At 33.6% G+C, this 122,413-nt stretch overlaps 10 protein-coding genes and 1 pseudogene across 10 annotated transcripts; 9 read left to right on the forward strand and 2 right to left on the reverse strand.

The window, feature by feature from the left end:
* The first annotated feature begins 4,844 nt into the window (after nucleotides 1–4,844).
* LOC102665357 (F-box/kelch-repeat protein At3g23880) lies at nucleotides 4,845–5,339 on the forward strand. The gene has a single exon (XM_006603405.1). It carries the CDS (start codon nucleotides 4,845–4,847, stop codon nucleotides 5,337–5,339), a length of 495 nt encoding a protein of 164 aa, XP_006603468.1.
* A 16,259-nt stretch (nucleotides 5,340–21,598) lies between these two features.
* On the forward strand, nucleotides 21,599–22,555 carry LOC106794155 (F-box/kelch-repeat protein At3g23880). The gene has a single exon (XM_014770650.1). It carries the CDS (start codon nucleotides 21,599–21,601, stop codon nucleotides 22,553–22,555), a length of 957 nt encoding a protein of 318 aa, XP_014626136.1.
* A 14,944-nt stretch (nucleotides 22,556–37,499) lies between these two features.
* Nucleotides 37,500–38,420, forward strand: LOC102665498 (F-box/kelch-repeat protein At3g23880). The gene has a single exon (XM_006603406.3). It carries the CDS (start codon nucleotides 37,500–37,502, stop codon nucleotides 38,418–38,420), a length of 921 nt encoding a protein of 306 aa, XP_006603469.3.
* A 1,181-nt stretch (nucleotides 38,421–39,601) lies between these two features.
* Nucleotides 39,602–40,096, forward strand: LOC102664312 (F-box/kelch-repeat protein At3g23880). Its single transcript, XM_006603399.3, has one exon. It carries the CDS (start codon nucleotides 39,602–39,604, stop codon nucleotides 40,094–40,096), a length of 495 nt encoding a protein of 164 aa, XP_006603462.3.
* Nucleotides 40,097–66,686: 26,590 nt separating this feature from the next.
* LOC121173953 (F-box/kelch-repeat protein At3g23880-like) lies at nucleotides 66,687–67,427 on the forward strand. The gene has a single exon (XM_041011811.1). The coding sequence runs from the start codon at nucleotides 66,687–66,689 to the stop codon at nucleotides 67,425–67,427; it is 741 nt and encodes a 246-aa protein (XP_040867745.1).
* A 2,436-nt stretch (nucleotides 67,428–69,863) lies between these two features.
* On the forward strand, nucleotides 69,864–78,847 carry LOC121173954 (F-box/kelch-repeat protein At3g23880). Its single transcript, XM_041011812.1, has 4 exons — nucleotides 69,864–70,931; nucleotides 78,171–78,214; nucleotides 78,518–78,643; nucleotides 78,806–78,847. The coding sequence occupies exons 1-4, from the start codon at nucleotides 69,872–69,874 to the stop codon at nucleotides 78,845–78,847; spliced, it is 1,272 nt and encodes a 423-aa protein (XP_040867746.1). The 5' UTR covers nucleotides 69,864–69,871.
* Nucleotides 78,848–80,162: 1,315 nt separating this feature from the next.
* Nucleotides 80,163–81,355, forward strand: LOC113000205 (floral homeotic protein PMADS 1-like; annotated as a pseudogene).
* An 18-nt stretch (nucleotides 81,356–81,373) lies between these two features.
* LOC100814993 (low affinity sulfate transporter 3) lies at nucleotides 81,374–86,629 on the forward strand. The gene is made up of 9 exons (XM_014770651.3): nucleotides 81,374–83,644; nucleotides 83,763–83,811; nucleotides 83,941–84,148; nucleotides 84,262–84,301; nucleotides 84,703–84,768; nucleotides 84,862–85,096; nucleotides 85,238–85,395; nucleotides 86,275–86,400; nucleotides 86,522–86,629. Exons 1-9 carry the CDS (start codon nucleotides 83,312–83,314, stop codon nucleotides 86,627–86,629), a joined length of 1,323 nt encoding a protein of 440 aa, XP_014626137.2. The 5' UTR covers nucleotides 81,374–83,311.
* A 3,036-nt stretch (nucleotides 86,630–89,665) lies between these two features.
* On the reverse strand, nucleotides 89,666–90,337 carry LOC106797976 (chromatin modification-related protein EAF1 B). Its single transcript, XM_014773293.3, has 2 exons — nucleotides 90,134–90,337; nucleotides 89,666–90,041 (listed from the first exon to the last, which is right to left on the reverse strand). Exons 1-2 carry the CDS (start codon nucleotides 90,259–90,261, stop codon nucleotides 89,840–89,842), a joined length of 330 nt encoding a protein of 109 aa, XP_014628779.1. The 5' UTR covers nucleotides 90,262–90,337; the 3' UTR covers nucleotides 89,666–89,839.
* Nucleotides 90,338–93,718: 3,381 nt separating this feature from the next.
* On the reverse strand, nucleotides 93,719–96,913 carry LOC100795188 (uncharacterized). Its single transcript, XM_003544034.3, has one exon. It carries the CDS (start codon nucleotides 96,911–96,913, stop codon nucleotides 93,719–93,721), a length of 3,195 nt encoding a protein of 1,064 aa, XP_003544082.3.
* Nucleotides 96,914–108,139: 11,226 nt separating this feature from the next.
* On the forward strand, nucleotides 108,140–108,526 carry LOC100816061 (uncharacterized). Its single transcript, XM_006603402.2, has one exon. It carries the CDS (start codon nucleotides 108,140–108,142, stop codon nucleotides 108,524–108,526), a length of 387 nt encoding a protein of 128 aa, XP_006603465.2.
* The last annotated feature ends 13,887 nt before the right edge of the window (nucleotides 108,527–122,413 follow it).

Below are 122,413 nucleotides of genomic sequence, written 5' to 3' on the forward strand. Positions count from 1 at the left end.
TGTGCTATTTTTACTGTATGACTTTAGCTTTGAACGATTTCAAACTATAATCACAGGTTTTATACTTTTTGATATATATGTCGGTTTCCATTTTGCATAGGCATTCGATCAAAGCAATCTTTTTTGTGATTTATTCTCGGTCATTCACCTCTTTCATTGCTTTGTAAGTTTTGAATCCTAATTACAGGATTTTAGTGAAATAGAAGTTAGATCATTCTACAGTTCCTTTGTCATTTCATATTTCATTGATTCTTACTTCTACAAATTCATTCAACAGATCATTGGTCACAGGTTTTATACTTTCTGATATATATTTCTTGCATCGGCATGCTACATCTGTTAAACTTTGCTTAACCAACTTTCTAAGACTTTCAACTAACAAAGTTTTTTTTTGCAGGTACGGAGACAGAAAGAATGGTACATTATACTGTAGTATTTATGTCACTAGTTCTTTAAATTGGAATATCATCATTGAGAAACAGATACTGATGCGTTGTTGTAACTGTGACAATTATTAGCACTATGGCTAATATATTTAAGACATAATTGACTTTATATATAAGTTCAATTCAGTTATCAATTTATCAGGTTGCAACTGTTCCTTGGAAACGATACCTGGCTATAATACACATAGTCTAAACTCTTAACTGTTATAGCTGAATCCCTTAGATGCAATGTGATCTTGCTGGTCGAGTGCAACCTCGAGTTTCTTAGAGGTTGTATCAAAAACTGATACTTGACACAATGCCTCAATACCAATTAAGCTGAAATTCTCCGCCGACTTTGCAGGTGGTTATACACATAGATGGATTCTTAACTCTTAAGTTTATTTAATTTTCTAATATATTAAATTTTTCTTAACTCGTATTATAGACTAATTAGTATACTATCTTTTTTATTAGAGCAGTGCTACTAAATATATTGAAAAGATTGGAATTTATGTGACACATGTACAACGCAATTATACACTAGCAACTTTCATAAAAGCATGCTGAACGAATTGGATTCAAGCCTATATATAAGAAGTTTTCTAATATATCTCATTTGCTAAAATGATGTAAATAATAATTTCTAGTATTTTAAATCATGATCCAGTTATAGAAGCAGTTACTAGAAGGTAGATCAGTTACAATTTTCACCGGTCGGGCAAATTTCCATTACATTTTGTGTGACTCCAGATGATATTAATTGTCTCTATGCTCGATCCTTGATCAGCTTACAGGTTATGACTCAAAACCTGATTTTAGTGGTCATACCCATATCATTATCATTACATGCTAAGTCCTCATGGTTCATGATGAAGTCTGTATATAAAAATACTACATGCATGTATGTGTACATTATGGAAAATACTGCCAACACCTTATGTTGGGGGAAATGTCTTGAAAATTATGACCAGGCCTTGCTTAAAGGTAGGTGTAGCTTTGGAGTGTCGATCACAAATGTTAAATTGAAAATTTTAGTTATGTAAATTTGAGTCTAGTTTATCTATTCTGGATAAATGTACCAAGTTACTTGCTTCAGGGAATAGAAGAGAAGACTACCAAGTTGAAAGGAAGTGAGAAGGCTCTAGTTGCACGGCATGAAGTTAGTCATGCTGTAGTAGGTACTGCAGTAGCAAACCTTCTTGCTGGACAGCCACATGTTGAGGTAAACCATGGAAAATGCTCTATTTTTGGCCATTAAATATGTCAATGCCATTGCAGATATGTGGATGATGCTTGGACCAAGTTACTTGTCTGCTTGAATTTTTGGATTTGTCACACTATTGAACTATAATTATTCTCAAATACTCTGATTGATGATTTGTTGTTCATACAGGCTCTGGTTATCAGACTCCTGGTTTAATGACTTGTGACCAAAATTGGTTAATTTCAGTTTTTATTTTTTTATTTTTAGGTGTGGACTTTGGAATATCATATTTTAGAATTCATTTATCTTGTTTTATGGTGGGAAATTAAAGAAAAGTATAAATCTGTTATGTGTGATATTCAACGATAATAAAACAAGTAATAAATCAAATATTCTGGTCCATTTTGTAAATACACTAGTGCTTTATGGGTGTGCCTCTTGGCACTCCCACTAGTCCCGTTGCTCTAACAATTTTTTTATCCTCAAAATACCCTTCAATGAATACTTGTTCCTTATTTCTTGTCTAACAAGTAATTGTTATATTTACACTAATTCCTTATGATTAAAAATAATGATTTGTTAATTTAAAAACCATTTTATTGTTTTTTAATTCCTAATTAACCTCACTTACGTGATTTTTTTTTCCCTTTTCATTTTTTTTTCTTTCCTTTACTATATAAGACACACTAAATTCAGGTTTTCAATAATAAAAACTGAAGAATATATTCCTTCATGAAGGATAAGTTGAAGTTTCCTCCACAAGATTCCTTTAAAGAATATACTTATTGTATATATATACTTTTGAAGTGTGGTTCTACTCGTAGATAAGAAAATTAAAATTGTATTAATTTGAAGGGCTAATCTTACTGTTTTGGAGGGTCTTGGTGCTCATTTAGAAGGTAACTGTACGTGCTGTATTTTATATTTGGTGATTGGTGGAATGTTTGTGTTGATTGCCAAAAAATTAATAGTGAATACTTGCAATTTTTAAAACTTAAATAAATGGTTAGTATCTATGTTTAGGGATAAGGCTGAACTATAAAATAGAAGGTCTTATATGTAGTATGTCATACTTATATACTGTTGCCACCAATATTTTCATAGTTTTCTTGTTAGCATGTCAATTTCTTTTGTTGTTATGTTCATTTTGTACTGTATTAATTAAATTCCTATGCGTGTAATGTATGGTATTCTTTTCCAAGGTTGGATTTTATACAAGAAAAGCCAGTAACTAAATGATGAATATCCTTAAGTTTGCATCATTTATTTTCCGCCTTCTTGCAAACTATGTCTAAATGAAATTAAAAGCTCTTTTTTCTTTCTACGCATTTATTACAATTCTTTCTCAATTATGACAAGTACATATATAATAATTTTGAATGATTTTTGTTCACCAATTTTTTGTGCATATAGTTAAAGTAAGATTTAAATTTTGATAATTGTTTTTATATTTACATGCAACGTAAGTTGATAAATTAAGCTTATATGTATATATATTTATTCGATGTTAATTTTTTTTGTTTTTATAGAAATATTATCTATATTTGATATTAAGAAGTTCTGGTAAAGTAAAATAATTAAGATTACCGTATCATCAGAAATTAAAATAATCTTCATATATAATTTAATTTAAAATTTCATTTGAATTTTTTAATATTATTGCATGGTATAATTAGGTGAAAAATGTGACTTTCTTTTAAGTTTTAAGATTTTTTTCACCAAATCAATCATGAATTTAAAATTAATTTTATTGAGTAACAAAATATCATCATGTTGGGAAGAGAGACGATTTTTATCAAATATGATTTGTAAATTCTATAGTCAATTATGGTGAGTTTTTATTTGATAAAAAGATATTATTGTAGGTTTTTTTATTTTATTTTTTAAATTCTAAGATTGTAATTAGAAAAATTATCTTAAATTCTATAGATTCTAAGTCGACTTTTGGAAAAACAATCTTAGGCAGGGTTTAGAGAAATTTGTAGGGGTCACCATGGAAGCTTTCTTGTGGGGTCTTATGATAATAAACTAGAGAAAGCTTTAAATTCTAAAATGAATCAAATCATTATTGTTCTAACTTTCATTTGTGAAATGTTGTCAAAATGTTAAACAACTAAGAAGAAAATTAAAGTTAGACTCAGACCTCAAATTTGCAAAAGAAAGATTCGAAAGAATTGAAAGTTTTGAAGAGGCAATATGCGGCAATACCAAAACAAGAAAAATTTAGCATTTACCAGCAGTAATTGTTATTAGCTTTTGTTTATTTGATTTGGGTAATATAGATAGGTACCACGGTAAGCAGGATTTTATTACAAAAGATTTATCTATTGAAGTTTTATTTATTTTTCTTTAAATAATTTAATTTATATAAAATAATTACGCATCATCTTTCTTGTTTTTCGTACTTTAGAATTTGTTATGAGAAAACATATTAACATCTGAATTGTTAAACATTAAAAACATGTACACATGTATGAACTTTTTGCGTGAAAGTATATTGATATTTGAATTGCTAAGATATATATATATATATATATATATATATATATATATATTTCATTTTAATTGTCGAACCTTTCTCTAGTTTATTATCATAATAATTTTAATATGAAATTTTTTACCTATATTATGTCTCTTCTCGCCTAACTAAAGATTTATTGAAGACTTTTTTATCAGCAAATTTAAATTCTTGTTTCTAATTTTTTCATTCCAATTAAATTTGTAGAGCTTTTTATTTATTATTTGTTTATAGTTTTTTTACTTCATTGTCATAATAGTTTAAAAACTTTATAATTTTTTTTTTACTGAAAATTTTCTTATTGTAAAACTTTTATGTAATTTAGTAAAAAAATTGCAAAATTTCCTCACTGTTACGCAATTTTTTCCATCTACTCTATTAATTCAATTTACAAAACTATTTTTACGTAGAAATTATAAAATATATTATATTCTTAAATTATTATATACTCAAATAATAGTTTTTAGTAATTATAAAAAAACATTATTCTTTAGTTATTAAAATGGATATGATATAAAATCAATATAATTATTTTCCCAAACTAAATACTATGGAAAGCACAGGCCCATAAATAGTGAGAAACATATCTAATGTCTGCCTCGGATCCATCCCTGAAATCCACATGGAATCGTGTGATGTAAGTTTGTTATTCCATTCCCTACAAATTGAAACGTTCTTGTTCAATTTCGCAAACATGCTAGGTTACCATCTGGTCGGTTCATGTAATGGGTTGCACTGTGGGGTTAGCGAAATACCAGAAGGATACCGTGTTTGTTTCTGGAACAAGGCGACAAGGGTGATATCCAGAGAATCACCAACGCTGTCTTTTTCCCCGGGCATTGGTCGTAGAACAATGTTTGGGTTTGGCTATGATCCGTCAAGTGACAAATACAAGGTTGTAGCAATTGCATTGACTATGCTTTCACTTGACGTATCTCAAAAGACTGAGATGAAAGTTTATAGCGCGGGTGACAGTAGTTGGAGAAACCTTAAAGGTTTTCCTGTTCTTTGGACTTTACCTAAAGTTGGTGAAGTGTATTTGAGTGGAACCCTTAATTGGGTTGTTATTAAGGGAAAAGAAACCATTCATTCTGAAATCGTAATTATTTCTGTTGACCTGGAGAAGGAGACTTGCAGATCACTGTTTCTTCCCGATGATTTTTGCTTTGTTGATACCAATCAATTCTGAAATCAGGTTCATCCGCCACTACCAATCAATTTCTTGCTTGAATCGCTGTTTGGAGGTTTGGAGAGCGAGAACACCTTTTCACGGTACAGGCTGTTTTTGGGTTTTTTAATGTTTTTTTTTATTGTATATGTTTGTGCACTTTTTGCATGTTTTGTGCTTGTCTTGATTTTGATTATTGTATGCACTGCATGTGCACTTGAAGACTCTTGTACCATTAACTGATAATAATGGAGGTATTTCTTGTGTCCTGTAATTTTCTAATATTGTCAGTTCATTCACTCAGTTCTGTAAAGACTTAACTACATCTAGTAGCCATTGAAAAGAAGCCTCTAATACGCTTTGTGAACCCTAAAAGAAGGCTCTCATAACCTAATTTGCACTTTCGAAATAGTTGTTAATAACTTGTATCCACATCCTTGGAGATACTTCTTTTAGTTGAAAGCTTCTAGGCATTTTTAGAGAATCAACTTTTGATCTTTGAGGATCAGTTCAGAGTCTCAGAATGTAACTTGAATAAAAAAGTTCATTGTAGTTCATTGTAAACAGTTGAACCATTTGTTGCTAGAGAACTTGATTATCTTTGATTCATTTACAAAGTCTTCAAGCCATTATTGACAATGAAATTAATATCCGGTACATGATCAAGTCTTTCAACATTTTATCAGTACAAATATTGGCTTCACGTGAAGATCTTTATAAAGATCTTTATATATATATATATATATATATAAAGTAGATGTGCGGACATTTTTGTAAAATCAACTTTCCTTCCTTTTTTTAGTCTCTATTTTAGTAAAATTGCATCTCATATTTAAATATATGTGCTAATTAATGACATTTAAAAATTTGTTCTCTCTTTTCACGGCTGTTTACTTTTAATCCAATTTATACGTACGTTTCAAAATAGTTGTTAATCACTCGTATTCATGTCCTTGGAGTTACTTCTCTTAGTTGAAAGCTACTGGGTGGTTTTAACCTATAAACTTTTGAGCTTTGTTTCTGTGTAAAGGTTTAAAGGTGTGGAGGAGGGAAAGCATATCTCTTGGATCAAATGGAAAAAAAATTGTCTTGAGAAAGAGAAGGGAGGACTAGGAGTAAAGGATGTTGCAATGTTCATGGAATTGCTTGCGAAATGAAAATGAGGAAAATAATTAAGGATGATGGTAGTCATGGTTTTAAATAGCGGAGAACAGCCGTACTTGCGGCCATATCAATCGCATTTTTTTCGCAATGTAAAGATTTTCTGGCAGACCACAACCTCAATTTAAAACCATGACGGGATTCTTTGGTGCAATGTTTTTAAATCAAAGTATGGGGGCTGAAGGGGATTGGGAAATTCAGATGTTGTGAAGAAAGCCTCCCTTTGGTGGAGAGATTTGCCCTAGTGTTATTTTTCACTGACAAGATACCACATTCAATATAGGATTGAGTCTTAGTATATATGTTGCATAACGTCTGTGTGATGATCATTGTGACTTGCTACGTGATGGTGGGTAATGAATTGTGTGTGAGAGATGTTGTGTTGTACTTGAGATGTTTTGTTATGAGCATGTGATTAATGTGAAGGTATAGAATATGATTTTGTGATTAAATCCTTAGGACAAGTGAAGTTACACAATGATTGGTAAAATGATGTGAATTATGTTAAGTTAAGCTTGTGATATTTTTACTATATATGTGTGTGTCTTCGTTTATCTCTACCTGTTTAAAAATGTGATAATTCACTCATCATGTGTTGTTTATGTTTGGATCATGTGATGATCTTAAACCTTGTGTTTGTGAGAGCAAATGACTAGGTGAATTACTTTAAGAAACCTTGTGATGGAGGACTCTGAGACACAATATTTTGATAGGATGTAACATTGGAACAAGAGTTTTTATTTTAATTGCATGACGTATCAAACATGTCATTTTACTTTATTTGATAAACTTGAACAGTCTTGTTTTAAGTCATAAATATTTCTAAGAAATTTTATTTGGTAACAAGTGAAGCGAATGTGAACATTACCCACGTGGACTGATTTACGATTTTATTGAATAAAATTGATTTAATTAGATTCCGCATTTTATATATGTTTTTTTCATTTATATGTATGTTGGAGTAGAAGGACGATTCTAAGTGGTACATTAACGATGGCAGTGAGTAGATTGACTTCAGTACTTATACTGCAAAATCAATTTTTATTAAAACCTCAAGTGGCATATAAGCATGGACTTGTGACTTTTTCAGAAATGGGGCTACTCATTACTCATTAAGAATGATTTCTTTTTTTTAGGTGAATGAAAAATTATTTCAAGTATAAAATTTTACGCCCATATAGAATACCTACTGATCTCTTATGATAAATAGTTTTCTGATATCAACAGACGATAAAATTAAAATGAAGAAAAATTGTGCGGACAGAAATTAAATCAATTATTTTTACTAAAAAGGTTGAAAAGAAATGTAACACCGAAATGACAAAAACATTAATTTTCGGATCAAGCTGATTAATCACACTAGACAAAAAAGTTAGAATTAAAGTTGAAGTTTAATTTTTAAATATTATTAGTGTAAAAAAATTATATGATTAATTAATTAGATATTTTCTTAAATGAAAATTTTTAAAATAATTATGAATAATATGAGAGATCAAGTAATATCAAGAGTTACTTTTAAAAAGTTGGTTTTCATCTTCTCCCTTCATTTTCTTATATATAATCAAATGATTCTAAATTTCTAATGAATAACTCACTTTTCATCTTAACCCTTCTTTGCGTATACAAACATAAAATTCATACATCAATAAAACTATTAAATTGCATCAAAAACTCAAATACATGCATTGCTTTTAAAACATTACAAATACTCACAACTGAATTATTACTAAAAGTGACTTAAAATTAGAATTACTCATTTTTTGAAATTAACTATACTTTTTTCAAATTAACTATAATAAAAATTTAGATTGAATAAGTATTAGAAATAACAAAAAAAAAACTATCAATAATTTATAGTCAATGTTAAAAAAAAATATAATAAAAAATGACAAGTTTTATATTAAACTTTTTAAGGATCAAATTTTCTAAACAAGCCCTCCCCTCAGCTACACCATTATTCTCCTCTTGCAGATGCAGATGTAATACCTAAATATAACATACAAATCCGTCACAAATAAAAATGCACTGTACCATATCATCTGCTACTACAAAAATATAAGCATTTCATCAGGCAGAACTCCAACCCCCCAACAATATAGGAATACAAAGCACCAGCTCCGCTGAGACTAAATAAATAAAGTCGAAAAAGTTACTGGCTCCTTCTGTGAAAGGATTAAACAAATAAACCTTACCAAGAATAATTTCACATCTCCATCCCTCCCAATGGTTCCAACTAGTTACCTGCTTTTGCACTAAAAAAAATTGTTTCTTGATACACAAGGAATAAGATAAGGTGATATGGAACAAGTGAACGTGGTTGTTTTCTCCATCACTGATTTAAAAATATTTGCAGACACCAATGGCAGATGCATACACCAGAAATTTTGTATTCACAAAACTTTGAATTGGCTTTTGCTCATAAAAATTACTCCTATCCCAATTATCTAACAGACTAATAATACATTCACTAATCTAGTAGAACAAAAAATAAAGTGTTCCTCTGCACAAGGGCAGAGAGAACGAGACAAAAAAAAAACAAAAGAAAATTACAAGGAAAGAAGAGACGATCCTGTACACATGCCTCTATATTCGTCCCTTACCAAAGAAAATACTCTAAAAACAGTGGTAATATACAAGACCTATGAAACGAATGAAGTAAGCAATAATGCCTACCAATATAATTTTTCCTAATCTTTTGACAGGACCTACACAAAACAATGGATATCTATCTCCATATTACAAAGCCCTCATGTATGACCAGCTTCGTCTGCACAAAAACCATAACAAAGTTTAAGTATTTTTTTCATTCTGCCATGAAAAAATAGATAAATACACAGAAAAGAAAAATCAAAGGCCAGAAAGGAGGGAGAGGGAGGATATAGAAGGATTATATAATGGGGGTATCAAAAAATTGGTATTGAATAGGCTGAATGAACAAGCTGGTTCTTCCTCCGAAAAGGGGCTCTCTAGTTCTGTTTTTTTTATTTATTTATTTTCTTGGATTGCAGCCTTGTAACAGATTTATACCCCTATGATACAGCTCTAATTCAGTATCAACATTACTTTAGTTTTACCATTGCAATATCAAAAGAAATATTTACATCTAAAAAATACCATGGTTATTTACATAAATACCCAGCATCATAGTTATTAATCTCGGATAGTGGTACAACAAAGGGACTGGTCATATTATAATACAAACTAAATAATTTATACTGCACATACAAAATACAAATACTCAAAAATAATATACCCAAAATTAAATAAATTCATGATAAATAAGTCACAGTTTACACTCAGAATCACCATCAATCAAGGAGCAATAAGAATATAGAATGAAGTCAAAATATGAAAGATGATGGTCAAATTATCAGGGTAAAAAAACAGAAAACACATTAGACAAAAATTACGAAAATGTGAACGGTTGAATATTAAGGAAGAAAAAAACACCAAAAAGGAGAAAAAAAAAAGCAGACATTTGTGAGCTCTGAAATGCTAACAGAGTGAGCTCTAATGCAAGAACAGAAACCTGTGATTGGTCATTGGCCAGAGTGGTCGGGCCAGGGTAGAAAAAGATGCTAGCAATGATATCTGTTATCTATCTATTACTATATATTAGAAGTTTTCCCCTCCTCTCTCTCTCTCTCCCCCTGCCACATGTCATTATGTGGTTAAAATTTTTCCGCCAAAGCTACAATACACAACTAAGTAGCTTTTTTTGGGTACTCACAAAAAGCTCTATTGAAACGGAATCAAAACAGCATGGTTAATATTTAATCAAATATTAATTGTTTCGACTTCTGACCATATATAATTATTGCAAATATTAATTACTTTACAAAATTAAGAAAGTATTTTCAGTGAACTGACATAAATATTCTTATTTAATAATTACTCATAAATATTTTAACTGATCTTGCATTAATTAATATTTTTATTAAGTGTATATTATATTAAAATATAAAGATAAGAAAATATAGAAAATTATTTTTAAAAAAATATTTGTCTAACATTTATGTTTGTAAACAGTACTAATTTTGTTGCATTTCATTTTTGTTGGAAAAGCCCTCCTAATTGTGGATACCCCTTAGCCTACCTTACTTGTGGCCTCTTTAGGTGGTGATTTAGTCCAACATCGACTAAAGATAAAATCAAACTAAAATATATAAGTGTGGGACAAACTTCACCTTATAAACCGATTTTGTATGATTGAGTTAGGCCTATAACCCACTTTCTAAAATGGTACTAGAGTCTATTCTAGATCCATCATTGGGTCACCTGCATTTGGCACACTCTAGGCTGAAAGTCCTGGGAGTGAGGTGTAAATAGAGTTTTAAATAAATAGAGTTTTAAAAAAATGATGAGATTTTATAAATAAAATAAATAAGAAGATATAATTATTAATTAAAATAGTGATTTAAGAGAAAATAAAAAGGGTATTTTATTTATTTGTTTGATAGAGAATAAAATAAAGTTTGTTTTTTTATAAAATAATAAATAAATAAATAGAGTAAACTTAGCTATAAATAGTGTTAGGTCAGTTTTTCACACTGACGGTGCCTTTTCTTTTCCTCATTTTTTCGTTTTTCTCATTCTTCTCTCAAAACCCTTTCTTTTCCCGCAACCCACCAAACCTGTCTTAGAAAAACGACGATCTGGGACTTATTCACCGTTGGATCGTCGTGAAATTTAATTACCATGTTTGAAACCAAATTCTGAGCATTGTCACCGTTGGGAATTATAAAACCATGTCGGAGCTAAGAGAAATACCCTTCGCACTGTACCTTTCTCTTTTCCCGCAAAAATCCAGAACGGTCTTAGTAAAACTACAATCCTGGTTTCGTTAACCGTTGGATTTTCATTCAATTTGGATATGTTGTTCACAATTCAATTGTGCACACATGCACCGTTGGGATTTGCGAAATAATATTCGTGGAGGGAGCAAAAGGAATCACATGGAGACAGTACAAGTGGAGACTTCAATCTCTTCTCCGTCTCTCTAACGTTTGTGAACTCTATCAGAGCAGTTGGAGGAAAAAATGAAGGAATCTTAGGAAACCGCAAAAGATGCCGCTGTCGCTGTCGGAAGACACCTGAGTTCGCTTAGAGGTAAGGGATGAGTTTTTCGCAATTGGGAGTTAGAATGAACATGTGTAGGGATCCTTAGAGAACTAAATTTGGGTTTATTTTGGGATGTTTATTGAATTATAACTTTTCCTTTATGATTATAAATACAATATTATTGTGTTCTATGTACCAATTGATGTCTTGATGAGAATTGATTGATAGACTTGAGTGCTCTTGATGTCTTTGTGTTTAACCCATGATTTTGATTAATTGATTTTGATACAATTGTGAGAAACTATTTCAGAGGTTTTACACCTCATGTTGTGATAAAATCTTTTGTATAAATTGTTATGTTTAGGTTATGAAATGATGATTCAAACTGTGTGTATGTGATAAATGGAACATGTGACGGATGATGAAATACATGTGTATTGAGATGAAATGTATGTATTGAGTTGTGAACTATGAACTGTGCAATCACACAATTGTAAGACCCTTTAAGGGCGATGAGTATTGTGATGGGGTCCACTTTGGGAAACCGATGAGTTAAAATAATTTTGAAAACAATTGAGTAAATGTGTGTATTGCATAGTTCCATTTGGGAACCCGACGAGTTAAAATAATTTTAAAATAATTATTGTAAAAATTTTACTTAATTATTCATTCATTGATCATTGTTATATATTTTACTTTTATGTAATATAGTATATTCTTAAATTATTATATACTCCAATAATAGTTTTTAGTAATTATAAAAAATTATTTGTAGTTATTAAAATGGACTATGATTCGAAGAAACATATCTAATTTTTCTTTTTTCTTTTTCTTAAATATATGTCATAAAATTTTAAAATATGTTGAAGAATCTAATGATAAAAACTGTGAGAAACATATCTAATCTTTCTTCTCTTTCTTAACCCAAATGGACAAAAAATGTTATGTGTATTTAAATCAGTATTTATTGCACTAAATTTGTTAAGAAATTGTTTTTAGCTCCTGCATCTTTCGCCTAATTTATTTCCAATTTTATTACAGCAATTATTAAAAGATTAAATAAATTTATCTCTGAAATAAAATATATTCATTTATCGAAGGGTTAAACCCTAGAAACATTGGGACATATATATATGCACTGTTCACGAAGGTGCATGTCTTGATAGGTACAGAATTTGGATTCAGAGTGTTTAGGCGCTTCGCTGAAAGTCATAGAAACATGTGACCAGAGAAGAAACCATGGTCGTCACTCCTCTGTAACGAAATCATCAAGGAAATCTTGTCTCGTCTTCCCGTGAAACCTTTGATCCAATTCAAGTGTGTGTGCAAGGAATGAAACTCCTTGATTTCGGAACCCTATTTCATCAAATTGCACCTTAGCAAATCTGCTGCAAAGGACGATTTGGAACACCTTCAATTGATAAAAAATGTCTGCCACGGATCCATCCCTGAAATCCACATGGAATCGTGTGATGTAAGTTCGATATTCCATTCCCTACAAATTGAAACGTTCTTGTTCAATTTCGCAAACATGCCAGGCTACCATCTAGTCGGTTCATGTAATGAGTTGCACTGTGGGGTTAGCGAAATACCAAAAGGATACTGTGTTTGTTTCTGGAACAAGGCGACAAGGGTGATATCCAGAGAATCGCCAACGCTGTCTTTTTTCCCGGGCATTGGTCGTAGAACAATGTTTGGGTTTGGCTATGATCCGTCAAGTGAAAAATACAAGGTTGTAGCAATTGCGTTGACTATGCTCTCACTTGACGTATCTGAAAAGACTGAGATGAAAGTTTAAGGTGCGGGTGACAGTAGTTGGAGAAACCTTAAAGGTTTTCCTGTTCTTTGGACTTTACCTAAAGTTGGTGGAGTGTATCTGAGTGGTAGCCTTAATTGGGTTGTTATTATGGGAAAAGAAACCATTCATTCTGAAATCGTAATTATTTCTGTTGACCTAGAGAAGGAGACTTGCATATCACTGTTTCTTCCCGACGATTTTTGCATTTTTGATACAAATATTGGAGTTTTCAGAGACTCGCTGTGCGTTTGGCAAGATAGCAACACCAATCTTGGCTTGTGGCAGATGAGGAAGTTTGGAGATGACAAGTCTTGGATTCAATTAATAAATTTTAGTTATTTACATCTTAATATTCGTCCTTATGAAGAAAAATCGATGATTTTACCATTGTGCATGTCTAACAACAGAGACTTCTTCATGCTGAAATTCACTAGAAATGCTGATGATGAATACCAAACAATTCTGTATAACCAGAGGGATGGTAAGTCTCAAGTTTCTGTCGTTCCCTCAGGTAGTTTCAGAACTTTGTTGTGGTGCAACTTCAAGATTTTTACCAAAACTTTGGTCATCTCGAACGCTTTGTCAGATGTTTGATTCTTTGTCACTTAATTATGTGAGATCTAATCTATATCATGTATTAACATATATTCTTCTCTTGGGTTGTGAATTACTACTAGAAATGTAGCATCTGGTAACCAATTTATTTTATTAGCATGTATAGAAATATTGTGGATTCTAATAAAATGTCATTTGTTAACATTTATACTACAAATTGTTACTGTTGCCTGCTTGTCTTTTGTTACCACTACCATTATCAAATTAGTAAGCTGATATATCTATGTTGGGCATCATATTACATTCCTTGATAAAATTAGATATTAATTTCATTTATAAGAAAATCTAAGAAAAGAAGTAATGAAACCACTGCATGTGAATTCAAGGATTCATTCATCAGCATCTCAATCTTAATTTGTGCTATCTTTGTCTGATCTCTCCAAACTATGCTCTCCCTCTCCGTCTTTCTTTGAAATTTGTTCTCTCCCTCCCTCTCTCTGAATGAGAGCTTCATCAATTTCTGCAACACTAGATCTGAATATTTGTGCTTTTTTTACTGTATGACTGTAGCTTTGAACGATTTCAACCTATAAACACAGGTTTTTTATACATTTTGATATATACGTCGGTTTCCATTTTGCATAGGCATTCGGTCTAACCAATCTTTTTTGTGATTCATCCTCGGTCATTCACCTCTTTCATTGCTTTGTAAGTTTTGAATCGCGATTACGGGAATTAAGAGTAATAGAAGTTAGATCATTCTACAAATCCTTGGTCATTTCATATTTCATTGATTCTTAATTCTACAATTTTATTGATTCATGATGCTACTACAATTTTAATAATTTTCTCAATGTTATGTTTGTTTTTGTCTTACATCAGCATGCTACATTTTGTTATACTTTGCTTAACCAACTTCTCAGCCTTTCAATTAACATCAAGTTTTTTTTTTTTTTTTTTGCAGCTACGTGGACAGAACAAGAATGGTACATTAAACTGTAGTATTTATGTCATTAGTTCTTTAAATTAGTATATCATCATTGAGAAATACATACTGATGTGTTGTTGTAACTGTGACAATTATATCAGCACTATGGCTAATATGTTTCAGACATAATTGATTTATATATATGTTCAATTCAGTTGTCCATTTATCATGTTGCAACTGTTCCTTGGAAACGCTACCTGGCTATAATACACATAGTCTAAACTCTTAAGAGATTTCTGTTATAGCTGAATCCCTTAGATGCAATGTGATCTTGCTTGTCGAGTGCAACCTCAAGTTTATTAGAGGTTGTATAAAAAACTGATACTTGACACAATGCCTCAATACCAATTAAGCTGAAATTCTCGACACACTTTGCAGGTGGTTATACACATAGATGTATTGTTAGGGTTATTTAATTTTCTAATATATCAAATATTTTCTATTAAATTTTACTTTACTCATATTATATATTAATTAGTATATTATCTTTTTTATTAGAGCAATACTACTAAATATATTGAAAAGATTGGAATTTATGTGACACTAGTAGAATACAATTATACACTAGCGACATTCATATAAGCATGCTGAATGAAATGGATTCAAGAAGACTCAAGCCTATATATAAGAAGTTTTCTAATGAATCTCATTTGCTAAAATGATGTAAATAGTAATTTCCAGTATTTTAAATCCTGATCCGATCCAGTTATAGAAGCAGTTACAATTTTCACCGGTCAGGCAAATTTTAGTTGTTGTCAGCCAAATTTCACTTGCTGTCTGCTGAAATGGCTTCAAAAATTAGCTAAATCAGTGTAAAATTTCCCTTCTCAAGACAATTTTCTTGACATTATTTTCGAAGCGCGATGAAGCATTTAGTTGATCCAAACAATTCTGTATAACCAGGGGGATGGTAAGTCTCAAGTTTCTGTCGTTCCCTCAGATAGTTTCAGAACGTTGTTGTGGCGCAACCTCAAGATTTTTACCAAAAGTTTGGTCATACCTTATTGAAATTCTACAGATGTAAGTTCTTGATTACCCTATTTAATTGGCATCATCTAATTTCTGTCTTTTCAATTATATAATTATAATCTCGAACGCTTTGTCAGATGTTTAATACTTTCACTTAATTATGTGAGATCTAATCTATATCATGTATTAACATATATTCTTCTCTTGGGTTGTGAATTACTACTAGAAATGTAGCATCTGGTAACCAATTTATTAGCATGTAAAGAAATATTGTGGATTCTAATAAAATGTCATTTGTTAACATTTATACAAATTGTTACTGTTGCCTGCTTCTCTTTTGTTATCACTACCATTATCAAATTAGTAAGCTGATATATCTGTGTTGGGCATCATATTACATTCTTAGATAAAATTAGATATAAATTTCATTTATAAGAAAATTTAAGAAAAGAAGTAATGAAACCACTGCATGTGAATTCAAGGATTCATTCATCAGCATCTCATTCTTAATCTGTGCTATCTTTGTCTGATCTCTCCGACCTATGCTCTCTCTCTCTCTGTCTTTCTTTGACATGTTTTCTCTCCCTCTCTTTCTCCAAATGCGAGCTTTATCAATCTCTGCGACACTAGATCTGAATATTTGTGCTATTTTTACTGTATGACTGTAGCTTTGAATGATTTCAACCTATAATCACAGGTTTTATACTTTTTGATATATATGACGGTTTCCATTTTGCATAGGCATTCGATCAAAGCAATCTTTTTTGTGATTTATTCTCGGCCATTCACCTCTTTCATTGCTTTGTAAGTTTTGAATCGTAATTACAGGATTTTAGTGAAATAGAAGTTAGATCATTCTACAGATCCTTGGTCATTTCATATTTCATTGATTCTTACTTCTACAATTTCATTCTACAGATCATTGGTCACAGGTTTTATACTTTCTGATATATATTTCTTGCATCGGAATGCTACATCTGTTAAACTTTGCTTAACCAACTTTCTAAGACTTTCAACTAACAAAGTTTTTTTTTGCAGGTACGGAGACAGAAAGAATGGTACATTATACTGTAGTATTTATGTCGCTAGTTCTTTAAATTGGAATATCATCATTGAGAAACAGATACTGATGCGTTGTTGTAACTGTGACAATTATTAGCACTATGGCTAATATATTTCAGACATAATTGACTTTATATATATGTTCAATTCAGTTGTCAATTTATCAGGTTGCAACTGTTCCTTGGAAACGATACGTGGCTATAATACACATAGTCTAAACTCTTAAGAGATTTCTGTTATAGCTGAATCCCTTAGATGTAATGTGATCTTGCTGGTCGAGTGCAACCTCGAGTTTCTTAGAGGTTGTATCAAAAACAGATACTTGACACAATGCCTCAATACCAATTAAGCTGAAATTCTCCACCGACTTTGCAGGTGGTTATACACATAGATGGATTCTTAACTCTTAAGTTTATTTAATTTTCTAATATATTAATTTTTTCTTAACTCATATTATAGACTAATTAGTATACTATCTTTTTTATTAGAGCAGTGCTACTAAATATATTGAAAAGATTGGAATTTATGTGACACATGTACAACACAATTATACACTAGCAACTTTCATAAAAGCATGCTGAACGAATTGGATTCAAGCCTATATATAAGAAGTTTTCTAATAAATCTCATTTGCTAAAATGATGTAAATAATAATTTCTAGTATTTTAAATCATGATCCAGTTATAGAAGCAGTTACTAGAAGGTAGATCAGTTACAATTTTCACCGGTCGGGCAAATTTCCATTACATTTTGCAGATGATATTGATTGTCCCTATGCTCGATCCTTGATCAGCTTACAGGTTATGACTCAAAACCTGATTTTAGTGGTCATACTCATATCATTATCATTACATGCTAAGTCCTCATGGTTCATGATGAAGTCTGTATATAAAAATACTACATGCATGTATGTGTACATTATGGAAAAATACTGCCAACACCTTATGTTGGGGGAAATGTCTTGAAAATTATGACCAGGCCTTGCTTAAAGGTAGGTGTAGCTTTGGAGTGTCGATCACAAATGTTAAATTGAAAATTTTAGTTATGTAAATTTGAGTCTAGTTTATCTATTCTGGATAAATGTACCAAGTTACTTGCTTCAGGGAATAGAAGAGAAGACTACCAAGTTGAAAGGAAGTGAGAAGGCTCTAGTTGCACGGCATGAAGTTAGTCATGCTGTAGTAGGTACTGCAGTAGCAAACCTTCTTGCTGGACAGCCACATGTTGAGGTAAACCATGGAAAATGCTCTATTTTTTGCCATTGAATATGTCAATGCCATTGCAGATATGTGGATGATGCTTGGACCAAGTTACTTGTCTGCTTGAATTTTTGGATTTGTCACACTATTGAACTATAATTATTCTCAAATACTCTGATTGATGATTTGTTGTTCATACAGGCTCTGGTTATCAGACTCCTGGTTTAATGACTTGTGACCAAAATTGGTTAATTTCAGTTTTTATTTTTTTATTTTTAGGTGTGGACTTTGGAATATCTTATTTTAGAATTCATTTATCTTGTTTTATGGTGGGAAATTAAAGAAAAATATAAATCTGTTATGTGTGATATTCAACGATAATAAAACAAGTAATAAATCAAATATTCTGTTCCATTTTGTAAATACACTAGTGCTTTATGGGTGTGCCTCTTGGCACTCCCACTAGTCCCGCTGCTCTAACAATTTTTTTATCCTCAAAATACCCTTCAATGAATACTTGTTCCTTATTTCTTGTCTAACAAGTAATTGTTATATTTACGTTGATTCCTTATGATTAAAAATAATGATTTGTTAATTTAAAAACCATTTTATTGTTTTTTAATTCCTAATTAACCTCACTTATGTGATTTTTTTTTCTCTTTTCATTTTTTTTCTTTACTTTACTATATAAGACACACTAAATTCAGGTTTTCAATAATAAAAACTGAAGAATATATTCCTTCATGATGGATAAGTTGAAGTTTCCTCCACAAGATTCCTTTAAAGAATATACTTATTGTATATATATATACTTTTGAAGTGTGGTTCTACTGGTAGATAAGAAAATTAAAATTGTATTAATTTGAAGGGCTAATCTTACTGTTTTGGAGGGTCTTGGTGCTCATTTAGAAGGTAACTGTACGTGTCGTATTTTATATTTGGTGATTGGTGGAATGTATGTGTTGATTGCCAAAAAATTTATAGTGAATACTTGCAATTTTTAAAACATAAATAAATGGTTAGTATCTATGTTTAGGGATAAGGCTTAACTATAAAATAGAAGGTCTTATATGTAGTATGTCATACTTATATACTGTTGCCACCAATATTTTCATAGTTTTCTTGTTAGCATGTCAATTTCTTTTGTTGTTATGTTCATTTTGTACTGTATTAATTAAATTCCTATGCGTGTAATGTATGGTATTCTTTTCCAAGGTTGGATTTTATACAAGAAAAGCGAGTAACTAAAATGATGAATATCCTTAAGTTTGCATCATTTATTTTCCGCCTTCTTGCAAACTATGTCTAAATGAAATTAAAAGCTCTTTTTTCTTTCTATGCATTTATTACAATTCTTTCTCATTTATGACAAGTACATATATAATAATTTTGAATGATTTTTGTTCACCAATTTTTTGTGCATATAGTTAAAGTAAGATTTAAATTCTGATAATTGTTTTTATATTTACATGCAACGTAAGTTGATAAATTAAGCTTATATGTATATATATTTATTCGATTTTAATTTTTTTTGTTTTTATAGAAATATTATCTATATTTGATATTAAGTAGTTCTGGTAAAGTAAAATAATTAAGATTAGCGTATCGTCAGAAATTAAAACAATCATCATATATAATTTAATTTAAAATTTCATTTGAATTTTTTAATATTATTGCATGGTATAATTAGGGAAAAAAAGTGACTTTCTTTTAAGTTTTAAGATTTTTTTCACCAAATAAATCATGAATTTAAAATTAATTTTATTGAGTAATAAAATATCATCATGTTGGGAAGAGAGACGATTTTTATCAAATATGATTTGTAAATTCTATAGTCAATTATGGTGAGTTTTTATTTGATAAAAAAATATTACTGTAGGTTTTTTTAAATTCTAAGATTGTAATTAGAAAAATTATATTAAATTCTATAGATTCTAAGTCGACTTTTGGAAAAACCATCTTAGGCAGGGTTTAGAGAAATTTGTAGGGGTCACCATGGAAGCTTTCTTGTGGGGTCTTATGATAATAAACTAGAGAAAGCTTTAAATTCTAAAATGAATCAAATCATTATTGTTCTAACTTTCATTTGTGAAATGTTGTCAAAATGTTAAACAACTAAGAAGCAAATTAAAGTTAGACTCAGACCTCAAATTTGCAAAAGAAAGATTCGAAAGAATTGAAAGTTTTGAAGAGCCAATATGCGGCCCTACCAAAACAAGAAAAATTTAGCATTTACCAGCAGTAATTGTTATTAGCTTTTGTTTATTTGATTTGGGTAATATAGATAGGTACAAGGGTAAGCAGGATTTTATTACAAAAGATTTATCTATTGAAGTTTTATTTATTTTTCTATAAATAATTTAATTTATATAAAATAATTACGCATCATCTTTCTTGTTTTTCGTACTTTAGAATTTCATACAGTGTAGCAGTATTGTTATGAGAAAACATATTAACATCTGAATTGTTAAACATTAAAAACATGTACACATGTATGAACTTTTTGCGTGAAAGTATATTGATATTTGAATTGCTAAGATATATATATATATATATATATATATATATATATATATATATATATTTTAATTGTCGAACCTTTCTCTAGTTTATTATCATAATAATTTTAATATGAAAATTTTTCCCTAACTCTGTCTCTTCTCGCCTAACCAAAGATTTATTGAAGATTTTTTTATCAGCAAATTTAAATTCTTGTTTCTATTTTTTTCATTCCAATTAAATTTGGAGAGCATTTTATTTATTATTTGTTTATAGTTTTTTTACTTCATTGGCATAATAGTTTAAAAACTTCATAATTTTTTTTTACTGAAAAATTTCTTATTGTAAAACTTTTATGTAATTTAGTAAAAAAATTGCAAAATTTCCTCAGAGTTACACAATTTTTTCCATCTACTCTATTAATTCAATTTACAAAACTATTTTTACGTAGTAATTATAAAATATATTATATTCTTAAATTATTATATACTCAAATAATAGTTTTTAGTAATTATAAAAAAACATTATTCTTTAGTTATTAAAATGGATATGATATAAAATAAATATAATTATTTTCCCAAACTAAATACTATGAACAGCACAGGCCCATAAATAGTGAGAAACATATCTAACTTTTCGTTTTTCTTTTTCTTAAATATATCTCGTAAAATTTTAAAATATGTTGAAGAGTCTGATGACAAAAATTGTAAGAAACATATCTAATTTTTATTATTTCTCTTAATCCAAATGGACAAAAAAATGTTATGTGTATTTAACTGAAGATTTATTCCACTAAATTTGTCCAGAAATCTGCATTGTTTTTATCTCCTGCATCTTTCGCCTGATTTATTTCCAAATTTATTACAGCTTTTATTAAAAGATTAAATAAATTTATCTCTGAAATAAAATATATTCATTTATTGAAGGGTTAAACCCTAGCAACATTGGGACATATATATGTGGACTCTTCACTGAAAACCACAGAAACATGCGATCAGAGAAGAAACCATGGTCGCCACTCCTCTGTGACGAACTCATCGAGGAAATCTTGTCTCGTCTTCCCGTGAAACCTTTGATCCAATTCAAGTGTGTGTGCAAAGGATGGAACTCCCTGATGTCAGATCCCTATTTCATCAAATTGCACCTTAGTAAATCTGCTGCGAAGGACGATTTGGAACACCTTCAACTGATGAAAAATGTATGCCTCGGATCCATCCCTGAAATCCACATGGAATCGTGTGATGTAAGTTCGTTATTCCATTCCCTACAAATTGAAACGTTCTTGTTCAATTTCGCAAACATGCCAGGCTACCATCTGGTCGGTTCATGTAATGGGTTGCACTGTGGGGTTAGCGAAATACCAGAAGGATACCGTGTTTGTTTCTGGAACAAGGCGACAAGGGTGATATCCAGAGAATCACCAACGCTGTCTTTTTCCCCGGGCATTGGTCGTAGAACAATGTTTGTGTTTGGCTATGATCCGTCAAGTGACAAATACAAGGTTGTAGCAATTGCATTGACTATGCTCTCACTTGACGTATCTGAAAAGACTGAGATGAAAGTTCATGGCGCGGGTGACAGTAGTTGGAGAAACCTTAAAGGTTTTCCTGTTCTTGGGACTTTACCTAAAGTTGGTGGAGTGTATCTGAGTGGAACCCTTAATTGGGTTGTTATTAAAGGAAAAGAAATCATTCATTCTGAAATCGTAATTATTTCTGTTCACCTGGAGAAGGAGACTTGCATATCACTGTTTCTTCCCGACGATTTTTGCTTTGTTGATACAAATATTGGAGTTTTTAGAGACTCGCTGTGCGTTTGGCAAGATAGCAACACCCATCTTGGTTTGTGGCAGATGAGGAAGTTTGGAGATGACAAGTCTAGGATTCAATTAATAAATTTTAGTTATTTACATCTTAATATTCGTCCTTTTGAAGTAAATCCATGATTTTACCATTGTGCATGTCTGACAATGGAGACTTCTTCATGCTGAAATTCACTAGAAATGCTGATGATGAATACCAAACAATTCTGTATAACCAGGGGGATGGTAAGTCTCAAGTTTCTGTCGTTCCCTCAGGTAGTTTCAGAACTTTGTTGTGGCGCAACCTCAAGATTTTTACCAAAAGTTTGGTCATACCTTATTGAAATTCTACAGATGTGAGTTCTTGATTACCCTTTTTAATTGGCATCATCTAATTTCTGTCTTTTCAATTATATAATGATAATCTCGAACGCTTTGTCAGATGTTTAATTCTTTGTCACTTAATTATGTGAGATCTAATCTATATCATGTATTAACATATATTCTTCTCTTGGGTTGTGAATTACTACTAGAAATGTAGCATCTGGTAACCAATTTATTTTATTAGCATGTATAGAAATATTGTGGATTCTAATAAAATGTCATTTGTTAACATTTATACTACAAATTGTTACTGTTGCCTGCTTGTCTTTTGTTATCACTACCATTATCAAATTAGTAAGCTGATATATCTGTGTTGGGCATCATATTACATTCCTAGATAAAATTAGATAATAATTTCATTTATAATTAAATTTAAGAAAAGAAGTAATGAAACCACTGCATGTGAATTCAAGGATTCATTCATCAGCATCTCAATCTTAATCTGTGCTATCTTTGTCTGATCTCTCCAACCAATGCTCTCCCTCTCTGTCTTTCGTTGACATGTTTTCTCTCCCTCTCTCTCTCCAAATGCCAGCTTCATCAATTTCTGCAACACTAGATCTGAATATATATTAGTGCTTTTTTTCTGTATGACTGTAGCTTTGAATGATTTCAACCTATAATCACAGGTTTTATACTTTTTGATATATACGTCGGTTTCCATTTTGCATAGGCATTCGGTCTAACCAATCTTTTTTGTGATTCATTCTCGGTCATTCACCTCTTTCATTGCTTTGCAAATTTTGAATCGTGATTACTGGAATTAAGTGAAATAGAAGTTAGATCATTCTACAAATCCTTGGTCATTTCATATTTCATTGATTCTTAATTCTGCAATTTTATTGATTCATGATGCTACTTCAATTTTAATAATTTTATCAATGTTATGGTTGTTTTTGTCTTGCATCAGTATGCTACATTTTGTTATACTTTGCTTAACCAACGTTCTCAGACTTTCAATTAACATCAAGTTTTTTTTTGCAGGTACGAGGACAGAACAAGAATGGTACATTAAACTGTAGTATTTATGTCATTAGTTCTTTAAATAAGTATATCATCATTGAGAATACATACTGATGTGTTGTTGTAACTGTGACAATTATATCAGCACTATAGCTAATATGTTTCAGACATAATTGACTTTATATATATGTTCAATTCAGTTGTCAATTTATCATGTTGCAACTGTTCCTTGGAAACGATATCTGGCTATAATACACATAGTCTAAACTCTTAAGAGATTTCTGTTATAGCTGTATCCCTTAGATGCAATGTGATCTTGCTTGTCGAGTGCAACCTCGAGTTTCTTAGAGGTTGTATCAAAAACTGATACTTGACACAATGCCTCAATACCAATTAAGCTGAAATTCTCGACACACTTTGCAGGTGGTTATACACATAGATGTATTGTTAGGGTTATTTAATTTTATAATATATCAAATATTTTCTATTAAATTTTACTTTACTCATATGATATACTAATTAGTATATTATCTTTTTTATTAGAGCAATGCTACTAAATATATTGAAAAGATTGGAATTTATGTGACACCAGTACAATACAATTATACACTAGCAACTTTCATAAAAGCATGCTGAATGAAATGGATTCAAGATTACTCAAGCCTATATATAAGAAGTTTTCTGATGAATCTCATTTGCTAAAATGATGTAAATAGTAATTTCCAGTATTTTAAATCTTGATCCGATCCAGTTATAGAAGCAGTTACAATTTTCACCGGTCAGGCAAATTTTAGTTGTTGTCAACCAAATTTCAGTTGCTGTCTGCTGAAATGGCTTCCAAAATTAGCTAAATCAGTGTAAAATTTCCCTTCTCAAGACAATCTGCTTGACATTATTTTGGAACCGTGCTGAAGCCTTTGGTTGATCCAATTGACAGATTCGTGTGTCAACAAAATTTGCATGCCCCGTGAGACCAAATAGCTGAACAAGTTCGGAAATTTGACGGAAAAAACATGGAATCTATTTGGGGTGTTCGTGGATTTGATTTGATCATTTTTGAAGGAAAAATCATCTAATTTATTCGCTTTAGATTCTTACTTTATCATCTAGCCAGTTTTGTTCAAAACTTTAATCCGATATAATTGGATCTAATTTGATGCGATTTGGATTGAATTGATTTTCTTTTTTAATCGTACTTTTATTTTTATTAGAAAATATTAAATATTAATGTAATATATATAATAAAAATTAATTTAAAATAATAAATATTTTATTTATATAACTATATTTATGCATCTTAACTCAAATAGTAAGTAATATGATAATTTTATAAATATATAAGAAATAAAAATATATTCATATGTAAAAGTTTGATTGGGATTGAATTTTTTTAATTGACCTGGAGAAGGAGACTTGCAGATCACTGTTTCTTCCCGATGATTTTTGCTTTGTTGATACCAATCAATTCTGAAATCAGGTTCATCCGCCACTACCAATCAATTGCTTGCTTGAATCGCTGTTTGGAGGTTTGGAGAGCGAGAACACCTTTTCACTGTACAGGCTGTTTTTGGGTTTTTTAATGTTTTTTTTTATTGTATATGTTTGTGCACTTTTTGCATGTTTTGTGCTTGTCTTGATTTTGATTATTGTATGCACTGCATGTGCACTTGAAGACTCTTGTACCATTAACTGATAATAATGGAGGTATTTCTTGTGTCCTGTAATTTTCTAATATTGTTAGTTCATTCACTCAGTTCTGTAAAGACTTAACTACATCTAGTAGCCATTGAAAAGAAGCCTCTAATACGCTTTGAGAACCCTAAAGAAGGCTCTCATAACCTAATTTGCACTTTCGAAATAGTTGTTAATAACTTGTATCCACATCCTTGGAGATACTTCTTTTAGTTGAAAGCTTCTAGGCATTTTTAGAGAATCAACTTTTGATCTTTGAGGATCAGTTCAGAGTCTCAGAATGTAACTTGAATAAAAAAGTTCATTGTAAACAGTTGAACCATTTGTTGCTAGAGAACTTGATTATCTTTGATTCACTGGGTTCACTCGGGCAGAGTTGGCTTTAACAATTTACAAAGTCTTCAAGCCATTATTGACAATGAAATTAATATCCGGTACATGATCAAGTCTTTCAACATTTTATCAGTACAAATATTGGCTTCACGTAGAATATTGGAGGCTAGGGAGTTGTAGGGATGCTAAATTCTGGCTGGACAACCAGAATGGTGATACAGTTTTTGGGCTTTGGCTGACAAGTATAGCAGGTTATTCACAAATTCTTGTAATCCGAATGCCCTGGTGGCTGAAATGGGATATTGGGTAAATAATTGGTGTCGCATATGCTTTTTCTCTGTGAGTTGTCTGATTCAGTTGGGAGAAAATGTTACTATTGGATGGGGCTGCAGGTACCCTCCCAAACAAACAATGTTATTTTTAGAGGGGCCAATGGGAATTGGGAAGTTGTGTTGTGTGGCCGCATGGGATCTGGCAAAACATAGAGCTTGGGCATTGATTAATGCGAAAGGGAAAGGAAGAAAATTCTCTTATTGTGAATGGGAGATGAATCCCAGGGCTTGTTTGAATTGTTTAACGTTATGATTGTTTCGATCTCTTTGTGAAGGAAAGGAGATCGATTAATATGATGATACAGGACTTACGTGAATGTTGAAGGAGTTGGTATGGGTTGGCTTTTTTGTATAGCTTGCTTATTTGCTTTACACTTAGAAATATACGCACGAAGGGTCAACAGCAGATGATGGTTGGGTTTCATGGTTAAACTGTATTTGTGCTGCTGGTATAGATACACAGAAACCGTGTGAGTCCATTATTCCTTGTTGGTGCACGACCTTGTATTTATGTTGTTATTCCTTATACAAGCTTCTTTATTTATTTATATATATATATAATAAATAAAAAATATTTTGAGCCTTGTGAAGAAAAAGATCATTGTAAACAGGTGTAGCATTTGTTGCTAGAGAAATGATTATTTGGACTCACCAGGTTCACTAGAGCAGACTTGGCTTTAACTTTTTCAGACAGCTTCAAATTAATTCCATTTTTCATTATCAAATTGATATGAAGCACATGATCAAATCTTTCACAGTTTTTATTATAGTACAGAGATTAGCTTCACATGAATGGATGTTCTTTTTAATATAACCAATGATTTTTATTAGATATATGTTTCAAAGTTTTAATTAAAAAAATCAACATGTCATTATTTATTAGAAGAATCTGATGACAAAATTGTGAGAAACTTATCTGATTTTTTTTCGTTTTCTTAACCCAAATCGACAAAAAATGTTAAGTGTGTGCTTTTTTTCTGCTTTTGCTATGGCTTTCCTAGTAGGTAGGCATTTATATAAGGATTTATTGCACTAAGTTTGTTAAGAAATCTGCCTTGTTTTTAGCTCTGCATCTTACGCCTGATTTATTTCCAATTTTATTACAGCTTTTATTAAAAGATTAACTAAATTTATCTCTCTAGTTATATTCACTGTTCAGGAAGATGTGTTGAGAAGTACATAATTTTGATTTAGAGTGTGTTGTCACTTCGCTGAAAGCCACAGAAACATGTAATCAGAGAAACAATCACGGTCGCTAAAAGAAAAGTGTAGGATTTCAAGTTAGGAACCAGAGTTGTTAAATTATAGAGCAATGCATGAGGTGTTAAAAGGAAAGTGTAGGATTCAAAGTTAGGAACCTGAGGTGTTAAATTGTAACGTATTGTATTAAATACATTTGAAAATAAGTGTGAAGTCATAGGTATTATATAATTCATGTGCAGTGGCTGCATGTAAAAGTTTTAGGGATTGGACTTGAATAAGAAAAATGAGACCCTAATGGATTCTTCAGAGTCTAGGCCTTGAGGGTAAATACACTCGATTTGAGTGCTCCTTTAAATCTATGTTGATCTCATATGGTTAGAGCATTCACGCTAAACAGAATAACCCTAATTGATCACCTTATGATTTCTTTTAATAAGAGTGACCTGCTTACCCATTGTGTGGTGTATTTTATTATGTAATCCTAGGTGCCCTAGCGTTATTTTTCACTGATAAGATACCACATTCAATATAGGATTGAGTCTTAGTATATATGTTGCATAACGTCTGTGTAATGATCATTGTGACTTGCTATGTGATGGTGGGTAATGAATTGTGTGTGAGAGATGTTGTGTTGTACTTGAGATGTTTTGTTATGAACATGTGATTAATGTGAAGGTATAGAATATGATTTTGTGATTAAATCCTTAGGACAAGTGATGTTACACAATGATTGGTAAAATGATGTGAATTATGTTAAGTTAAGCTTGTGATATTTTTACTATATATGTGTGTGTCTTCGTTTATCTCTACCTGTTTAAAAATGTGATAATTCACTCCTCATGTGTTGTTTATATTTGGATCATGTGATGATCTTAAACCTTGTGTTTGTGAGAGCAAATGACTAGGTGAATTACTTTAAGAAACCTTGTGATGGAGGACTCCGAGACACAATATTTTGATAGAATGTAACATTGGAACAAGAGTTTTTATTTTAATTGCATGACGTATCAAACATGTCATTTTACTTTATTTGATAAACTTGAACAGTCTTGTTTTAAGTCATAAATATTTCTAAGAAATTTTATTTGGTAACAAGTGAAGCGAATGTGAACATTACCCACGTGGACTGATTTACGATTTTATTGAATAAAATTGATTTAATTAGATTCCGCATTTTATATATGTTTTTTTCATTTATATGTATGTTGGAGTAGAAGGACGATTCTAAGTGGTACATTAACGATGGCAGTGAGTAGATTGACTTCAGTACTTATACTGCAAAATCAATTTTTATTAAAACCTCAAGTGGCATATAAGCATGGACTTGTGATTTTTTCAGAAATGGGGCTACTCATTACTCATTAAGAATGATTTCTTTTTTTTAGGTGAATGAAAAATTATTTCAAGTATAAAATTTTACGCCCATATAGAATACCTACTGATCTCTTATGATAAATAGTTTTCTGATATCAACAGACGATAAAATTAAAATGAAGAAAAATTGTGCGGACAGAAATTAAATCAATTATTTTTACTAAAAAGGTTGAAAAGAAATGTAACACCGAAATGACAAAAACATTAATTTTCGGATCAAGCTGATTAATCACACTAGACAAAAAAGTTAGAATTAAAGTTGAAGTTTAATTTTTAAATATTATTAGTGTAAAAAAATTATATGATTAATTAATTAGATATTTTCTTAAATGAAAATTTTTAAAATAATTATGAATAATATGAGAGATCAAGTAATATCAAGAGTTACTTTTAAAAAGTTGGTTTTCATCTTCTCCCTTCATTTTCTTATATATAATCAAATGATTCTAAATTTCTAATGAATAACTCACTTTTCATCTTAACCCTTCTTTGCGTATACAAACATAAAATTCATACATCAATAAAACTATTAAATTGCATCAAAAACTCAAATACATGCATTGCTTTTAAAACATTACAAATACTCACAACTGAATTATTACTAAAAGTGACTTAAAATTAGAATTACTCATTTTTTGAAATTAACTATACTTTTTTCAAATTAACTATAATAAAAATTTAGATTGAATAAGTATTAGAAATAACCAAAAAAAAACTATCAATAATTTATAGTCAATGTTAAAAAAAAATATAATAAAAAATGACAAGTTTTATATTAAACTTTTTAAGGATCAAATTTTCTAAACAAGCCCTCCCCTCAGCTACACCATTATTCTCCTCTTGCAGATGCAGATGTAATACCTAAATATAACATACAAATCCGTCACAAATAAAAATGCACTGTACCATATCATCTGCTACTACAAAAATATAAGCATTTCATCAGGCAGAACTCCAACCCCCCAACAATATAGGAATACAAAGCACCAGCTCCGCTGAGACTAAATAAATAAAGTCGAAAAAGTTACTGGCTCCTTCTGTGAAAGGATTAAACAAATAAACCTTACCAAGAATAATTTCACATCTCCATCCCTCCCAATGGTTCCAACTAGTTACCTGCTTTTGCACTAAAAAAAATTGTTTCTTGATACACAAGGAATAAGATAAGGTGATATGGAACAAGTGAACGTGGTTGTTTTCTCCATCACTGATTTAAAAATATTTGCAGACACCAATGGCAGATGCATACACCAGAAATTTTGTATTCACAAAACTTTGAATTGGCTTTTGCTCATAAAAATTACTCCTATCCCAATTATCTAACAGACTAATAATACATTCACTAATCTAGTAGAACAAAAAATAAAGTGTTCCTCTGCACAAGGGCAGAGAGAACGAGACAAAAAAAAAACAAAAGAAAATTACAAGGAAAGAAGAGACGATCCTGTACACATGCCTCTATATTCGTCCCTTACCAAAGAAAATACTCTAAAAACAGTGGTAATATACAAGACCTATGAAACGAATGAAGTAAGCAATAATGCCTACCAATATAATTTTTCCTAATCTTTTGACAGGACCTACACAAAACAATGGATATCTATCTCCATATTACAAAGCCCTCATGTATGACCAGCTTCGTCTGCACAAAAACCATAACAAAGTTTAAGTATTTTTTTCATTCTGCCATGAAAAAATAGATAAATACACAGAAAAGAAAAATCAAAGGCCAGAAAGGAGGGAGAGGGAGGATATAGAAGGATTATATAATGGGGGTATCAAAAAATTGGTATTGAATAGGCTGAATGAACAAGCTGGTTCTTCCTCCGAAAAGGGGCTCTCTAGTTCTGTTTTTTTTATTTATTTATTTTCTTGGATTGCAGCCTTGTAACAGATTTATACCCCTATGATACAGCTCTAATTCAGTATCAACATTACTTTAGTTTTACCATTGCAATATCAAAAGAAATATTTACATCTAAAAAATACCATGGTTATTTACATAAATACCCAGCATCATAGTTATTAATCTCGGATAGTGGTACAACAAAGGGACTGGTCATATTATAATACAAACTAAATAATTTATACTGCACATACAAAATACAAATACTCAAAAATAATATACCCAAAATTAAATAAATTCATGATAAATAAGTCACAGTTTACACTCAGAATCACCATCCATCAAGGAGCAATAAGAATATAGAATGAAGTCAAAATATGAAAGATGATGGTCAAATTATCAGGGTAAAAAAACAGAAAACACATTAGACAAAAATTACGAAAATGTGAACGGTTGAATATTAAGGAAGAAAAAAACCCCAAAAAGGAGGAAAAAAAAAGCAGACATTTGTGAGCTCTGAAATGCTAACAGAGTGAGCTCTAATGCAAGAACAGAAAACTGTGATTGGTCATTGGCCAGAGAGGTCAGGCCAGGGCAGAAAAAGATGCTAGCAATGATATCTATTATCTATCTATTACTATATATTAGAAGTTTTCCCCTCCTCTCTCTCTCTCTCTCCCCCGCCACATGTCATTATGTGGTTAAAATTTTCCCGCCAAAGCTACAATACACAACTAAGGAGCTTTTTTTGGGTACTCACAAAAAGCTCTATTGAAACGGAATCAAAACAGCATGGTTAATATTTAATCAAATATTAATTGTTTCGACTTCTGACCATATATAATTATTGCAAATATTAATTACTTTACAAAATTAAGAAAGTATTTTCACTGAACTGACAGAAATATTCTTATTTAATAATTACTCATAAATATTTTAACTGATCTTGCATTAATTAATATTTTTATTAAGTGTATATTATATTAAAATATAATGATAAGAAAATATAGAAAATTATTTTTAACAAAATATTTCTCTAACATTTATGTTTGTAAACAGTACTAATTTTGTTGCATTTCCTTTTTGTTGGAAAAGCCCTCCTAATTGTGGATACCCCTTAGGCTACCTTACTTGTGGCCTCTTTAGGTGGGGATTTAGTCCAACATCGACTAAAGATAAAATCAAACTAAAATATATAAGTGTGGGACAAACTTCACCTTATAAACCGATTTTGTATGATTGAGTTAGGCCTATAACCCACTTTCTAAAATGGTACTAGAGTCTATTCTAGATCCATCGTTGGGTCACCTGCATTTGGCACACTTCAGGCTGAAAGTCCTGGGAGTGAGGTGTAACATCCCAATTTTCATAAACTAGATTAAAAAGGATTTTTATTTATAAATAAATAGAGTTTTAAAAAAATGATGAGATTTTATAAATAAAATAAATAAGAAGATATAATTATTAATTAAAATAGTGATTTAAGAGAAAATAAAAAGGATATTTTATTTATTTGTTTGATAGAGAATAAAATAAAGTTTGTTTTTTTATAAAATAATAAATAAATAAATAAATAGAGTAAACTTAGCTATAAATAGTGTTAGGTCAGTTTTTCACACTGACGGTGCCTTTTCTTTTCCTCATTTTTTCGTTTTTCTCATTCTCCTCTCAAAATCCTTTCTTTTCCCGTAGCCCACCAAACTTGTCTCAGAAAAAAAATGATCTGTGACTTATTCACCGTTGGATCGTCGTGAAATTTGATTACCACGTTCGAAACCAAATTCTGAGCATTCTCACTGTTGGGAATTGCAAAAACATGTCGGAGCTAAGAGAAATACCCTTCGCACCGTACCTTTCTCTTTTCCCGCAGAAACCCAAAATGGTCTTAGTAAAACTACAATCCCGGTTTCGTTAACCGTTGGATTTTCATTCAATTTGGATATGTTACACAATTTCACCGTTGGGATTTGTGAAATAATATTCTTGGGGGGAGAAAAATGAATCACATGAAGACAGTACAAATGGAGACTTCAATCTCTTCTCCGTCTCTCTAACGTTCTGGAACTCTATCAGAGCAGTTGGAGGAAAAACTAAAAGAATCTTAGGAAACCGCTAGAGATGCCGCTGTGACTGTCGGAAGACACGTGAGTCCGCTTAGAGGTAAGGGATGAGTTTGTCGCAATTGGGGGTTAGAATGAACATGTGTAGGGATCCTTAGAGAACTAAATTTGGGTTTATTTTGGGATGTTTATTGAATTAGAACTTTTCCTTTATGATTATAAATACAATATTATTGTGTTCTATGTACCAATTGATGTCCTGATGAGAATTGATTGATAAACATGAGTGCTCTTGATGTCTTTGTGTTTAACCCATGATTTTGATTAATTGATTTTGATACAATTGTGAGAAACTATTTCAGAGGTTTTACACCCCATGTTGTGATAAAATCTTTTGTATAAATTGTTATGTTTAGGTTATGAAATGATGATTCAAACTGTGCGTATGTGATAAATGGAACATGTGACGGATGATGAAATACATGTGTATTGAGATGAAATGTATGTATTGAGTTGTGAACTATAAACTGTGCAATCACACAATTGTAAGACCCTTTAAGGGCGACGAGTATTGTGATGGGGTCCACTGTGGAAAACCGACGAGTTAAAATAATTTTGAAAACAATTGAGTAAATGTGTGTATTGCATAGTTCCATTTGGGAACTCGACGAGTTAAAATAATTTTAAAATAATTATTGTTAAACTTTTACTTAATTATTCATTCATTGATCATTGTTATATATTTTACTTTTATGTAATATAGTATATTCTTAAATTATTATATACTCCAATAATAGTTTTTAGTATTTATAAAAAATTATTTGTAGTTATTAAAATGGACTATGATTCAGAGAAACATATCTAATTTTTCTTTTTTCTTTTTCTTAAATATATGTCATAAAATTTTAAAATATGTTGAAGAATCTAATGATAAAAACTGCAAGAAACATATCTAATATTTCTTCTCTTTCTTAACACAAATGGACAAAAAATGTTATGTGTATTTAAATCAGGATTTATTGCACTAAATTTGTTAAGAAATTGTTTTTAACTCCTGCATCTTTCGCCTAATTTATTTCCAATTATATTAGAGCAATTATTCAAAGATTAAATAAATTTATCTCTGAAATAAAATATATTCATTTATCGAAGGGTTAAACCCTAGAAACATTGGGGCATATATATATGCACTGTTCATGAAGGTGCATGTCTTGATAGGTACAGAATTTGGATTCAGAGTGTTTCGGCGCTTCGTTGAAAGTCATAGAAACATGTGACCAGAGAAGAAACCATGGTCGTCACTCCTCTGTAACGAAATCATCAAGGAAATCTTGTCTCGTCTTCCCGTCAAACCTTTGATCAAATTCAAGTGTGTGTGCAAGGAATGGAACTCCTTGATTTCAGAACCCTATTTCATCAAATTGCACCTTAGCAAATCTGCTGCAAAGGACGATTTGGAACACCTTCAATTGATAAAAAATGTCTGCCTCGGATCCATCCCTGAAATCCACATGGAATCGTGTGATGTAAGTTCGATATTCCATTCCCTACAAATGGAAACGTTCTTGTTCAATTTCGCAAACATGTCAGGTTACCATCTGGTCGGTTCATGTAATGGGTTGCACTGTGGGGTTAGCGAAATACCAGAAGGATACTGTGTTTGTTTCTGGAACAAGGCGACAAGGGTGATATCCAGAGAATCGCCAACGCTGTCTTTTTCCCCGGGCATTGGTCGTAGAATAATGTTTGGGTTTGGCTATGATCCGTCAATTGGCAAATACAAGGTTGTAGCAATTGCGTTGACTATGCTCTCACTTGACGTATCTGAAAAGACTGAGATGAAAGTTTATGGCGCGGGTGACAGTAGTTGGAGAAACCTTAATGGTTTTCCTGTTCTTTGGACTTTACCTAAAGTTGGTGGAGTGTATCTGAGTGGAACCCTTAATTGGGTTGTTATTATGGAAAAGAAACCATTTATTCTGAAATCGTAATTATTTCTGTTGACCTAGAGAAGGAGACTTGCATATCACTGTTTCTTCCCGACGATTTTTGCATTTTTGATACAAATATTGGAGTTTTTAGAGGCTCGCTGTGCGTTTGGCAAGATAGCAACACCAATCTTGGCTTGTGGCAGATGAGGAAGTTTGGAGATGACAAGTCTTGGATTCAATTAATAAATTTTAGTTATTTACATCTTAATATTTGTCCTTATGAAGAAAAATCGATGATTTTACCATTGTGCATGTCTAACAACGGAGACTTCTTCATGCTGAAATTCACTAGAAATGCTGATGATGAATACCAAACAATTCTGCATAACTAGAGGGATGGTAAGTCTCAAGTTTCTGTCGTTCCCTCAAGTAGTTTCAGAACTTTGTTGTGGCGCACCCTCAAGATTTTTACCAAAGGTTTGGTCATACCTTATTGAAATTCTACAGATGTGAGTTCTTGATTACCCTATTTAATTGGCATCATCTAATTTCTGTAGCTTTGAACAATTTCAACCTATAATCACAGGTTTTTTTTTATATATTTTGATATATACATCGGTTTCCATTTTGCATAGGCATTCGGTCTAACCAATCTATTTTGTGATTCATCCTCGATCATTCACCTCTTTCATTGCTTTGTGAGTTTTGAATCGTGATTACGGGAATTAAGTGAAATAGAAGTTAGATCATTCTACAAATCCTTGGTCATTTCATATTTCATTGATTCTTAATTCTACATATTTATTGATTCATGATGCTACTACAATTTTAATAATTTTCTCAATGTTATGGTTGTTTTTGTCTTGCATCAGCATGCTACATTTTGTAATACTTTGCTTAACCAACTTCTCAGACTTTCAATTAACATCAAGTTTTTTTTTTTTTGCAGCTACGGGGACAGAACAAGAATGGTACATTAAACTGTAGTATTTATGTCATTAGTTCTTTAAATTAGTATATCATCATTGAGAAATACATACTGATGTGTTGTTGTAACTGTGACAATTATATCAGCACTATGGCTAATATGTTTCAGACATAATTGACTTTATATATATGTTCAATTCAGTTGTCCATTTATCATGTTGCAACTGTTCCTTGGAAACGCTACCTGGCTATAATACACATAGTCTAAACTCTTAAGAGATTTCTGTTATAGCTGAATCCCTTAGATGCAATGTGATCTTGCTTGTCGAGTGCATCCTCAAGTTTATTAGAGGTTGTATCAAAAACTGATACTTGACACAATGCCTCAATACCAATTAAGCTGAAATTCTCCACACACTTTGCAGGTGGTTATACACATAGATGTATTGTTAGGGTTATTTAATTTTCTAATACATCAAATATTTTCTATTAAATTTTACTTTACTCATATTATATATTAATTAGTATATTATCTTTTTTATTAGAGCAATGCTACTAAATATATTGAAAAGATTGGAATTTATGTGACACCAGTAGAATACAATTATACACTTGCGACTTTCATAAAAGCATGCTGAATGAAATGGATTCAAGAAGACTCAAGCCTATATATAAGAAGTTTTCTAATGAATCTCATTTTCTAAAATGATGTAAATAGTAATTTCCAGTATTTTAAATCCTGATCCGATCCAGTTATAGAAGCAGTTACAATTTTCACCGGTCAGGCAAATTTTAGTTGTTGTCAGCCAAATTTCAGTTGCTGTTTGCTGAAATGGCTTCCAAAATTAGCTAAATCAGTGTAAAATTTCCCTTCTCAAGACGATTTTCTTGACATTATTTTCGAAGCGTGATGAAACATTTAGTTGATCCAATTGACAGATTCATGTGTCAACAAAATTTGCATGCCCCTATATATATATTTCATTTTAATTGTCGAACCTTTCTCTAGTTTATTATCATAATAATTTTAATATGAAAATGTTTCCCTATATTTTGTCTCTTCTCGCCTAACTAAAGATTTATTGAAGATTTTTTTATCAGCAAATTTCAATTCTTGTTTCTATTTTTTTCATTCCAATTAAATTTGCAGAGCATTTTATTTATTATTTGTTTATAGTTTTTTTAATTCATTGTCATAATAGTTTAAAAACTTTGTAATTTTTTTTTACTGAAAAATTTCTTATTGTAAAACTTTTATGTAATTTAGTAAAAAAATTGCAAAATTTCCTCACTGTTACGCAATTTTTTCCATCTACTCTATTAATTCAACTTACAAAACTATTTTTACGTAGTATATATAAAATATATTATATTCTTAAATTATTATATACTCAAATAATAGTTTTTAGTAATTATAAAAAAACATTATTCTTTTGTTATTAAAATGGATATGATATAAAATAAATATAATTATTTTCCCAAACTAAATACTGTGCAGAGCACAGGCCCATAAATAGTGAGAAACATATCTAACTTTTCTTTTTTCTTTTTCTTAAATATATCTCGTAAAATTTTAAAATATGTTGAAGAGTCTGATGACAAAAATTGTAAGAAACATATCAAATTTTTCGTATTTCTCTTAATCCAAATGGACAAAAAAATGTTATGTGTATTTAACACAGGATTTATTCCACTAAATTTGTCCAGAAATCTGCGTTGTTTTTATCTCCTGCATCTTTCGCCTGATTTATTTCCAATTTTATTACAGCTTTTATTAAAAGATTAAATAAATTTATCTCTGAAATAAAATATATTCATTTATTGAAGGGTTAAACCCTAGCAACATTGGGACATATATATGTGGACTGTTCACTGAAAACCACAAAAACATGCGATCAGAGAAGAAACCACAGAAACATGTGATCAGAGAAGAAACCATGGTCGCCACTCCTCTGTGACGAACTCATCGAGGAAATCTTGTCTCGTCTACCCGTGAAACCTTTGATCCAATTCAAGTATGTGTGCAAGGGATGGAACTCCCTGATGTCAGATCCCTATTTCATCAAATTGCACCTTAGCAAATTTGCTGCGAAGGACGATTTGGAACACCTTCAACTGATGAAAAATGTCTGCCTCGGATCCATCCCTGAAATCCACATGGAATCGTGTGATGTAAGTTCGTTATTCCATTCCCTACAAATTGAAACGTTCTTGTTCGATTTCGAAAACATGCCAGGTTACCATCTGGTCGGTTCATGTAATGGGTTGCACTGTGGGGTTAGCGAAATACCAGAAGGATACCGTGTTTGTTTCTGGAACAAGGCGACAAGGGTGATATCCAGAGAATCGCCAACGCTGTCTTTTTCCCTGGGCATTGGTCGTAGAAAAATGTTTGGGTTTGGCTATGATCCGTCAAGTGACAAATACAAGGTTGTAGCAATTGCATTGACTATGCTCTCACTTGACGTATTTGAAAAGACTGAGATGAAAGTTTATGGCGCGGGTGACAGTAGTTGGAGAAACCTTAAAGGTTTTCCTGTTCTTTGGACTTTACCTAAAGTTGATGGAGTGTATCTGAGTGGAACCCTTAATTGGGTTGTTATTAAGGGAAAAGAAACCATTCATTCTGAAATCGTAATTATTTATGTTGACCTGGAGAAGGAGACTTGCAGATCACTGTTTCTTCCCGACGATTTTTGCTTTTTTGATACAAATATTGGAGTATTTAGAGACTCGCTGTGCGTTTGGCAAGATAGCAACACCCATCTTGGCTTGTGGCAGATGAGGAAGTTTGGAGATGACAAGTCTTGGATTCAATTAATAAATTTTAGTTATTTACATCTTAATATTCGTCCTTATGAAGAAAAATCGATGATTTTACCATTGTGCATGTCTAACAATGGAGACTTCTTCATGCTGAAATTCACTAGAAATGCTGATGATGAATACCAAACAATTCTGTAAAACCAGAGGGATGGTAAGTCTCAAGTTTCTGTCGTTCCATCAGGTAGTTTCAGAACTTTGTTGTGGCGCAACCTCAAGATTTTTACCGAAAGTTTGGTCATACCTTATTGAAATTCTACAGATGTGAGTTCTTGATTACCCTATTTAATTGGCATCATCTAATTTCTGTCTTTTCAATTATATAATGATAATCTCGAACGCTTTGTCAGATGTTTAATTCTTTGTCACTTAATTATGTGAGATCTAATCTATATCATGTATTAACATATATTCTTCTCTTGGGTTGTGAATTACTACTAGAAATGTAGCATCTGGTAACCAATTTATTTTATTAGCATTTATAGAAATATTGTGGATTCTAATAAAATGTCATTTGTTAACATTTATACTACAAATTGTTATTGTTGCCTGCTTGTCTTTTGTTATCACTACCATTATCAAATTAGTAAGCTGATATATCTGTGTTGGGCATCATATTACATTCCTTGATAAAATTAGATATTAATTTCATTTATAAGAAAATCTAAGAAAAGAAGTAATGAAACCACTGCATGTGAATTCAAGGATTCATTCATCAGCATCTCAATCTTAATCTGTGCTATCTTTGTCTGATCTCTCCAAACTATGCTCTCCCTCTCTGTCTTTCTTTGAAATTTTTTCTCTCCCTCCCTCTCTCCGAATGCGAGCTTCATCAATTTCTGCAGCACTAGATCTGAATATTTGTGCTTTTTTTTACTGTATGACTGTAGCTTTGAACGATTTCAACCTACAATCACAAGTTTTTTTTTATACTTTTTGATATATACGTCGGTTTCCATTTTGCATAGGCATTCGGTCTAACCAATCTTTTTTGTGATTCATCCTCGGTCATTCACCTCTTTCATTGCTTTGTAAGTTTTGAATCATGATTACTGGAATTAAGTGAAATAGAAGTTAGATCATTCTACATATCCTTGGTCATTTCATATTTCATTGATTCTTAATTCTACAATTTTATTGATTCATGATGCTACTACAATTTTAATAATTTTCTTCATGTTGCGACGGACGATTTGGAACACCTTCAACTGATGAAAAATGTCTGCCTCGGATCCATCCCTGAAATCCACATGGAATCGTGTGATGTAAGTTCGTAATTCCATTCCCTACAAATTGAAACGTTCTTGTTCAATTTCGCAAACATGCCAGGTTACCATCTGGTCGGTTCATGTAATGGGTTGCACTGTGGGGTTAGCGAAATACCAGAAGGATACCGTGTTTGTTTTTGGAACAAGGCGACAAGGGTGATATCCAGAGAATCGCCAACGCTGTCTTTTTCCCCGGGCATTGGTCGTAGAACAATGTTTGGGTTTGGCTATGATCCGTCAAGTGACAAATACAAGGTTGTAGCAATTGCATTGACTATGCTTTCACTTGACGTATCTCAAAAGACTGAGATGAAAGTTTATAGCGCGGGTGACAGTAGTTGGAGAAACCTTAAAGGTTTTCCTGTTCTTTGGACTTTACCTAAAGTTGGTGGAGTGTATCTGAGTGGAACCCTTAATTGGGTTGTTATTAAGGGAAAAGAAACCATTCATTCTGAAATCGTAATTATTTTTGTTGACCTGGAGAAGGAGGCTTGCAGATCATTGTTTCTTCCCGACGATTTTTGCTTTGTTGATACCAATCAATTCTGAAATCAGGTTCATCCGCCACTACCAATCAATTGCTTGCTTGAATCGCTGTTTGGAGGTTTGGAGAGCGAGAACACCTATTCACGGTACAGGCTTTTTTTGGGTTTTTTATTGTTTTTTTTTCATTGTATATGTTTGTGCACTTTTTGCATGTTTTGTGCTTGTCTTGATTTTGATTATTGTATGCACTGCATGTGCACTTGAAGACTCTTGTACCATTAACTGATAATAATGGAGGTATTTCTTGTGTCCTGTAATTTTCTAATATTGTCAGTTCATTCACTCAGTTCTGTAAAGACTTAACTACATCTAGTAGCCATTGAAAAGAAGCCTCTAATACGCTTTGAGAACCCTAAAAGAAGGCTCTCATAACCTAATTTGCACTTTCGAAATAGTTGTTAATAACTTGTATCCACATCCTTGGAGATACTTCTTTTAGTTGAAAGCTTCTAGGCATTTTTAGAGAATCAACTTTTGATCTTTGAGGATCAGTTCAGAGTCTCAGAATGTAACTTGAATAAAAAAGTTCATTGTAAACAGTTGAACCATTTGTTGCTAGAGAACTTGATTATCTTTGATTCACTGGATTCACTCGGGCAGAGTTGGCTTTAACAATTTACAAAGTCTTCAAGCCATTATTGACAATGAAATTAATATCCGGTACATGATCAAGTCTCTCAACATTTTATCTGTACAAATATTGGCTTCACGTGAAGATGATCCGATTCGAAGATATCAATCAAAACATGGATGACTGGAACATTCCAGAAATCCCTCAGGATCAACTATACGTTCCTGAAACAATAAAAGACAAACACAACTTTGATTACATAATCAAAACAGTAGAAAACAATATTCCTCTAGGACAAGATGTAGGGGAAGAATTTCATTTACTTTCAAAAAATTCAATTTATGAACATAGCCGTAAGTATAAATATCTACACATCGGTTGTGTACAAGTAGCCATCAAGCCCTTAATTGATATGGGCATAGATGCAGCAGTTTTAATGTGTCTAAGAGACATTAGGCATAATCAATTTGAAGACTCCCTAATTGGAACAGTCGAAACCAGCCTAGGACAAGGTCCAATATATTTTAACTGTTATCCAAACAAAACAGTGAGTCTGATGGACAGAAACATTCTTGACTCTCTGTTCCTAAACATCCACTTTCATGGCCTTGACATGAAAGAAGGATCAATCCCAGCAGCCTTAATATATAGGATCCAGTACAAGGTCATGAATACTTGTGCATCTAGAGTCCTGTTAAAACCTCAAAAAGGAGAAACAACTTTGTTTATCACTGATATGACGAAGGCTAATGTTTCTCTCCCGAGAAAAATAAAATGGGATGAAGTAACTCTTCCCGAAAGATGGGTTATGGATAAGGCAACACCGTCTATTCCCCGACCCGCTCCAACCATAGAGCATATTAAGCAAGATAACTCCGGAAAGGTAGAGATAACCTTCAATAGGAGAAATTCTTTTTCATCAAGGATAGAAGCCTCTAGGTCTGAATATGAGTCAGCCAGAAGGTCCTTTTCGGTTAGAACCCGTTCAATTCCAGTAGGACTAACCAGATCTGAGTCACATAACCAGTTCCCTACTGTAAACCTCCAAGGATTAGACACTACCTCTAGCATACCTAGAACAACTTATAACCAAGAACAAGAGGACGACCAAAAGTCTATCCAATCACCAACATACTCTTCTATGGAACCTTATGATGTTATCTGACAACTTTAGTATTGATAAGGAAACCCTTAGGAAAAATTTCTATTCTCCGGAGAATGAACCTCAAAGGAGATGGTTTTTCCAACATTACAAGGGTACAAACAGAAAACAAATCCAAGACAAGTTCTACGAATTTGTCGAAAGAGTCAAAATTAATGTCCTTTTCTTTGATTGGTTTCATGCTTATGCCATCAGAAAGGATATAGACTACCCTTGGAAACAAGACATCATAGGTAATCCAACAACAAATGTCATAACAAATTGGCAAGTGAAGGATGGTGAGTTAATCCAGTCGGAATTACCTCCCACAACACAATATCAACTACCAAATATCAAAGACAGTAACAACAAACCTGTCATGGCAATTCCATTCAAGACAAAAGATGTCAACGAGGAAGTAACCTCTAGAGACATTAAAAGCCTAATGGAACAGGCAAATTATACCAACAAATACTTACAAGCTTTAGGAGAAACCATTAAAACTAAGGTAGTTCCTAAACAAAAATCAATTGAGGAAGCTTCGCCGAGTGTCCCCATTGAAAAACCTTTATTCAAACCTTTCAAAGTTAGTGATAAGGCTAAACGAAAAATTAGGGAACTTAGAAAAACTAAATCCTTAATTGAAGGCGTAGGTGACAATCATAGCGAATTACTAAACAAGATTAGTAGTTTGCTTAAGGTCATTCCAGATACTCCCCAAGCTTCGGAAAATACTTCCAAAATGGTAACAAGAAGTACCTCCAAATTAATTAATGTTATTAATGAAGATAGTGACCAAAACTTAGATAACACAACTGAGATAGGATCAGTGTCAGAAAAGAATATAAATCCATTAAACTCCAAACACTGGAAAACCCCCTCCAAATTATATTATCAACGTCCAACTGCCCCTGACCTTCTATTAGAAGAAAGAGGTGAAAACAATTTTAAAATTTTTAGTGCAAATAACATCTATGAATGGAACATAGATGCACAAACGGAGTATAACATCATGAATACACTCCAACATATGACCATGGTAGCCACGGCTTACCAAACCTCCCATGAATGTTCGGAAGAAACCATTATAGATATCTTAGTGGCAGGATTTTCCGGACAACTAAAAGGATGGTGGGATAATTATCTCACTAATGAAGAGAAATCAAAAATTTACAGCGCAGTTAAGACGGATCTCAATGGAAAAGTCATTACTAATGACGATGATAAAGAGATTCCTGACGCTGTGAACACGTTAATTTTTACAATAGCCCAACATTTCATTGGAGACCCATCCTTGTGGAAAGACAGGTCCGCAGAATTATTATCAAATCTTAAGTGTAGAACCTTAGCAGATTTTAGGTGGTATAGAGATACTTTCCTAACTAGGGTTTACACAAGAGAAGATAGTCAACAACCTTTTTGGAAAGAAAAATTCCTAGCCGGTCTTCCCAGATCCTTAGGAGACAAAGTCAGAGATAAAATCCGTAGTCAATCTGCCAATGGAGACATTCCATATGAAAACTTAAGCTATGGTCAATTAATTTCCTATGTCCAAAAGGTAGCCTTAAAAATCTGCCAGGACGACAAGATTCAGAGGCAATTAGCCAAAGAAAAAGCTCAAACAAAGAGGGATTTAGGTTCCTTCTGTGAACAATTTGGCTTGCCAGCCTGTCCAAAACAAAAGAAAAAACAAACCTCCAGGAAAGAAGCCCAGGATCATAAGCCAGCCAATAGAAGAAGATTTTCAAAACGAAGATACTCTCAAAAACCCTCAACCAGTAGAGAAATGGAAAATCCTAAACAAAAAATAAAATTAAAAATAACGTGCTACAATTGTGGAAAACAAGGCCACATTAGCAAATATTGTAGACTAAAAAAGAAGTTAAGAAACCTTAACCTAGAACCCTCAATTGAAGAGCAAATAAACAATTTGCTCATAGAAACCTCAAAGGAGGAAACAGAAACAGAAACTTCATCCTCTGTGCTTTCCGATGAAAACCTAAATCTAATCCAGCAAGATGACCAACTATCATCAACAAATGATGATGGGCAAATCAATACTCTAACGAGAGAACAAGATCTCTTGTTTGAAGCAATCAATTCCATACCTGACCCCCAGGAAAAGAAGGTTTTCCTGGAAAAACTCAAGAAAACATTAGAGGTAAAACCTAGACAAAAGGATTTTATCACGAACAACAAATTTGATGTAAGTAACATACTCAAGAGATTAGAAAATTCTTCAACCAAACCAACGACAATCCAAGATCTCCAAACAGAGATAAACAATCTAAAAAGAGAGGTAAAAGAACTTCGTCAACAACAAGAAATTCATCAGATCATTCTTTCTCAGCTTGAGGAAGATAGTGATTCTGAAAGTGCCCACAACAGTGAAGAAAATCAACCAGAAAATTTAGAAGATGATATGTTTATGGGATTAATCAACAAGATTAAAATCCAAAATTTTTACATAAACATAAAAATAATTATTAATGATTTCGTTTTAGAAACAATGGCCCTATTTGACACAGGGGCTGATTCAAACTGCATTTTAGAAGGATTAATTCCTACAAATTTTTTTGAGAAAACCTCAGAAAAATTAAGTACAGCAAACGGCTCAAAATTAAAAATTAATTTTAAGCTATCAAATGAAATCATTGAAAACCAAGGTCTTAGGATTAACACAAATTTTCTTCTGGTAAAAAACCTTAAGAATGAAGTAATCTTAGGAACACCCTTCATTAGAGCCCTGTTTCCCATCCAAATATCTAATGAAGGAATAACCACAAATTATTTAGGAAGAAAGATTATATTTAATTTTTCTACTAAACCAATTTCCAGAAATATAAATTTTATAGAAAATAAGACTAATCAAATTAACTTCTTAAAAGAAGAAGTATCTTTTAATAATATTCAGATACAACTAGGAAAACCTCAAGTAAAAGAAAAAATTCAATCTTTATTAAATCATATTGAATCAACTGTCTGCTCTAAATTGCCACATGCATTTTGGGACAGAAAGAAACATATTGTTGATCTCCCCTACGAGAAGGACTTTAGGGAAAAACAAATTCCCACAAAAGCCAAACCAATCCAAATGAATGAAGAACTTTTTCAATACTGTCAAAAGGAAATCAAGGATTTGCTTGATAAAGGCCTAATCCGGAAAAGCAAAAGCCCATGGTCTTGTGCGGCTTTTTATGTCAACAAACAATCTGAGATTGAGCGTGGAACACCCCGCTTAGTCATAAATTACAAACCACTAAATCAAGCATTACAATGGATTAGATATCCTATTCCAAACAAAAAAGATTTGCTTAACAGATTAAATTCTGCAAAGATATTTTCAAAATTTGATATGAAATCTGGATTTTGGCAAATCCAAATCCAAGAATCAGATAGGTACAAAACAGCATTCACTGTACCTTTCGGGCAATATGAATGGAATGTAATGCCATTCGGACTGAAGAATGCCCCTTCAGAATTTCAAAAAATTATGAATGATATTTTCAATCCCTATTCAAAATTTGTTATTGTCTACATAGATGATGTTTTAATCTTTTCCCAAAACATTGACCAGCATTTCAAACATCTCCAAACCTTCATCCATATCATCAAACAAAATGGTTTGGCAGTCTCCAAATCAAAAATCAATCTTTTCCAAACACGAATTCGATTCCTTGGTCACAATATTTATCAAGGAACAATCGTTCCAATCGAAAGGTCAATTGAGTTTTCTAGCAAATTCCCCAACCAAATCTTAGACAAAACCCAGTTACAAAGATTTCTAGGTTGTCTAAATTACGTAGGTGAATTTGTCCCCTACTTAAACAATATTGTCAAACCATTGCATGATAGGCTAAAGAAAAATCCGCCTCCTTGGTCTGACCTCCATACCCAAACAGTTAAAGAAATCAAAGTCAAAGTCCAATCCATAAAATGTCTGTATCTTCCCATACCACAGGCATTCAAAATTGTCGAAACTGATGCATCAGACATCGGTTACGGTGGCATCCTCAAACAATAAGTACATGGTCAAGAACATGTCATCGCATATACTTCAAAACACTGGAATCCTGCACAATTAAAGTATTCAACTGTTAAAAAAGAAGTTTTAGCAATTTTTTTGTGCATTTCCAAATTTCAATCTGATTTATTAAATCAAAAATTTTTAGTAAGAGTTGACTGCAAATCAGCTAAAGATATTTTACAGAAGGATGTATAAAACCTTGCCTCAAAACAGATTTTTGCAAGATGAAAATTTCCGATGCCTCCTAAGGTGTCTAGTTCCTCCGGCAGAGGAGGAAGATCCAGTACAAAAGGTAAAGAAGTTCTATTGGCTCTACCAGAGCCAATAACCAAAAAGGCAACTACAACATCTTCTGGGTCACCTACCCAGACTGGGTCATCGACCCATAAAGGAAAACTTGAAGGGTCATTGACCCAGACAACTACCATCAAATCTGAGTCATCAACTCAGGAATCTCCAAAACCAACAACAAGCAAACAGACTGTGGCTGACTATGCCTGGTCAATACAAACTCTCTTGGCCTTAGAAGATATAGGCCTCACCAAAATACCAAAATTAGCAAAAAAGACCTGGGCAGAAATGGCCTCAGAATCAGACGATGATTCTGAAACAGATCTACAAAAACAAATCCAAAAAGCCAAACAGACCAAAATCGTCTGTAACCAAAAACCAAGCCAATCATTGACTAAACAAGAATCAACACCACAACCCGGTAACAGTTACATTTCAAAAAACAAATTTTTCAATGTTTTACAAATGGAACCAGAATACTGGGACAAGAATCCTTTCAAAGCAACCGCCAAAGCATTCCCCCCGGGATTCCATTACAAGCCAATAGCCACAAACAAAACCCGCAAATTCTACGAATTCATCCTAATAGATACAAACTCAGTATCTATTAAACACTTCAAAGACCCCAAAGATCCAAATCTAAATACCCATTCCACAATCCAAATCTTGAAGGTGATGCAGCCACGGCATTATGGCTCAAACTTAAACCAACCCAAAAAATTCTCTGCACCATTTGACCCTGCAGGATATAATTATTGGGATTACATTGACGCCTGGACCAATGTGTTCTGGCATCAAAATAGTAAATTCAAGCATTCATGGCTGATTTACTTCAAAAATAATACTGCATATAATTTTCCAAATTGGTTCCTCCAATGGTGGAACTACTTCGGACCAATTCCACAAATATTTCCAGAAGAAGTCCAACAGGGATTCGAACAATTCAACAAGCTCTATAATAGCAAGGAATCACGTATTCCGGCAGACTTAAAGTACTTTTCCAGTTTTGCCTTGTCATGGATCTTTTCATGGCAATACAGATACGGAAAAACTGAAAACAACAAGCAATATCCACCGTTACAGAGACACGCCTTTGTAAAATGGTGGTCACAATTCGATACTTCAAAGGCTGCTCCAGATCAAGTCAAGAACTGGTTCCAGAGCAATCCTGAGTTCCTTAAACCTGCTGATCCGGAGACATCTTTGTTTCTAAATCAAAAGTCGCAACTAGCAGCATTCTTAGCAAGCTCAAAATCTAAAGAGAGTCTTGCTCAGAATCTCAAAGAAGTTCTCCAACTACTTCAACAGGAAGTGGAAGAAGAACCTTCCAAGAAGGAAGCTGAATCATCCGAGACTAATGATGACCAAGAAGATGATTCATTCTACCAGAATGAAGATGACTGTTTTGGTATATCATTGGACGACGATTAATTAGTTGTAGTAATCATGAATTATTGTGACTAATTTAAATAATGTAATTTGTAAAAGTTTTGTAACAGTTCCGGTAAACATTACCGTTACTGTAGAAACAATAAAAATTGGGTCTATTTAAAGGAGTCCTCGTCCCCTTTGTGAGGCACCCTTTCAGATAGTCCCAGAATCAGGTTTTTAGAGAGAGAAGCTCTGCCTAGGGAAAAACTCTTTGTAAGCTTTTCTTTCAGTTTTAATAAATCTCAAGTTCTATTTTTCATATCTCCCTTCTCCCCTCACTGATCCTGTGCGGCTCTGCCGCCGCTTCGGTTTCTTTGTTTTCAAAAACCTGGGTTTGTAAGCCGTTTCGGTGTGCCCTTGATATCTGCTTTACAATTTTATAATTCTTATTTTTTTATTATCATACTGCATTCTTACTTCCTATCTGTCCGTTTGATCTTATTCCGCTGATCTCTGGTATATATATATATATATATATATATATATATATATATATATATATATATATATAAAGTAGATGTGCGGACATTTTTGTAAAAATCAACTTTCCTTCCCTTTTTTAGTCTCTATTTTAGTAAAATTGCATCTCATATTTAAATATATGTGCTAATTAATGACATTTAAAAATTTGTTCTCTCTTTTCACGGCTGTTTACTTTTAATCCAATTTATACGTACGTTTCAAAATAGTTGTTAATCACTCGTATTCATGTCCTTGGAGTTACTTCTCTTAGTTGAAAGCTACTGGGCGGTTTTAACCTATCAACTTTTGAGCTTTGTTTCTGTGTAAAGGTGTAAAGGTGTGGAGGAGGGAAAGCATATCTCTTGGATCAAATGGAAAAAAAATTTGTCTTGAGAAAGAGAAGGGAGGACTAGGAGTAAAGGATGTTGCAATGTTCATGGAATTGCTTGCAAAATGAAAATGAGGAAAATAATTAAGGATGATGGTAGTCATGGTTTTAAATAGCGGAGAACAGCCGTACTTGTGGCCATATTAATCGCATTTTTTTCGCAATGTAAAGGTTTTCTGGCAGACCTAAACCTCAATTTAAAACCATGACGGGATTCTTTGGTGCAATGTTTTTAAATCAAAGTATGGGGGCTGAAGGGGATTGGGAAATTCAGATGTTGTGAAGAAAGCCTCCCTTTGGTGGAGAGATTTGGCAAAAGTATGAGGTGGCGAGGATCCAACTTTCAAACGTAGAATATTGGAGGCTAGGGAGTTGTAGGGATGCTAAATTCTGGCTGGACAACCGGAATGGTGATACAGTTTTTGGGCTTTGGCTGACAAGTATAGCAGGTTATTCACAAATTCTTGTAATCCGAATGCCCTGGTGGCTGAAATGGGATATTAGGTAAATAATTGGTGTCACATATGCTTTTTCTCTGTGAGTTGTCTGATTCAGTTGGGAGAAAATGTTACTATTGGATGGGGCTGCAGGTACCCTCCCAAAAAAACAATGTTATTTTTAGAGGGGCCAATGGGAATTGGGAAGCTGTGTTGTGTGGCCGCATGGGATCTGGCAAAACATAGAGCTTGGGCATGGATTAATGCGAAAGGGAAAGGAAGAAAATTCTCTTATTGTGAATGGGAGATGAATCCCAGGGCTTGTTTGAATTGTTTAACGTTATGATTGTTTCGATCTCTTTGTGAAGGAAAGGAGATCGATTGATATGATGATACAGGACTTACGTGAATGTTGAAGGAGTTGGTAAGGGTTGGCTTTTTTGTATAGCTTGCTTATTTGCTTTACACTTAGAAATATACGCACGAAGGGTGAACAGCAGATGATGGTTGGGTTTCATGGTTAAACTGTATTTGTGCTGCTGGTATAGATACAGAGAAACCGTGTGAGTCCATTATTCCTTGTTGGTGCACGACCTTGTATTTATGTTGTTATTCCTTATACAAGCTTCTTTATTTATTTATATATATATATATATATATATATATATATATATTCCTTTGGCGGATCAAAATAAGTAAAAAATATTTTGAGCCTTGTGGACGAGATTCTAGAGGGTAATTTGAAGAAAAAGATCATTGTAAACAGTTGTAGCATTTGTTGCTAGAGAAATGATTATTTGGACTCACCAGGTTCACTAGAGCAGACTTGGCTTTAACTTTTTCAGACAGCTTCAAATTAATTCCATTTTTCATTATCAAATTGATATGAAGCACATGATCAAATCTTTCAGTTTTTATTATAGTACAGAGATTAGTTTCACATGAATGGATGTTCTTTTTAATATAACCAATGATTTTTATTAGATATATGTTTCAAAGTTTTAATTAAAAAAATCAACATGTCATTATTTATTAGAAGAATCTGATGACAAAATTGTGAGAAACTTATCTGATTTTTCTTCGTTTTCTTAACCCAAATCGACAAAAAATGTTAAGTGTGTGCTTTTTTTCTGCTTTTGCTATGGTTTTCCTAGTAGGTAGGCATTTATATAAGGATTTATTGCACTAAGTTTGTTAAGAAATCTGCCTTGTTTTTAGCTCTGCATCTTACGCCTGATTTATTTCCATTTTTATTACAGCTTTTATTAAAAGATTAACTAAATTTATCTCTCTAGTTATATTCACTGTTCAGGAAGATGTGTTGAGAAGTACATAATTTTGATTTAGAGTGTGTTGTCACTTCGCTGAAAGCCACAGAAACATGTAATCAGAGAAACAATCACGGTCGCTAAAAGAAAAGTGTAGGATTTCAAGTTAGGAACCAGAGTTGTTAAATTATAGAGCAATGCATGAGGTGTTAAAAGGAAAGTGTAGGATTCAAAGTTAGGAACCTGAGGTGTTAAATTGTAACGTATTGTATTAAATACGTTTGAAAATAAGTGTGAAGTCATAGGTATTGTATAATTCATGTGCAGTGGCTGCATGTAAAAGTTTTAGGGATTGGACTTGAATAAGAAAAATGAGACCCTAATGGATTCTCAGAGTCTAGGCCTTGAGGGTAAATACACTCGGTTTGAGTGCTCCTTTAAATCTATGTTGATCTCATATGGTTAGAGCATTCACACTAAACAGAATAACCCTAATTAATCACCTTATGATTTCTTTTAATAAGAGTGACCTGCTTACCCATTGTGTGGTGTATTTTATTATGTACTCCTAGGTGCCCTAGTGTTATTTTTCACTGACAAGATACCACATTCAATATAGGATTGAGTCTTAGTATATATGTTGCATAACGTCTGTGTAATGATCATTGTGACTTGCTACGTGATTGTGGGTAATGAATTGTGTGTGAGAGATGTTGTGTTGTACTTGAGATGTTTTGTTATGAACATGTGATTAATGTGAAGGTATAGAATATGATTTTGTGATTAAATCCTTAGGACAAGTGATGTTACACAATGATTGGTAAAATGATGTGAATTATGTTAAGTTAAGCTTGTGATATTTTTACTATATATGTGTGTGTCTTCGTTTATCTCTACCTGTTTAAAAATGTGATAATTCACTCCTCATGTGTTGTTTATGTTTGGATCATGTGATGATCTTAAACCTTGTGTTTGTGAGAGCAAATGGCTAGGTGAATTACTTTAAGAAACCTTGTGATGGAGGACTCCGAGACACAATATTTTGATAGGATGTAACATTGGAACAAGAGTTTTTATTTTATTTGCATGACGTATCAAACATGTCATTTTACTTTATTTGATAAACTTGAACAGTCTTGTTTTAAGTCATAAATATTTCTAAGAAATTTTATTTGGTAACAGTGAAGCGAATGTGAGCATTACCCACGTCGACTGATTTACGATTTTATTGAATAAAATTGATTTAATTAGATTCCGCATTTTATATATGTTTTTTTTTTCATTTATATGTATGTTGGAGTAGAAGGATGATTCTAAGTGGTACATTAACGATGGCAGTGAGTAGATTGACGATGTACTTATACTGCAAAATCAATTTTTATTAAAACCTCAAGTGGCATATAAGCATGGACTTGTGACTTTTTCAGAAATGGGGCTACTCATTACTCATTAAGAATGATTTCTTTTTTTTTTTAGGTGAATGAAAAATTATTTCAAGTAAAAACTTTTACGCCCATATAGAATACCTATTGATCTCTTATGATAAATAGTTTTCTGATATCAACAGACGATAAAATTAAAATGAAGAAAAATTGTGCGGACAGAAATTAAATCAATTATTTTTACTAAAAAGGTTGAAAAGAAATGTAACACCGAAATGACAAAAACATTAATTTTAGGATCAAGCTGATTAATCACACTAGACAAAAAAGTTAGAATTAAAGTTGAAGTTTAATTTTTAAATATTATTAGTTTAAAAAAATTATATGATTAATTAATTAGATATTTTCTTAAATGAAATTTTTTAAAATAATTATGAATAATATGAGAGATCAAGTAATATCAAGAGTTACTTTTAAAAAGTTGGTTTTCATCTTCTCCCTTCATTTTCTTATATATAATCAAATGATTCTAAATTTCTAATGAATAACTCACTTTTCATCTTAACCCTTCATTGCGTATACAAACATAAAATTCATACATCAATAAAACTATTAAATTGCATCAAAAACTCAAATACATGCATTGCTTTTAAAACATTACAAATACTCACAACTGTATTATTACTAAAAGTGACTTAAAATTAGAATTACTCATTTTTTGAAATTAACTATACTTTTTTCAAATTAACTATAATAACCAATAATTTATAGTCAATGTTAAAAAAAAATATAATAAAAAATGACAAGTTTTATATTAAACTTTTTAAGGATCAAATTTTCTAAACAAGCCCTCCCCTCAGCTACACCATTATTCTCCTCTTGCAGATGCAGATGTAATACCTAAATATAACATACAAATCCGTCACAAATAAAAATGCACTGTACCATATCATCTGCTACTACAAAAATATAAGCATTTCATCAGGCAGAACTCCAACCCCCCAACAATATAGGAATACAAAGCACCAGCTCCGCTGAGACTAAATAAATAAAGTTGAAAAAGTTACTGGCTCCTTCTGTGAAAGGATTAAACAAATAAACCTTACCAAGAATAATTTCACATCTCCATCCCTCCCAATGGTTCCAACTAGTTACCTGCTTTTGCACTAAAAAAAATTGTTTCTTGATACACAAGGAATAAGATAAGGTGATATGGAACAAGTGAACGTGGTTGTTTTCTCCATCACTGATTTAAAAATATTTGCAGACACCAATGGCAGATGCATACACCAGATATTTTGTATTCACAAAACTTTGAATTGGCTTTTGCTCATAAAAATTACTCCTATCCCAATTATCTAACAGACTAATAATACATTCACTAATCTAGTAGAACAAAAAATAAAGTGTTCCTCTGCACAAGGGCAGAGAGAACAAGACAAAAAAAAAAAAAACAAAGGAAAATTACAAGGAAAGGAGAGACGATCCTGTACACATGCCTCTATATTCGTCTCTTACCAAAGAAAATACTCTAAAAACAGTGGTAATATACAAGACCTATGAAACGAATGAAGTAAGCAATAATGCCTACCAATATAATTTTTCCTAATCTTTTGACAGGACCTACACAAAACAATGGATATCTATCTCCATATTACAAAGCCCTCATGTATGACCAGCTTCGTCTGCACAAAAATCATAACAAAGTTTAAGTATTTTTTTCATTCTGCCATGAAAAAATAGATAAATACATAGAAAAGAAAAATCAAAGGCCAGAAAGGATGGAGAGGGAGGATATAGAAGGATTATATAATGGGGGTATCAAAAAATTGGTATTGAATAGGCTGAATGAACAAGCTGGTTCTTCCTCAGAAAAGGGGCTCTCTAGTTCTGTTTTTTTTATTTATTTATTTTCTTGGATTGCAGCCTTGTAACAGATTTATACCCCTATGATACAGCTCTAATTCAGTATCAACATTACTTTAGTTTTACCATTGCAATATCAAAAGAAATATTTACATCTAAAAAATACCATGGTTATTTACATAAATACCCAGCATCATAGTTATTAATCTCGGATAGTGGTACAACAAAGGGACTGGTCATATTATAATACAAACTAAATAATTTATACTGCACATACAAAATACAAATACTCAAAAATAATATACCCAAAATTAAATAAATTCATGATAAATAAGTCACAGTTTACACTCAGAATCACCATCAATCAAGGAGCAATAAGAATATAGAATGAAGTCAAAATATGAAAGATGATGGTCAAATTATCAGGGTAAAAAAACAGAAAACACATTAGACAAAAATTACGAAAATGTGAACGGTTGAATATTAAGGAAGAAAAAAACCCCAAAAAGGAGGAAAAAAAAAACAGACATTTGTGAGCTCTGAAATGCTAACAGAGTGAGCTCTAATGCAAGAACAGAAAACTGTGATTGGTCATTGGCCAGAGAGGTCGGGCCAGGGCAGAAAAAGATGCTAGCAATGATATCTATTATCTATCTATTACTATATATTAGAAGTTTTCCCCTCCTCTCTCTCTCTCTCTCCCCCTGCCACATGTCATTATGTGGTTAAAATTTTCCCGCCAAAGCTACAATACACAACTAAGGAGCTTTTTTTGGGTACTCACAAAAAGCTCTATTGAAACGGAATCAAAACAGCATGGTTAATATTTAATCAAATATTAATTGTTTCGACTTCTGACCATATATAATTATTGCAAATATTAATTACTTTACAAAATTAAGAAAGTATTTTCACTGAACTGACAGAAATATTCTTATTTAATAATTACTCATAAATATTTTAACTGATCTTGCATTAATTAATATTTTTATTAAGTGTATATTGTATTAAAATATAATGATAAGAAAATATAGAAAATTATTTTTAACAAAATATTTCTCTAACATTTATGTTTGTAAACAGTACTAATTTTGTTGCATTTCCTTTTTGTTGGAAAAGCCCTCCTAATTGTGGATACCCCTTAGCCTACCTTACTTGTGGCCTCTTTAGGTGGTGATTTAATCCAACATCGACTAAAGATAAAATCAAACTAAAATATATAAGTGTGGGACAAACTTCACCTTATAAACCGATTTTGTATGATTGAGTTAGGCCTATAACCCACTTTCTAAAATGGTACTAGAGTCTATTCTAGATCCATCGTTGGGTCACCTGCATTTGGCACACTTCAGGCTGAAAGTCCTGGGAGTGAGGTGTAACATCCCAATTTTCATAAACTAGATTAAAAAGGATTTTTATTTATAAATAAATAGAGTTTTAAAAAAATGATGAGATTTTATAAATAAAATAAATAAGAAGATATAATTATTAATTAAAATAGTGATTTAAGAGAAAATAAAAAGGATATTTTATTTATTTGTTTGATAGAGAATAAAATAAAGTTTGTTTTTTTATAAAATAATAAATAAATAAATAGAGTAAACTTAGCTATAAATAGTGTTAGGTCAGTTTTTCACACTGACGGTGCCTTTTCTTTTCCTCATTTTTTCGTTTTTCTCATTCTCCTCTCAAAACCCTTTCTTTTCCCGTAGCCCACCAAACTTGTCTCAGAAAAACAATGATCTGTGACTTATTCACCGTTGGATCGTCGTGAAATTTGATTACCACGTTCGAAACCAAATTCTGAGCATTCTCACCGTTGGGAATTCCAAAAACATGTCGGAGCTAAGAGAAATACCCTTCGCACCGTACCTTTCTCTTTTCCCGCAGAAACGCAAAACGGTCTCAGTAAAACTACAATCCCGGTTTCGTTAACCGTTGGATTTTCATTCAATTTGGATATGTTACACAATTTCACCGTTGGGATTTGTGAAATAATATTCTTGGAGGGAGAAAAATGAATCACATGAAGACAGTACAAATGGAGACTTCAATCTCTTCTCCGTCTCTCTAACGTTTGGGAACTCTATCAGAGCAGTTGGAGGAAAAACTGAAAGAATCTTAGGAAACCGCTAGAGATGCCGCTGTGACTGTCGAAATACACGTGAGTCTGCTTAGAGGTAAGGGATGAGTTTGTTGCAATTGGGGGTTAGAATGAACATGTGTAGGGATCCTTAGAGAACTAAATTTGGGTTTATTTTGGGATGTTTATTGAATTATAACTTTTCCTTTATGATTATAAATACAATATTATTGTGTTCTATGTACCAATTGATGTCCTGATGAGAATTGATTGATAAACTTGAGTGCTCTTGATGTCTTTGTGTTTAACCCATGATTTTGATTAATTGATTTTGATACAATTGTGAGAAACTATTTCAGCGGTTTTACACCCCATGTTGTGATAAAATCTTTTGTATAAATTGTTATGTTTAGGTTATGAAATGATGATTCAAACTGTGCGTATGTGATAAATGGAACATGTGGCGGATGATGAAATACATGTGTATTGAGATGAAATGTATGTATTGAGTTGTGAACTATAATGTTAGTGCTTAGCTCTACTGAGCTTTAAAAGATTGGCTAAGATTTTGTTAAAACATAAGCACTTAGACAATGAAGGAAAGCTGGAGTTGCTGCACATGATGTCCAACGATTATGTCAAGGAATAAGATCGGGCTGCACAATGCACAAGGCAAGATAAAATGTCAAATGAAGAATTGAAGCTGCAGGATCCACGATGTCGGATACAATGTCCAGGACATCCTGCCCGAAAATACTGGAGTTGCTGCACAATGCACAAGGCAAGACAAAAGCTGCAGGATCCACGATGTCGGATACAATGTCCAGGACATCTGGCCCGAAAATACTGGACACATAAATCTGTTATATCTTTAACAGATTATTGTGCAGTTAGCAACAGATTAGACGATCTATCTTTAGGAACGAATTAAAAGATAATTAAAGTTCGAATTACAAACTAGAAGAGTTCGTTCAGGGATTAAAGATTAAAGATAAAAACTAAAAGATCAAACTGTATCTTTTAGTTCTTTAAGTGCAGATTTTTCAGGAGAATGATAGATCTCATCCAGTGCAAGTTGTTGCAGCCCAGATACGCACACTGCTATATAAACATGAAGGCTGCACGAGTTCTGTACCAAGTCCGGGATTGAAGAGTTATTTTGTGAGTTTTGGGACTTGAGTGTTTTGTGAGCCACCTTGATGTTACCCTAACATCAAGTGTTGGACCTGAGTGTGTAGAGTTGATCTCTATAGTTTGTGTAGAGTTGATCTCTAGTGTTCAGAGAGCAATCTCTGGTGTGTCTTTGATTTATTTGTAAACACGGGAGAGTGATTGAGAGGGAGTGAGAGGGGTTCTCATATCTAAGAGTGGCTCTTAGGTAGAGATTGCACGGGTAGTGGTTAGGTGAGAAGGTTGTAAACAGTGGCTGTTAGATCTTCGAACTAACACTATTTTAGTGGATTTCCTCCCTGGCTTGGTAGCCCCCAGATGTAGGTGACGTTGCACCGAACTGGGTTAACAATTCTCTTGTGTTATTTACTTGTTTAATCTGTTCATACTCTCAAATATAATCTGCATGTTCTGAAGCGTGATGTCGTGACATCCGGTACGACATCTGGCATTGGTATCAGAATTTCAATTGGTATTAGAGCAGGCACTCGAAATCACTGAGTGAGATCTAGGGAGATAAATTCTGATGAACATGGAGAAAGAAGGAGGACCAGTGAACAGACCACCAATTCTGGATGGAACCAACTATGAATACTGGAAAGCAAGGATGGTGGCCTTCCTCAAATCACTGGATAGCAGAACCTGGAAAGCTGTCATCAAAGGCTGGGAACATCCCAAGATGCTGGACACAGAAGGAAAGCCCACTGATGGATTGAAGCCAGAAGAAGACTGGACTAAAGAAGAAGACGAATTGGCACTTGGAAACTCCAAAGCTTTGAATGCTCTATTCAATGGAGTTGACAAGAATATCTTCAGACTGATCAACACATGCACAGTGGCCAAGGATGCTTGGGAGATCCTGAAAACCACTCATGAAGGAACCTCCAAAGTGAAGATGTCCAGATTGCAACTATTGGCCACAAAATTCGAAAATCTGAAGATGAAGGAGGAAGAGTGTATTCATGACTTCCACATGAACATTCTTGAAATTGCCAATGCTTGCACTGCCTTGGGAGAAAGAATGACAGATGAAAAGCTGGTGAGAAAGATCCTCAGATCCTTGCTTAAGAGATTTGACATGAAAGTCACTGCAATAGAGGAGGCCCAAGACATTTGCAACATGAGAGTAGATGAACTCATTGGTTCCTTTCAAACCTTTGAGCTAGGACTCTCGGATAGGACTGAAAAGAAGAGCAAGAATCTGGCATTCGTGTCCAATGATGAAGGAGAAGAAGATGAGTATGACCTGGATACAGATGAAGGTCTGACTAACGCAGTTGTGCTCCTTGGAAAGCAGTTCAACAAAGTGATGAACAGAATGGACAGGAGGCAGAAACCACATGTCCGGAACATCCCTTTCGACATCAGGAAAGGTAGTGAATACCAGAAAAGGTCAGATTAAAAGCCCAGTCACAGCAAAGGAGTTCAATGCCATGGGTGTGAAGGCTATGGACACATCAAAGCTGAATGTCCCACTCATCTCAAGAAGCAGAGGAAAGGACTTTCTGTATGTCGGTCTGATGATACAGAGAGTGAACAAGAAAGTGATTCTGACAGAGATGTGAATGCACTCACTGGGAGATTTGAATCTGCTGAAGATTCAAGTGATACAGACAGTGAAATCACTTTTGATGAGCTTGCTACATCCTATAGAGAACTATGCATCAAAAGTGAGAAGATTCTTCAGCAAGAAGCACAACTGAAGAAGGTCATTGCAAATCTGGAGGCTGAGAAGGAGGCACATGAAGAGGAGATCTCTGAGCTTAAAGGAGAAGTTGGTTTTCTGAACTCTAAACTGGAAAACATGACCAAATCAATAAAGATGCTGAATAAAGGCTCAGATATGCTACAGCTTGGGAAGAATGTTGGAAACCAGAGAGGACTTGGATTTAATCATAAATCTGCTGGCAGAACAACCATGACAGAATTTGTTCCTGCCAAAAACAGCACTGGAGCCACGATGTCACAACATCGGTCTCGACATCATGGAACGCAGCAGAAAAGGAGCAAAAGAAAGAAGTGGAGGTGTCACTACTGTGGCAAGTATGGTCACATAAAGCCCTTTTGCTATCATTTACATGGCCATCCACATCATGGAAATCAAGGTAGCAGCAGCGGAAGGAAGATGATGTGGGTTCCAAAACACAAGACTGTTAGTCTTGTTGTTCATACTTCACTTAGAGCATCAGCTAAGGAAGATTGGTACCTAGATAGCGGCTGTTCCAGACACATGACAGGAGTCAAAGAATTCCTGGTGAACATTGAACCTTGCTCCACTAGCTATGTGACATTTGGAGATGGCTCTAAAGGAAAGATCACTGGAATGGGAAAGCTAGTCCATGATGGACTTCCTAGTCTGGACAAAGTACTGCTGGTGAAGGGACTGACTGCAAACTTGATCAGCATCAGTCAGCTGTGTGATGAAGGATTCAATGTAAACTTCACAAAGTCAGAATGCTTGGTGACAAATGAGAAGAGTGAAGTTCTAATGAAGGGCAGCAGATCAAAGGACAACTGTTACCTATGGACACCTCAAGAAACCAGTTACTCCTCCACATGTCTATTCTCCAAAGAAGATGAAGTCAAATTATGGCATCAAAGATTTGGACATCTGCACTTAAGAGGCATGAAGAAAATCATTGACAAAGGTGCTGTTAGAGGCATTCCCAATCTGAAAATAGAAGAAGGCAGAATCTGTGGTGAATGTCAGATTGGAAAGCAAATCAAGATGTCCCACCAGAAGCTTCAACATCAGACCACTTCCAGGGTGCTGGAACTACTTCACATGGACTTGATGGGGCCTATGCAAGTTGAAAGCCTTGGAGGAAAGAGGTATGCCTATGTTGTTGTGGATGATTTCTCCAGATTTACCTGGGTCAACTTTATCAGAGAGAAATCAGACACCTTTGAAGTATTCAAGGAGTTGAGTCTAAGACTTCAAAGAGAAAAAGACTGTGTCATCAAGAGAATCAGGAGTGACCATGGCAGAGAGTTTGAAAACAGCAGGTTTACTGAATTCTGCACATCTGAAGGCATCACTCATGAGTTCTCTGCAGCCATTACACCACAACAAAATGACATAGTTGAAAGGAAAAACAGGACTTTGCAAGAAGCTGCTAGGGTCATGCTTCATGCCAAAGAACTTCCCTATAATCTCTGGGCTGAAGCCATGAACACAGCATGCTACATCCACAACAGAGTCACACTTAGAAGAGGGACTCCAACCACACTGTATGAAATCTGGAAAGGGAGGAAGCCAACTGTCAAGCACTTCCACATCTTTGGAAGTCCATGTTACATTTTGGCAGATAGAGAGCAAAGGAGAAAGATGGATCCCAAGAGTGATGCAGGGATATTCCTGGGATACTCTACAAACAGCAGAGCATATAGAGTATTCAATTCCAGAACCAGAACTGTGATGGAATCCATCAATGTGGTTGTTGATGATCTAACTCCAGCAAGAAAGAAGGATGTCGAAGAAGATGTCAGAACATCGGGAGACAATGTAGCAGATACAGCTAAAAGTGCAGAAAATGCAGAAAACTCTGATTCTGCTACAGATGAACCAAACATGAACCAACCTGACAAGAGACCCTCCATTAGGATCCAGAAGATGCACCCCAAGGAGCTGATTATAGGAGATCCAAACAGAGGAGTCACTACAAGATCAAGGGAGATTGAGATTGTCTCCAACTCATGTTTTGTCTCCAAAATTGAGCCCAAGAATGTGAAAGAGGCACTGACTGATGAGTTCTGGATCAATGCTATGCAAGAAGAATTGGAGCAATTCAAAAGGAATGAAGTTTGGGAGCTAGTTCCCAGACCTGAGGGAACTAATGTGATTGGCACCAAGTGGATCTTCAAGAACAAAACCAATGAAGAAGGTGTTATAACCAGAAACAAGGCCAGACTTGTCGCTCAAGGCTACACTCAGATTGAAGGTGTAGACTTTGATGAAACTTTCGCCCCAGTTGCTAGACTTGAGTCCATCAGATTGTTACTGGGTGTAGCTTGCATCCTCAAATTCAAGCTGTACCAAATGGATGTGAAGAGCGCGTTTCTGAATGGATACCTGAATGAAGAAGTCTATGTGGAGCAGCCAAAGGGATTTGTAGATCCAACTCATCCAGATCATGTATACAGGCTCAAGAAGGCTCTCTATGGATTAAAGCAAGCTCCAAGAGCTTGGTATGAAAGGCTAACAGAGTTCCTTACTCAGCAAGGGTATAGGAAGGGAGGAATTGACAAGACTCTCTTTGTCAAACAAGATGCTGAAAACTTGATGATAGCACAGATATATGTTGATGACATTGTGTTTGGAGGGATGTCGAATGAGATGCTTCGACATTTTATCCAACAGATGCAATCTGAATTTGAGATGAGTCTTGTTGGAGAGCTGACTTATTTTCTGGGACTCCAAGTGAAGCAGATGGAAGACTCCATATTCCTCTCACAAAGCAAGTATGCAAAGAACATTGTCAAGAAGTTTGGGATGAAAAATGCCAGCCATAAAAGAACACCTGCACCTACTCACTTGAAGCTGTCAAAAGATGAAGCTGGCACCAGTGTTGATCAAAGTCTGTACAGAAGCATGATTGGGAGCTTACTATATTTAACAGCTAGCAGACCTGACATCACCTATGCAGTAGGTGTTTGTGCAAGATATCAAGCCAATCCCAAGATAAGTCACTTGAATCAAGTAAAGAGAATTCTAAAATATGTAAATGGCACCAGTGACTATGGGATTATGTACTGTCATTGTTCAGATCCAATGCTGGTTGGGTATTGTGATGCTGATTGGGCTGGAAGTGCAGATGACAGAAAAAGCACTTCTGGTGGATGCTTCTATCTAGGCAACAATCTTATTTCATGGTTCAGCAAGAAGCAGAACTGTGTGTCCCTATCTACTGCAGAAGCAGAGTATATTGCAGCAGGAAGCAGCTGTTCACAACTAGTTTGGATGAAGCAGATGCTCAAGGAGTACAATGTCGAACAAGATGTCATGACATTGTACTGTGACAACATGAGTGCTATTAATATTTCAAAAAATCCTGTTCAACACAGCAGAACCAAGCACATTGACATTAGACATCACTATATTAGAGATCTTGTTGATGATAAAGTGATCACACTGAAGCATGTTGACACTGAGGAACAAATAGCAGATATTTTCACAAAGGCATTGGATGCAAATCAGTTTGAAAAACTGAGGGGCAAGCTGGGCATTTGTGTGCTAGAGGATTTATAGCAATTACTGTTATTTGAACGTGCTCAAACGTTAATAGCGCGTTCTCTACTGGGCCAAGACAAATTCGACCGTTGCTTCACACGTCCCTTTACATTCCTCATTCAAACTTATATTGTCGTGGTAATCCCGTCTTCAGCATTTCCCAATAGCTCTCAGAAATTCACGAAACCATTCCAAAAGCCCTGCTTCTCCATGACTAACTCACCAAAAGAAACTTCAGCTTCTGGTTCACCCTCTGTGCCATCATCTCCGCACCAGGAACAACCTGAATTCAACATCCAACCCATACAAATAATTCCTGGTCAAGCCCCTGTTCCTGAGAAACTGGTCCCCAAACGACAACAGGGAGTGAAGATTTCTGAAAACCCTAGCCTTGCAACAAGTCCTAGGGAAGTAGACACGGAGATGGACAAGAAGATCCGCAGTATTGTGAGTAGCATTCTGAAAAATGCTTCTGTTCCTGATGCTGATGAAGATGTTCCAACATCTTCCACCCCAAATGTTTCTGTGCCTGATGCTGATAAAGATGTTCCAACATCTTCCACTCCAAATGCTGAAGTCCTCTCTTCCTCCAGCAAAGAGAGATCAACAGAGGAAGATGATCAAGCCACAGAGGAGACCCCTGCACCACGGGCACCAGAACCTGCTCTAGGTGACCTCATTGACCTAGAAGAAGTAGAATCTGATGAGGAACCCATTGCCAACAAGTTGGCACCTGGCATTGCAGAAAGACTACAAAGCCGAAAGGGAAAAACCCCCGTTAAGAGGTCTGGACGAATCAAAACTATGGCACAGAAGAAGAGCACTCCAATCACTCCTACCACATCCAGACGGAGCAAAGTTGCAATTCCTTCCAAGAAGAGGAAAGAAATTTCCTCATCTGATTCTGATGATGATGTCGAACTAGATGTTCCCGACATCAAGAGGGCCAAGACATCAGGGAAAAAGGTGCCTGGAAATGTCCCTGATGCACCATTGGACAACATCTCATTCCACTCCATTGGCAATGTTGAAAGGTGGAAATTTGTGTATCAACGCAGACTTGCCTTGGAAAGAGAACTGGGAAGAGATGCCTTGGATTGCAAGGAGATCATGGACCTCATCAAGGCTGCTGGACTGCTGAAAACTGTCACCAAGTTGGGAGATTGCTATGAAAGTTTAGTCAGGGAATTCATTGTCAACATTCCCTCTGACATAACAAACAGAAAGAGTGATGAGTATCAGAAAGTGTTTGTCAGAGGAAAGTGTGTTAGATTCTCCCCTGCTGTAATCAACAAATACCTGGGCAGACCAACTGAAGGAGTGGTGGATATTGCTGTGTCTGAGCATCGAATTGCCAAGGAAATCACTGCCAAACAAGTCCAGCATTGGCCAAAGAAAGGGAAGCTTTCTGCAGGGAAGCTAAGTGTGAAGTATGCAATCCTGCATAGGATTGGCGCTGCAAACTGGGTACCCACCAATCATACTTCCACTGTTGCCACAGGTTTGGGTAAATTTCTGTATGCTGTTGGAACTAAGTCCAAATTTAATTTTGGAAACTATATTTTTGATCAAACTGTTAAGCATTCAGAATCCTTTGCTGTCAAATTACCCATTGCCTTCCCAACTGTATTGTGGCATTATGTCGAGTCAACATCCCAATATTTTAAACTACACTGACTCTGTGATGAAGAGAGAATCTCCTCTATCCCTGCATTACAAACTGTTTGAGGGGACACATGTCCCAGACATTGTCTCGACATCAGGGAAAGCTGCTGCTTCAGGTGCTGTGTCCAAGGATGCCTTGATTGCTGAACTCAAGGACACATGCAAGGTGCTGGAAGCAACCATCAAAGCCACCACAGAGAAGAAAATGGAGCTGGAACGCCTGATCAAAAGGCTCTCAGACAGTGGCATTGATGATGGAGAAGCAGCTGAGGAAGAAGAAGCAGCTGAGGAAGAAGAAAAAGCTGAGGAAGAAGAAGAAGCAGCTGAGGAAGAGGAAGATGCAGCAGAAGATACAGAATCAGATGATGATGATTCTGAAGCCACCCCATGACCATCAGACCTTTATTTTTGCTCTTACTAGCTAAAGGGGCATGTCCCTTTGAACAATTGATTGCTATTGGTCTGTAATATTTACATGCATTCCACTTTTGTCAAATTCTGTCTAAAAAGGGGGAGTAATAATAGTTATGTATGCATGATTTTGAGTAGTAGGATACTGTGTATGCAATAGTAGTATTATGTAGGATACGATGTATGCATGGTTCATGATTTTGAGGGGGAGACTGCTGCTGCTGATGATGACTGATGTAAGCTACTGTACCTACTAGTAGCTGATAGAAGATGCTGCAGTAAGTGCATGGAGACAGGGGGAGCAGAAAGCTGATGTCACATGAGATGTCTTGACATCCTGGAAAAGACTAGTAGCTGATAGAAGATGCTGCAGTAAACTGCTTCACAGCAGTAAGAGCATGGAGACAGGGGGAGCAGAAAGCTGATGTCACGTGAGATGTCTTGACATCCTGGAAACGATTTGCAACTTGCAGAATACCGCTGTGCTTGATTACTCTGATAATGAAAGTTGCTGATCCCACTTGCATAACTGCTCGTACCTGCTCAGGAAGTGTCTAAGTATGTTTTAGACAAAATTTGCCAAAGGGGGAGATTGTTAGTGCTTAGCTCTACTGAGCTTTAAAAGATTGGCTAAGATTTTGTTAAAACATAAGCACTTAGACAATGAAGGAAAGCTGGAGTTGCTGCACATGATGTCCAACGATTATGTCAATGAATAAGATCGGGCTGCACAATGCACAAGGCAAGATAAAATGTCAAATGAAGAATTGAAGCTGCAGGATCCACGATGTCGGATACAATGTCCAGGACATCCTGCCCGAAAATACTGGAGTTGCTGCACAATGCACAAGGCAAGACAAAAGTTGCAGGATCCACGATGTCGGATACAATGTCCAGGACATCTGGCCCGAAAATACTGGACACATAAATCTGTTATATCTTTAACAGATTATTGTGCAGTTAGCAACAGATTAGACGATCTATCTTTAGGAACGAATTAAAAGATAATTAAAGTTCGAATTACAAACTAGAAGAGTTCGTTCAGGGATTAAAGATTAAAGATAAAAACTAAAAGATCAAACTGTATCTTTTAGTTCTTTAAGTGCAGATTTTTCAGGAGAATGATAGATCTCATCCAGCGCAAGTTGTTGCAGCCCAGATACACACACTGCTATATAAACATGAAGGCTGCACGAGTTCTGTACCAAGTCCGGGATTGAAGAGTTATTTTGTGAGTTTTGGGACTTGAGTGTTTTGTGAGCCACCTTGATGTTACCCTAACATCAAGTGTTGGACCTGAGTGTGTAGAGTTGATCTCTATAGTTTGTGTAGAGTTGATCTCTAGTGTTCAGAGAGCAATCTCTGGTGTGTCTTTGATTTATTTGTAAACACGGGAGATTGATTGAGAGGGAGTGAGAGGGGTTCTCATATCTAAGAGTGGCTCTTAGGTAGAGATTGCACGGGTAGTGGTTAGGTGAGAAGGTTGTAAACAGTGGCTGTTAGATCTTCGAACTAACACTATTTTAGTGGATTTCCTCCCTGGCTTGGTAGCCCCCAGATGTAGGTGACGTTGCACCGAACTGGGTTAACAATTCTCTTGTGTTATTTACTTGTTTAATCTGTTCATACTCTCAAATATAATCTGCATGTTCTGAAGCGTGATGTCGTGACATCCGGTACGACATCTGGCATTGGTATCAGAATTTCATATAAACTGTGTAATCACACAATTGTAAGACCCTTTAAGGGCGACGAGTATTGTGATGGGGTCCACTGTGGGAAACTGACGAGTTAAAATAATTTTGAAAACAATTGAGTAAATGTGTGTATTGCATAGTTCCATTTGGGAACTCGACGAGTTAAAATAATTTTAAAATAATTATTGTAAAACTTTTACTTAATTATTCATTCATTGATCATTGTTATATATTTTACTTTTATGTAATATAGTATATTCTTAAATTATTATATACTCCAATAATAGTTTTTAGTAATTATAAAAAATTATTTGTAGTTATTAAAATGGACTATGATTCAGAGAAACTTATCTAATTTTTCTTTTTTCTTTTTCTTAAATATATGTCATAAAATTTTAAAATATGTTGAAGAATCTAATGATAAAAACTGTGAGAAACATATCCAATCTTTCTTCTCTTTCTTAACCCAAATGGACAAAAAATGTTATGTGTATTTAAATCAGGATTTATTGCACTAAATTTGTTAAGAAATTGTTTTTAGCTCCTGCATCTTTCGCCTAATTTATTTCCAATTATATTAGAGCAATTATTCAAAGATTAAATAAATTTATCTCTGAAATAAAATATATTCATTTATCGAAGGGTTAAACCCTAGAAACATTGGGACATATATATATGCACTTTTCACGAAGGTGCATGTCTTGATAGGTACAGAATTTGGATTCAGAGTGTTTCGGCGCTTCGCTGAAAGTCATAGAAACATGTGACCAGAGAAGAAACCATGGTCGTCACTCCTCTATAACGAAATCATCAAGGAAATCTTGTCTCGTCTTCCCGTCAAACCTTTGATCAAATTCAAGTGTGTGTGCAAGGAATGGAACTCCTTGATTTCAGAACCCTATTTCATCAAATTGCACCTTAGCAAATCTGGTGCAAAGGACGATTTGGAACACCTTCAATTGATAAAAAATGTCTGCCTCGGATCCATCCCTGAAATCCACATGGAATTGTGTGATGTAAGTTCGATATTCCATTCCCTACAAATTGAAACGTTCTTGTTCAATTTCGCAAACATGTCAGGTTACCATCTGGTCGGTTCATGTAATGGGTTGCACTGTGGGGTTAGCGAAATACCAGAAGGATACTGTGTTTGTTTCTTGAACAAGGCGACAAGGGTGATATCCAGAGAATCGCCAATGCTGTCTTTTTCCCCGGGCATTGGTCGTAGAACAATGTTTGGGTTTGGCTATGATCCGTCAAGTGACAAATACAAGGTTGTAGCAATTGCGTTGACTATGCTCTCACTTGACGTATCTGAAAAGACTGAGAAGAAAGTTTATGGCGCGGGTGACAGTAGTTGGAGAAACCTTAAAGGTTTTCCTGTTCTTTGGACTTTACCTAAAGTTGGTGGAGTGTATCTGAGTGGAACCCTTAATTGGGTTGTTATTATGGGAAAAGAAACCATTCATTCTGAAATCGTAATTATTTCTGTTGACCTAGAGAAGGAGACTTGCATATCACTGTTTCTTCCCGACGATTTTTGCATTTTTGATACAAATATTGGAGTTTTTAGAGACTCACTGTGCGTTTGGCAAGATAGCAACACCAATCTTGGCTTGTGGCAGATGAGGAAGTTTGGAGATGACAAGTCTTGGATTCAATTAATAAATTTTAGTTATTTACATCTTAATATTTGTCCTTATGAAGAAAAATCGATGATTTTACCATTGTGCATGTCTAACAACGGAGACTTCTTCATGCTGAAATTCACTAGAAATGCTGATGATGAATACCAAACAATTCTGCATAACTAGAGGGATGGTAAGTCTCAAGTTTCTGTCGTTCCCTCAAGTAGTTTCAGAACTTTGTTGTGGCGCACCCTCAAGATTTTTACCAAAAGTTTGGTCATACCTTATTGAAATTCTACAGATGTGAGTTCTTGATTACCCTATTTAATTGGCATCATCTAATTTCTGTAGCTTTGAACAATTTCAACCTATAATCACAGGTTTTTTTTATATATTTTGATACATACATCGGTTTCCATTTTGCATAGGCATTCGGTCTAACCAATCTTTTTTGTGATTCATCCTCGATCATTCACCTCTTTCATTGCTTTGTGAGTTTTGAATCGTGATTACGGGAATTAAGTGAAATAGAAGTTAGATCATTCTACAAATCCTTGGTCATTTCATATTTCATTGATTCTTAATTCTACATATTTATTGATTCATGATGCTACTACAATTTTAATAATTTTCTCAATGTTATGGTTGTTTTTGTCTTGCATCAGCATGCTACATTTTGTAATACTTTGCTTAACCAACTTCTCAGACTTTCAATTAACATCAAGTTTTTTTTTTTTTGCAGCTACGGGGACAGAACAAGAATGGTACATTAAACTGTAGTATTTATGTCATTAGTTCTTTAAATTAGTATATCATCATTGAGAAATACATACTGATGTGTTGTTGTAACTGTGACAATTATATCAGCACTATGGCTAATATGTTTCAGACATAATTGACTTTATATATATGTTCAATTCAGTTGTCAATTTATCATGTTGCAACTGTTCCTTGGAAACGCTACCTGGCTATAATACACATAGTCTAAACTCTTAAGAGATTTCTGTTATAGCTGAATCCCTTAGATGCAATGTGATCTTGCTTGTCGAGTGCAACCTCAAGTTTCTTAGAGGTTGTATCAAAAACTGATACTTGACACAATGCCTCAATACCAATTAAGCTGAAATTCTCCACACACTTTGCAGGTGGTTATACACATAGATGTATTGTTATTTAATTTTCTAATATATCAAATATTTTCTATTAAATTTTACTTTACTCATATTATATATTAATTAGTATATTACTTTTTTATTAGAGCAATGCTACTAAATATATTGAAAAGATTGGAATTTATATGACACCAGTAGAATACAATTATACACTAGCGGCTTTCATAAAAGCATGCTGAATGAAATGGATTCAAGAAGACTCAAGCCTATATATAAGAAGTTTTCTAATGAATCTCATTTGCTAAAATGATGTAAATAGTAATTCCCAGTATTTTAAATCCTGATCCGATCCAGTTATAGAAGCAGTTACAATTTTCACCGGTCAGGCAAATTTTAGTTGTTGTCAGCCAAATTTCAGTTGCTGTCTGCTGAAATGGCTTCCAAAATTAGCTAAATCAGTGTAAAATTTCCCTTCTCTAGACAATTTTCTTGACATTATTTTCGAAGCGTGATGAAGCATTTAGTTGATCAAATTGACAGATTCATGTGTCAACAAAATTTGCATGCCCCTATATATATATTTCATTTTAATTGTCGAACCTTTCTCTAGTTTATTATCATAATAATTTTAATATGAAAATGTTTCCCTATATTTTGTCTCTTCTCGCCTAACTAAAGATTTATTGAACATTTTTTTATCAGAAAATTTAAATTCTTGTTTCTTTTTTTTTTCTTTCCAATTAAATTTGGAGAGCATTTTATTTATTATTTGTTTATAGTTTTTTTACTTCATTGTCATAATAGTTTAAAAAATTGTAATTTTTTTTTACTGAAAAATTTCTTATTGTAAAACTTTTATGTAATTTAGTAAAAAAATTGCAAAATTTCCTCACTGTTACACAATTTTTTCCATCTACTCTATTAAATCAATTTACAAAACTATTTTTACGTAGTAATTATAAAATATATTATATTCTTAAATTATTATATACTCAAATAATAGTTTTTAGTAATTATAAAAAAACATTATTCTTTAGTTATTAAAATGGATATGATATAAAATAAATATAATTATTTTCCCAAACTAAATACTGTGCAGAGCACATGCCCATAAATAGTGAGAAACATATCTAACTTTTCTTTTTTCTTTTTCTTAAATATATCTTGTAAAATTTTAAATAATGTTCAAGAGTCTGATGACAAAAATTGTAAGAAAGATATCTAATTTATCTTATTTTTCTTAATCCAAATGGACAAAAAAATGTTATGTGTATTTAACTCAGGATTTATTGCACTAAATTTGTCCAGAAATCTGCGTTGTTTTTATCTCCTGCATCTTTCGTCTGATTTATTTCCAATTTTATTACAGCTTTTATTAAAAGATTAAATAAATTTATCTCTGAAATAAAATATATTCATTTATTGAAGGGTTAAACCCTAGCAACATTGGGACATATATATGTGGACTGTTCATTGAAAACCACAAAAACATGCGATCAGAGAAGAAACCACAGAAACATGCGATCAGAGAAGAAACCATGGTCGCCACTCCTCTGTGAGGAACTCATCGAGGAAATCTTGTCTCGTCTTCCCGTGAAACCTTTGATCCAATTCAAGTGTGTGTGCAAGGGATGGAACTCCCTGATGTCAGATCCCTATTTCATCAAATTGCACCTAAGCAAATCTGCTGCAAAGGACGATTTGGAACACCTTCAACTGATGAAAAATGTCTGCCTCGGATCCATCCCTGAAATCCACATGGAATCGTGTGATGTAAGTTCGTTATTCCATTCCCTACAAATTGAAACGTTCATGTTCAATTTCGCAAACATGCCAGGTTACCATCTGGTCGGTTCATGTAATGGGTTGCACTGTGGGGTTAGCGAAATACTAGAAGAATACCGTGTTTGTTTCTGGAACAAGGCGACAAGGGTGATATCCAGAGAATCGCCAACGCTGTCTTTTTCCCCAGGCATTGGTCGTAGAACAATGTTTGGGTTTGGCTATGATCCGTCAAGTGACAAATACAAGGTTGTAGCAATTGCATTGACTATGCTCTCACTTGACGTATTTGAAAAGACTGAGATGAAAGTTTATGGCGCGGGTGACAGTAGTTGGAGAAACCTTAAAGGTTTTCCTGTTCTTTGGACTTTACCTAAAGTTGGTGGAGTGTATCTGAGTGGAACCCTTAATTGGGTTGTTATTAAGGGAAAAGAAACCATTCATTCTGAAATCGTAATTATTTCTATTGACCTGGAGAAGGAGACTTGCAGATCACTGTTTCTTCCCGACGATTTTTGCTTTTTTGATACAAATATTGGAGTTTTTAGAGACTCGCTGTGCGTTTGGCAAGATAGCAACACCCATCTTGGCTTGTGGCAGATGAGGAAGTTTGGAGATGACAAGTCTTGGATTCAATTAATAAATTTTAGTTATTTACATCTTAATATTCGTCCTAATGAAGAAAAATCGATGATTTTACCATTGTGCATGTCTAACAATGGAGACTTCTTCATGATGAAATTCACTAGAAATGCTGATGATGAATACCAAACAATTCTGTATAACCAGAGGGATGGTAAGTCTCAAGTTTCTGTCGTTTCCTCAGGTAGTTTCAGAACTTTGTTGTGGCGCAACCTCAAGATTTTTACCAAAAGTTTGGTCATACCTTATTGAAATTCTACAGATGTGAGTTCTTGATTACCCTATTTAATTGGCATCATCTAATTTCTGTCTTTTCAATTATATAATGATAATCTCCAACGCTTTGTCAGATGTTTAATTCTTAATTTGTTCCTTAATTATGTGAGATCTAATCTATATCATGTATTAACATATATTCTTCTCTTGGGTTGTGAATTACTACTAGAAATGTAGCATCTGGTAACCAATTTATTTTATTAGCATGTATAGAAATATTGTGGATTCTAATAAAATGTCATTTGTTAACATTTATACTACAAATTGTTACTGTTGCCTGCTTGTCTTTTGTTATCACTACCATTATCAAATTAGTAAGCTGATATATCTGTGTTGGGCATCATATTACATTCCTAGATAAAATTAGATATTAATTTCATTTATAATTAAATTTACGAAAAGAAGTAATGAAACCACTGCATGTGAATTCAAGGATTCATTCATCAGCATCTCAATCTTAATCTGTGCTATCTTTGTCTGATCTGTCCAACCTATGCTCTCCCTCTCTGTCTTTCGTTGACATGTTTTCTCTCCCTCTCTCTCTCCAAATGCGAGCTTCATCAATTTCTGCAACACTAGATCTGAATATATATTAGTGCTTTTTTTTACTGTATGACTGTAGCTTTGAACGATTTCAACCTATAATCACAGGTTTTATACTTTTTGATATATACGTCGGTTTCCATTTTGCATAGGCATTCGGTCTAACCAATCTTTTTTGTGATTCATTCTCGGTCATTCAGCTCTTTCATTGCTTTGCAAATTTTGAATCGTGATTACTGGAATTAAGTGAAATAGAAGTTAGATCATTCTACAAATCCTTGGTCATTTCATATTTCATTGATTCTTAATTCTACAATTTTATTGATTCATGGTGCTACTTCAATTTTAATAATTTTATCAATGTTATGGTTGTTTTTGTCTTGCATCAGTATGCTACATTTTGTTATACTTTGCTTAACCAACGTTCTCAGACTTTTAATTAACATCAAGTTTTTTTTTGCAGGTACGAGGACAGAACAAGAATGGTACATTAAACTGTAGTATTTATGTCATTAGTTCTTTAAATAAGATATCATCATTGAGAATACATACTGATGTGTTGTTGTAACTGTGACAATTATATCAGCACTATGGCTAATATGTTTCAGACATAATTGACTTTATATATATGTTCAATTCAGTTGTCAATTTATCAGGTTGCAACTGTTCCTTGGAAACGATACCTGGCTATAATACACATAGTCTAAACTCTTAAGAGATTTCTGTTGTAGCTGAATCCCTTAGATGCAATGTGATCTTGCTTGTCGAGTGCAACCTCGAGTTTCTTAGAGGTTGTATCAAAAACTGATACTTGACACAATGCCTCAATACCAATTAAGCTGAAATTCTCCACACACTTTGCAGGTGGTTATACACATAGATGTATTGTTAGGGTTATTATATTTTCTAATATATCAAATATTTTCTATTAAATTTTACTTTACTCATATGATATACTAATTAGTATATTATCTTTTTTATTAGAGCAATGCTACTAAATATATTGAAAAGATTGGAATTTATGTGACACCAGTACAATACAATTATACACTAGCAACTTTCATAAAAGGGATTCAAGATTACTCAAGCCTATATATAAGAAGTTTTCTGATGAATCTCATTTGCTAAAATGATGTAAATAGTAATTTCCAGTATTTTAAATCTTGATCCGATCCAGTTATAGAAGCAGTTACAATTTTCACCGGTCAGGAAAATTTTAATTGTTGTCAACCAAATTTCAGTTGCTGTCTGCGGAAATGGCTTCCAAAATTAGCTAAATCAGTGTAAAATTTCCCTTCTCAAGACAATCTGCTTGACATTATTTTGGAACCGTGCTGAAGCCTTTGGTTGATCCAATTGGCAGATTCGTGTGTCAACAAAATTTGCATGCCCCGTGAGACCAAATAGCTGAACAAGTTCAGAAATTTGACGGAAAAAACATGGAATCTATTTGGGGTGTTCGTGGATTTGATTTGATCATTTTTGAAGGAAAAATCATCTAATTTATTCGCTTTAGATTTTTACTTTATCATCTAGCCAGTTTTGTTCAAAACTTTAATCCGATATAATTGGATCTAATTTGATGCGATTTGGATTGAATTGATTTTCTTTTTTAATCGTACTTTTATTTTTATTAGAAAATATTAAATATTAATGTAATATATATAATAAAAATTAATTTAAAATAATAAATATTTTATTTATATAACTATATTTATGCATCTTAACTCAAATAGTAAGTAATATGATAATTTTATAAATATATAAGAAATAAAAATATATTCATATGTACAAGTTTGATTGGGATTGGATAGGTTTGAAAAATTAAATTGGAAATTCAATCCAATAAAAAAATTCAGTTTTTCAAGATTTTTATCCATTTGGTTTTATGTTTTCTCTGTTTTTTGTTTGGGGATCGATTTTTTTTATTTTCATTGGATTGAATGGATTCACAAACATCGCTAGAATCTGGTCAAAAGAAAAGTGACTCTCATATGGAGACCGAGTGAATTACCATGCTTACTTGGCAATTTCTTTTGTCATGGCAAATGAACCACTAATAGACAAAATGTTGCCATGACGACCTCCTTTGAAAAATAGCATATCAACATTGTGATAGACGATCTCATGTCTCAGCTGCCTAAACAATTGGCATATATCATTAATCATATGGTTCACAACGAATTTCAGCATGTTAAAGAATTTGAGAATAGCTAGACGTGGGAAATTTGGAGAAAATTCTGGTAGTTAATCAGTACTTGCATGGGTATACAGACCTACTAAACCAAGGCCAAATGATTTTGGTAGGAAACTCATAGGTATCAGCAAACACTCAGGCATGATCTTTACCACAGTTTCAACCAATTGGCTTTTTGGCAGATTTGGTACAACCTAGCCTGTCAAATTCAATTCAGGCAAGATTGATTCCACTAGTTCAGCCGAATTCAGGTCAACCAGTTTAGCTAAATTCAGTTAAGCTAGTTCAATCGAATTCAATTCAGTTAATTCAACTGAATTCGGGTCTGTTATTTCTGCTGAAGGCAGTTCAATTAATACAGCCGAATTCAGTGCAAGCAGGACCTCCTTGGATGGTTCAGCCCATATGATTCAAGTAAGGCAAACAACAATTCAGTTGTGTTATGCTCAGGCAAAGCAGGCTTTGCAAGTCCAACCAAATTTCACTCAACATGTTCCGCATAGCCATTCTTAGCCCAATCAAGTTCGTCCGCCAATACCAATCAATTGCCTGCTTGAATAGTTGTTTTGAGGTTGGGAGAGCGAGAACACCTGTTCGCGGTACAGGCCGTTTTCGGGTTTTTTAATGTTCTTGTTTCTCATTGTATATGCTTGTGCACTTTTTGCATGTTTTATGCTTGGCTTGATTTTGATTATTGTATGCACTGCATGTGCACTTGACTTGAAGACTCTTTTGTACCGTTAATTCATAATAATGGAGGTATTTCTTGTGTCGTGTAATTTCCTAAAAGAAGGCTCTAATAACTTGTATTCACATCCTTGGAGACACTTCGTTTATTTGAAAGCTTCAAGCATTTTTAAAACTTTTGAACTTTGAGGATCAGATCAGAGTCCTAGAATGTAACTTGAATAAAAAAGTTCATTGTAAACAGTTGAACCATTTGATGCTAGAGAACTTCATTATCTTTGATTCACTGGGTTCACTGGAGCAGAGTTGGCTTTAACATTTTACAAAGTCTTCAAGCCATTGTTGACAATGAAATTAATATCCAGTAGATGATCAAATCTTTCAACATTTTTATCAGTACAAATATTGGCTTCATGTGAATATCTTTATATATATAAAGTACATGTGCGGGCATTTTTGTAAAATCAATTTTCCTTCCTTGTTTTAGTCTCTATTTTAGTAAAATTGCATCTCATATTTTCTTCAATAAAAAATGAAAATTATAAAAATTTATAAATATATGTGCTAATTAATGACAAATTTAAAAATTTGTTCTCTCTTTTCACAGCTGTTTAATTTTAATCCAATTTGTACGTAAGTTTCAAAATAGTTGTTAATCACTCGTATTCATGCCCTTGGAGTTACTTCTCTTAGTTGAAAGCTACTGGGCGCTTTTAACCTATCAACTTTTGAAATTTGTTTCTGCGGAAAGGTGTGGAGGGGGAAAAGCATATCTCTTGGATCAATTGGGAAAAAAAGAAATTGTCTTGAGAAAGAGAAGGGAGGGCTAGGAGTAAAGGATGTTGCATTGCTCATGGCATAAATTGCTTGCAAAATGAAAATAAGGAAAATAATTAAGGATGACGGGAGTCATGGTTTTAAATAGAGGTCAACAACCCTAATTGGGGCCACATCAATCGCATTTTTTTGCTATTGCTCGCAATGTAAAACCACAACCGCAATTAAAAACCATGACAGGAGTCTTTGGTGCAATGTTGTTGAATCAAAGTATGGGGGTTGAAGGGGATTCGGAAATTCAGATGTTGTGAAGAAAGCCTCCCTTTGGTGGAGAGATTTGGCAAAGGTATGTGGTGGTGAGGATTCAACTTTATTAACGTAGAATATTGGAGGCTAGGGAGTTGTAGGGATGCTAAATTCTGGCTGGACAACCGGAATGGTGATACAGTTTTTGGGCTTTGGCTGACAAGTATAGTAGGTTACTCACAAATTCTTGTAATCCGAATGCCGTGGTGGCTGAAATGGCATATTGGGTAAATAATTGGTGTCGCATATGCTTTTTCTCTGTGAGTTGTCTGATTTAGTTGGGAGAAAATGTTACTCTTGGATGGGGCTGCAGGTACCCTCCCAAACAAACAATGTTATTTTTAGAGGGGTCAATGTCGATTGGGAAGCTGTGTTGTGTGCCCGCAAGGGATCCGGCAAAACTTAGAGCTTGGGCATGGATTAATGTGAAAGGGAAAGGAAGAAAGTTCTCTTATTATGAATGGGAGATGAATCCTAGGGCTTGTTTGAATTGTTTAGTGTTATGATTGTTTCGATCTCTTTGTGAAGGAAAGGAGATCCATTGATATGATGATACAGGACTTCTGTGAAAGTTGAGGGAGTTGGTAAGGGTTGGCTTTTTTGTGTAGCTAGCTTTCTTATTTGCTTTACGCTTAGATAAGTTTACTTACTATAATATTTAGATTTAAAGAAAATCAAGAATGAGAATGAGAGAGAACTCTTTAAAGGTTACTCTGTACAATGATAAAAACTATTGGAAATCAATTCACTTGAACTTTTTAAAACATTTTAAAATATATAAGGTTATGTGTAGCTGAGAGTATTGGTGTTGTACTGACGATTCTAGAGAAAGACGAGCAAGGGCTTGAGTAGCCCCTTCCTCTCTTGGAATTTTTCATCTATATACATATATTTTTTTTTAAGTTAATAAGTATAAAATTAGTTTTGTATGTTGTTATTCTAATACTTGACGTATAAAGTTAATTAGTATAAAATAGTGTAAAATTAATTGTTTTTGTTGTTTTATTGCAGTGACTAAAATGATAATTAGTGTGAAATTAAATATATATTTGTTATTATAATAACAATTAAATTATGATCATCTAATATAAAAATTTAATTTCAATTTTATGTATAAAACTATTTTTTTTCAAAATTATTATTTATTAGAAGTTAGATATATAAACAATTATAAAGGAAGAAAAAAAAATTAATCATCATTAAAGACTTTAATTTTTATTTCCTTAATCTAAAGGTATTAATTGACATTTGCCGGAGTACTAAAAAGATAGTTCCAAACTTCTATACACTTAAAAGACTGAAAAAATCGCTTTTTAATGTTAATAAAACAAATAATCTAGTTTAACCAAACATAAAGTTCAAATTATGGGTTTATAACTACATTAAATATTTAGACGGAAAATCTTATCACTCATAATAATTTTATCTAACTTAAATAGGATTGTAGTGGAAAACATACTTGTCATTTATAATAAATAAAAAATAATCCAATTTTTATGTTAAAACTCATTTTAACTGACTTTGGGATACTAAAAAAGCATTCAGCATGTGATTTCTTTTTTTAATTAATTTTATCAAATCACTTTTTCAAGGGTTGATCGGACTTGATTCCCTTAACCCGTGGATTGAAAATTAGTGTTGAGAAGTCTAGAGCTTTTGCTTCCCGGAGATTGTCTGGGAACATCAGAAATGATATTTCAGATATTACTCAAATTGGTTTCACAAACAATTTGGGAAAGTGTTTGGGATTCAAAATGTTCCAAGGAAGGCCGAGAAGAGACGATTATTTGGAGATCATTGATAAGGTGGACTCGCCATAGCAAACTCAGTTTTCTCCTTGCCCATGAAATGCACATTGTTGGAATAGTATTAAAAAAAATTCAAGTCTCACATTAACAAAAGATAGTGTGTCAAAATCAAATCCTAAGAGGGGCATGTTACCCAACCAGAGAAATATGGCGGCTTTGGTGTTCGTATAGCAACACACCAAAGCTGTCATATTGGATTGGATTTGGAAGACTAAAATGCCAGCTAGCTGTATGCATTTTTTTTATGGCAGATATGCCATGTTGTTCTTCCAACTAGCTAGATCAATTCTCTATGACAGACAGGTTATTGATTCTAGCACTTGTTTGGGTTGCATTAATGCTACGGAGGAAACCAAAATGCCCGTGATGTTTGGAGAAATATTAAGCTGAATATAACTCCTCCTCTCTCTGATTCTAATATATAGCTTCCTGGTAGCATTAGCAAGTCATGAAATATGGCTTGATCTTTATGGCAACCCCGTTGGCTCTTTTTGCATTAAACATTGATGGTAGCATGATATGCAAGTACCTTGTTTTATCCCCTTTCTTCATCAGATATATCTTATCCCGTGGAAAAATTCCACTTTGGTGTCATTTGCATGCTAGAGTTTCACAATTTTGTTCATACTGGACCTTTGATGTTTTGCTCATCAGTTGCTGTGAGTGAAATGATGGCTTGTGCTGTTTTATACTCACATTGATGTTTTCATCTTATGTTTCTTGGCAGAAACAATTTGAAGAGCTACGTAAAAAATATGTAAGGGGCCTGATCTTTCCATTACATTTTGTGTGACTCCAGATGATATTGATTGCCCTTATGCTCGATCCTTGATCAGCTTACAGGTTATTACTCAAAACCTGATTTTAGTGGTCATACTCATATCATTATCATTACATGCTAAGTCCTCATGGTTCATGATGAAGTCTGTATATAAAAATACTGCATGCTTGTATGTGTACATTATGGAAAAATACTGCCAACACCTTATGTTGGGGGAAATGTCTTAAAAATTATGACCAGGCCTTGCTTAAAGGTAGGTGTAGCTTTGGAGTGTCGATCACAAATGTTAAATTGAAAATTTTAGTTATGTAAATTTGAGTCTAGTTTATCTATTATGGATAAATGTACCAAGTTACTTGCTTCAGGGAATAGAAGAGAAGACTGCCAAGTTGAAAGGAAGTGAGAAGGCTCTAGTTGCACGGCATGAAGCTAGTCATGCTGTAGTAGGTACTGCAGTAGCAAACCTTCTTGCTGGACAGCCACATGTTGAGGTAAACCATGGAAAATGCTCTATTTTTGGCCATTAAATATGTCAATGCCATTGCAGATATGTGGATGATGCTTGGACCAAGTTACTTGTCTGCTTGAATTTTTGGATTTGTCACACTATTGAACTATAATTATTCTCAAATACTCTGATTGATGATTTGTAGTTCATACAGGCTCTGGTTATCAGACTCCTTAATGACTTGTGACCAAAATTGGTTAATTTCAGTTTTTATTTTTTTATTTTTAGGTGTGGACTTTGGAATATCTTATTTTAGAATTCATTGATCTTGTTTTATGGTGGGAAATTAAAGAAAAGTATAAATCTGTTATGTGTGATATTCAACGATAATAAAACAAGTAATAAATCAAATATTCTGTTCCATTTTGTAAATACACTAGTGCTTTATGGGTGTGCCTCTTGGCACTCCCACTAGTCCCGCTGCTCTAACAATTTTTTTATCCTCAAAATACCCTTCAATGAATACTTGTCCTTATTTCTTGTCTAACAAGTAATTGTTATATTTACGCTGATTTCTTATGATTAAAAATAATGATTTGTTAATTTAAAAACCATTTTATTGTTTTTTAATTCCTAATTAACCTCACTTATGTGATTTTTTTTTCTCTTTTCATTTTTGTTTTCTTTCCTTTACTATATAAGACACACTAAATTCAGGTTTTCAATAATAAAAACTGAAGAATATATTCCTTCATGAAGGATAAGTTGAAGTTTCCTCCACAAGATTTCTTTAAAGAATATACTTATTGTATATATATACTTTTGAAGTGTGGTTCTACTGGTAGATAAGAAAATTAAAATTGTATTAACTTGAAGGGCTAATCTTACTGTTTTGGAGGGTCTTGGTGCTCATTTAGAAGGTAACTGTATTAGCTGTATTTTATATTTGGTGATTGGTGGAATGTTTGTGTTGATTGCCAAAAAATTAATAGTGAATACTTGCAATTTTTAAAACTTAAATAAATGGTTAGTATCTATGTTTAGGGATAAGGCTTAACTATAAAATAGAAGGTCTTATATGTAGTATGTCATACTTATATACTGTTGCCACCAATATTTTCATAGTTTTCTTGTTAGCATGTCAATTTCTTTTGTTGTTATGTTCATTTTGTACTGTATTAATTAAATTCCTATGCGTGTAATGTATGGTATTCTTTTCCAAGGTTGGATTTTATACAAGAAAAGCCAGTAACTAAATGATGAATATCCTTAAGTTTGCATCATTTAGCTTTTTACAACACGTATCCTACGACGGTTGTACAGAAACCGCCTTAAAAAATAGTACGGTGACATTTTTGTAATTATTGTTAGTTTTAGAGTATTTTACGACACACATTCTAAGACGGTCATTGAAAACCGCCTTAGAATGTTATATGTAATTAAATTCACTGTGGGTCTTAATAAAAACCCGTCGTAATTGAGAAACAAAAAAAATGCAAAATGCGTCCTCCTCCTTCTCCTTTCGCGAACCCTAATTCTTGAACCTTCCTGCCTCCACTCAACTGACCCTCTCATACTCTCACTCTCATACTCTCTCTTCTCTTTCTCGTAAGGGTCCCCACAGTGCACATGGGAGCTGGTGTTGACGATGAAACGAGAAAGAGCACAAGACGTTTATGAAAAAGCGTGCAATAGCTTTCACTAATTTGGCAAAGAGGCCTCCCATTTGCGGCAATGCAAACGCACCTCCTCTTTCCCTCATTAATTGAAATCGCTGTCCCAGATCGAGCAAGTGAAGAAGCTGCTAGCTATTAGCTATGGCTAGAGGAAAGATCCAGATCAAGAGGATACAGAACACCACCAAGAAGGCCAACGAGCTCACCGTTCTCTACGATGCCAAGGTTTCTATTATTATGTTCTCCAGCACTGGAAAACTCCACAAGATCGAGCAATCGTACGTTTTTTTTATTCTCTATCTCATCCAACAAACCCTACCTACCTATCTTCTCTCTTATGTCTTTTTCTTTTTTCAAGAACAAAGCAGTTCTTCGATCAATACCAGATGACTCTGGGAGTTGATATTTGGAACTCTCATTACGAGGTTCTCTCTTTTCTTTTCTTCAGATTTACTTCTGCCTGCTGCTTTGGAAGTTGTAATTGATAATATATTTTATTTTAATTGGTTGATTTGTCCCCCAGAATATGCAAGAGAACTTGAAGAAACTGAAAGAGGTGAATAGGAATCTTCGTAAGGAGTTTAGGTATATATATCTTTCATCACTTCGATCGATCTCTTTGGTAATGTTTTATTCTTGATATATATATATATATATATATATATATATATATATATATGCACATGCACATGTTTTATTTAATTTGTTTACTGCTGGTGTTTGTTCATGGCTTAGGTAGAGAATGGGAGATTGTCTGAATGAGCTGGGCATGGAAGATCTCAGGCTCCTTGAGGAAGGAATGGACAAGGCCGCCAAGGTTGTTCGTGAGCGTAAGGTTAGATTAATTATATGTTCCTCTTTTTGCTTTACATGAGCAACCAGGCTAGCTACCCTGTGCATATGCTATTTGAAAACAAGAGTAAAGATCTTAAATTTTGTATATAAAAACTTGTTTGTGCTGTGTCTGCAGCACTTATTTGGTTAGAGATGCATAGCAGCACTTACTTGTGTCTGCGGCAAACACAAAGGCGCCGCAACAGAGTCTTTGAATTCGTATGTTAGGTGGGGAATGATTTAAATATTCTTAATGGAACTCTTATTAAACAATAATGATGGTATTATATTCTATTACCAGCAGGTAGCAGGTGTATCATTGGCTTTCCTTGCCTTATTATATTCTATTATAATGGAACTCTTATTATATTCTATTACCACCAAATTATGCAGCAATATCCTTTTAAAAAAAGGCACGCTAACTCAATGGAAAATAAGTCAATTAAATACAAACTTTCAAATGCCAATAATGCCTTGGTATTGGCTACAAATACCAATGCAACTAATAGCAAAAAAACCAAATTGTGTAGAACAAGACACACATAATTAGCATAGTTATTATGGGGAGGGTTGAGTACTCCCCATTGTTTGAGACAAGAAGGTGCAGAGGAAGGTTCATCTACAGGTCCTTTAGGAGGCATTTGGTGATATAAGTTTGTTTGGACATATATGATTTTATTATTCTTTTCTATCATTTCATCACTTGGCACTTCTTTTTTCTAGTATTTTAGATGCTAATATAACTAGTTATGTCTTTTATTTATGTAGTGAATCTTTTTTCTTGTTTTGCAAACAAGATTTCGTGTCTGTCAACCATCTTTGATATCATGGTCTGTGCTAATGTTATCCTCTCTGACCCTATTCTCACATGCCGTATTTCATATTTTTTTGGTTATTGAGGGGGATCAATGGAGTACTGTTGATGCTCAGTGGGCTCAGCTGATTGGACTTATAAGGTCCTTGGAGTTTCTGTCTTTTGGTTTTACCTTTTTTTATAGAGTTTTTCACTGATAAAAAAATATTAGAGGTTATCTCATAAGTGTATTTCCATTGAGAGTACACTACAAATACTGTATGAAATGGTTTTGCAGAGTGTATGAAATGGTTTTTATTAACATATGTCATATTTTTTGTTTTACAAAAAGCTAATAACAAATAATTTTTTGTTTGTGGTTCTAAAGCTTGAGCTTTAGTTGCCTTATTCTTGGGTAGGCTCAATTGTTACAACAGAATTTAGAGTTTGAATTTAATAAGTTCACTAACTCTGGTTTTTATGAACTGGTAGGTGGTGGAGATATATTTTATGCTGGCTTGAATATCATTTTTCTGTACATATGTCAACTTCCTATTGATCAGATGTGTGGCACATATGTCAACTCCTGTTATATGTTCTGTAACAGACATTTTCAGCTTATTAAAATTTGTTGGCAGGCCATACGATCATGAGATGGTGGACTTGTAGTTTGAGTGAACTGTTTTTCTGAAAATGGAGTATCTACTTGTAATAATCTTGCTTGTATACTCTTTTTATTTGTTTATAATTATGCTAATGTAGGATTTATTTTCAACTCTTTTCCTCGTGTTTAATTTGCCAGCTTCTCTTAATTGTGACTTGTTTGACCTTTTTTTTCTTCCTTTTTATTTAGAACCAACAACACTATTTTTATTTGCCTTTTTTTTTTTGGCTTTCCTATGTTTTTTTTACTTCCATTTATTAGTAAAAAAAAATTGTAATATTAAAAATTATAAAAGTTTTTCTCTAATTTTTTTAATATAGATTATGAGTATCCTTCATAAGTATTATTTGAGCTTTTCATAAGTATTATTTGAGTCGAATTAAGTAAGTTACATAATTTAAACTCATGATCGTCACTTAAGTTAGAATAATTTCATATTAATAAATTTAAGTCTTTCATGATGGAGATATTATTTTCATGTATGAAAGTGAGAATCATTAATTAAGAGTGTATATGTGCCGAATCCCGAATCCTTTAGTTCATATCTCTTTTATATATATATATGTATGTATTTTTTTATATTTGGTGTGAAAATGAAGCAAGGCCTTTTGTTGCGTTATTTAAGGTGCTTTCTAACCCCAAGTCCTTCAACTTCATAGCTTTGCAATTCACAGGTAAGTCACATCACATGAGAATGTAGTTGGTCAGTTTTTCACGAGACAAAGTTCTCCCAAACACTTCAACATGGCTTCTTCAGCTATGGAAACCTGCAAATCAGAGGATTTGCACATGCAGGTTGACATTGAGAAGAACGCGAAGGATATAAGGTCTCAGTGGGTGCTTAACGCTCATGAGCCCCCAAGTCCATGGCGTGTGGTTGCAGATTCTGTGAGCAAAACTATCTCCCACTATAAACATAAACTTTCCTCTCTCATAGATCAACCCTGCACCACACTCCTCCTTTCAGTTCTGCAGGTGGTTTTTCCAATTCTTGCTTCGGGCAGAAACTACACTGCTACTAAGTTCAGGAAAGATCTTCTTGCAGGTCTCACTATTGCTAGTCTTTGTATTCCCCAGGTATACATATTGCATATGTTATTATAATTAATTTATATATAATTAAGCTAAGCTACCACTTGCAATTGATATAGAACTATTTCTGCTTGTTGTGTGATGTTTTCAATTTTCAATGCAGAGCATTGGGTATGCCACCTTGGCACATCTTGATCCTCAATATGGCCTTTGTAAGCCACTTCTTTTTTTCCTACTTATTATCATTACAATTGTTTTTCATTCCATATGATGCCTTTTTAAATAATAAATTTAGTACTCGATATTGGTTTATTACTAATTTGTGAAATAAAATGATTTAGATACAAGTGTGGTACCACCACTTATCTATGCTGTAATGGGAACCTCGAGGGAGATAGCAATTGGTCCAGTGGCAGTGGTTTCTCTTTTGTTATCCTCAATGATGGAGAAATTAGTAGACCCTGCTACTGATCCAGTGGGTTATACAAAGCTGATTTTGCTTGCTACTCTCTTTGCTGGTATCTTTCAGACTTCCTTCGGACTCCTCAGGTGAACAATTAATTAACATACTATGCTCATATTCCTATCATTATATTTTTATAAGTTTCCCATAAGGTTGAGAGTGATCTTTTTTAACTTTGCCATCCATTAAAATTTAACAGACTTGGGTTCCTTGTGGATTTCCTATCCCATGCTGCAATAGTTTTGGAACCAGATTCCAATTCACCATTCAGTACATTTATTATAATAAATTTAATTATAAATATTATTAAGCATAAGTTTAATGATTAAAAAACATGTAGTTGTTTTCTGTTTGTTTGTTTATTGTCCCCTTAATTAAAAAAAATCTGATGGATTAGGTACGTGTTTAATTTGATTTATTTTTAAAAATATTATTATTTACTTTTTTTTGATAACTTTTTAAAAAAATAATCACTCATATTCTGCATCCATTTATTAGTGGAAAGGTAAAATAATAACTAATTAGCTTCCAAATTAAACAGGCACAAGAAATGTAATTATTAAAATTTCCTAGAACTAATAAATATAATTTCATCATGCATACGCATATCATCAATGCTAACATATATGTTGAATTACAGTGGAACCCTCGAAATTTTATCTTGGGATGCTCGTTCTTGGTCTTCATCCTAACGACGAGATTTTTGGTAGGCGATATAACTGAACCAACTCTTAAATATTACTATGTCTTTGTTCAATTCCCTCTAGTTTGAAATTAATTTGTGCTAATTAATTGGCAGGGTAAAAGGAAGAAGAAACTATTCTGGTTGGCATCAATCTCTCCTCTTGTATCTGTTGTTGTGTCAACTCTAATTGTGTTTATCACAAGAGCTGATAAAAATGGAGTTAAAATTGTGAAACATGTAAAAGGGGGGTTGAATCCAAGCTCCATCCATCAGTTAGACTTCAACAACCCCTACATTGGAGAAGTGGCCAAAATTGGACTAGTGGTTGCTGTCGTTGCCCTTACTGTGAGTAACCAATTATAATTATAATTATATATGAAACCCTCAACTTAATTAATACAATATACGAAGTTACCATATTCATTCCCTATCTATTTTTTTTGTCAAACCTAATTATTTTCCATTTCATTTTTAATTTATACTCCAACAGCTATTCTTGCTTCTGTGATTCTCTCTGCCCTACCAGGACTCATTGACCTCAGTGAAGCTTACAAAATTTGGAAGGTTGATAAGATAGACTTTCTTGCATGCGCTGGAGCATTCTTTGGAGTACTATTTGCATCTGTGGAGATTGGTCTACTTGCTGCGGTAATCATTGCCACTTCCATATCTTCTCACTCCCTTCTGAAATGACTTTACTTATTAATTATAATTTGTTATTTAAAATAAAATAATAAGTATATTCTTAATTTTCTAGCATAGACGACTTTAAAAGATATTTGAAAAACTATATTAATTTTTTCATATGATAATTATATATATATATATATATATATATATATATATATATATATATATATATATATCCTATATATACTTGACTTAATTATTGTTGTCAATTATAGATATATAATTTATTAAAGTATATGGTAAAATATAGTTTTTAAAATACAATAAATGGGAGAACTAAAAAACATTTTAGAAAAGAATCTTAACAAGTTAATTTCTCATTCTTTAAAACTCAGTACATAATGAGTTTTGCTTTTATTTTGTTAACATAAAACATAAATCTATATTAATATTTAAGATAAATAATATTTTCAATCCTCGTGAAGGAGAAACGGGTGTACTGGAATACTAGAAAACAATAGAAATAATAAAAATTAAAGAATGTTTAACAAGTTAACAAAATCAGAGGATTTGCACATGCAGGTTAACAAAATCAGTGCTAGTTGATTTTGTTGCGGTGTCCAATTTTTAATACAAAGATAATTATACCATTAACTAATTAGAATTTCTCTTAGATATAATTTTTAAAATAATTATCATAAAAATTAATATACTCTTATTATGTATACCAACTAGCACTGATTTTTTAATATGATCAGTTAGATTTTTTAATATCTCCAACAGATTTTTTCATATAAAAAAGTTATTACTATATATAACAATCTATGATTTTATTAGCTCATTCTAGTTAAATTCTTTTTTGGCTGTTTATTGATTTATTATGTGATGTAATTGCAGGGTACTCAAAGATTTTTGCAACGCTTGGAGTTGTATGCAAGTGTTGTGATGGGGTTGGAGGCGCCTGCACTAGTAAATGGACAGAATCTTGCAATAACCTACAATGTTTTCCTTGGAAATCACACTGTACTAAGCAACATTAAATATTTTATGCTAATTAAACATATAAATATAAATATACACAACATTTTAATGTAATTAGCATCTGTAGTTGTATTTTTAGCTTTTTGTAGGTTGCTATGATTAGATTTTTGAAACTGAACCCTTTTTGGATGTTATGGTTAAAACTGAGTTATTATCGGAGTCCACTGCTTTCCATGTTCAGTCCCTTGATTCAGTTCATATGAATTTTTAAGATAATTATGATTATTAAACACATACTAATAGTTGAAACTGGTTGACAATGATTCAGCATATATGGTTATTTGTGGTAAACCTGTTTATTGTACTGCTCCATCTACAATTTGGTACAACATTTAAAGACGGTTAATAACAATTAACCGTCTTTGAAAGACACAGTATTTAAAGACAGTTATTAGCAAATAACCGTCTTTAAATGTCTATTTTGACACGACATTCAAAGACGGTTATTTGTTAATAACCGTCTTTGATGGTAAAGTCTGACATACCTTTCAAAGACGGTTATTAGCTAATAACCGTCTTTGAATGCCTATTTGACACACAGTTCAAAGACGGTTATTAGCAAATAACCGTCTTTGAAAGTAAACTCTGACATAGCATACAAAGACGGTTATTAGTTAATAACCGTTTTAACGACGTTTTAAATAATGACGGTTGATAACCGTCGTTAAATGCACTAATTAACCGTCGTAAAAAGCCTTTTTTTTAGTAGTGTAGCTGTATTTTATATTTGGTGATTGGTGGAATGTTTGTGTTGATTGCCAAAAAATTAATAGTGAATACTTGCAATTTTTAAAACTTAAATAAATGGTTAGTATCTATGTTTAGGGATAAGGCTTAACTATAAAATAGAAGGTCTTATATGTAGTATGTCATACTTATATACTGTTGCCACCAATATTTTCATAGTTTTCTTGTTAGCATGTCAATTTCTTTTGTTGTTATGTTCATTTTGTATTGTATTAATTAAATTTCTATGCGTGTAATGTATGGTATTCTTTTCCAAGGTTGGATTTTATACAAGAAAAGCCAGTAACTAAATGATGAATATCCTTAAGTTTGCATCATTTATTTTCCGCCTTCTTGCAAACTATGTCTAAATGAAATTAAAAGCTCTTTTTTCTTTCTATGCATTTATTACAATTCTTTCTCAATTATGACAAGTACATATATAATAATTTTGAATGATTTTTGTTCACCAATTTTTTGTGCATATAGTTAAAGTAATATTTAAATTTTGATAATTGTTTTTATATTTACATGCAACGTAAGTTGATAAATTAAGCTTATATGTATATATATTTATTCGATGTTAATTTTTTTTTATAGAAATATTATCTATATTTGATATTAAGAAGTTCTGGTAAAGTAAAATAATTAAGATTAGCGTATCATCAGAAATTAAAATAATCTTCATATATAATTTAATTTAAAATTTCATTTGAATTTTTTAATATTATTGCATGGCATAATTAGGGGGAAAATGTGACTTTCTTTTAAGTTTTAAGATTTTTTTCACCAAATCAATCATGAATTTAAAATTATTTTTATTGAGTAACAAAATATCATCATGTTGGGAAGAGAGACGATTTTTATCAAATATGATTTGTAAATTCTATAGTCAATTATGGTGAGTTTTTATTTGATAAAAAAATATTACTGTAGGTTTTTTTAATTTTTTTTAAATTCTAAGATTGTAATTAGAAAAATTATCTTAAATTCTATAGATTCTAAGTCGACTTTTGGAAAAACCATCTTAGGCAGGGTTTAGAGAAATTTGTAGGGATCACCATGAAAGCTTTCTTGTGGGGTCTTATGATAATAAACTAGAGAAAGCTTTAAATTCTAAAATGAATCAAATCATTATTGTTCTAACTTTCATTTGTGAAATGTTGTCAAAATGTTAAACAACTAAGAAGCAAATTAAAGCAGACCTCAAATTTTCAAAAAAAAGATTCGAAAGAATTGAAAGTTTTGAAGAGGCAATATGCGGCACTACCAAAACAAGAAAAATGTAGCATTTACCAGCAGTAATTCTTATTAGCTTTTGTTTATTTGATTTGGGTAATATAGATAGCTACCAAGATAAGCAGAATTTTATTACAAAAGATTTATCTATTGAAGTTTTATTTATTTTTCTTTAAATAATTATGCATCATCTTTCTTGTTTTTCGTACTTTAGAATTTCATACCGTATAGCAGTATTTTTATGAGAAAACATATTAACATCTGAATTGTTAAACATTAAAAACATGTACACATGTATGAACTTTTTGCGTGAAAGTATTTTGATATTTGAATTGCTAAGATATATATATATATATATATATTTCATTTTAATTGTCGAACCTTTCTCTAGTTTATTATCATAATAATTTTAATATGAAAATTTTTCCCTATATTCTGTCTCTTCTCGCCTAACTAAAGATTTATTGAAGATTGTTTTATCAGCAAATTTAAATTCTTATTTCTATTTTTTTCATTCCAATTAAATTTGGGGAGCATTTTATTTATTATTTGTTTATAGTTTTTTTACTTCATTGTCATAATATTTTAAAAACTTTATAATTTTTTTTGACTGAAAAATTTCTTATTGTAAAACTTTTATGTAATTTAGTAAAAAAAATTGCAAAATTTCCTCACTGTTACGCAATTTTTTCCATCTACTCTATTAATTCAATTTATAAAACTATTTTTACGTAGTAATTATAAAATATATTATATTCTTAAATTATTATATACTCAAATAATAGTTTTTAGTATTTATAAAAAAAACATTATTCTTTAGTTATTAAAATGGATATGATATAAAATAAATATAATTATTTTCCCAAACTAAATACTGTGCAGAGCACAGGCCCATAAATATTGAGAAACATATCTAACTTTTCTTTTTTCTTTTTTTTTTCTTAAATATATCTCGTAAAATTTTAAAATATGTTGAAGAGTCTGATGACAAAAATTGTAAGAAACATATCTAATTGTAAGAAAAATCATTGGTTAAAATAAATAGGATCACCATAAATGTTAATTGATGCACAAAGGCAAGATCAATCAAAATAGAACTGACTTGCTATGAACTTATTGCCCAACCAAGTTGAGAAACTATTGGAAACATTGTAATAACTGGGATGCTAAATTGGATGGATATTAAGTTTCATAGCCAAAAGCAGAAATTCCAACCCCAAAATGTTAATTATCACCAATAGAACCAATTAAATTCGAAGAGAGAACCAGAGCACTTCTCACCCTCATCATATGTACAGTCTCCCGAGGTCTCAGCATTGAGTTTCCTTGTCCAGCACCAACTCCAGCATGCATATTTACAGGGCTTGGAATCCCCACCATACTAGAAGAAGGCATGCCTCCAGAACTAAGCATAGATGATGATGGCACTCTCTGAAACCCTGGTCTAATGCTTCTGTTAATCCCACCCCAACATGCCCATACCATTTCCACCAGGCAACATTCGCACACCACCAAGATCACTTCCTGAAAGAGATCCAGGAACAGACATGGTAGATTGCGGCATGTTTCTGCTAGATATCATCTGATTATATTGTTGTATTCTCTTCTGTTCGTCAACTGATAAAGGTGGAGTTCGTGAAACTCCATATCTACTATCCCTGAAAACACATGCAGTCCCTAGCATTGAATAACTAATTATGTGTATTTAATAATTGCATAGCAAGAATCTCCAGTTATAAAATGTGCTAACCTGGCAGGGGCTGCCAATGGACCAGATGATGTTAAGTTATTGCTAAGACCAATACCAGAAGATGATGGAAGTGATGAATTTAGCCCAGCTGAAGGATGCACAGATGAAACAGAACTATGATTTGACATTGGTAAACCACCAGCAAGAGAGCCTTGATACCCAAGAGACAGGACATCTGGGCTTGTTTAATTTGTATCACAAAGATCAAGTGGCCTTCACCAGAACTCAAAAATGGTTAAGATACTTGTGATTGTGCCAAACAAAACAATAATGTACAACCAGAATGTGAAAAATTCAAGGTAACCCTAGTTGTGGCATAGACAATAATACAATAGTATTCATAACTTTAAAACTTCAATGCTAACCACCACCACCACCCAACAAAAAAATCAAATCAAATCAAATAGAACTTATGTCAAAACATTTCCATTCAAGTTGTTCGGGCAGATTTGGGAAAGAGCAATCCCGTGTGAATTATGGACAGGTACTAATGGTTGGTTATCATTCTGCATTTAAACAAAAGAATTTCAAATCAGCTGTTATTAAAAGGTTTTAAAATTCTTACAGCTACCACCCTGCTCATAGATACACATCAATAATATTCTTCAAAAATAATTAAACCAACCAGCAGTGTATGTCCCATATCGGTAAGATATTACCATACAAAATCAGCAGGAAAAGTGCCAACAGGATATAAAAAAGTTATGCTGTTTGCTGCATAATCACATTAAAATCAGAATTTAAAAAATGACAAAAATTATGATTAAATGTCCGACTTCTTCAGAGGTAACTGCACTCTAGAAATCAACCAGGAAATAAACCAATAGATACAGAAAAGTCCAATTCTAAAAAGGTTACCATTAGGACCGTAGGAAGGGGGAGTTAATTAAGGATAATTAGAATATTAGTTTTAGAGTTAGTTAGTGACAAAAAAATAGGAAGACTTAAGGTAAGGAAATTCATTCAGATCTGCCGGTTACCATTCGTAAATTGAACATTAGTTTGCTGTGAAAGGAAAAATCCTTCGTGAGGGGGAAACCTTTAGAGGACTTTGTTTTCACAACTACAAAAAGAAGGATAAGGCCATTTGGATGACAGAGCCTTAGGAGATCACAAAGGAGGAGTATTATGCTTTCTACAAGATTGACTCCAATGACTGGAAGAGCATTTGCCTGTGAAGCACTTCTCAGGTGAGGGACACTTATGCCTGTAAGCCTATCCTCTTTGTTCGTAAGAGGGCACCTTTTGACAAGTTGACACAAGGAAGAAGCCTAACAATATTAAGCTTGGTGTGATTTAAACAAGGAAATAACTTAAGACTTGCAATTGTAACTTACCTCTTCATCTCTTTTATGTTAAAGTTGTTGACATTGTGCATGGCACAATAAACAAGGAAATAATTGCTGCCTGCTCGTACAAAGATGCTGCTTCCAAGGATTCTGCAGACGATTTTGTGATGTCCCCACCACAAACTGGTAGACATGAATTTTTAGCATGCTAAAAATTGTCCTACCCCACCCCAGCAACTGCAAGATTTAAGTTCTATTGGAACAGTAAATACAGGGCTGAAAACTGTAAATAAGACTGATAAACTTCTGCACCCTATGAAGATTTTAGTTTCTAACATTCTGTTCAATACTAAATTTCATATACCAGAAGTTAGGTTTGACTAATCTTTCTGGATTCTATATGGTGAGGATGACCAAGTAACTGTTAAATCAATCAGCAAGCAACTCCATGATGTGGTGTGGACTCGAGCTTAGATAAGACACTAGAGTTGTATACATGAATATGTTGTATGTTTCTATTGCAGGTAGAGACACCTGAAAATTTGAAGTTTGTGTTCTCAAACAATATCAATGACCTTTGAAATATTGTATAGAAAGTAGAAATAATAAAACAAGGATTTGTTTCTTTGCTGACCCAAATAATGTCTTCGAAGAGGCCAAAGAAGTCTTGTTTGGGAAATATTTTAGGAAGGCCCTTTCAATAATTGTTATTAATGCTGAGATTGATGCTGTCCAGATTTGCCCAACCAGTATGGACTCCCTTATTTGGAAGGTTGATCCTAGTGGAGCCTATTCCACAAAGTCAGCCTACAATATCCTCAAGAATGATGGCAGATCTGTTAATGACGACAGAGCTTTTAAGATTATTTGGAATCTGAAAATCCCCCCAAGAGCAATTGCCTTCTGTTAGAGAATTTTCATTGTTATTAATCAACACATTAAAAAATAGAAATTACATATTAAATTATTATTGACTAATTTTACGAAAGAAACAGATTGCCTTCTGTTGGAGAATTTTCAGAAACAGATTGCCTACTAAGGCTAACTTGAGAAAGAGACACATCACTTTGCCTTCGTATAGGTGCCCGTTATGTGATAGTGAAGAGGAAGATATTGGCCACATCATGTTCTCATGCAGAATGACTAGGAATTTATGGTGGGAGGCTTTGAGATGGGTCAATAGAGTGGGCCCTTTCCCCATTGAACATAAAAATCATTTTATGCAATTCTCTCATTGGAATCGCAAAAGCTTTATAGACAATAGATGGGTGATAAAAATGCTATTAAGTGTTAACTGAGTTTGTATAATTCTAAGTGTTTGTAAAAAACAAAAAAGAAAAGAAGTTCCTATTAATCATAATATTTGGAGGGCCACTGGATTATGTGGATTGGAAAGCAATGCTTTATTTGGCGGTGCAAGTGGGTAGGCAGCTATTGTCATAGTTTTAGGAAATTTGGGATGTTTACAGTAGCATAAAAAATAATATGCATTACCCTATTAAGTATTTAAGGATAAAAATACTACCCCTGCTCCCTAACACAAAACCCATGCCAATTTTCATTTGTTTAAGTTATCAATTTAAATTTGTGAACTTATTATACACATGATTTGTTCTGGTCTCTAACTTTGATCTGACAATATTTGTTCTCAACCTCATCTAACTAACTAATATTCATGTTTAAAATAAAAACTGCCCTTGTGCTGTTCTTTACAAATATAGGAGTCTAGGATAGTGATTAACTATTCAAATAAAGGACAAGTCATTTAAAATAAAGGGCATGAAACACATGTAGAGATTATAAAGGACAACTATTTGTTATAGTCAATTATGTTTTTAACAGAAAAATTGATTCTTAATTCAAATATTGTAATTGGTATGAAGGACTTACTAGAATGTCATTCCACACAATCTCCTTTAGCGTTTCAGGTACGTCTTTCCAATTATTGTGGATAATGGGAACCTTTTCTCGCGCCACTACGCCTAGGTAGCTGTGGAACTTTTCACGCATCGGTCCGGATGCTCTCCCGGTAGCGGGATCCACATAAACAGCCGGTCTGGGCTGATCCACGGTTCTTAATGTCAATGTTCTCAGCCGTGTCGTTGTTCTACTCCTCTTGGAAGTCGCCTCTGATTGACCATCGGACTGCGGAGGAGACGTCGGATCTGTGGCCATGATCCTGTAAATAAAATACACAATTAATATTAACGATTACATTTAGACATTAACAAAAGCAAAGGCGTAATACTAACATAATCATTATATTTACACATTAAACAAAGCATTACTTTCGCACTCAGCCTGTAGGGATGTTTTCCCATAGACCTTCATCATGATCTACACGATTTGCATGTCCATCATCCACTTCATCAGCTTCATTCATTGAAGGCAATTGTTTTGAAAAACTAGACATTTGACCAATGTCAAGGGTTGACTCATCATTATGGTAAGTCATTCCACTTGGTCTTCCTTGCAGAGCCACAGACAAACTTGAATTACATGGATCTTGTACATAGAAAACTTGTCTGGCTTGTGCTGCCATAATGAAAGGTTCGTCTATATATGCCACCTTACTAAGGTCTACCAAAGTAAATCCCAATGGATCTTGAAACACACCTGTTGTCCCGTTCACCCACTGACACTTAAAAACAGGCACTCTAAATGATGTATAATCAACCTCCCAAATTTCTTGAATGACACCAAAGTAAGACATGGATGCTCGAATGGGGTTGTTATCCGATGTACTGGAAAAGTGCTCCGAATCAGCATCAACACAGACCCCACTGTTTTGTACCGAACTTTTATCATCTTGGGACTTTGTGTAGAATGAATAATTGTTAATGTCATACCCCTTCCATGTAGGGACATTCAAATTTGGGCCAATGGCTAACAATGTGAGTCGTCTGGAAACACTTTTATCAGCAAGTATTGTTTGTCTAAACCAATTTATGAAAGTTTTGTTGTGCTCTTGCAATACCCTCATCATGTTCATTTTGGGGTGACTATCTCTAACATGTTTTTTGTGAGCCTCTATGTACGGAAACACCTCTGTTGTGTTGTTTAATATATACAAATGTGCTTGTGACACGTCATGTCTAGTCATTGTCACAACATTGTATCCACGAGTACCCTTGCCGGCTATTGGCTGGTCATGCCGGGATGCAGGAACACCGACAGGTTTCAATGAGTCAATGTACTGTGAGGCAAACTCAATGCATTCTTCAGCAACGTATCTTTCCACTATTGAGGCCTCTGGTCGATGTCGATTCTTCGTATAACCCTTTAAGACCTTCATGTACCGCTCAACTGGATACATCCATCTAAAATACGTAGGACCACAACACCTTATTTCCCTTACCAGATGAACAACTAAGTGTACCATAATGTCAAAAAATGAAGGAGGGAAAAACATCTCCATTTGACAAAGGACAACGACAACCTCATCTTCCAAAGCATCCAACTGTTTAGGGTCAATGACCTTGGCACATATAGCATTAAAAATGAAACACAAGCGACTGATTGCAACACGGACCTTCTCAGGCAATGTTCCGCGGATTGCAACAGGCAAAAGTTGTTGCATTAACACATGACAATCATGTGATTTCAAGCCAACCAACTTAAGCTCATTCACAGACACAAGACTCTTGATGTTTGAAGAGTAGCCTTGTGGGACTTTGATATTACGCAAGCATTCACAAAAACTTCTCTTTTCAGCTGTTGACATTGTGTAACAGGCTGGGGGCAGATATGTCCTGTTACCTTTTGAGATAGGATGCAACACTTGACGTATACCCATGTCAACCAAGTCTTGACGACACTTGAAACCATCCTTTGTCTTGCCTTTAATGTTTAGGAGGGTCCCAATTAAAGAATCACAAACATTTTTCTCGACATGCATGACGTCTATACAATGCCTAACATGATGATCGGACCAGTACGGAAGATCAAAGAAAATAGACTTCTTTTTCCACATGTTTGAAGTGGATGATGGTTTTTTTTGGGACTTGCCGAACATATTTACGACATCCTTGACCCGCTGATATACTTCATCACCAGTTAATGGATTTGGCGCGGTTTCATGTTCTTGACTTCCATCGAATGCCTTCTTCAAGCGTCGATACGGATGATACTGTTTGAGAAATCTTCGATGCCTAGTATACACAGTCTTCTTTCCATGTTTAAGTTGGCGGAAACTAGTATTCTGGTCACATATAGGACATGCGTGATGTCCTTTGACACTATATCCACTTAAATTTCCGTAGGCTGGAAAGTCATTGATGGTACAAAAAACCATTGCACGCAACTTGAAAGCATGCTGCAAATTTGCGTCCCATACATCAACCCCTTCATCCCACAATTTCCGCAAATCGTCAATTAACGGTCTTAGATATACGTCAATATCATTACCTGGTTGTCTTGGACCAGCTATCATCATACTCAGCATAACATACTTTCGCTTCATGCACAACCACGGAGGGAGATTATAAATGAACAGCAAAACGGGCCACGAGCTATGGTTAGTAGTTAAGGTTCCAAATGGGTTCATTCCGTCCGTTGCAAGACCAAGCCTTAAATTTCTAGGCTCGGCCCCAAATTCAGGATACAGACGATCAATTGCCTTCCATTGCGGGCTATCTGCAGGATGTCGCATCAATCCATCTGATTTTCTAGTATTTGCATGCCATATAAGGTTCTTTGCATCTTCCCCATTAGCAAACAACCGTTTAAACCTTGGTATTATTGGGAGATACCAACACACCTTTGCTGGACGGCGGTCGGCGTCTGAGACTAGTACAGTAGAATCTCCGTTGGTCGGTCTGTACCGAGAAACCCCACACACAGGACAGTAATCTAGTTCAGCAAAATCATCTCTGTACAAAATGCAGTCATTACAACATGCATGAATTTTTTCGTACTGCATCCCAACTGGACATAAAATCTTCTTTGCTTGGTAGTGATTCTTTGGCAAGATGTTATCAGCAGGAAGCATGTTTGTCAACAACATCAGCAACTCACTAAAACTCTTGTCACTCCACCCAAATCGAGCCTTCAAGTTAACCAGAGCTAACACAGCTGACAATTTTGTGAAAGATATGCAGCCGGAATACAAAGGCATTTTTGAATCAACTTCTATGTTGTCATACAACGCTGCATGTGCCTCTTCAAACCCCTCTTGCCCAAGATCACGAATCATTTCTTCTATAGGATTTCCGCTGTCTGTAGTAACATCGTCAGCCTGTGACATGTCAGCTGTATCGAGGGATTCCCCATGCCATATCCACTTTGTGTAGCTACCAATTATTCCCTCACAAATAAGATGAGTTCTTATGTCATCAATTGTTTGGCGCCTCCCATTTCCACACTTCACACATGGACAAAAAAATTTTCCCCACATAGGTTGCGCTTTACTTTGAGCAAACAGCAAAAACTCTTCAACACCATTCTCGTACTCTTCAGTTATACGTGATGCGTTCATCCAACTTCGATCCATGTTACACCTTCTATGTCAAACGTTAGTGGCTTAGGGGTTACTTGACATGCATCACAAGCATAGAGCACCAATTGCAGTAGAAAACACACCAGAACTGCACCTTTTGTACAAAACGCTGCAGTGGAAAACACATTAGCAATTGCAGTTAGTTGGACCAGCAATGCTAACAAGAAAATTGGTGCATGGCTGTTTCAAGGGATTCGGCATTTTTCAGTTTGTTGGCCTCTATTACCAATGCTTATAAGAAAAAATGAAGAAAAACTGCACAAACGACAACATCGAAATTTAATGACGAAAGTGGTGCAATTGAAATTCAACATCATTTTTTAAACATTTATAAAATCAAATCAGCTGAATTTGGGAAAAATAATCTATGCCAAAGTAGTTGATTTCTGGTGGTAGAAGAAATTTCACTTCCTAATGGTGGCAGGATTTAAAGAGTATCTTTCAGCAGCAACACAATAACTGCTTTAATGATAATTTAAAGTGGAGGGTGGGTACGGGGTCCAATATTAGTTTGCGGAACGATTTATGGCTGCAGGACAACTGTAATATCCAACGAAAGTATCCCCAATTATATGTAATAAGTAAACAGCAGAATTTTCTAATTAATTCTATGGGAGAATTTGTGGACGGTAGATGGGAATGGAAGTTATCTTGGAGAAGGGACTTTTTTGACTATGAAATACAAATGGCAGCTGACTTTGTAGATGAGATTCATTCTGGTCACATACATGTTATTTGCAACTCTACAATGACAAGGAGACTTTGGTGGGAGCCTTTGAGATGGGTTAATAGAGTGGGTCCTTTTTCCACAGACCCAAAGAACCACTTTTTGCAATTCACTCAATGGAACAACAAAGCTAGTATAAACAACAGATGGAAATTTGTGTGGTTAGCTCTATCCTTCTTCGTCTGGCATCATAGAAATGCTATGATTTTCAAGAACCACCCGTTTGATCCTGAAAAGGTTATCGATGATACCTTGTTCCACACTTGGTCTTTGTTAAAATGTGCAGAGAAGGACTACACCAGGGACTACACCATCCATATGTAGCAGTTGCATGTGGAGGTCAACACCAGGTTGTCTCATGAACGACAACTCCATTAGCCATCTTCCAGCGCTCAATGACATGGTGTGCATGCAACGGGACTCGAGAAATTTGAACACCTTGCAATACATGTTCTGGGGGTGGTCGGGTAAGGACATAAAAAGGCGGAGATGAAGAGATTTATTGTAGAATATTTCAGTACACCTAGTACTGAATTTTATACATAATATATTTGCTTTTTGCCTTGCAAAAAAAACAACAAAGGAAGGGTAAATGTTGACACCTCTTCCAAGAGGTGCAGCATACATGTAATTAAGTTATGGGGTGTAGCTGGTCCACAATACAATCCTCAAATTCAACCACAATTGGGGTTAATTTATACTTGTTCCTATAGTACCTATGGTACTCTCGTAATTGTATGATATTGGCAGCTATGTACATAATAAACATCATACTAGACAGCTCAAAAGAACAATTACACGGCATGAATATGAAGGCATTAAACGAATACATGCTTTCAGGCATCATACATGTTTGTGATTTGTGGAATTTCAAAAACATATTTTAAACTATTACTAGAAACAATAAACACACCTGCAAATAATGAAAGGAGTTCTTTGGTGATTCTTTGGTGCCTGATTCAGCCTGAAAAATAATAACACTTTGGTCAATCAACCGCTTCTATGACAAACATTTGTGTAATATGTAGAAAATAATTTGTGGCAATCAACTTGATATGATACAGAATTAAATTGCAAGGCATTTACTAAAGAAAGCAGTGAAGACAGAGTTCCAACAGTCATATATAAATCTCAAATGATGGAAGAAGGTCTTCACTACATCATATTCTTTCTAGCTATATAAAGCTGAAATCATCATTGCAAGACAGGAATATATAATTAAGAAATGGCTCCAAAAAAACAATTAGTGTAAATTTTGAAATGGAAATGTTCCAATATGATCTGATTTGTATTGTAGAAATTATTGTCCTAGCATTTGGATGGAATCTCTATGCCCTTGCCCTGTTTCATTTGACATGTACTTAGATTTTGCTTTCCTTTATTGAATCTGATATCACAACATCATATCTTGGCATCTACAAATTACAGCTAGCATTTGGATGATGCTCTGCTTTTACTTTGGTCATGGCTCAACTCCAATGAGAAAGATTTTACACTTCACTTTAATCAATGTTCTTCCAATGTAACACTAGGTTTCTGTACTTAGCTTGGGAGTGTGGGGGCTGGACTTTTGTAGCATGGGTTAGGTAGCAGGGTGCTATGGTGCTGGCTTTGTTCCTACTAATAATCATAGGAACCAGCTGGCCCCTAAAATTTGTAACTTCAGTACCACTGGTACTCATTATTAATATATCATATCTATGTTTGCTGACAAAAAAAAAATTAAAAGAAACTATTTGTGTAAATTTTTAATATGATTAAGCATATAATGTAATATAAATTACTTAATTTATATGTATAAATTTCATAATAGTGGTTATTCCACTATCTACTATCCTACTATACCAGTTTTGGGGTGAAATGCTCTGCATCTGTATTCAGGAATTGATAATGATGCATACAACTCTCATTGACCATATTAGCCCAGAAAGGGAGCTTGGACTAGCCTAGCCTGAGTGTAAAGGGTGAAGGTTCCATGTGATGGGGTTAAACTGGTGGTATATTGATGGAAAATTTAATGGGATCTTAAATTGTGACCAGTCCTGATATCAATTGGTGGGAGGTATTGGTTTGATTGACTTAGGGATATTGTTGAAAATCAACCTATTGTTCATATGGAATTAGAGGTCAATTTGTTTTTTTAATAGGGCAGAAACATTTATCAGGCTGGAGGGGTAGAGAAGTGAATGTGCAACGGGATGGGTTGAGGTTGAGTACAACATGTTGGATTCTATATCCAGATGATGCAAAGGCCCAAGCTGTTCACTCAACAGAGGCAATGGAGCCTGATAGGGGGGCACATCAGGATTGACTGAGTTATATCCGAGTGCCATGGTACACAGTCCTTGAAGCTCTGAACACAGATGGAGCTTCATAAAGGGCCACATCATGGTTAGTCAAGACATATCTGGACGGTACACTAAGCAAATGGTTTTTTTTTCCTAAAATACCAGAGAATGGAGTTCTTGCTCATAGTAATGCCACCAAAAATAAGAATCCAAGGAATGTAATTAGAAACCTTGGAACAAACACCCCCATAGATATTGGGAAAAAACTCTAACAAATGAATGAAATTAGAAACCAAGGAATGTCTATTTTTCCTTGATTAGTAATATCAGCCTGTAGAGATTATAAAATTTGATTGCATCATACAAAGAAGGATTGGTGTAACAGAAAAGTGCAACAATGAAAGCTTTCTGAACCAAATTCTCATACAAGGATGTGAGAAAATGGGCTTCAAAGTAGAGTCTGTGGCTATAAATTCCTCAGCAGATGACTATTGTGGTTCATGCTGTTATGGTTGCAGAACAAGAGATAAGAAGGGAACTGACTCCACTTGGTTGGTTGATTCTGTAGGCAATGGTGCAGTGATCCTCACTGGATGTAAAGCTGAGAGATTCATACTTGAAAATGTAAAGAATGGAATGAAGAAAAAGAAGTGCTTAGGAGTGATTGCTGCAGCAAGTTGGAGGAATAAGGTAAGAAAGAAACTCCAAATTCAATACAAGGTAACCATCTCAGCATGTGGCTTTCTCAAGACTCATCCTCTAATGATTTCTAGTGGACTAGTATGCTACGAAGACATAATTTGCACCAAGAAAATAATTAACTAGAAACTAAAAGTTTGCAGTGCAAACCTCCTATCATTTATGCTAAAACACACTGCATTATCCCATCTTCGCGATGAGTCCATGACAACTAAGAATATAGTGAGATTTCAACTCATGTAAGCAGACAAGAATAGACCATAGTCACTGTTTACATTATTTCCTGTTTATATAAATTTCTCGTTAAATATTTAAAGAAAAGGAAAATAGTAAAGTAGAGCTATTCACGAAAATAAATTTTTATATATAAATAACAATAATAAAGAAAATCATTAAGGATTACGTTGTTTATGCCCCTCAATAACTATAAATTTTCAAATTGAAATTCTATATTTTGTTTCAATTATTTAAATTATTAATAATTGGGAAATAAATAATTTTAAATAATATTAAAAATGTTGTAAGGAATATATCTAGTGGGAGAGCTATTTTTAAATGATTGTGAGTAAAAATAGTAGGCTTAAATATATTTTTGATTCCTGATAAATATCTGATTTTGCGTTTACTCTTTAATAAATTTGTATTTTGCGTTGAGTTCTTAATGAAAAAAAATAATTTTATTTTGACCCTTAACACTTATTCTTAGTTCCTAATAAATTAGTAAATTTTGTATTTACTCCTTAATAAAAAAAATTATTTGTTATTAGTCGACAGTAAAAAAAAATTATTATTTTATTATGGAGTAAATACAAATTAACTAATTTATGAGAGACTAAAACAAAATATCAAAAATAAAATATAAAATTGTTATTTTAGTAACGACTCAGCGTAAACCAAAAATTCATTAGAGACCGAAGAGAAAAATGAAATATTTATTACAAATCAAAAGCCAAAATAGTAAATTTCCTTCACTTGTATGATTTAATTAATTTATGATATTTAAAATTTATAATAATATTTTGAATAATATGTAAATATAAATAACAATTAATTATATGAAAACTATTAAAATTAAATATTATTTAAAATAAAATAATTAATCTTTTATTCTTTAATAGACAATTCATATTTCATTAGTAATTTTGTTACAAGAGTTGCTTAAGGTGTTTATTAGCAGTATCTTGTACTTGCGAGAGAAAAACATACTAATTGTTATATTTTGTAACATAAGTATTTTTTTTTTCTTAACATAATCATACAACATTAATTGATCATAGAAAAAATATATTAATTGTAATAAATATCTACAAAAATGATATTTTTTGAAAAAATTCAATCAGTCTTTCATTGAGGGTTTCTAATGATATTAATATTGCTTGTTGTAAGTATATTAAAATTAAAAACTATAAAAAAAAAATTTCATTGTTATTAATCAACACATTAAAAAATAGAAATTACATATTATAAATTAATCAAGTAGAAACACATGTGACAAACATGTCTACTAAAATGAATATCTCTACACATGAGAAGGTTATTAAATAGACCTCACTTTGAATTTCAATCAATAAATAATTTTTTTGTAAATATAAAAAAGCAAAAAAAAAATCACTTAAATATTATATATTTTAAAATCTAAAATTTTCATGTTCTTCCAAAGAAATTGCTGGACACAAGAGAAAGCACCACCAACCAATCTTTATTTGATTTCAAATCGTGAAGGTGGCCATTGCATATGGAGAAGATACGGGGAAAATTCTAAAGTGTATCCTGAAAAGCTTTGAATTGGTCTCTGGTCTTAAGATAAACTACAATAAGAGAAAATTTGGGTGTTTGGGCAAATCCGAGGACTGGTGTAAGGAGGCAGCATCTTCTCTCAATTGTAGTCAAATGGATATTCCATTGTCTTACCTTGGAATTCCTGTAGGGGTCAGCTCTAAAAATAGGTCTGTGTGGCAGCCCATTATTAGCAAATGCGAGGCTAAACTTACAAAATGGAAGCAAAGAAATCTATCAATGGGGGGTAGAATAACCCTCATTAATTCAGTCTTAACAGCCTTACCCATTTATTTGCTATCCTTCTTCAAGATTCCTAAGCTTGTGGTGCAAAAGATTACATCTATACAAAGGAATTTTTGATGGGGCAGCCTCCAAGACTCCATTAAGATTCCTTGGGTGAGGTGGGACATAGTCTGCCTACCTAAGAGTAAAGGTGGGTTAGGGATCAAAGATTTGATTAAATTCAACGAGGCTTTGCTTGCTAAATGGGGGTGGGAGTTGGCAAATAATCAGAATCAGTTGTGGGCCACAATTCTATTGTGTAGATATGGTGGTTGGAGGGATTTGATTTCTCATAGGAACTGCAGTTTAGACTCTCCTTGGTGGAAAGACCTCAAGGTTATCTTCAAGCAGCAGCAAAGCAACACAATTTGTAAAAATAGCTTTATTTTGCCCATAGGTAAGGACGGTCCATGGAATACAAACCAAGTACTTATTGGCTTGACAACAAAAAAAACACTCATTGGAAATATATATGTTTAGCAATTACCATAGACTCGCTGAACAGGAATGGAGAAATATGACATAATTAGATTTTTCCTTTCACAAAGAATGTAGAAGAAACTAAAGACCTTCTCTTTTAGGGGTACAAATAATTTGAAATATAAGTAGAAATTGGCCTTCTGGGCAGAGAAGATGCTAATGAGGATGACAATTTGATAACACTAGTGCATTGACTAGAACTTGCTTTAGACTTGGTCATGCAAATTTCATCATGCTTATGTGTGTTACATTACATGTATTACAGGTGTATGCATGTGAAAACAGAAGAGAATGTCCATGACCTTGAATGGAGGAAAGAGATACAAAAGCAGAAAAATTGCATAAAACTGGATGATGTTGGGCTTTCACATAATAGAGGAAGAGAGAATATATATATGTGTGTGAGTGTGTGTCAATCTCCTGCAGAAGCAGAAGGAACAAAAAGAAGTGGAAACCAAGCAATTCCAAAGTGATGATGCACAGAGAAGAGAGAAAAATTTGAGTGACCCAAGAAGAGATGTTTTTCTTTCTTTAAACTGACCAGAGGAATATCTTTATTTTCTATGTTTAATTTTTTGCTTTTTTCTCTTGCAGAGGGAACAAAACAGCTATAAAGGAGCCTAAAGAGTGTGTGAGAGAGGAGTTATGGGGTCTATATATATGAAGATGGCAAGGCAAGTGTTGAAAAAATTGGGTCGGAAGAATAAAAAACTCACAGTGAAAACTTTTTTTTTTAAGAAAATGTTTCATAAATACTCCATATATTATCCTACACTTAGAGAGAAAATAAAAAAGAAATAAAAAATATAAATATAATAAAATTTATAATGTGATAGCAAAAAAATATTGATGATGTATTTAAAATGAAAAATGATTCACCTACAATTATTTTTAATCATAAAAAAATGTATGATTATTTTTTTAATTACATTACGTAAGAAAAAAAGGGTGGAATTTGGGGTGTCAAAATCTGAGTGCATGACACAGATAAGAGTTGTTAAAATACATAAGAAACCAGTTCTGGACTTATCAAGGGCTGTGTGAAACCAGTTCCAGTAAAAGAAAAATGTACATGTATTTATATTGTTCACATTAAATTCTTGGTATGAAAAAAAAAAGGGAAATGATAGTGGAAATGATGGGGGAGGGTGGAGTAAATGAATAAAAATGCAGTTTTTTATAGGTTGCAATTGTTCTTTGCTTCTAATTAATGAGAACATAAATATGCAACCTTACGCAGCACATTGAAAAAATAACAAAGTAAAACCCTTGCAGAGGAAAATTTTCATTTGGCAAACATAATACATGAGAAGGAAAGATAGAAAAAAAATCCAGTTCTCATAATTAATGTCAAACTCACCTATATACCCATCGGGTCAAGTGGCATAAATAGATGTAAAAGGATGTGTTGTATTGTCGAGCCTTTGTCATGTCTGAATAATGTTCGTTATAAAGGTGAAGGGTCTAAGGTGTTAGGGAAGCGGAGAAAAAAGAGACAAACTTTTTGCCAAGAACATAAAGAAAAAGGAGAGAAGTGAGGTGTGTGAATGCGTGGGTCAGAGATGAGCCAGATATGCTGTGGTCATTTCATAGCACTTGTATGCAGACACAATAACGTGGGTGGGTATTTGGCTTGGGCCTCTCTCTAGGAGCATGTGGAGTCTGCCAAAGAGTGAGGGAAAAACTAACAAAAAAGAAAGGAAGAGGTATAGTATATTTTGGTGTGCTTGATACTTCAAAGAACTTCTATTCATTTTAGAGGTTTATTTACAGACATTTTTATCAATCAAGTGTATGGAGTAACTAATAGTCTTAAAATTCAAGTATTAAGTATATGGAAGTGGGTTAAATACTTTAAGCAAGAATTTTTCCACTTATAATATATGTATTCAATTTGACTTAATCACTACTAAAAGAGAAGGTCTTTAGTTTCTTCTACATTTCAAATTATTTGTACCCCTAATGGAGAAATATGAAATAGTTAGATTTTTCCTTTCACAAAGAATGGAGAAATAGGGAACCAAAGCAAGATTTTAGAAAGACTTCATTGTGATGCACAGGAGTTGAGAAACCTCCAAATCACCATACAAGATTTGATGAAGAAAGTAGACATAAATGAGAAGAGCACAAAAGGAAAAAGTGTTGAGTTTGGTGAGGTGAAAGGGCATCAATCAAAATTGACATGGATGCATTTAATACCAACTTACTGTATTGGCAGTAAGATTGCTGAATGAACCCATGGTAACCATTCAGTCTACATCTTACTGTATTGGCAGTAAGATTGCTGAATCACTTGGCAAAGCATCAATCAAAATTGACACGCATGCATTTAATACCAACTTACCAATCAACAAAAAAAACTAAGATACACAAAGTTACCAACCAATAAGAACCCATAACAAAATTTTATATTTTTAATCATTTCTAAACGCACAAAGTATATTTAATAAACAAAAAGTACCTTGTGGTTGTGGCAGCAATAGATTCAAAAGCTGGTTCAGTCCTTATGCTTGTGGCAGCAATACGTTCAAAAACTTCTTGAGTAACTCTTCCAATCGATATAACTTCCTCTGAAAAAATGTAACGAAATTAATTGTCAACTTAGAAGATAAGGATCTCACTCTCAATTACGCATTCTAAACCTTATCACTAGTATTCATTTCATATACTATTTTGTAAGTACTAAAAAAATATGTTTAAAAAATACAAAGATATACCATTAACGTTATAGACTAAAAACAATGTGAAACATTTGATAATGGGCTAAAAATAGCAAAAAGTATTATTTAGAGAATTAAAATGGAAATAAAAATAAAACAAGGGAGGAAAAACATACTTTACCAACAAAAGAAGGACACAATAAAAATAAGCAAAACACATGTTATTCTTCTACTATCACACACTATCATTTTGCAGAGACACATCATAGGACAAAAAAGGTAGACTAAGAGGCACCAAGAGAAGAGACTAATAGACTAATTCAGAGAATACAAAGTATTGAATTTCTTAAGACTAATGTATGTTTTATGAGCCAAGAGTTTCTTTTATTATTAATATCTTGATCTGAGTTACATTGGTGTTGATTTTTAAAGTTTTGGTTTTCTGTGTTGTTTCCTTTTTTTCTTGTTCCTGCTTGATACATGTTTGCTAAAATGGCTGAACCACTAAAATGCTATATCTTTCGGTTATTTTGGTTATGGAATGTTTATCTGGAGTATAGTCTCATGTATACCTCTCAATCTGTGGATTAAGATTGGTTTTTAAACAAATGTTACTGATATACTTAGTAACACTCTTTCTAACACACTATCTTCTATTGGGTGAAATTCACATACTTACTACTAAATTTCCCATCTCATTTGGTGAGTTTCATTTCCAAAATAATAGGACACACATGAATTTCAACCAAAAAGAACTGAAATTGTTTTCAACTTCTACTGTTCATAGTGGCTACATTCATGTTCACCGGAAGCTCTTCATTTTGAAAATTATACTATTGTCTGGTAGAAATTATGATATGATCTATGTATCTACAGTTTTAGTCAATCTCTACGTGATACGTAGTTGAGTTTTTCAATTCACAATAAAGACTAGATAAAACTCAATATGTATCATGGCTGAAACCATTAATCTGAGACTATATATATCAAGACTAGATAATCCTTTTGGCATATTCAACGATGACATTGTTACGGCAACTCAACACATTAATAATCACATTTTAAAAGTCTTACTTAAGTAAACCCCTAATACTATAACACATATATATCAGCAAACAAGAACTCTGAGTACTTCGACATCCTTACCTTGACAGTAGCAAGGTCGCGACACCACTCCAAAGAGCACGACTTCGGCTATGGCGGTGGTGGGAACAACAGGTAGCTACGGTGGGCACGACGGAGGTCAGGGAACGGCGATGTGAGGGTGGGCACAAAAGAGATCGAGTGGGATGGTAGAATGTGCGCTAGGTTTTAGGTTTTCGTCGTAGAATTTTCGAAGACAGGAGATGAAGTGTTGAATCAATATGGAAACACGAGTATATATAGTACGAAATTTACGACGGTGTATAAGCAACACCGTCTTTGTATACTTTTATTTCTACGACGGTGTCTTCAAAAGCACCGTCTTCGATAAGTTGAACCAAACGTACAAAGCCGGGGTTAAATTCAAACGTCGTCGTTTACGAAATGTACCGTTTAAAAATCGTATATAATTACGTAAATGCCACCGCGTTGACTACTACGTCGGCTACTGAATGACCGACGTAGAATGTGCGTCGTAAAATAGGATATTTTTAGTAGTGTTTGTTCTTTTCCCATCAATTAAGAAATATGTTGGAGATATACTTTTATAACTGCATAATATTTTATTTTTCAATTTTTAAAATAGGATTTAGTATATAAGTTGATTTCCTATATTTTAGGAATAAGTCAGTTTTAATGGATTAGCCTAGTCAATAAGTGGCTCCCCTTATCTTTAAGGAGCAAGTTAGTTTTAATATTTTGTTTTGCTAATATCTTGTTATCTAATTAGTTTATCTTTTACTATTTATTGTATCGCTGTTGAGAACAATTTGAATTAGAATAGAATAATTCTATTTCCTCTGCATACGTATTGTCTCTCTTCTCTCCTCTGTTTTTTATAATTTCCTCCTCAAAATCAACAATTGGTATCGAGAGCCTTATTCTTACGGGATCCTGTACCATGGAAGGTGAAGCAAGTTATACCCACATAACTCTTCCAATCTTTGATGGAGAGAATTATGATCTTTGGGAAGTGAAAATGCAATCCTACATGGAGTCTTTGGATTTGTGGGATACTGTGGAAGAGGATTATGAAATATATCCACTGCCTGAAAATCCCACCATGGCCCAAATTAAAAATCACAAGGAAAGAAAGATGAAGAAGGCAAAGGCGAGGTCATGTTTGTTCACTGGTGTTTCACAAATGATATTCATCAGAATCATGACTCTTAAATCACCCAAAGCAATTTGGGATTATCTGAAAGAGGAATACGCTGGAGACGATAGAATACGAAGCATGCAAGTGCTGAATTTAAGGAGGGAATTTGAGCTTCAAAGGATGCAAGAGTCAGAGACAATCGAAGAATACTCAAACAAATTATTGGGTATTGCTAACAAGATAAAGTTGTTGGGAAGTGATTTTGCTGATTCGAGAATTGTAGAGAAAATTTTGGTAACGGTGCCAGAGAGGTATGAAGCATCTATAACTTCATTGGAGAACACAAAGGATCTGTCAAAAATCACATTGGCAGAAGTGCTACATGCCCTACAAGCTCAAGAGCAGCGAAGGTTGATGAGGCAAGATCGTGTTGTCGAAGGTACTTTGTAACATCTCAATTTTTGTAATCTAGATTAAAAAGGATTGTTATTTATAAATAAATAAAGTTTTAGAAAAATGATGAGATTTTATAAATAAATAAATAAGAAGATATAATTATTAATTAAAATAATGATTTGAGAGAAAATAAAAAGGTATTTCATTTATTTGTTTGATAGAAAATAAAATAGAGTTTGTTTTTATAAAATAAATAAATAAATATAGAGCAAATAATAGGCTGAGTACCTAGGTATAAATAGTTATGTTAAGTCAGATGCCTCTCTTTGGCCTCATTTTTGTTTTTCCCATTCTCCTCTCAAAACCCTTTCTTTTTCCCGTAGCACACCAAACCTGTCTTAGAAAAATGACGATCTCGGGCTCATTCACCGTTAGATCATTGTGAAATTTGAACACCACGTTCGCAACCCAATTACGAGCATTATCACCGTTGGGAATTTTGATATTATGTCTGAGCTTAGAGGAAAACCCTTCGCGTTGTAGCCTTTTATTTTTCTGCAGAAACCCAAAACTGTCTCGGTAAAACTACGATCCCGAATTCGTTAACCGTTGGATTTTCATGAAATTTGGATATGTTGTTAGAAATTCAATTGCGCACAGTTCCACCATTGGGATTTTTGAGATAATATTCGTGGTGGGAGAAAAAGGAATCGCATGAAGACAGTACAAGTGGAGGTTTCAATCTCTTCTCCGTCTCTTTGGCGTTTGGGAATTCTATCGGAACAGTCGGAGGAATAACTGAAGGAATCTAAGGGAACCGCTAGAAATGTTACTATCGCTAGCTGAAGACACGTGAGTCCGCTCAGAGGTAAGGGATGAGTTTATCGCAATTGGGAGTTAGAATGAACATGTGTAGGGATCTTTAGAGAACTAAATTTGGGTTTATTTTGGGATGTTTATTGAATTATAATTTTTCATAGGTAAAGTGCACATGATTCATGAGGTGTGATAACATGTTAAATTGAGATTATACCATTGTGATTGGGATTAAGTGTATGTGATAAATTAAGTATGTATACGATTGAGATATATATGTGCATTGAGTTGTGAACTATGAATTGTACAATCACACGATCATAAGTCCCTTCAAGGGCGACGAGTTAATGCTAAGTCCCTTTTAGGGCGACGAGTTGATGTTAAGTTCCTTTTAGGGCGACGAGTTAATGTTAAGTCCCTTTAAGGGCGACGAGTTAATGATAAGACCCTTAAAGGACGACGAGTTAAATTTATTTTGAGAACAATTGAGAAGTCATGTGTTTTGTACAGTTCATAGATAGAGTCTGTGTGCTAAAATATTTTCTTGGTTGGACCTGAATCAGGAGGGAGAGGCCCTGACGGACTCTTCGGAGTGTAGGCCTTGGGGGTCACACGGTTTGAGTGCTCCTTTAAGCCTATGTTGATCTCATATGGTTGGAAAATTCTCGCAAAACACTGTGACCCTGACTGGTCTCCCTATGATATTACCTAGTGAGAGTGACTTGACTTACTATTGTGTGGCTTGTCTTGTCATGTACTCCTAGGCGCCCGCCGAGGTTTTTCACTGACATGGTACCACATTGCATATAAGCTTGAGTCTTAGCATAACTGTTGCATACGCTTGCTAATTGTTTATTATGAAATTGATGTGTTATTATGTCTTGATCGGAGTGTGTGATTCCTGTGTATTGTGATTGATGATTGAAAGGTGTGATTGATGGATGAAAAGTGTGATTGATGAAAGGCAAAGTGATGAAATAATGTGAGATATGCTAAGTAAATTGTATTTGGCTACTATATGTTGTGTTGTTTCTCTCTAGTAGTTAGAAATGTGATAACTCACTCCCGGTTTGCTATTTGTGTTTGGATCCTGTGATGATATTGAACTTTGTGTTCGGGGGAGCAGATGAATAGGTGGATGACTATGAAGAACCTCATGCTAGAGGACACGAGAACACCACGCTTTGATAGGATGTGACATTAGGATATAGGTTCTATATTAATTGTATGAAACTTAGATGACCTACTTTGTGTCGAGATGACTTTATTATTTATTTGGACAAGTTTGAATATGATGTAGAAGAAAGTGAATGTGAGCCTTTTACCCATTTGAAAAACTTGTATTTAAAAATGTTTTAAAAATACTTTTAATTAATATTTGAATTTTTATTCCTTTATTAATATATATGTGAGGGGTAGAGGGTGTCACATGCTTTGCCCACCAAACATCATGAAGTTGATGAAAGCAAAAAGGATTTTTTCAAGAAGAACCAGCCAGCAAGCAGCGAAAATAGTGCAAACAACCAAAACAAAGGTAAGGATAAAAAGAAAAATTATCAACCTTGAGTAGTGAATCAAGTGAAAGTTGGTTGATTGATAGTGGTTGTACGAACCACATGACATATGATAAGACTTTATTCAAGGATTTGAAGCCAACTAATGTCTCAAAGGTCAGAATTGGGAATGGTGGCTATATTCCTATAAAAGGAAAAGGAACTGTTGCAATTTCAACGTGTTCAGGTATCAAATTAATATCAGATGTTCTTTATGTACCTAACATTGACCAAAACTTGCTAAGCGTAGGTCAGTTGATTAAAAAGGGATTTAAAGTGTCCTTTGAACATCAACATTGCTTTATCTATGACAATTTTGGCCGGGAAGTTCTAAGGGTTAAAATGAAAGGTAAAAGCTTCTCATTTGATCCAGCAGAGGAGGAGCATACAACCTATTTCACTCAAGTCACACCCACGGAATTCAAGCACAAGAGACTTGATCATTGCCATCTTGAAAGAATGCTAAACATGAAAAAAAGGAAATATGCAAAAGAAAATTTGAAGAAGTTTCAAATGGAGGAATGCAAATCTGCTAGCACACTAATGAATCAAAAGGAGAAGTTCCGAAAAGAAGAAGGTGTTGATAACATTGATGAAGGATATTATGGGAGCTTGATTGGATGTCTAATGTATCTCACTACAACAAGGCCAAACATTCTATTTGCTCAAAAGAACAAAACTGGAATTTTTATTGATAATCAAGTAGCCATTGCTATTGCAAACAATCTCGTGTGTCATGGGAAGACTAAACATTTCAACATCAAGTTCTATTATTTGATAAAGATGCAACAAAGTGGTGAAGTGAACTTAATTTATTGTAGGTTTAAAGATCAACTGGTTGACATGTTTACAAAGTCACTACCTATCAACAAACTTGAACTCAAAGAATTGGAGTTTACAGTTCCAAAAGCAAGGAGGAGTGTTGGAGATATACTTTTGTAACTGCATAATATTTTATTTTTCAGTTTTTAAAATAGGATTTAGTAAATAAGTTGATTTCCTATATTTTAGGAATAAGTCAGTTTTAATGGATTAGCCTAGTCAATAAGTGGTTCCTCTTATCTTTAAGGAGCAAGTTAGTTTTAATATTCTGTTTTGCTAATATCTTGTTATCTAATTAGTTTATCTTTTACTATTTATTGTATCGTTGCTGAGAACAATTTGAATTAGAATAGAATAATTATATTTCCTCTGCATATGTATTGTCTCTCTTCTCTCATCTGTTTTTTATAATTTCCTCCTCAAAACCAACAAAATACAATCTTTTATATTCTTGCAAGGTTTCAGAGTTGAAACACAGGCTGCACAAGCTATTGAGGAGTGAAGAAATGTTCTGGGAAGACTGGAGACTGGATTGGAGATGAAGGCTTGGCGATTCTTAGTTTTGGGAGGAAGGGTTAACATAGAGAAGTTTTGGGAGGAAGGAAGGATTTAATGCAATAGAAATAAAAACTCAAAAGGAACTTGAGCCCAAGTTAAGGCACTTGAGTTTTAGTAGTAGTATGAATAAAACAAAAGCAAATCCGAATCCTTATATTATGTTTTAAAAAGGCACGTGAGCCCAACCTACTCAGTTTAACAAAGCAGTGAGCCCAATTTCCATTTGACCCGCAAGCCCAAACCAAACATCTCCTTCATAACCCTAATTTGAAACTGCCTCCACGATTGTGGACGGAGAAACTTCTCCCCTTCGCAAGATCCACAACACGCATGACAGCCAAGAGGAGCAAAGCAGCCACGATTGCCTTTTTTGCGGCTTATGCAACACGACGCCATCACAATTGTGTTTTCCCTGAAAACCGCAGCGTGATAGCTTTATAACATCATGATGCGCTCTATTTGAAAACACTGGTTGGAAAGCCACCTTAATTACAGTTATCCCCAACCAGCCTTAGTTGCAGCCTCTTTGGGTGTTGCCTTAACTGTAGCCCCAAGGGTGGTGCTTCAGTCCCGCATCAACTAGAGATATGACTTAAATAGAGCTCATAAACCTTGGACAATCCTCACCTTACAAGCTGGTTTTGTGGGAGTTGAGTTAGGTCTTAAGCCAAAATTCCAAAAGTTAAGAATAATAGTTAGAGTAAGTGACAAATAAATACGACTGAATGAGAGGGAATTCATTCAGGTCTGTCAACATTTGTAAGTTGACAACTAGTTTTTGGTGAAAAGAGAAATCGTGTGAAGGGGAAACCCTTGGAGGAGAGTTCTCTCTTCTTTGTTCTGTTCTTTAGTCTTAGAATATGGGTTATGGGCCTAACTAAAAGTCATTGACTGAGGGTTGCCCCCCACTTATATATTTTATCTTGGTCTTATCTCTAGCCGATGTGGGACTTGAGTTTTTACCAATGCACTCTCTCACGCACAATGTAATACAATTAGGCCATTGCAATACAAGCAGATCTAATCTTAAAATGGCATTCATACCACTACAAGCATCACTAAATTCAAGTTTCAACTGTATATAAATTAAGTTTGTCGGATATTTGAATTAACTAATCATCATATTTAACTAGTCATAAAAGTGATTGACTTAAAATAAATACAATTTTTAAATGTCACTACAATTGTATATTAGAATCCACCTAATATAAGATTTTGATTAAAACCTGATTCCTGTGGTAACGTTGCTTCTGCCCAATCTTGATAATTTTATCAAAATGAGACTTCAGAGTATCCTCCTCCATTGGTCCTTGAAAACGTTGAAACAACTGTCGGGCACTACCCTGCTAAAGATACAAAAATGTAAAACCAATCAAACAATGAGGATCTACTAATATGTATGTGTGAACACATAATAAAAATTAAGAAATAATAAGGTTTAATTAATCATTTGGTCTCTCTATGGTTACAAAAACTTTCCCTTTTAGTCCCAATGCTTCAAAGCATCCCCTTTTAGTCCCTACACATATCATTTTTAATCCTTGTTAGTCCAAACAGGACTTAAAGGGATTAAAATGATATGTGTAGGGAATAAAAAAGATTAAAAAATGTGTGTAGGGACAAAAAAGGGAAATTTTTTGTAACTATAGAAACCAAATGAGTAATTAAACCAAATAATAAAAGTATTCATGCCTTTGGAATTCCAGGTAGTGTAGACGAATAAGACTGAGAAGACCCTGAGTCTTCCGCGCTATCTACACCATCCCGAGAAGTTCTATCCATTAAAATTTTGTGACGCTCCTTGCACTCTTTTGGTTTCCGAAAGATACACTGGAAATATTGCAAAATTGTATTCCTTCAATTACAGATCCATGAGAAAGATAGCTGAGAAATAAAGGAGAAAAGAAAGAACAGTTCTGTCATGATTGACTGAGTGGAAAACAGAAAAGGGAGAATACTCCTTCCAAGGATTTCCCCTTCTACAACTGCTCAGTTTCCCAATCAAGGTTTATCAATAGCAAATAACAGCCTATGGCAGTGAGCTAAAAATCCACAAATCCGCAATACACATACGGCAGATGGCATGATGGCCTATGGCAGAAGCATGGTAATTGAATCGGGATACAAATCAAGAACCGGAAGACCAATTTTCCAAATCACAAATCTAAAAAAAACAATATAATAATAAACTAAAATTCAAGTAAATATCATCAATCTCAGAAAAAAAAACAATGTCATAACAATTATCAAAGTCTCAAAATCTCATCACATAAAGTCATTAACATAATTCTTAAAAACACCAAGGTTATCAATAGTGGATGACAGCTTATGGCTGTAAGCCAAAAATCTGCCATATACATATGGTGGACCTATGGCAGAAGCAATGGTGGACAAAAAAAAAATATAGACAAAAACTAAAAAAAAGCATAAATAAATTTTAAAAAAAAACAGAAGAATCATATACTAAATTTCAAGAAAATATCATAACATTCATCAAAGACATAATGGTGATTAAAAAGGATAGTTATAAACTAACAATTAAATAACAGAATTAGAAAACAATTAAATATATCAGAATTTAAAAAAGGATACAAATAATAATAGTTTTATAAACACAATTAAAGAAGAATTAAAAATATAAAACCAAAATAATATTTATAATGAACAAAAATACAAAACATTATAATTAAAACACATAATAGAACAGTAAAACAAGAGAAGCAAAGAAAAACCAGATAAAAAAAGAGTGAAATAAAGGAGACAAGTTTGTTGGAGACGGTCATCGCCACCAGAGATGATCACAGCTGCCAGTGATGGTTGTTGCAGGGTCACTGGAAGAGTACCTCAGTATTGTTGGGGTGCAGTGTTTAGTTTAGTAATTGGTCACAATTTTATATCTCGAGAATACAATACTTTTATAAGGGTTTTTCAAACATTTTGGGCTTTGGGTCTGGTCAGATCATGGTCCAAACTCAACCTTTCTTTTTTCCAAGGGTTTTTAAACGTTGTGGGCCTATGGGTCATGTCATACGGGTCAAGTCATACGACCTAAACCCTTCTCTAGTACTGTTGATAGCATCACTAACAAGCTCCCAGTTTGGACCCATATCATGCACCAGGACAACAAGAGCCTGCAACATTGGATAATAGATAACAACTTTATGCAAGTCACTAAGTTCAAATATTTACTCCAAAACATGACAAGAGTTAAGTTGAGATAACTATCGAACAACAAACAACCTGCTCTTCAAATAGTGACCAAGGACTTCCAGAACCAGGCTGTCCCACAGAAACCTACAAGAATTATTAAACCAAAAATGCAAATAAAAAGATCAGTACGGTGACAACAGACACTTTGCTACCACACAACCATCTAAGTTCCCAGCAAAATTACCTTAAGTGCTTTGGCTTTCCTCCCCCTATCTCGTCCACCACTAATGATTCTAATAAATTTACTTGGACTGGACATGTTACTCATTTGCGAAGCAGCAGGGGAGGGAATAGAATTAGCTATTGGAGCAACATTGTCAAAATTATCAAGGGATTGTTTTGTTGGCTTCAGCTTCTTCACACTATGCTGGCCATACAAACCTTCAAAACACGACAGTTAAAAACATCAAGCATGAAAAAAATATAATACTGACTACAGAAAAGTTTTCTAAATATATTATCAGATAACAGGGCAGTTTACCGCTACTTCCATTAGGTTCAAAGTGATGACTATCCAATCTCTTTTTGGCATGATCCCTCTGTTAAATACATAAAAACACCATAGGATAAGCGCTGAAGAAAATATTGTGAACAACTAAGAAAAGGAAAAGCATAAAAGTAAAGTTCTCCAATGTCTACTTCAAAACAACATAAAACATTATAAGTTCAAAACTCCATATCCCATCTAAACATTATTGACTTCTATAGGTGTGTTTGTTTTCATGTTTCAAATGCTCAAACTGAGGTTTGACCCAAAGCAACAACACACAAGCTTTTCCATTGAGGTGTCTTGAAAGTTGTGCCATCTACAAACCAAACACACTTTATCCCACAACTAAGCAACATTCAACTAGTTTTTACAGTAGAAAGAGTCTCTAAGGTTTTATTTGAATTGGTGGAAGGAAATGAAATGGAACAAATTGGAGAGAAACAAAACATAATAGAATAAAAGTTCTATTTCATTGTTTAGATATTTTATAATGGAATGGAAGAAAGTTCTTGATCAACTGTTTGGAAAGTGATCGGATGAAATAAGTGATAACTTTTTTTATTCCCATATTACCTTTACTTTAAAAATACCAATATTTTATTTATATTGAAAAGGAAAATAATTTTAACAAAATATCAAAATATAAAGAACTAAAGGGTCATGGAGTCATGGACTAATAGTCTAATATTCATTTTTTATTTTAATTACCTGATTTGTGTGATTGAAATAATAGAGAAAAGACAACTACAGCATGGTGCAGGCAAGGTGAGAAGTGTAAAAAACGTAGCAGTAAAGAGCATAGAAGAAATGTGCTGCTGAAACAATTCATTCATTGATAATCAGAGGGTAAGAATAGAACCATAACTTCATAATTTATACAAAGTTAGACCTTTAGCTCCTCTCATCCCCCCAAATTGGGATAGGTTTCACTAGTTTCCATTATATTTAATCCTCATTTTATCAAATCCAAATAATGAAACATAATAACATTATATTCCATCCCAACCTCTTCCACCAATCCAAACAGAGACTAAATCTAAAACAGCATAGGTATCATTACCCCCAATTTCAGTTTACCTCAATGAAATCACAATTCAGAATTGTTGGCAATTGCTCGGTCATCCCCATATTATATTAGAGAACAAGGAAGCTTTCAGTTTTCAACCAAGATTTACATCTATCAAATACTAATGAGGTTGTCCTCAAAATTATACACACACACACACACAGACACTGAACTTTGAAATTGGCTAGTATTAATTTCCATTATAAATTACAAACTGGAAGGAGACAATGAATTAGAATGCTTATCAATTCTTTCCGCATTTAGTGCTGCATTTTCAGTTCTATATTAATTTCCTTCTTTCCATTCCTCTTCATATCAGATTTCAGAGGGGTAACAAAATTCATCATGATGGAAAGAAAAGTACAAGGAGATGAGGAATATGAAGGATAATTGATCTCCCTTAGCAAAAGAAAATGCAAAGTAAAGCAGCAGAAAAACATCAATGGAGCAAAGCTACCAAGTCCCTTTACAGACAGAGCAAAGAGTATTTGAAGAGGAATCTACATGATATAGATTAGATCTCACATAATTAAGTGACAAAGAATTAAACATCTGACAAAGCGTTCGAGATTATCATTATATAATTGAAAAGACAGAAATTAGATGATGCCAATTAAATAGGGTAATCAAGAACTCACATCTGTAGAATTTCAATAAGGTATGACCAAACTTTTGGTAAAAAGCTTGTGGTTGCGCCACAACAAAGTTCTGAAACTACCTGAGGGAGCGACAGAAACTTGAGACTTACAATCCCTCTGGTTATACAGAATTGTTTGGTATTCATCATCAGCATTTCTAGTGAATTTCAGCATGAAGAAGTCTCCATTGTTAGACATGCACAATGGTAAAATCATTGATTTTTCTTCATAAGGACAAATATTAAGATGTAAATAACTAAAATTTATTAATTGAATCCAAGACTTGTCATCTCCAAACTTCCTCATCTGCCACAAGCAAAGATGAGTGTTGCTATCTTGCCAAACACACAGCGAGTCTCTAAAAACTCCAATATTTGTATCAAAAAAGCAAAAATCGTCCGGAAGAAACAGTGATCTGCAAGTCTCCTTCTCCAGGTCAACAGAAATAATTACGATTTCAGAATGAATGGTTTCTTTTCCCTTAATAACAACCCAATTAATGGTTCCACTCAGATACACTCCACCAACTTCAGGTAAAGTCCAAAGAACAGGAAAACCTTTAAGGTTTCTCCAACTATTGTCACCCACGCCAAAAACTTTCATCTCAGTCTTTTCAGATACATCAAGTGAGAGCATAGTCAACGCAATTGCTACAACCTTGTATTTGTCACTTGACGGATCATTGCCAAACCCAAACATTGTTCTACGACCGATGCCCGGGGAAAAAGACAGCGCTGACGATTCTCTGGATATCACCCTTGTCGCCTTGTTCCAGAAACAAACATGGTATCCTTCTGGTATTTCGCTAACCCCACAGTGCAACCCATTACATGAACCGACCAGATGGTAACCTGACATGTTTGCGAAATTGAACAAGGACGTTTGAATTTGTAGGAAATGGAATAACGAACTTACATCACATGATTCCATGTGGATTTCAGGGATGGATTCGAGGCAGACATTTTTTATCGATTGAAGGTGTTCCAAATCGTCCTTCGCAGCAGATTTGCAAAGGTGCAATTTGATGAAATAGGGTTCTGACATCAAGGAGTTCCATTCCTTGCGCACACACTTGAATCAGATCAAAGGTTTCATGGGAAGATGAGACAAGATTTCCTCAATGATTTCGTTACAGAGGAGTGACGACCATGGTTTCTTCTCTGGTCGCATGTTTCTGTGGCTTTCAGCGAAGCGCCTAAACACTCTGAATCCAAATTCTGTACCTATCAAGACATGGACCTTCGTGAACAGTGCATATATATATATGTCCCAATGTTTCTAGGGTTTAACCCTTCGATAAATGAATATATTTTATTTCAGAGACAAATGTTTTTAATCTTTTAATAATTGCTGTAATAAAATTGGAAATAAATCAGGCGAAAGATGCAGGAGCTAAAAACAATTTCTTAACAAATTTAGTGCAATAAATCCTGATTTAAATACACATAACATTTTTTGTCCATTTGGGTTAAGAAAGAGAAGAAAGATTAGATATGTTTCTCACAGTTTTTATCATCAGATTCTTCGACATATTTTAAAATTTTATGACATATATTTAAGAAAAAGAAAAAAGAAAAATTAGATATGTTTCTCCCAATCATAGTCCATTTTAATAACTACAAATAATTTTTTATAATTATTAAAAACTATTATTGGAGTATATAATAATTTAAGAATATGCTATATTTTATAATTACTACGTAAAAATAGTTTGAAAATGGAATTAATAGAGTAAATGGGAAATAATGGGGTAACTGTGAGGAAATTTCGCATTTTTTTTACTAAATTACATAAAAGTAAAATATATAACAATGATCAATGAATGAATAATTAAGTAAAAGTTTTACAATAAGAAATTTTTCAGTAAAATAAAACTTTAAAAGGTTTTTAAACTATTATGACAGTGAAGTAAAAAAAAAAAAACTATTAACAAATAGATAAAAAAAACTTCAATAAATCTTTAGTTAGGTGAGAAGAGACTGACTATAAGGAAAAAGTTTCGTTTTAAAATTATTATAATAATAATAAACAAGAAAGTGGATGCGTAATTATTTTATATAATTAAATTATTTATATAAAAATAAATAAAACTTCAAAAGATAAATATTTTGTAATAAAATCCTGCCTATCCTGGTAGCTATCTTTATTACCAAAATCAAATAAACAAAACCTGATAACAATTACTGCTGGTAATGCTGCATATGGCCTCTTCAAAACTTACAATTCTTTCGAATCTTTCGTTTGCAAATTTGAGGTCTAAATCACTTTGCTTCTTAGTTGTTTAACATTTTGACAACATTTCACTCATGCTATATGTACTTTGATATAGTATTCTTTCAAAAATACCTGAAACCGGACATATCCACTCAAAAGCAGATTCCAGAAAAGAAAAAAAAAATCAATCATGCAAACACATAGATAGGAATTCTAATTGTTAAAGGGGGAAGCACAAACTAAAAGTGAATTACAGCCTTGGGAAGACAACCCTCAGTGCATCTGCCTGCAACTGGGGGATCATGCAAAGCATCAAGAGGACTCAAAGAATTAGCTCCCAGTTTTGCTAACACGTCTGCGCACTGATTTCCCTCATGGAGCTAGAGTGTGCTGCACCGCACACAAAGGCATCAACTTCTTGATAAGCCCAATCTCATTGCTATGCATGTTATAACACAAAGGCATATTATTACTCAAATGAATGAGGGTGAGTCGAAAAATTGTGGTTGCGGTTGCGGTTGTATTATGGTGAGTCCCAGTAAATATTCAAACAACGCAACCATGGTTTTAAATTGCAGTTGCGATCGTATTGTGGTGAGTCGAAAAATCATTGCATTGCATTGTGGTTGCAAACTGTAATTTAAACCTGTGCAAGCACAACAATGCTTAAATCTCAGCATATAAGATCTCTTGCCCTCCAACATGACCATATAAGCCCACAAGAAAGCTTCCATGGTGAACCCTACAAAGTCCTCCAAACCCTGCCCTAGGAGGGCTACCCATCATGCTACCATTTACCTTCAATGTCACCGCCCTTAAAGGAGGTCTCACCCAGCAAATCCATCTGCTTTGCTCATGCAAATTAACATGTTCCCCAACACACAACTTTTAGTATAATGCACAAGAGACTACACTTGCGCATGTCACTGAGTAGTTGTCCCCATCTCCTCCTCAAAATGCTTTTATTCCTAGCCCTCCAAATAACCCACAGCGTGATGGGAATTTGAATCCCATGAATCCACGTATGTTGTTGCACCCAGTCTGGCACTTGAGCATCAACCTTAGGCATAATCTATTTATCAACTCCCCTTGCCATGTGCCAACCAAAGCGCAGCAGCTTTGAGACAGAGAAATTATAAGACAATGAACAAGTCTCTAATACAATACCCTCCACCTTTTAGTTTATATTTTAAATTTAATTTCCAAACCCCACTCATTGTGTTTTTTTTTTTTTAATTAACTGCACAGTTTCAAATACTATTATTTGAAGAATAATGATAATTGTATATTAAAAATTTCAACAATTATATAAAAAATATATTGTACTATTATGTTTTATATAATTAACAATTTTAATTGATTAATTGTCATACCATCTTTTTTACATATAATTCATGAATGTAATGAAATCTTCTATACAATTTTTTATTATTATAGAAGACGTGTATTGTATATGGTATTAGCGAAAATTACATATTAATAAATATTAAAACATTATAATACATGTACACTACAAATAATTATAAATGATAAATGAAATAATAATTATTAATTAATACCTTTAGTTCTAATCATTTTATTTTATTTTTGCATCAAATATTGTTATTTAAAAAAAACTAAAATTTACTAATATAATGAATGAATAGATAATAACCAATAAAAAATGTACAAATCCAAATACTGAATAATGAGACCAATGAAAATCATTATCTTTTCTCCGATACCAGAAAAAGGAAAACCAGTTAATCCATCATATTTTTCATTGATATTTTTTTAATGAGAGATAAATCCAAGAAAAAGAACAAACAAGAAACAAAGACTGAATCTGAAGGATCAAGAACCCTATAGCATCCTTCAGCTGCACTAGAGATTCTATGTCAGGACAGGAGGAGGGTAGAAACTCAGCTTCAGTAGAAGTACCAAGCTTAGTCAAAAGATCTCTGCACACATATTTTCCTCTCGCAACGTGTGTTGGATACTGAAATTTCACGATCTGGCCATGATTTCTTTTTTCTATCGAAAAATATTAATTTGTTAATTAGTTTTTTTATCTTAATGGTAAAAAAAAAGGTCATGAGGATAATCATGATTGACCATGTTGGGGAGATTAAGAGGTGGCACCAGCTATTTAAAAAAAAAAAACAAATCACCCTCTGGTATCTCTAAATTATTCCAATTACAACTGTGAATCCCATGATAAAGAGCCAGGATTTCAGCATGCAAGATATCTGTAGCACCACAACTACCATTGAAGCCAGCAATAAAACTTCCTTTCATGATCACGAATGATCCCGTCGAACCCAGCACAATGCTCCTTGCGTATCACGCTACCATCAATGTTTAATGCAAAAAGAGCCAACGGGGTTGCATAAAGATCAAGCCATATTTCATGACTTGTTCATGCAACCAGGGGAGTTATATTCGGCTTCATATTTCTCCAAACATCACGAGCATTTTGGTTTCCTCCGCAGCACTAATGCAACCCAAACACGTGCTAGAATCAGTAACCCGTCTTGTGATAGAGAATTGATGTAGCTAGTTGGAAGAGCAACATGGCATATCTGCCATTAAAAA

This window comes from Glycine max, chromosome 18 (genome assembly GCF_000004515.6).
Source record: "Glycine max cultivar Williams 82 chromosome 18, Glycine_max_v4.0, whole genome shotgun sequence".
Classification (NCBI taxonomy): Eukaryota; Viridiplantae; Streptophyta; class Magnoliopsida; order Fabales; family Fabaceae; genus Glycine; species Glycine max.

Excerpts from the sequence above, each read along its gene's own strand:
- LOC106794155 (XM_014770650.1), top strand. The coding sequence starts at position 21,599 with ATGCGATCAGAGAAGAAACCATGGTCGCCACTCCTCTGTGACGAACTC.
- LOC102665498 (XM_006603406.3), top strand. The coding sequence starts at position 37,500 with ATGTCAGATCCCTATTTCATCAAATTGCACCTTAGCAAATTTGCTGCG.
- LOC121173954 (XM_041011812.1), top strand. The coding sequence starts at position 69,872 with ATGCGATCAGAGAAGAAACCATGGTCGCCACTCCTCTGTGAGGAACTC. Across the intron at positions 70,932-78,170 it reads TCTGTATAACCAGAGGGATG|ATGATATTGATTGCCCTTAT; the intron begins GTAAGTCTCAAG and ends GTGTGACTCCAG. Across the intron at positions 78,215-78,517 it reads GATCCTTGATCAGCTTACAG|GGAATAGAAGAGAAGACTGC; the intron begins GTTATTACTCAA and ends TACTTGCTTCAG.
- LOC100816061 (XM_006603402.2), top strand. The coding sequence starts at position 108,140 with ATGACTCTTAAATCACCCAAAGCAATTTGGGATTATCTGAAAGAGGAA.
- LOC100795188 (XM_003544034.3), bottom strand. The coding sequence starts at position 96,913 with ATGGATCGAAGTTGGATGAACGCATCACGTATAACTGAAGAGTACGAG.
- LOC121173953 (XM_041011811.1), top strand. The coding sequence starts at position 66,687 with ATGTCAGGTTACCATCTGGTCGGTTCATGTAATGGGTTGCACTGTGGG.
- LOC100814993 (XM_014770651.3), top strand. The coding sequence starts at position 83,312 with ATGGCTTCTTCAGCTATGGAAACCTGCAAATCAGAGGATTTGCACATG. Across the intron at positions 83,645-83,762 it reads CTAGTCTTTGTATTCCCCAG|AGCATTGGGTATGCCACCTT; the intron begins GTATACATATTG and ends TTTTCAATGCAG. Across the intron at positions 85,396-86,274 it reads AGATTGGTCTACTTGCTGCG|GGTACTCAAAGATTTTTGCA; the intron begins GTAATCATTGCC and ends ATGTAATTGCAG.
- LOC102665357 (XM_006603405.1), top strand. The coding sequence starts at position 4,845 with ATGCTAGGTTACCATCTGGTCGGTTCATGTAATGGGTTGCACTGTGGG.
- LOC106797976 (XM_014773293.3), bottom strand. The coding sequence starts at position 90,261 with ATGTCAAATCATAGTTCTGTTTCATCTGTGCATCCTTCAGCTGGGCTA. Across the intron at positions 90,042-90,133 it reads CCATTGGCAGCCCCTGCCAG|GGATAGTAGATATGGAGTTT; the intron begins GTTAGCACATTT and ends ATGTGTTTTCAG.
- LOC102664312 (XM_006603399.3), top strand. The coding sequence starts at position 39,602 with ATGCCAGGTTACCATCTGGTCGGTTCATGTAATGGGTTGCACTGTGGG.